The 130,497-nt window shown below is 44.8% G+C and overlaps 1 protein-coding gene across 1 annotated transcript; it reads right to left on the bottom strand.

Annotated features, from left to right (window-relative positions):
- Window positions 1-25,115: 25,115 nt before the first annotated feature.
- On the bottom strand, window positions 25,116-106,671 carry ATP7A (ATPase copper transporting alpha). Its single transcript, XM_069747244.1, has 23 exons — window positions 106,534-106,671; window positions 89,661-89,787; window positions 71,496-71,967; window positions 69,898-70,629; window positions 65,418-65,618; window positions 64,009-64,172; window positions 61,060-61,221; window positions 60,863-60,939; window positions 58,623-58,845; window positions 57,937-58,170; window positions 43,578-43,669; window positions 43,162-43,289; window positions 41,572-41,726; window positions 40,407-40,541; window positions 36,391-36,585; window positions 35,682-35,864; window positions 33,962-34,175; window positions 32,939-33,079; window positions 32,695-32,837; window positions 31,595-31,798; window positions 31,168-31,285; window positions 30,779-30,881; window positions 25,116-30,001 (listed from the first exon to the last, which is right to left on the bottom strand). The coding sequence occupies exons 2-23, from the start codon at window positions 89,778-89,780 to the stop codon at window positions 29,725-29,727; spliced, it is 4,473 nt and encodes a 1,490-aa protein (XP_069603345.1). The 5' UTR covers window positions 89,781-89,787; window positions 106,534-106,671; the 3' UTR covers window positions 25,116-29,724.
- Window positions 106,672-130,497: the final 23,826 nt, after the last annotated feature.

The raw sequence follows: 130,497 nt of genomic DNA, 5'->3' as shown, positions 1-130,497 counted from the left end.
TTTGTGAAGGGGTCTGAGTGCCTATTCGGAGTTCAGAAGGTCTCTTTTTTGGGTTTTATTTTTTCTCCCTCGTCTATGGAAATGGATCCTGTTAAGGTCCAAGCTATTCATGACTGGATTCAACCCACATCTGTGAAGAGCCTTCAAAAATTTTTGGGCTTTGCTAATTTCTATCGCCGTTTCATTACCAACTTTTCCAGTGTGGTTAAGCCCCTTACTGATTTGACGAAGAAAGGCGCTGATGTGACGAATTGGTCCTCTGCGGCTGTTGAGGCCTTTCGGGAGCTTAAACGCCGATTTACTTCTGCCCCTGTGTTGCGTCAGCCGGATGTTTCTCTTCCTTTTCAGGTTGAGGTTGACGCTTCTGAGATTGGGGCAGGGGCCGTTTTGTCTCAGAGGGTTTCTGATGGTTCTTTGATGAAACCGTGTGCTTTTTTTTCCAGAAAGTTTTCGCCTGCGGAACGCAATTATGATGTCGGCAATCGGGAGTTGTTGGCTATGAAGTGGGCGTTTGAGGAGTGGCGACATTGGCTTTAGGGAGCTAAGCACCGCGTTGTGGTCCTGACTGATCATAAGAATCTGATTTACCTCGAGTCGGCCAAGCGGCTGAATCCTAGACAGGCTCGATGGTCCCTGTTTTTCTCCCGTTTTGATTTTGTCTCGTATCTTCCGGGATCTAAGAATGTTAAGGCTGATGCCCCCTCTAGGAGTTTTTTGCATGATTCTCCTGGAGTCCTTGAGCCGGTTGGCAATAAGGAAGGGGTGATTCTTTCTGCCATCTCCCCTGATTTACGGCGGGTGCTTCGGGAATTTCAGACTGATAGGCCTGACCGCTGTCCAGTGGGGAAGCTGTTTGTTCCTGATAGATGGACAAGTAAGGTAATTTCTGAGGTTCACTGTTCAGTGTTGGCTTGTCATCCTGGGATTTTTGGTACCAGAGATTTGGTTGCTAGGTCCTTTTGGTGGCCTTCCTTGTCGCGCGATGTGCGTGCTTTTGTGCAGTCCTGTGGGACTTGCGCCCGGGCCAAGCCTAGCTGTTCCCGCGCTAGTGGGTTGCTTTTGCCTTTGCCGGTCCGAGAGGCCCTGGACGCATATTTCCATGGATTTTATTTTGGATCTTCCTGTTTCCCAGAAGATGTCTGTTATCTGGGTTGTTTGTGACCGGTTCTCTAAAATGGTCCATCTGGTACCTTTGCCTAAGTTGCCTTCCTCCTCAGATTTGGTTCCATTGTTTTTCAGCATGTGGTTCGTATGCATGGCATTCCGGAGAATATTGTGTCTGACAGAGGTTCTCAGTTTGTCTCTAGGTTTTGGCGGGCCTTTTGTGCTAGGATGGGCATTGATTTGTCTTTTTCTTCGGCGTTTCATCCTCAGACTAATGGCCAAACTGAGCGAACTAATCAGACCTTGGAAACCTATTTGAGTTGCTTTGCGTCTGCTGATCAGGATGATTGGGTGGCTTTCTTGCCGTTGGCCGAGTTTGCCCTTAATAATCGGGCCAGTTCGGCTACTTTGGTTTTACCTTTTGTAATTTTGGTTTTCATCCTCGTTTTTCTTCTGGGCAGGTTGAGCCTTCTGATTGTCCTGGTGTGGATTCTGTGGTGGACAGGCTGCAGCAGATTTGGACTCATGTGGTGGACAATTTGACGTTGTCTCAGGAAAGGGCTCAACGTTTTGCTAACCGCCGTCGGTGTGTTGGTCCCCGGCTTCGTGTGGGGGATTTGGTTTTGTTGTCTTCTCGTCATGTTCCTATGAAGGTTTCTTCCCCTAAGTTTAAGCCTCGGTTTATTGGTCCTTATAAGATTTCTGAAATTATCAATCCGGTGTCTTTTCGTTTGGCTCTTCCAGCCTCTTTTGCCATTCATAATGTTTTCCATAGATCTTTGTTGCGGAGATATGTGGTGCCCGTTGTTCCCTCGGTTGATCCTCCTGCCCCCGTGTTGGTTGAGGGAGAGTTGGAATATGAGGTTGAGAAAATTTTGGATTCTCGTTTTTCGAGGCGGAAGCTTCAGTATCTTGTCAAGTGGAAGGGTTATGGCCAGGAGGATAATTCTTGGGTTGTTGCCTCCGATGACCATGCCGCCGATTTGGTTTGTGCTTTTCACTTGGCTCATCCTGATCGGCCTGGGGGCTCTGGTGAGGGTTTGGTGACCCCTCCTCAAGGGGGGGGTACTGTTGTGAATTCCGCTCTTGGGCTCCCTCCGGTGGTTGTAAGTGGCACTTTTGTGAGTTCTGTTCTTGGGCTCCCTCCGGTGGTTTTAAGTGGTATGGCTGCTCCTTGAATTTAGCAGTCTGCAGCTGCTTCCACTGATTGTCTTTCTGCTCGGCTATTTATGCCTGGCTCTTCCCTTCAGCCAGTGCCACTTGTCAATGGTTCCTGGTTGGATTCACATCTCTCTTGGATTTCCCTGTCATCCTGACCAGTTCAGCAAAGTTAAGTCCTTGCTTGCTCTTTTCTGTCCACAGGTTGTGGACTTATTCGTTCTGTGCTTTCTATGTTTTGTCCAGCTTGTCAGTATGGATTATTTCAGTTAAGCTGGAAGCTCTGGGAAGCAGATTTACCCTCCACACCTTTAGTCAGGTGTGGAGATTTTTGTAAACTCTGTGTGGATTTTTTTGTAGTTTTTTATACTGACCGCACAGTATTCTATCCTGTCCTATCTATCTAGCTAGACTGGCCTCCTGTGCTAGATCCTGGTTTCATTCTGTGTATATCTTTTCCCTCTCCACTCACAGTCATTACTTGTGGGGGCTATCTATCCTTTGGGGATTTTCTCTGAGGCAAGATAGTTTTCCTGTTTCTATCTTTAGGGGTAGTTAGTTCTCAGGCTGCCTAGGGAGTGACAGGAGCATCCCACGGCTACTTCTACTGTTGTGTTGAGCTTAGTGACTGCGGTCAGTACAGGTACCACCTCCTTCAGAGCTCGTCCCATGTTGCTCCTAAACCACCAATTCATAACAGTCGATGCCGCCAGGCCTCGACCAATCAGCGACGGGCACAGTATCGATGTTGAAACCCGCGTCTCTGATTGGTCGAGGCTGCCAGGCCTCGACCAATCAGCGATGGGCACAGCGACGATGATGTCATAAAGGACGTAGACATCCCACGTCTGATTGGTCGAGGCCGCCAGGCAGTCTCTTCTGCTTGTTGCCTGTCCTTAGCAGTGGTTTCCTAGCAGCTATTTTACCATGAAGGCCTGCTGCACAAAGTTGTTGTAGAGATGAGTCTGCTGCTAGAACTCTGTGTGGCATTGACCTGGTCTCTAATCTGAGCTGCTGTTAACCTGCGATTTCTGAGGCTGGTGACTCGGATAAACTTATCCTCAGAAGCAGAGGTGACTCTTGGTCTTCCTTTCCTGGGGCGGTCCTCAAGTGAGACAGTTTCTTTGTAGCATTTGATGGTTTCTGCCACTGCACTTGGGGATACTTTCAAAGTTTGCCCAATTTTTCAGACTGACTGACCTTCATTTTTTAAAGTAATGATGGCCACTCGTTTTTTTTTTCTTTACTTAGAATTTGTATTATGGCAAGAAAAAAGCAGCTAACACTCTATTCAGTCGGACTACTCCACTGTGTATGCACCAGACTTCTGCACAACACAACACAACACAACTGATGGTCCCAACCCCATTTATAAGGCAAGAAATCCCACTTATTAAGCCAGACAGGGCCCACCTGTGAAGTGGAAACCATTCCCGATGACTACCTCTTGAAGCTCATCAAGAGAATGCCAAGAGTGTGCAAAGCAGTCATCAAAGCAAAAGGTGGCTATTTTGAAGAACCTAGCATATAAGACATAATTTCAGTTGTTTCACACTTTTTTGTAAAAGTATATAATTCCACATGCGTTAATTCATAGTTTTGATGCCCTCAGTGTGAATGTACAATTTTCATAGTCATGAAAATACAGAAAAATCTTTAAATGAGAAGGTGTGTCCGAACTTTTGGTCTGTATATAGAAAGTATTCGGGCCCCCTGGAACTTTTCAACCTTTTCCCACATGTCATGCTTCAAACAAAGATACCAAATGTAAATTTTTGGTGAAAAATCAATAACAAGTGGAACACAAATGTCAAGTTGAATGAAATGTATTGGTTATTTTACGTTTTTGTGGAAATTCAAAAACTGAAAAGTGGGGCGTGCAATTTTATTCGGCCCCTTTACTTTCAGTGCAGCAAACTCACTCCAGAAGTTCATTGTGGATCTCTGAATGATCCAATGTTGTCCTAAATGCATAATGATGATAAATATAATCCACCTGTGTGTAATCAAGTCTCCGTATAAATGCACCTGCTCTGTGATAGTCTCAGGGTTCTGTTTGAAGCACAGAGAGCATCATGAAGACCAAGGAACACAACAGGCAGGTCCGTGATAATGTTGTGGAGAAGTTTAATGCTGGATTTGGATACAAACGATTTCCAAAACTTTAAACATCACAAGGAGCACTGTGCAAGCGATTAAATTGAAATGGAAGGAGTATCATACCACTGCAAATCTACCAAGACCCGGCCGTCTCTCTTAACTTTCATCTCAAACAAGGAGAAGACTGATCAGAGATGCAGCCAAGAGGCCCAAGATCACTCTGGACGAACTGCAGAGATCTACAGCTGAGGTGGGACAGTCTGTCCATAGGACAACAATCGGTCGTACACTGCACAAATCTGGCCTTTATGGAAGAGTGGCAAGAAGAAAGCCATTTCTCAAAGATATCCATAAAAAGTGTCAATTAAAGTTTGCAACAAGCCACCTGGGAGACACACCAAACATGTTGCAGAAGGTGCTCTGGTCAGATGAAACCAAAATCATACTTTTTGGCAACAATGCCAAACGATATGTTTGGCGTAAAGGCAACAAAGCTCATCACCCTGAACACACCATCCCCACTGTCAAACATGGTGGTGGCAGTATCATGGTTTGGGCCTGCTTTTCTTCAGCAGGGACAGGGAAGATGGTTAAAATTGATGGGAAGATCAATGGAGCCAAATACAGGACCATTATTGAAGAAAACCTGTTTGAGTCTGCAAAAGACCTGAGACTGGGATGGAGATTTGTCTTTCAACAAGACAATGATCCCAAACAAAGCAAAATCTACAATGGAATGGTTCACAAATAAACGTATCCAGGTGTTAGAATGGCCAAGTCAAAGTTCAGACCTCAATCCAATCGAGAATCTGTGGAAAGAGCTGAAAACTGCTGTTCACAAACGATCTCCATTAAACCTCACTGAACTCGAGCTGTTTGAAATTTTAGCCCATTCTTCCTTGGCAGTCTCTCGATGTACAAAACTGATAGAGACATACCCCAAGCGACTCACAGCTGTAATCGCAGCAAAAGGTGGCGCAACAAAGTATTAAGTTAAAGGAGCCGAATAATATTTCACGCCCCACTTTTCAGTTTTTGAATTTCCACAAAAATTTGAAATAACCAATAAATTTCGTTCAACTTCACAATTGTGTTCCACTTGTTGTTGATTCTTCACCAAAAATTTACATTTGGCATATTTATGTTTGAAGCATGATATGTGGGACAAGGTTGAAAAGTTCCAGGGGGCTGAATACTTTTGCAAGGCACTGTATATAGTGCATGCTGCTGAGTAGAAGGTGCATAAAAATCATTAAAGGTATAGTATAAGTGTATTATGTAATGATGTAATGGAAGAAAGGAGGGGGCTGGAAACAAAAAAAAAAATAAAAAACTGAATCAGGTGAGTAGTGATGACCAAATAGTGAGGGGAATGAAGACTGATAACCATAGATAAAGAATAAATTAATAAAGAAGAGTGACAAGATTAATGAAAAAATAATTAGTTAATTAATACGCTACCGTGTCACAGAAACATGGACAGAAGAGTCTCTTATTGCACAAAGTCCCATAATTATAAAGTCCTAAGAGTGATAAGAAAACTCTTGAGCGTGTCAAGCTCGGCCTTCATTTCTTCGGCCATGTGGGTAGTATGTGATTAGCCACATCACACTAGGAGGGTCCCGCTTCCCAAGCAGCGGCACCTGATTAGCCACATCAAATTAAAGGGTCCTGCTTCCCAAGCACTGACGCATGGCACCATAAGGAGAAGGATGAGTATGAGTGAACTACTAGGGTTGGAGAAGAAACAAACAAAAAAAAATAACACGAAAATAGGGATTTTTGTGTACTCACCGTAAAATCCTTTTCTCCGAGCCATTCATTGGGGGACACAGACCGTGGGCGCACGCCGCTGCCAATAGGAGGCCAACACTAAGTGATACAAAAAAAGCTAGCTCCTCCCTTGCAGTATACATCCTCCTGCTGGCTCTCAGCTAACCAGTTCGGTGCAAAAGCAGTAGGAGATCAATAACAATATATGAGCGTATAGCATGTCATATTCTAAAAAAACAAGCATAAGCTAATAACAGGGTGGGAGCTGTGTCCCCCAATGAATGGCTCGGAGAAAAGGATTTTACGGTGAGTACACAAAAATCCCTATTTCTCCTTCGCCTCATTGGGGGACACAGACCGTGGGACGTCCCAAAGCAGTCCCTGGGAGGGGACAACAATAGATCAGGCCCTGTGAAACCGCTACTTACAAGTGCGCCACCGCGGCCTGCAGAGTCCGCCTGCCCAGACTCACATCTGTGGAAGTGTGGGAATTATAGTGCTTCAAGAATGCATGCGGACTGGACGAATCCGCAAGCTTGCAGGTGTGCCTTGCTGACGCCTGGTGCCTAGAACCCTTGATAGACAGGGAGATAGGCTGACATCTAGCACGGAAGGACTCCTGGATGGTGAAAAGAATTCACCATGTTATCATGGTCGATGAAATGGCTAAACCCTTCCTGAAAATGTCAGGAAGCCTTCCTCTACCATCAGGAAGCCCAAATAAAATGTCCAACCTTCAGAAGGACGCCGTCCTCAAGACGTACCTACTCAAAGCACTCACTTCGTCCAGAATATGGGGGATCTTATTCCATTTTGTGGACTGGAGCCAAAAGAGATGAGGCAAGAACTATGCCCTCATAACAGTGGTAATACAGTACCACCTTGGTAACAAGGGATGGAGATAATAATAATAATAATAATAATTTTTATTTATATAGCGCCAACATATTCCGCAGCGCTTTACAAATTATAGAGGGGACTTGTACAGACAATAGACATTAGGAATAACAGAAATACAGTTCAAAACAGATACCAGGAGGAATGAGGGCCCTGCTCGCAAGCTTACAAACTATGGGGAAGAGGGGAGACACGAGAGGTGGATGGTAACAAATGCTATAGTTATTCGGACCAGCTATAGTGTAAGGCTCAGGTGTTCATGTAAAGCTGCATGAACCAGTTATCAGCCTAAGTATGTAGCAGTACAGACACAGAGGGCTAATACTGCATAAAGTGTATGAGAACATGATGCGAGGAACCTTTTTTTTTTTTTTTTTTATTATAAATAGGCCACACAGGGATCGTTAGGTTAATGCATTGAGGCGGTAGGCCAGTCTGAACAAATGAGTTTTTAGGGTACGCTTAAAACTGTGGGGATTGGCGATTAATCGTATTAACCTAGGTAGTGCATTCCAAAGAATCGGCGCAGCACGTGTAAAGTCTTGGAGACGGGAGTGGGAGGTTCTGATTATTGAGGATGCTAACCTGAGGTCATTAGCGGAGCGGAGGGCACGGGTAGGGTGGTAGACTGATACCAGGGAGGAGATGTAGGGTGGTGCTGAGCCATGGAGTGCTTTGTGGATGAGGGTAGTAGTTTGTACTGGATTCTGGAATGGATGGGTAGCCAGTGTAATGACTGGCACAGGGTAGAGGCATCGGTGTAACGGTTGGTGATGGCCTGAGGACAACCTTGACTCGAAGGTAAAGAGGGAAAAAAGTATGAAGGAGCAGAGAAACTAGCTCCGAAGACTCGTCAGAGTGAGAATATCGCAGAGGAGAACGGGACGACTTCCCCTGATAGTAAAGTCTGCCCGAATGAAAAAGGAGCCTACTCTAAGGCGCCTAGGAATAATAAGGTCCCAATTATCTAACAGTATGCGATAGGGAAGAACTACGTGTGAAAAACTCCCTGTGAGAAAGTCCCTACTTGCAGTTGTGCTGTGATAAGGCGAGAATATACTAGCTCCGCAAACAAAAACACAGACGTGGTCAGTGCGGATCTCTGAGGATCACTGGGGCCCCTTTCTGCTTCCGAAAGTCTTTCAGAAGCAGTGGAAGGGGAGACATGGAAACCACGGCAGAACCAGAGCATGGAGAGCAATGGCTCCTGGATCTCGAGGCCGAACCACGAACTCGAGTACATTGGCCTTCAGTCTGGATGTCATCCCACCTACAACTGGAGAGCTCCAGTAAGGACAGATCTGATGGAAGACTTCGGGGTGAAGTTCCCACTGACTTGAGGTGGAACCCTGACGGCTGAATTTGTTTGCCGTTCAGAGTTCTACTTCTGGGATATATACTGCCGAGATCACTAAATAATAGACTTCGGCCCATCAGAGAAAGTGAGGTGCCTCGGTCATGGCGCCTGACCCAGGGTACCTGCTAGATGACTGACGTAAGGCACCGCCGTGGCATTATCCAATTAAATTCGGATAGGGAGACCCGCCAGAAGGCAGTGGACCTGCTGTAAGACTACCGTTCGGATCTCCAGAACAATGATGGGGAGAAGAAGACTGGCATTGGTAGTTACTAATAACCATTGAACCGGGAGAAAGGCCCTGGATGAAGAAGGAGCTCAGAGACTATTGTCTGAAAGTCTGTTTGACTTGCTGAAAACGAGCGGAGCGAAGGAAACCGCTTCCATAGTCGTCACCATTTTTCCTCAGAACTCTCTTAGCAAATCGAATGAAATGAGGGGTTGAGTAATCAAGTCTTCAGAACGCTCCTTGCGCGAGCTCCCTGTTGAAGGGCCATGACTTTGTCTCGAGGAAGAATTACCATCCTTCTAGAAGTGTGCAGGATCATCCTCAAAAAGGATATCTGCTGGGCTGGAAATGAGGAGAACTTGTCTAAGTGTAGCTGCCAGCCCAGGAGAGAAGGTATCGCAAGAGATCTAGATGACTCAGCGTAGTCCTGGAAGGGCGGCTAGACAGACCAAACAGGGCAGGACGAGCACGCCTCTAGAGTGCAAGAGAAACATGACATCCGCCATGACCCGAGCGAACACTCTGGGTGCGGAAGCAAGGCCGAAGGACAAGGTTGTGACTTGAAAATGCTGTTGACGAATGGAAAGGCGAAGGAATTTTTGCAGAGGGCAAGCAATCCGAATGTCGATGGATGCCGGAAACTGCACCTTTTTCTGTTGAAGTAATGGCTGAGCGGAGGAACTCCATCCAAAGAAGGAGGACCATGTCAAAGGCTATTAGAAGTTTGATGTCCAGGGTCGATCTTACTTTTCGTTCCCCTGTTTGGAACCAAGATCCCTTAGATCTAGACTGTGCTGGACAATCCTTATACAATCCTTTGTCAGTCTCCCGCTCAAAGGATTTGATTGGCCAGTTGTTGCTGGTGTGAATCAAGGTAGTTAAGGTCTCCCGGCCAGGAGACCATTGCTCTAGCAATCCATGCGGCCGCTAGGGAGGATAGAGCGCTGGACCCGAAGCCGCAAGACGGAACGAACCAGATTTGCTGACAGTCCGTGGTATTTTTAATTGATGACCCATCAGGTAGGGATACTGGTAGGTATACCACAGGAGATTCTACCCGGTTAATCTGCCCCATGGCAGAATGAGCGGCTGCATCCAGCAGGTCATAGTCTCTTGCCATCTCCTCTTTTCACGGTGCAGAGATAAAAATTAGGAACCCTCGATCCATCAACCTCTTAACAGGGAAGTGGAGAGGAATTGTCCGCCTTCTTGCATCATCCACTAAATAGTGGTGATGCAGAGGGGGGAGCTCGTACGCCAAAAAGGGTGCCTCTATATGTCCACAGAGTTCAGGTCTCCAGGTGGACAGGACAGGTTGTCTGGCGTTAGGCCTGGATGCAGAAGAGGAAACATGGAGATGACACTCCGTGTGCTCGTCTGTTGATGGTGTGGGGAGATCGGTGCCCTTTAAAGGACCCGTCGCCCTAAAAAAACAGGCCAGGCATGGCATCCCACGTAGAGGCTTCTGTCCAGTGAATCGCTTATTCGAATTGAATGGCAAATGCTCTCGAGGGAGTTTAGTCTCTGAAGCTCTGGCAAGCTCAGGCAATATCCAATCCATATTCAGAGCCTTGTTGTCATCAAATCATTGGTGAGGGAGCAGGAAACGAAAAACTTCCGTTTTCTAGATGCCTGTATGTTTCTAGACGCCTGCACGTTTCTAGAATACTTGCGGCCCCTGCTAGCCGACGGCTCCCATGTAGGATAGGGACCATGTATATTGGTCCTGCGAGCACTCCAAAACACAGAGGGTACACAGAGGGATTCAATCTCTTGGTCAGAGAACCATGGATTGGTCAGTGAAGAAGTCCACTGAGGGGAACTAGAGGATAAAGCTGGGGTCGGCGGCGGAGGGCTCCTCGGACTGACCAAGCTCCTTTAAGACCATGGAATACTGGTCATGCACCTTTAAGACCAGGGAATACTGGTCATGCACCTTAAAGACCAGGGAATACTGGTCATGAAAACGAAAAGATGATCCAGCTTCCAAATAAAATATAAAAGTTTAATCCAACATATTAAAATAAGGAGACAACTCCAGCTGTAATAAAGACCGCTTGGTCGAAACGCGTCGCTCGCCTTACTATGTGTATGATGCCGTCCCAGGAGTTGTCTCCTTATTTTAATATGTTGGATTAAACTTTTATATTTTATTTGGAAGCTGGATCATCTTTTCGTTTTCTTGGATATTCTTCACGTCACGTCAGGACGGAGATCCGTGCTTCCTGCATTTCCTCGGTGTGCTGGCTCCCTGCCTTTTGTCAATACTGGTCATGCACCTTAAAGACCAGGGAATACTGGTCATGCACCTTAAAGACCAGGGAATACTGGTCATGCACCTTAAAGACCAGGGAATACTGGTCATGCACCTTAAAGACCAGGGAATACTGGTCATGCACCTTAAAGACCAGGGAATACTGGTCATGCACCTTAAAGACCAGTGAATACTGGTCATGCACCTTAAAGACCAGGGAATACTGATCATGCACCTTAAAGACCAGGGAATACTGGTCATGCACCTTAAAGACCAGGGACTACTGGTCATGCACCTTAAAGACCAGGGACTACTGGTCATGCACCTTAAAGACCAGGGACTACTGGTCATGCACCTTAAAGACCAGGGACTACTGGTCATGCACCTTAAAGACCAGGGAATACTGGTCATGCACCTTAAAGACCAGGGAATACTGGTCATGCACCTTAAAGACCAGGGAATACTGGTCATGCACCTTAAAGACCAGGGAATACTGGTCATGCACCTTTAAGACCAGAGAATACTGGTCATGCACCTTTAAGACCAGAGAATACTGGTCATGCACCTTTAAGACCAAAGAATACTGGTCATGCACCTTTAAGACCAGGGAATACTGGTCATGCACCTTTAAGACCAGAGAATACTGGTCATGCACCTTTAAGACCAGAGAATACTGGTCATGCACCTTTAAGACCAGGGAATACTGGTCATGCGCCTTTAAGACTGGGAATACTGGTCATGCGCTTTTAAGACCAGAGAATACTGGTCATGCACCTTTAAGACCAGAGAATACTGGTCGTGCACCTTTAAGACCAGAGAATACTGGTCGTGCGCCTTTAAGACCAGGGAATACTGGTCATGCGCCTTTAAGACCAGGAAATGCTGGTCATGCGCCTTTAAGACCAGGGAATACTGGTCATGCACCTTTAAGACCAGGGAATACTGGTCATGCGCCTTTAAGACCAGGGAATACTGGTCATGTGCTTTTAAGACCAGGAAATACTGGTCATGTGCCCAGGTACTTCCTTACCCGGGTAATGATGTAGAGTCGATGTGCCCCTTTAATGCAAAAATACTGTCACCCCAGTGTGAGCTGGCCGGGTGGACCAAGATGGCCACCGGGAGCTGCAGAGTTGATAAAATCTCGCAGAGAGCGAGAAGCGCCAATTTGGGGGGCGGAGCCACATACACGATGTTGAATAGGCCTAAGCCGGGGCCTAAATTTCTGTAGCCGGCGGACGTCACCAGTGGGACGTTCCAGGCCAGACTTCCAGGATGCGGCCTACAAATCGGCCGAAGTCGGGGACTAAATTTTTGCAGCCATCCAGAGCGTTACCTCAGAGAGGTGGGCCACAGGGAAGTGGCTGAGGCTGCCTGTCAGCATGTGGATATCCCTCTGAAGATGGATCCACTCACCATTGGTGCGCGTCCCGGCATGGAGCCGCCGCAGATGTGGGTTTCAGCGCTGTTCTGAGCAGCATGGACGGTGCAGGTATAAGCCTCAATCCATCATCCGTTTGTTAGGGAGGTGGAGAGGAACCGTCCGCCTCCTTGTGCCATCCGCTTTCACAGTGGTGGGACAGTGGGGGCTGCTCGGACGCCATAGAGAGGGGCCTCTGTACAGCCACGGAGTTCAGTCCGGGTGGACAGGGCCAGTTGTCCGGCATTAGGCCCGGCTCCAGGAGAGGATACATGGAGGCGACACTCCATGTGGTCGCCTGCTGCTGGTGTGGGGAGATCGGGACCATGAAAGGAACCGTCGCCCCTGAAGTGAGCTCAGGCATGGCTTCCCACGTCGCAGGAAAGGGTACGGGGAGGTATACTCGCCGTGCTCGCCTGTTGATGGTTCGGGGGAGATCGGAACCTTGAAAGGAACCGTCGCCCCCTTCACTCCGTTAATTAAAAAATAAAAATTTACAGAAAAGCAAGCAATAAAATAAAAACGTTGGGGACTGAAACAGACCCATGTGCCTCCTACAGACACTAAGCAAGAACTGGTTAGCTGAGAGCCAGCAGGAAGATGAATACTGCAGGGGAGGAGCTAGCTTTTTTTGTATCACTTAGTGTCGGCCTCCTATTGGCAGCGGTGTGCGCCCACGGTCTGTGTCCCCCAATGAGGCGAAGGAGAAAGCAGAGATTACAAGAATGAAGCAAAACTTATGGAAATTTCTCATTAAGTCCCATGGGGACATAGTACCCAAATCCACAATCCCCCTGGCTTCGAGTTGCGCCAGGGTTTGTTTAACATTCCCTCCTCTGATGCCACCATATATTCTGTCGATGCCTCTGACATGGAAGCCCCAGGGATCGGAGTTATAGTACAATTTGAAATGCTCTGGTACTGTACTGTCTTAAGTAGCGACGGATCATCCACCTCTCCTGTCACAAAAATATCCTTCACATGTTCTCGTTCTGACACGTAGCTCTCTGGATTTTAGGCCTACATATATTTCAGAGCAGGGGCATTGGGCAGAATAGACTACAAAAGATGTGGTACACGAGATGTAGTGGGTGATGGGGCCATCAGCTGAAAAAGGAGATTTTTGTGTACTCACCATAAAATCTCTTTCTCTTAGCCTCTAATTGGGGGACACAGGACCATGGTGTTATGCTGCTGTCCACTAGGAGGCGACACTATGCATAATCTGAAAAAGATTAACCGTGGCTCCTCCTCTGCAGTATACACCCCTGGACGGCGTCAGCCTTCTCCAGTTTTGTGCAAAAGCATTAGGAGGAACGTAACATGAATAACATAACCATGCCTATAAGAAGGCCACTATGTACGAGCTCAAAGAACAATATGAGAACTCAACAGTAACAACAGCCTGTAAAGGGCAACAGGGTGGGAGCTGTGTCCCCCAATTTGAGGCTAAGAGAAAGATTTTTCTGTGAGTACACAAAAATCTCCTTTACTCTGTCGCCTCATTGGGGGACACAGAACCATGGGACGTCCCAAAGCAGTCCCTGGGTGGGAAGCAATGGACGAATATTGTGCAGACAGGTCCCTAAAGTAGGGGCACCACCGCCTGCAGAACCCATCTACCAAGGCTCGCGTCTGCTGAGGACTGGGTATGAACTCTGCAGTGTTTAGTAAACGTGTGTAGGCTAGTCCAAGTGGCCGCCTTACACACTTGTTGTGCCGAAGCCTGGTGTCGAATGGCCCAGGAGGACCCTACCGCCCGTGTAGAGTGTGCCGTATTACCGGCTGGAAGAGGAGAATTCTTAAGGCGGTAGGCCTCTTGTATGGTGGATTTGATCTACCTGGCAAGGGTAGCTTTGGAAGCTGGCATACCGTTGCGGCCGCCTTCTAGAAGAAGGAAAAGAGAATCAGACTTCTGGAAGGGTACAGTCCTAGACACATATATACGCAATGCCCTGATAAGGTCAAGCGTATGCAGAGCCTTCTCCACTCTATGAACCGGGACCAGACAAAGGGAAGGCAGAGAATTTTCCTCACTTAGATGGAAGATGGACACAACTTTCGGAAGGAAGGATGGGACCGTACGGAGGACTACCTTGTCCTGGGGAAAAGCTAGAAAAGGCCATCTACAGGAGAGTGCTGTCAGTTCAGACACGCTGCGTAGCGAGGTGATTGTCACCAGGAAAACCACCTTCTGGGATAGAAGGCGGAGCGGGACCTCCTCAAGGGGTTTAAAGGGTGGTTCCTGCAATGCTGTCAGGACCAGGTTGAGATCCCACGTTTCTAGTGGTCGTCTGTAGGGGGATCCAATCGGGAAACCCCCTGAAGAAATGTCCTTACTTGCGGCTTGGTAGCAATGCGCCTTTGAAAAAGCACTGAGAGGGCTGACACCTGGCTCTTAAGCGAGCCCAGGGACAGCCTGGCCCCCAGACCCGATTGGAGAAAACCAAAAAGTTTGGGGAGGGAATAAGGGAATGGGGTCTGGCCACGAGATTCGCACAAGGTAAAGAAAGCTTTCCAGGTAACATAGTAACATAGTTAGTAAGGCCGAAAAAAGACATTTGTCCATCCAGTTCAGCCTATATTCCATCATAATAAATCCCCAGATCTACGTCCTTCTACAGAACCTAATAATTGTATGATACAATATTGTTCTGCTCCAGGAAGACATCCAGGCCTCTCTTGAACCCCTCGACTGAGTTCGCCATCACCACTTCCTCAGGCAAGCAATTCCAGATTCTCACTGCCCTAACAGTAAAGAATCCTCTTCTATGTTGGTGGAAAAACCTTCTCTCCTCCAGACGCAAAGAATGCCCCCTTGTGCCCGTCACCTTCCTTGGTATAAACAGATCCTCAGCGAGATATTTGTATTGTCCCCTTATATACTTATACATGGTTATTAGATCGCCCCTCAGTCGTCTTTTTTCTAGACTAAATAATCCTAATTTCGCTAATCTATCTGGGTATTGTAGTTCTCCCATCCCCTTTATTAATTTTGTTGCCCTCCTTTGTACTCTCTCTAGTTCCATTATATCCTTCATGAGCACCGGTGCCCAAAACTGGACACAGTACTCCATGTGCGGTCTAACTAGGGATTTGTACAGAGGCAGTATAATGCTCTCATCATGTGTATCCAGACCTCTTTTAATGCACCCCATGATCCTGTTTGCCTTGGCAGCTGCTGCCTGGCACTGGCTGCTCCAGGTAAGTTTATCATTAACTAGGATCCCCAAGTCCTTCTCCCTGTCAGATTTACCCAGTGGTTTCCCATTCAGTGTGTAATGGTGATATTGATTCCTTCTTCCCATGTGTATAACCTTACATTTATCATTGTTAAACCTCATCTGCCACCTTTCAGCCCAAGTTTCCAACTTATCCAGATCCATCTCTAGCAGAATACTATCTTCTCTTGTATTAACTGCTTTACATAGTTTTGTATCATCTGCAAATATCGATATTTTACTGTGTAAACCTTCTACCAGATCATTAATGAATATGTTGAAGAGAACAGGTCCCAATACTGACCCCTGCGTTACCCCACTGGTCACAGCGACCCAGTTAGAGACTATACCATTTATAACCACCCTCTGCTTTCTATCACTAAGCCAGTTACTAACCCATTTACACACATTTTCCCCCAGACCAAGCATTCTCATTTTGTGTACCAACCTCTTCTGCGGCACGGTATCAAACGCTTTGGAAAAATCGAGATATACCACGTCCAATGACTCACCTAGAAATAGGAAAAACCCAATGTGGCTAAACAAAGAAGTAAGACAGGCAATTAACAGTAAAAAGAAAGCATTTGCACTACTAAAGCAGGATGGCACCATTGAAGCTCTAAAAAACTATAGGGAGAAAAATACTTTATCTAAAAAACTAATTAAAGCTGCCAAAAAGGAAACAGAGAAGCACATTGCTAAGGAGAGTAAAACTAATCCCAAACTGTTCTTCAACTATATCAATAGTAAAAGAATAAAAACTGAAAATGTAGGCCCCTTAAAAAATAGTGAGGAAAGAATGGTTGTAGATGACGAGGAAAAAGCTAACATATTAAACACCTTCTTCTCCACGGTATTCACGGTGGAAAATGAAATGCTAGGTGAAATCCCAAGAAACAATGAAAACCCTATATTAAGGGTCACCAATCTAACCCAAGAAGAGGTGCGAAACCGGCTAAATAAGATTAAAATAGATAAATCTCCGGGTCCGGATGGCATACACCCACGAGTACTAAGAGAACTAAGTAATGTAATAGATAAACCATTATTTCTTATTTTTAGTGACTCTATAGCGACAGGGTCTGTTCCGCAGGACTGGCGCATAGCAAATGTGGTGCCAATATTCAAAAAGGGCTCTAAAAGTGAACCTGGAAATTATAGGCCAGTAAGTCTAACCTCTATTGTTGGTAAAATATTTGAAGGGTTTCTGAGGGATGTTATTCTGGATTATCTCAATGAGAATAACTGTTTAACTCCATATCAGCATGGGTTTATGAGAAATCGCTCCTGTCAAACCAATCTAATCAGTTTTTATGAAGAGGTAAGCTATAGACTGGACCACGGTGAGTCATTGGACGTGGTATATCTCGATTTTTCCAAAGCGTTTGATACCGTGCCGCACAAGAGGTTGGTACACAAAATGAGAATGCTTGGTCTGGGGGAAAATGTGTGTAAATGGGTTAGTAACTGGCTTAGTGATAGAAAGCAGAGGGTGGTTATAAATGGTATAGTCTCTAACTGGGTCGCTGTGACCAGTGGGGTACCGCAGGGGTCAGTATTGGGACCTGTTCTCTTCAACATATTCATTAATGATCTGGTAGAAGGTTTACACAGTAAAATATCGATATTTGCAGATGATACAAAACTATGTAAAGCAGTTAATACAAGAGAAGATAGTATTCTGCTACAGATGGATCTGGATAAGTTGGAAACTTGGGCTGAAAGGTGGCAGATGAGGTTTAACAATGATAAATGTAAGGTTATACACATGGGAAGAGGGAATCAATATCACCATTACACACTGAACGGGAAACCACTGGGTAAATCTGACAGGGAGAAGGACTTGGGGATCCTAGTTAATGATAAACTTACCTGGAGCAGCCAGTGCCAGGCAGCAGCTGCCAAGGCAAACAGGATCATGGGGTGCATTAAAAGAGGTCTGGATACACATGATGAGAGCATTATACTGCCTCTGTACAAATCCCTAGTTAGACCGCACATGGAGTACTGTGTCCAGTTTTGGGCACCGGTGCTCAGGAAGGATATAATGGAACTAGAGAGAGTACAAAGGAGGGCAACAAAATTAATAAAGGGGATGGGAGAACTACAATACCCAGATAGATTAGCGAAATTAGGATTATTTAGTCTAGAAAAAAGACGACTGAGGGGCGATCTAATAACCATGTATAAGTATATAAGGGGACAATACAAATATCTCGCTGAGGATCTGTTTATACCAAGGAAGGTGACGGGCACAAGGGGGCATTCTTTGCGTCTGGAGGAGAGAAGGTTTTTCCACCAACATAGAAGAGGATTCTTTACTGTTAGGGCAGTGAGAATCTGGAATTGCTTGCCTGAGGAGGTGGTGATGGCGAACTCAGTCGAGGGGTTCAAGAGAGGCCTGGATGTCTTCCTGGAGCAGAACAATATTGTATCATACAATTATTAGGTTCTGTAGAAGGACGTAGATCTGGGTATTTATTATGATGGAATATAGGCTGAACTGGATGGACAAATGTCTTTTTTCGGCCTTACTAACTATGTTACTATGTTACTATGTTACCGTGGTCCAGCCTATAGCTTACCTCTTCATAAAAACTGATTAGATTGGTTTGACAGGAGCGATTTCTCATAAACCCATGCTGATATGGAGTTAAACAGTTATTCTCATTGAGATAATCCAGAATAACATCCCTCAGAAACCCTTCAAATATTTTACCAACAATAGAGGTTAGACTTACTGGCCTATAATTTCCAGGTTCACTTTTAGAGCCCTTTTTGAATATTGGCACCACATTTGCTATGCGCCAGTCCTGCGGAACAGATCCTGTCGCTATAGAGTCCCTAAAAATAAGAAATAATGGTTTATCTATTACATTACTTAGTTCCCTTAGTACTCGTGGGTGTATGCCATCCGGACCCGGAGATTTATCTATTTTAATCTTATTTAGCCGATTTCGCACCTCTTCTTGGGTTAGATTGGTGACCCTTAATATAGGGTTTTCATTGTTTCTTGGGATTTCACCTAGCATTTCATTTTCCACCGTGAATACCGTGGAGAAGAAGGTGTTTAATATGTTAGCTTTTTCCTCGTCATCTACAACCATTCTTTCCTCACTATTTTTTAAGGGGCCTACATTTTCAGTTTTTATTCTTTTACTATTGATATAGTTGAAGAACAGTTTGGGATTAGTTTTACTCTCCTTAGCAATGTGCTTCTCTGTTTCCTTTTTGGCAGCTTTAATTAGTTTTTTAGATAAAGTATTTTTCTCCCTATAGTTTTTTAGAGCTTCAATGGTGCCATCCTGCTTTAGTAGTGCAAATGCTTTCTTTTTACTGTTAATTGCCTGTCTTACTTCTTTGTTTAGCCACATTGGGTTTTTCCTATTTCTAGTCCTTTTATTCCAACAAGGTATAAACCGCTTACACTGCCTATTTAGGATGTTCTTAAACATTTCCCAGGTACGGTAATAAATCTTGGCAGAGGCTGGCTTCCGTGCCCTGATCATGGTTCTAATGACGTCCGGCAAGAGCCCTGCCTGGGTTAGAACTCAGGTTTCAAGGGCCACACTGTCAAATTGAGGGCCCCTGAGTTCTGGTGGTAGAACGGGCCTTGTGATAGAATGTCCGGGTGATCGGGGGGGGCGTCTACTGTAAGTTGTACGATGTCGGCGTACCATGTACGTCTGGGCCAGTCCGGTGCGATTTAAGATGGTTGGAACTCCCTCTTGCTTGATCTTCCTCACCACTCTGGATATCAGGGGGAGAGGTGGAAAAATGTGCAGAAGTTGGAACTGGGTCCAGTTCTGAACCAGAGCGTCTGCTCCGAGCTACTGCGGATCGTGTGTTCTAGCCATGAAGTGGGAGACCTTGGCATTGAAGTGGGATGCCATTAGGTCCACATCTGGGGTCCCCCAGCGAGGGCAGATCTGGCGAAAAATTTCGGGAAGGAGAGACCACTCTCCCAAGTCTATTCCTTGTCGGCTGAGGAAGTCTGCTTCCCAGTTGTCCACACCTGGAATGTGGACCGCGAAAAAACCGACCCTGTGTCCTCCGCCCAGTGGAGGATGTGTGACACTTCTCGCATCGCCTGGGTACTGCGGGTCCCCCCATGGTGATTCACATATGCCACAGCCATGGCATTGTCCGACTGTATTCTGATGTGAGAGGCTGCCAGTAAGTGATGGAAGGCCCTCAATGCCAGGAGAATGGCACGATGTCGATGGGCATGGTCGCTTCCTCTGGAGACCACTTGCCCTGTGGTGTAGGTGTAGGTGCACTGCACCCCAACCCGTCAGGCTCGCATCGGTGGTCAGAACCTGTGAGAAAGGATTTCCCCTTTGCTAGCGAGGTTGGCTTGAGCCACCAGTGCAGGGACCTCCTGGTTGACGTTAGCCGGAACTCCCTGTCGAGAGAGAAAGGGTTCTTGTCCCAGGACTTGAGGATGGCTAGTTGGAGAGGCCTGAGGTGAAACTGGGCAAATGGGACCACTTCTATTGCTGCCCCCATCCTGCCGAGGACTCTCATGGCAAACCGGAGAGATCGAGGGGGTTTGCAGAGGAGGGTGCGAACTCCTAGGTGGATAGCCAGTGCCTTGTCCTTGGGAAGGAGCACTAGACCCCTGGAGGTGTTGAATAGCAATAGAGAGAAATCTCTGATGGGCGGGTGCAATAGGTTAATGCAGGTATGCGTTTTGAATGTCTATGGAGGCGAGATATTCTCCCTTCTCCATGGACGCAATGATGGACCGAAGGGACTCCATGCAGAAGTGACGGGCCCGTACATATTTGTTGAGCCGTTTAAGGACCAGTATGGGCCGCACGCTGCCTCCTTTTTTGGGAACTACGAATAGATTGGAGTAGAACCCTCGGAAGCGCTCGGCCGTGGGGATCGGTACTTTGACTCCTGCTTGAAAAACCGAGGAGATTAATATTGTCTCTTGTAATCTTGGATGATATTTGTTTGAAATCTTCTGTTATCATTCGTGCAAAAATATCGACTTGCAGGTAGACTGAGAACGGAGTAAATTTCATTTCAGATTCTTGTTCACTCAGCAACTATTCAAGTACCTTTAGTGCCTCCTGCTCAGATTCGCTGCAGAAGTCCACGATGTCCCATCAACAATAGTGAAGTATTTTGAGGGTAAGCTTGCGAAAGAAGAGGTGGAGGTCCTTCACGGCTGTAAAGAATTAGAGCTAAAGGTAATTGGCGAAAAAGACAGACCCAGTTTCAGAATTTCACATTGCATCGGATAGAGTAGGCATGGAAAGGTTAATTACCTATAAGTTGTTACTGCAGGTTTTCTTTCTATGCTGGTATGATGCTCCATCTATCTATCTATATATATATAATTGTCTAAGGGTTTTTCCGTCTGTCTGTCTGTCTTGGAAATCCCGCGTCTCTGATTGGTCGAGGCTGCCAGGCCTCGACCAATCAGCGACGGGCACAGCGACGATGATGTCATAAAGGACGTAGACATCCCGCATCTGATTGGTCGAGGACGCCAGGCCTCGACCAATCAGCAACGGGCACAGTATCGACGTAGATGTCATAATGGTTGCCATGGCGATGATGATGTCATAAAGGTTGCCTCAACCAATCAGCGAAGGGCACAGTCTGCCGCGAATTCTGGAATCATCATTGTCCATATACTACGGGGACATGCATATTCTAGAATACCCGATGCGTTAGAATCGGGCCACAATCTAGTCTATATATATATAATTGTCTAAGGGTTTTTCCGTCTGTCTGTCTGTCCTGGAAATCCCGCATCTGATTGATTGATAGAATCGGGCCACAATCTAGTACAGTATAATGGGCCCCGCATGATGCTCTATACAGTGTAGTGGGCCCCACATAGTCCTCCATACAGAATAAGGGGCCCTGCATTGCCTTCCGCACAGTATAATGGGCCCACAGAGTCCTCCATACAGTATAATGGTTCCACATAGTGCTTCATACAGAATGGCCCCATATTAAAAGATAAATACATACATAACTACTCACCTCTGCCCGTTTTCCCGCTGCTCTAAGCCCTTCACATATTGCAGTCCTACCTGTGAGCACGTGTGTCATCTCAGCACTACCGCCCACCACACTCACACACCCTCCCCCCCACAGCACGCGTGCGTCCTGATGGGACAATGCACATGCAGAGGAGAGTGACGGGGGTGCTAGTGATTGATCAGGGGGATGACAGGCAGGCTGAAGAGAGGGTGCACATGCAGAGGAGAGTGGCGGAGGAAGTGCTGAGGAGATGGTGCATGTGCCCACCGGGAGGGCTCTGCATGCCCCCTCTGGAACTCATGCCATAGGTTCACCACCACTGCCTTAGAGTGTAATACTTTGTTAGGTAAATTGGAGTTTTATCATTACTCGCAATTTGTGATGATTAGATTTGCAGCAAATTACATTTTTTTAAGAAATTCAGCAAAGCTGACAAACTTAAAATGTTATGGATGTCGAGTCCATATGGGTCGAAATTCATGGAGGGAAAAATGGTAACAAAATTCTCATTGGGGTCTGTTACAAACCCCCAAATATAACAGAAACCATGGAAAGTCTACTTCTAAAGCAGATAGATGAAGCTGCAACCCATAATGAGGTCCTGGTTATGGGGGACTTTAACTACCCGGATATTAACTGGGAAACAGAAACCTGTGAAACCCATAAAGGCAACAGGTTTCTGCTAATAACCAAGAAAAATTATCTTTCACAATTGGTGCAGAATCCAACCAGAGGAGCAGCACTTTTAGACCTAATACTATCTAATAGACCTGACAGAATAACAAATCTGCAGGTGGTCGGGCATCTAGGAAATAGCGACCACAATATTGTACAGTTTCACCTGTCTTTCACTAGGGGGACTTGTCAGGGAGTCACAAAAACACTGAACTTTAGGAAGGCAAAGTTTGACCAGCTTAGAGATGCCCTTAATCTGGTAGACTGGGACAATATCCTCAGAAATAAGAATACAGATAATAAATGGGAAATGTTTAAGAACATCCTAAATAGGCAGTGTAAGCGGTTTATACCTTGTGGGAATAAAAGGACTAGAAATAGGAAAAACCCAATGTGGCTAAACAAAGAAGTAAGGCAAGCAATTAACAGTAAAAAGAAAGCATTTGCACTACTAAAGCAGGATGGCACCATTGAAGCTCTAAAAAACTATAGGGAGAAAAATACTTTATCTAAAAAACTAATTAAAGCTGCCAAAAAGGAAACAGAGAAGCACATTGCTAAGGAGAGTAAAACTAATCCCAAACTGTTCTTCAACTATATCAATAGTAAAAGAATAAAAACTGAAAATGTAGGCCCCTTAAAAAATAGTGAGGAAAGAATGGTTGTAGATGACGAGGAAAAAGCTAACATATTAAACACCTTCTTCTCCACGGTATTCACGGTGGAAAATGAAATGATAGGTGAAATCCAGAGAAACAATGAAAACCCTATATTAAGGGTCACCAATCTAACCCAAGAAGAGGTGCGAAACCGGCTAAATAAGATTAAAATAGATAAATCTCCGGGTCCAGATGGCATACACCCACGAGTACTAAGAGAACTAAGTAATGTAATAGATAAACCATTATTTCTTATTTTTAGGGACTCTATAGCGACAGGATCTGTTCCGCAGGACTGGCGCATAGCAAATGTGGTGCCAATATTCAAAAAGGGCTCTACCTGGAAACTACCTGGAAAGTGAACCTGGAAATTATAGGCCAGTAAGTCTAACCTCTATTGTTGGTAAAATATTTGAAGGGTTTCTGAGGGATGTTATTCTGGATTATCTCAATGAGAATAACTGTTTAACTCCATATCAGCATGGGTTTATGAGAAATCGCTCCTGTCAAACCAATCTAATCAGTTTCTATGAAGAGGTAAGCCATTGGACGTGGTATATCTCGATTTTTCCAAAGCGTTTGATACCGTGCCGCACAAGAGGTTGGTACACAAAATGAGAATGCTTGTTCTGGGGGAAAATGTGTGTAAATGGGTTAGTAACTGGCTTAGTGATAGAAAGCAGAGGGTGGTTATAAATGGTATAGTCTCTAACTGGGTCGCTGTGACCAGTGGGGTACCGCAGGGGTCGGTATTGGGACCTGTTCTCTTCAACATATTCATTAATGATCTGGTAGAAGGTTTACACAGTAAAATATCGATATTTGCAGATGATACAAAACTATGTAAAGCAGTTAATACAAGAGAAGATAGTATTCTGCTACAGATGGATCTGGATAAGTTGGAAACTTGGGCTGAAAGGTGGCAGATGAGGTTTAACAATGATAAATGTAAGGTTATACACATGGGAAGAAGGAATCAATATCACCATTACACACTGAACGGGAAACCACTGGGTAAATCAGAAAGGGAGAAGGACTTGGGGATCCTAGTTAATGATAAACTTACCTGGAGCAGCCAGTGCCAGGCAGCAGCTGCCAAGGTAAACAGGATCATGGGGTGCATTAAAAGAGGTCTGGATACACATGATGAGAGCATTATACTGCCTCTGTACAAATCGCTAGTTAGACCGCACATGGAGTACTGTGTCCAGTTTTGGGCACCGGTGCTCAGGAAGGATATCATGGAACTAGAGAGAGTACAAAGGAGGGCAACAAAATTAATAAAGGGGATGGGAGAACTACAATATCCAGATAGATTAGCGAAATTAGGATTATTTAGTCTAGAAAAAAGACGACTGAGGGGCGATCTAATAACCATGTATAAGTATATAAGGGGACAATACAAATATCTCGCTGAGGATCTGTTTATACCAAGGAAGGTGACGGGCACAAGGGGGCATTCTTTGCGTCTGGAGGAGAAAAGGTTTTTCCACCAACATAGAAGAGGATTCTTTACTGTTAGGGCAGTGAGAATCTGGAATTGCTTGCCTGAGGAGGTGGTGATGGCGAACTCAGTCGAGGGGTTCAAGAGAGGCCTGGATGTCTTCCTGAAGCAGAACAATATTGTATCATACAATTATTAGGTTCTGTAGAAGGACGTAAATCTGGGGATTTATTATGATGGAATATAGGCTGAACTGGATGGACAAATGTCTTTTTTCGGCCTTACTAACTATGTTACTATGTTACTATGTTATAACATTTATTATCTCTGGTGTTTTTAGAGCCTTATTACATGGTATCACATGCAAAGACTAAAACTGAATGTGACAATCACATTTAATCTGATGTGTTTTTCTCATTTCAGGGGAATATATCACCAGCTTAGGCTCTTTTTAGATGATTTGCCGTATCTTTAAAGTGGCACAGTTGCTTAAAAGGGTCTTATCACCAGGTTTTCCCAACATAAACTATATAGCTCCATCATAACGCGCAAAGAGGTCAGATGGAAATCACTGGTCTTGCCTGACATCGCCTCCATATCCTCCATCACCATCATTCTGCTTTCATTGATGTGGATGATGCATCTTACATCATCCACACTGTGTGTGAACAGTTACTTTTACAGGTTAGTTTAGCTGCAGGGAGACTACCTGTGTTATAAAATATAATGATTGGAAACAAAGCTTTAGCTACAGAAAACCAAATAAATAAGTATACTTCTGTCATTAAATAAATAGAGGCAAGGACAATCACAAGAAATGCAATTGTAATGTCAGTTTATATTTTTGCTGAGTAAAACAAGTGGAGATATTTTGGTTTTCTTATATCCGACAAGTAAAGCAAAGTAACTTATATAATGTACAAGAAATAAATACAGTACATTTGTCTAAAAAAAAAAAAAAAAAATCCAACATAAAATCATTAAATATGTTACATATTTACTGCCAGTATTCCACATAATTGCAAAATACCAGAAGTGGGAGAATGTAGTTACTGATAACTTAGTGAAGAATATAGGCAACATAATACAATACACGAGACTCTCTAAGTTCTGCATAAAATCCCTTCACTGGGTTTTCAGAAATGTGAGGCTTTAAATATTCATATAAATATTAGATATAAGTCGTCCAAACCCACAAATCCTATACAAATTGGATAAAAGGCATCCAAACTGGCAGATTTCACTGGGACCACCTGGCTTCCTGATGTGTATGGGGGTCTCCTGACCCATCCCTGACAGAGGATGTCAATAATAGTGGAAATTCAACAATTTCTTTAAGGGAACAAAAGCCGCTGACGGAGGTTTCTCTTAGCGAGAACCGCCATTAAAGCGCATGAATGTTTAGCTGGGCTTAGTATTCACGAGTATAGAGAGATAGCGGCAGGCCAACAAGAGTGGAGTTGACTGTTATAGCATGTATGTGACCAACCTACTAAGGTATGCTATAAATGTCTGACACATAAGGCTGCCACCTCTGATTCTACATCTACCTCTAGAATGGGGGTCCCACCTTTCCATTCACTTGCACGGAAGTTGTTAGCAGTTTCTGGAACTTCCAAGGAATGGAGACAGTCGCACATATCCTTCTAATGGAAGCTGAGGATAATCATCACTGATCCCCTGGACACTAGATTAGAGATGAGTGAACCCGAACATTCACGGGTCCGCTCATCCATACAGTCTGAAACTAGGACGAGCTTCAATGCTGATCTACACAAGGGATGAGAGTGTCTTATTTGCACAAATATAGGGGTGAGTCTTATAGATTTCCTTTCACACCACCTTTACCGTATCTATCCTGTGGATATCCCATAAAGGGTTTGATTATACTTTCAAGTACAGTCCAAGGCAGTGGTCCCCAACCTTTCTGACCTTGAGAGCCACATTCAGCTCTGACAGAGGGTCACGAGCCACATTCAGCTCTGACAGAGGGTAGTGTGCCACATTCAGCTCGGACAGAGGGTCGCGAGCCACATTCAGCTCTGACAGACGGTCGCGAGCCACATTCAGCTCTGACAGACGGTCGCGAGCCACATTCAGCTGACTGAGGGTCGGGCGCCACATTCAGCTCTGACAAAGGGTCGCGAGCCACATTCCGCTCTGACAGACGGTCGCGAGCCACATTCAGCTCTGACAGACGGTCGCGAGCCACATTCGGCTCTGACAGAGGGTAGTGTGCCACATTCAGCTCTGACAGAAGGTAGCGAGCCATATTTAGCTCTGACAGAAAGTCGTGAGCCACATTCAGCTCTGCCAAGAGGGTAGTGTGCCACATTCAGCTCTGACAGAAGGTAGCGAGCCATATTTAGCTCTGACAGAGGGTCGCGCACCACATTCAGCTCTGACAGAGGGTCGTGAGCCACATTCAGCTGACAGAGGGTCGCGCGCCACATTCAGCTCTGACAGAGGGTCGTGAGCCACATTCAGCTGACAGAGGGTCGCGCGCCACATTCAGCTCTGACAGAGGGTCGTGAGCCACATTCAGCTGACAGAGGGTCGCGTGCCACATTCAGCTCTGACAGAGGGTCGCGCACCACATTCAGCTCTGACAGAGGGTCGTGAGCCACATTCAGCTCTGACAGAGGGTGGCGAGCCACATGCAGCTCGGACAGAGGGTAGTGTGCCACATTCAGCTGACAGAGGGTCGTGAGACACATTCAGCTCTGACAGAGGGTCGCGCGCCACATTCAGCTCTGACAGAGGGTAGTGTGCCACATTCAGCTCTGACAGAGGGTAGTGTGCCACATTCAGCTCTGACAGAGGGTAGCGAGCCATATTTAGCTCTGACAGAGGGTCGCGAGCCACATTCAGCTCTGACAGAGGGTAGTGTGCCACATTCAGCTCTGACAGAGGGTAGCGAGCCATATTTAGCTCTGACAGAGGGTCGCGAGCCACATTCAGCTCTGACAGAGGGTAGTGTGCCACATTCAGCTCTGACAGAGGGTCGCGAGCCACATTCAGCTCTGACAGAGGGTCGTGAGCCACATTCAGCTCTGACAGAGGGTCGTGAGCCACATTCAGCTCTGACAGAGGGTAGTGGGCCATATTCAGTTGACAGATGGTCGCGAGCCACATGCAGCTCGGACAGAGGGTGGCGAGCCAAATTCACCTGACAGAGGGTAGTGTGCCAGATTCAGCTCTGACAGAGGGTAGTGTGCCACATTCAGCTCTGACAGAGGGTCGCGAGCCACATTCAGCTCTGACAGAGGGTAGTGTGCCACATTAAGCTCTGACAGAAAGTCGTGAGCCACATTCAGCTCTGCCAAGAGGGTAGTGTGCCACATTCAGCTCTGACAGAAGGTAGCGAGCCATATTTAGCTCTGACAAGAGGGTCGCGAGCCACATTCAGCTCTGACAGAGGGTAGTGTGCCACATTAAGCTCTGACAAAGTCGCGAGCCACATTCAGCTCTGACAAGAGGTAGTGTGCCACATTCAGCTCTGACAGAGGGTAGCGAGCCATAATTAGCTCTGACAGAGGGTTGCGAGCCACATTCAGCTCTGACAGAGGGTAGTGTGCCACATTCAGCTCTGACAGAGGGTAGCGAGCCATAATTAGCTCTGACAGAGGGTTGCGAGCCACATTCAGCTCTGACAGAGGGTTGCGAGCCACATTCAGCTCTGACAGAGGGTAGTGTGCCACATTCAGCTCTGACAGAGAGTAGCGAGCCATATTTAGCTCTGACAGAGGGTCGCGAGCCATATTCAGCTCTGACAGAGGGTCGCGAGCCATATTTAGCCCTGACAGAGGGTCGCGAGCCATATTCAGCTCCTAAAGAGCGTTGCGAGCCACATCCAGCTCCCGCCACCTCACAGTAGTTGCAACCAAAGTCCCCATTACGGGTATAATGATAACCAACGCTCGGAACTCTCACCACACTGTTACATCCAGCTTCAAGCACTTCCTCTCACAGGTAGTATCATCCTGCCTCCAGCCTACCATACTTAAATTATCGCTAAACCCAAGAACAGTATATGTGCATCCTGATCTGCTCTTCTGTTCAGGCCTACTCACAAAATTTTTGAGATGTGCTCTTCATACCTGTTTGCTAGAAGCTAATGTACCAAGCTGGCAGAAACCCGCGAGTTACAATTCATGGGACCACGAGCCAAAGGCTGGGGACTACTGGTCCAAGGTATAAACCAGAAATTTCAGCTTTGAGATGACGTCTGCTGAAACCTCCTTCATTTCTCCGATATCAGCATTGGGTCAACTTTTATAGATACATAAGATTGTCAGGTAATCCAACGGTGTTAGGGAGCTAGATTATTTTTCTGACGTACACTTGGCTCAACTCTGATAAAAGTTGACTATCAGTCACTATGAAAACATTGGGCCTTTGGCTTTGGAGTACAGCAAGAAATGGGGCAAATACCGACAATCTTGCAGAACAAGACCCAGAAACTGGACATTTAGGAAATAAACTTCACTTTTTTAAAAACACAACAGGGAATTTTATATAGAACTTTCAGAAGTTTTCCTTTTAAAGAGGCATACATAGCAGCAGGCTGCAGGAATGGAGCAAAAATAATAAATGAAACCTATATCGGAGTACACAATATATTAGATGATGGCCTCTTCATAAACACGCTGGTAATAAATTAAGCCAAAATAATCTTCCATGACGTGAACATTTAATCTGGCCCTTGCTTCTTTAGAAGACCTTTGCAGCTTTTAGGATCAGATGAGGGAATCGGCTAACAAACATTTTTAGTGGACCTTCCACTCCAAGTGAGAGTAAAATACCCAAAAATATATCAGGTCACAAAGTGCAGAAGTTCGATCAGGTTGTTATCACTTTGATGGTGTACTTAGCAAAATTAAAGTAAAAGTCTCCACTGCTTTCACAAAATGTCAACACTGATTCTGTATGTAAATTTTCTATTAATGTTTGGTAGATAGCGAGAAGTCATCCCGGTGACCTAACATATCTGCCATTGCATATGTGAAAAGCAATAATTCGTTAAAAAAATAAAAAAATCGGGACATACAATTTCCCCATTCAATATGGGAACATAAAAAGTAAGCAGATTGATCACCACTTGAACAAAACAAAAAAACAAAAAAAAGAGGGTGTTAATGTCCTGACATCATTCCGAAGTGTCCTGATTAATAAATGATAATAGTCTCAAGGTAAAAATAAGGCACATATGTTTGCAAGTCAATGGCTCTCCGAACCGCGCTACCACAAGGCTGGCTGCATTGTATTGATAGGATGCTACAAAAGGCTCATTGGTATGTCACTTTTGGGACAAGTGTCCTTTGTCCGGCCGCACTGGCTCTTAGGTATGTTCTTCCATCCTTCTGCGTTCCGCAGACACAATGGACAGTCAGTACAAGTGTCGCTAGAATATTTTGGTGCTTTTGATCACAGGAAGGTGTCTTCCTCCCCTCTTGGGTCTTCTAGAAGTAGTGTGTGTTTGTCGGGGTCATGCAGTGGGACGCTGTGCTGAGAATGTTTATCAGAGAGGAAGGAATTGAGGGAAGCACGGCTGTAGGTAATAAAGCGGTCCAACATGCTGAGCTTCGGGGAACTTCTCCGATTTTCAGAGATACCGATATGAACGCTAATTTCTGATGGGGTCTTTTGTTTTAGCTGACCTTGAGACTTCAGTTCCAGTTTTTCCGGACTCGGCTTGCGGTAACTGCAGAGAGAAGTATTTAATTGGTATTGTAAGTAGCACAGTGAATGCCCTGTGTCCCTTGCTTGCGGCGTGGCTACCTAAACGGGGCACTAGAAAGACAAGTTTATGTTCAAACTGAATGACAGAAATTCTACAAATTTTTCCCAGTAAACATTGATCATAAGTCTCCCTATACAACCAGATCTCTACAAGGAGAATATTCCCTTCTAGACCTGCTATATAGGCATGTCGGCTATACAGTAAAACACAATTCTGTGCTGATGAGGAGCAAAAAGTCAGAAACAGTGCTGTCTGCAAATAAGGTTTCTGGTTTGGCTAATAACCCTTGTCATGTAAACAGCTGTAGAATGAGAATAGATGGTGCAAATTTATCGTCAGGATCTAGTTCACCGATCATGCCATTAATCTGTAGTCACTTAATGGGAGCCCTGTAAAAAAACTTTTACATGACGGCATCCACGGCTCCTCATCTGAATAGCCGGCCTGCCACGACGTTAAATGTGCATCACTCTCCAACGATGAAGTTGTGGCAGGCCGGTTAATCAAAAGGAGAACTGCCGGTGAAGTCAGGTAAGAGGAGTTCACAAGGATCCCATCCAGTGATCACAAATTACCAATGAGGCCGATGGACTGGGATCTGTGAATTGATTTGCACCCTCTCTAATAATTAGTAGTACATTGGCCTACAGGGTAGCTACCTAAAGTTACTTATGGTGGTAAAACTATGTATTATAAAAAAAATCACAGGTAGAAGCAGAGAAATTAAGCACCACTTACAGTTTAAGCAGCAAAGAGGAGAAAACAACAGAGACTGAGGAGGCAGCCATAGCGGCAGATCCCATCCAGGGCTGCAAAATCAAACCAACCGGCATGAACACACCTGAAACAGTGGACAGGTTTAGGTATGTGACAAATAAGTGATTGTTCATGAATATGTAAACATTTACGATTACTCCCAACCCCAATTGTGTTTGGTAAAAGTACAGTCTTCATTTTATAGTACCCATGGTGTTTTAAGATTAGCCATCAATACTTCCATTTCTTTAATATCTATGTGAAATTTTGTGAAAATTATGGAAAGCTAGAATGATCAGCAATAAAACGTTTGGTTCGTGAGCTTTAGTGGTATGTATCCAGGATAGCATCTCTGGGTCCGAGTTACATACCTGCAGCTATAGGGATGCCAATCAGATTGTAAATTAAAGCAAAGACAAAATTTATTCTTATTCTTTTCACAGTCTTGCGTGATAAGTCAATGCTTGCGACTACATCAAGGAGATTATTCTGTAGAAGAAAAAAAAAACATTTAATCACTTGTCAATGTCTGTTAGCAGGCAACATTCTCATGTCCATCAGACTTCCAATACACTGTGTATCCACCAAGTGTGATCAGGATGAGAACAAGCTCTCGTGTATGGCTACCTAACGGCTAGATATGGATATGCATGTACGGGAATATATTTAGGCTAAAAAAAATTAATTCAATAAAAGCAATGGAAACTTCCAACAAAGCAGGTCACATTGGCTACTGCACTGTGAGAACATTGCCTAGGAAATTAGTAGTACTAGATTATGTAAGGCTTTAAGACTTACCCGTATCAGCACCACATCAGCAGCTTCAATGGCAACATCTGTGCCCGTCCCTATGGCAATTCCCACATTGGCCATTGCCAGAGCAGGAGAGTCATTAATTCCATCTCCCACCATTGCCACTCGGGTACCTTCGTCCTGCAGCTGCTTCACCTTGGCTACTTTATGAGATGGGAGAACCTCCGCGAACACAGTTGTTATACCAACCTTGGGGGGAAAAATAGGTTATAGGGCATAAATTATATGGATTTTAATCAAAACACAAGTGGCAAATTACAAAAAGCAAATTGTTATTTTTCAAGGATACGTGAAAACATTAAAAACAACGGTAAAACCCCTTTAAAGGGAATCTGTCAGTAAGATCAACCCTTCCAAACAGTCTAAATGGCCATGTAGGTCATAGGATGCTGAATAATATGATACCTTGATATCAGAGATCCAATGTCTTATTCCAGAGAAATCCATAGTTTTCTTAAAATGTAAATGAGCTGTTAAGATCTATGGGCCGGACATAGATCTCCCTGAGAATCTGCCTCCAGAGATTATTATAAATTAAACGAGGCATTACCAGTGTGAGAAATGTAGACCAGGAGAGCAGACTGTCAGTCATTACATGTCTCACGCCAGTAATATCACCTTTCATTTATATTAATCCCTGGAGGCAGATTCTCATTGAGATCTATGTCCAGCACATAGATCCTAACAGCTCATTTGCATATTAAGAAAACCATGGATTTCTCTGGAATAAGACATCGGATCATAGATATCAAGGCATCATTGTATTCAGCTTCATATGACCTACATGTCCAGATAGATGGCTTAGAAGGGTGATCCTACTGACAGATTCCCTTTAATTCATCCCCTATTAATAGGATAAGGCACAATTTAATGATCTCTGGGACCCCCAGTGACCCAGAGAATGGGCTCAGCAGGTACTGCATTCCCTGCATTACTCCCAATGATAAGGGTGCAGACAAGGCCTCATGGGCAGGGCAGTAGTAGTCATCATACTCTAGATTTGATAGATTTAAGATGAGGTTTTCCAATAATATTAATATGGTGACTGGACAGAGTGCACCTCTTCTCAGAATTATGTAAGTTACCTGTGAGGCAATGGTCCTTGCAGTTTTGCTGTTGTCCCCAGTCATTAGAACCACATCTAGCCCCATTGAGCGCAATGTCTTAACTGCTAACGCGGCTTCCGGCTTCACAGTGTCGGCTATGGCTATTAATCCACAAAGGACACCTGAAAGGAAGCGCACAGTGCATGACTGTCCGATGCCTCTCCATTCACAGGTTTATTGGTCAGTGTGAACACGCTCAATCACTGCAGATCATACTGCTTACCATCCACTGCAACCAGGACTGCGGTGTGCCCTTTATTCTCATGTTCAGTCATAAGAGCATCCGTGTCGTTCTGCAAACTAAGGAAATTGCGATTCATCCACTCCCGGTTCCCAATAAGCACAGAATAGGTCTGATGTGACGCTGGAAGATGTAAAGCACAGAAAACACAATCCTTCATTATTTGTTATGCAAATTGTCTCTTCAGAGGAGGAAGAGGACTAAAAGTCTAGCGCCACCTACTGGAAGCCGCGATCCTAAAAGTCTTCACAAGGAGAAACATTACCCCGCAGACATTGTTCCAGGAGTCTTGGGGTTTCAATGCAACTTTGCAAATATTACAAGTGTGCCCGGTTCTGTTTAAAAAGAATAGGCTTTCTCCTCACAACCCATTCAAATAATCCATACTAGTCCAGTCTTTTTCCAGATGTATTGTCATGAACTTGAACATTGCTAAGGCCTTCAGAGTCTGAGCTGTAGCTCTTGGTTTTTTTTTTTTAATCTTCACAGATCATGGGCATACATAGAAGTCATGGATCTACATAGCATGCCCCCTCTCTCCTTCATTCCAGCCCCCCCAAAAATTCTGCAAGGTAGATGGGGTCAGGACTCACAGGCACGGTCACAGAAGAGTATACCTCAACTTTTAAACAGAAAGTAGGACATGTATTGCAGCATGCAGTGTTCTCCCAGACTATGATATCCCTTTAATAGCTCCCATACAGAATAATGTGCAATTTCCCCGTACAGTACTTCCTCACATGCTCAGTTCCCCCACAATATAATGCCTGCAGTGACCCATTCCACAGTATGATCTCCTCACGGCAGATCCACCCACAGCACAGAAACCAAACCCAGAGTAACACACATATGATGTGAAAATGATGGACACTTTATAAGCTGCTAATGTGCGTGTGCACGGCTTCTACACCACAAGCCAGTGCTGATGAAGGCGCTCTCTGTGCCCATTTAATACATTTTATAAGCGGATAGATCACTCTGTTAAATAGTTTAACTGCTGCTTACCTGCTTTCTGGGAATCAGCCAGATAATGAATATCAGAGCCCCCGTGTCCTCCGTCAATGTGCACAAGCAGGGCGTTCCTGCTGTTGTTCGCGCTCGTTGTTTGGTTGCTGCTGCTGCTTAATAGATGCTCGACGTTACTGACTTTACAGCTGATGCCACAACCAGGGACGGCTTGAAAATCAGAGCAAGTGCCCAGAACCTCTTTATTCAGTACCTATTAAAAAGGATTAATCAACTCATTGTGATCATGCGAAAATAAGACAGGTCGTACACTAGATCAGAGACGGCAAGACCCAAAACTGATGAAATGTTGCTGTACAAAAAAAATGTATTCTTTATATATTCCTCATCAAGAAATGTATGGACCCCATGACTGCAATGTGTATCTGGAGGGTAATTTCCGCTGATTTTATGATGTAGGTGAATGGAATAATAGGCACTAGCAGCACATGTCACAGCTGAAGTCTAGGGGATCAATGACTGCTGGCAGACGTATTGCCAAATACAAGGTTTTCATGCATTTTGTACAAAAGGATAGTTTGATGCAAAATTGCAGGATGTTCCTGATCGTCCATCTGAGGCTGCGCTTTATATCTAAGATAGATGATTGTACTAAATAATTTTTATTAGCAAGAATGCCCAGAACACTCCCTCATGCCAGGCTACAGGACCCGACATTCTAGGAAAAGTCCGGTCCAAACTCCTGGATTTTATGCAATCCTGGTATTTAGAGTAAGACGCCACAAGCCTCCTCACTGTCAAAGTGTGAGACTTGTGTCAGGCGTTCTCACGAGATCTCGCGCTTAGTAAATGATACAGCAGCACTGGTTTAGGTTAAAGGAGCACTCCTAATCCTCCTCCTATCAAAGTTTGTATCCTATTGCTATATTGCAGTCATCATTATATAGCACTGTGTACTTACAATTGCTCGTTTTGCCTTTCTACCCAGATAATTCTTCTCTTTTGCATTAGGTCTATGATATCACTCAATTAAAAACTGACAAGCTGAATCCTTCTAAGCTCTATGTAGAAACAGGAGGTCAAAGTCCCTGGCGGGGGAGAAGGGAGCAGCTGGGACAGGAGGTGAAGAGGGGGCTGATAAATGCAGGGACAAGAGACTTCCTGTTTCTACTTAAAGTAGAAAAAAAAAGAAGAATTATCTGGGTAGAAAGGCAAAATGAGCAATTGTAAATACAAAGAGCTATATAATATGACTGCAATATATTAAGAGGATAAAAACTTTGATGGGAGGAGGAGGAGGAGTGCTTCTTCAATGTGGGAAGTCGCCCACTGTGCCAGTGAGGGTGGCAGTAGCGGGTTGTGCGATTTAGTAAAGTCATTTATCTGAGGCTACCCACTGTTTTCTTAACTAAAAAGGGCAGCCTCAGACAGGTGAAACCTACTCCTAAAGTCTGGATGTCACTTTCTCAATGCGCCAGGGGTCTAGCTTTAAAATTTCTATCCATACAATGGTTATCTGCTCCGTCTCTGCTGGATATAACAGCTGCTCCGTGGGACGATGGGTGTCTGAGCACAGCGATCTGATAGGGATGATCTCTCACAGATAGGTCATTAATATCTAAGTCCTGGACAACCCCTTTAATTGTAATACTTGATACGATTTTGTAGTTGTCCCATGCATCAATGCTGCAGCAGATACTAGAAGTATGGAGCATCTTTTGGTTATGAGCCATTATTCTGCGGCAGAGGCCGTACTTACCTCTTTACAATGCTTCGTCACTGCTGCTCCAAGGGGATGTTCACTGCTGCTTTCGGCAGTCCCCACGATGGCCAGCAGCTTGTTTGAAGGCATCCTGTTACTTTCAACCAAAATCTTCACTTGCATAACAATAGGAGAGCCGTGTGTGATGGTCCCCGTCTTATCAAACACAACAGTTCGGATCTGAGAAAAAGGGAAAACTTTCACTTTAGAAGCAATTCCTTTAAAAGAACAATATTCTCTATATCCTGCAAACTAGGCCTCCACGTGTGCAGCCTCACTGTATGGGGTGACCAGGGCGATGCATGCAGAATTCACACTGCTCCAATGTCATACAGTACAGGGATGTGCTTGGACACCTGTTTATGTAATGTTTGCCTTTGTTTTTATTGGAATGTGCACATTATAGATTCAGACAAAAGGCAGCAAAACCACCAAACATTGCAATAAGGAGCCAAGAAACATGCGTGAAACACTTCAATATGTGTTAACCCTTAGAGACCTCAAAGTATTCCCTTTAATTCTGATGACAGCGCTCTCTGAATGCGGCCCTCAGTCTGAATCTGCAGTGTGCACACTCCAATCACCGCTACAGGGAGCCAGGTACAGAATATTGGCCGCCGGACACAGTGAATGAAAGCCCATTTATTTAAGCTTGCGATGCTTGTTTTGACGTCAGTTTACATGTTGAAGACAAATCGTGCATTACCTTGTGTGCCATTTCCAGAGGCTCTCCTCCTTTAATCAGTATGCCATTCTGAGCACCAACTCCGGTACCAACCATAACTGCAGTTGGTGTCGCCAAACCAAGCGAACAAGGGCAAGCTATGCACAGCACAGTGATGGCGGCTTGAAAAGCAAAGCGGACAATGACTTCTCCTTTTGAAATACTCTTGTTGTAACCCTGTGGAAAGAACAATTGCTGCTTTAGAACATAACTGCAAGTAAGAGAAACACTAAAATCAAATGTTGTGGAGAACACCCTCATTTACTACGTCACCAAGCCCCAATATGCTTTCCCCAACACACGATATCCCCGGAAATATTCATTCTACAAATGAACACAAGAGGGCGCTGAAGTGCTTCAGAATGCAATAGACCTTCTGCAGATGAGCATGGTCTTGGTCTCTGCACACAGGCCAATGAGCAGATGGCCGCAGGCGCTAGTCTCCCCTGCTTCATGGACATGACCGTGCTGGTTTGAATGTCAAGAGCGCTTACCCCATCTGCGCACAAGCACATGGGGCTGCTCCGGCACTCCGTCCTGGCTGCAATTAGTGGATATGAATGGCAAGTGAATGGAAACACGTGTCTGAACATAGCCATAGAAACAGAATAACACATTATGGTATGATCAATACATAGCTATATTACAACTAAAGTTACAGGGGTTTTTGTAGGATTCTATTCTTAAAAAACATTTATCACTTACCCATAGGATGGTATATGTCTGATTGCTGTGACTCTTCCCAATCACTATATTGATTGAACAGAGCAGTATGACAGGGCACGACTATTGCTGCTCTCTTACATCTCTCCAAGAGACACACAGCTGAGCGCGGTACTCTAATACGGTGGCTGGCTCCACAGACCATGAATTAAAGGGAACCTGTCACCCCCAAAATCGAAGATGAGCTAAGTCCACCGGCATCAGGGGCTTATCTACAGCATTCTGTAATGCTGTACATAAGCCCCTGATGTATCCTGAAAGATGAGGAAAAGAGGTTATATTATACTCACCCAGGGGCGGTCCCGCTGCGGTCCGATGGGCATCGCGGTCCGGTTCGCCGCCTCCCATCTTCTTACGATGACGTCTTCTTCTTGTCTTCACGCTGCGGCTCCAGTGCAGGCGTACTTTGTCTGCCCTGTTGAGGGCAGAGCAAAGTACTGCAGTGTGCAGGTGCCGGGCCTCTCTGACCATTCCCGGCGCCTGCGCACTGCAGCACTTTGCTCTGCCCTCAACAGGACAAACAAAGTACGCCTGCGCCAGAGCCGCAGCGTGAAGACAAGAAGAGGACGTCATCGTATGAAGATGGGAGGCCCCGGACTGCGACGCCCATCGGACCCGGACCGCAGCGGGACGGCCCCTGGGTGAGTATAATCTAACCTCATTTTCTCATCTTTCAGGATACATCGGGGGCTTATCTCATCTTCGATTTTGGGGGTGACAGGTTCCCTTTAAAGGGAATCTGTCACCAGGTTTTTGCTAATCATCTGAGAGCAGCATGAAGTAGAGGAAGAGTCCCCGATTCCAGCGAAGTGTCACTTACTGGGCTGTTGTTGCTTACGCAGTAATATCTATCGGCAAGCGATAGATGCTACAGAGCATGCTCCACCAGCACCAAGTTGCTGAAGTTATTCATTTTTTTCTTTCAAAGCCTACACTATTATATGTAGTACGTAAAATAAGGGGAAGGCCAGTGAGGGATCAGTGACCCGTCATAAGGATGCATATGTAAGCAGAGCACCACATGAAGACCCCCAAGAGCACGAACATATCTAACTCAAAACTGCAAATCAAGATTACACAACAACCACAAGACGGATTTCATCAACCAAGGTATCATTGTAATCAGTATAACGGCTCCGACCTGACACTGTGTGCAAGTTACTGAGCACAATCCTGCTGACAGGTTCCCTTTAAGCAATCATGCTCAATTATGCCACATCATTTAATCAAGCAGTGAGATTCATGCTAATTGGACATTTACCACATATTCTTTATAGGAAACCCCCTTGAACACATGCAGACACCTTCTTTCAAACGTTTTTCAAAATCCTTAATATACAGTTTACAACCTATACCACTGTGTATTCATATTCAATAATTACTTGCTGGATGGGAGGTCTGTGTCCTGGGGGGCTGCAGACTATACTAGACCTTAGGTATCAGCACTGCTCCATTCATGCACGGATTTCCCCTTCTAACACTGTTCCTGAAGAATCTTCTCTGCCCTGTGATTAACCTGATGTGATCTGTGTTGTGGAGCTTCCTCCTGGTGCTTTCTGTGCCATTTATGCCCTGTCCTGCAGGTTCTGATAAGGTCTCTGGCCATGATGATGCAGACTGCGTGATCCCTCCTCCTCTCCTGAGGGCTCTGCTGAGGTCTCTGTCCATGGTGATGCAGCCTGTGTGATCCCTCCTCCTCTCCTGAGGGCTCTCTCCATGGTGATGCAGCCTGTGTGATCCCTCCTTCTCTCCTGAGGGCTCTGCTGAGGTCTCTGTCCATGGTGATACGGCCTGTGTGATCCCTCCTCTTCTCCTGCAGGCTCTGCTCAGGTCTCTGTCCAAGGTGATGCAGCCTGTGTGATTCCTCCTCCTCTCCTGCAGGCTCTGCTCAGGTCTCTGTCCATGGTGATGCAGCCTGTGTGATCCCTCCTCCTCTCCTGCATGCTCTGCTTAGGTCTCGGTCCATGGTGATGCAGCCAGTGTGATCCCTCCTTCTCTCCTGCAGGCTCTGCTGAAGACTCTGTCCATGATGATGCAGCCTGTGTGATCCCTCCTCCTCTCCTGCGGGCTCTGCTGAGGTCTCTGTCCATGGTGATAAAGCCTGTGTGATCCCTCCTCCTCTCCTGAGGGCTCTCTCCATGGTGATGCAGCCTGTGTGATCCCTCCTTCTCTCCTGAGGGCTCTGCTGAGGTCTCTGTCCATGGTGATACAGCCTGTGTGATCCCTCCTCTTCTCCTGCAGGCTCTGCTCAGGTCTCTGCCCATGGTGATGCAGCCTGTATGATCCCTCCTCCTCTCCTGCAGGCTCTGCTCAGGTCTCTGTCCATGGTGATGCAGCCTGTGTGATCCCTCCTCCTCTCCTGCGGGCTCTGCTGAGGGCTCAGTCCATGGTGATGCAGCCTGTGTGATCCCTCCTCTCCTGCAGGCTCTGCTCAGGTCTCTGTCCAAGGTGATGCAGCCTGTGTGATTCCTCCTCTCCTGCAGGCTCTGCTCAGGTCTCTGTCCATGGTGATGCAGCCTGTGTGATCCCTCCTTCTCTCCTGCAGGCTCTGCTGAAGGCTCTGTCCATGATGATGCAGCCTGTGTGATCCCTCCTCCTCTCCTGCGGGCTCTGCTGAGGTCTCTGTCCATGATGATGCAGCCTGTGTGATCGCTTCTCCTCCTCTCCTGCAGGTTCTGCTGAGGTCTCTGTCCATGGTGATGCAGCCTGTGTGATCCCTCCTCCTCCTCTCCTGCAGGTTCTGCTGAGGTCTCTGTCCATGGTGACGCAGCCTGTGTGATCCCTCCTCCTCCTCTCCTGCAGGTTCTGCTGAGGTCTCTGTCCATGGTGACGCAGCCTGTGTGATCGCTTCTCCTCTCCTGCAGGCTCTGCTGAGGGCTAAGTCCATGGTGACGCAGCCTGTGTGATCCCTCCTCCTCTCCTGCAGGCTCTGCTGAGGGCTAAGTCCATGATGATGCAGCCTGTGTGATCCCTCCTCCTCTCCTGCAGGCTCTGCTCAGGTCTCTGTCCATGGTGATGCAGCCAGTGTGATCCCTCCTCCTCTCTGCAGATTCTGCTGTGGGTTGTTTGCTGTTCCGCACAATGATGCTACCTATGTCACCCCTCTCCCTGCAGACTCTCTCCTTCTCATACAGTTTACGTTGCTGGATACAACCCTCTCCCACTTGCTCACTGCTAGCATTTGGAACACAGAGGAGAGATGGGAGATCAGAGATAGAAGTAGACAGTCTGACAGCAACCAGGAGCTAGTGAAATTTTAGATCATTAGTACTTACCGGGAAATACTTTTCTACTATTTCAAAGTCTCGGTAGCCAATAAAAATCCAGACAAACAGGGTGAGAACAGAAACTATAACAATGAAAGGAACAAAGTAACCACTGAGCTTATCAGCAAACTGCTGGATTGGAGCCTGGAAGAGAAAACAGATGATCTTCATAGATAATAGGAGCGGATATCAGTATACAAATCAAGTAAAAATTGCACTAACAGCATAACAAATCCACATGGCACAAGTGATAATGTATTTGTTTGGTATAGTTGTATCTCCAAAAAACCAGAGAAGACCCTGTGCATAAAGCAACATTACTGATCCCCCTGCTGTATAACAGGATCTGTAATATTGATTAAGGCGAATATAGTTGGGTGGAATGTAATTCTATTTTAAATTTTCAAAAAATCTGTATCCTTCAAAATGCAGATTATTTGTAATTCGCTCAGCTAGCGGCTGATGGCCATTTTGCCAAAATATAAAGGGCTGGCAAAAAAAAAAAAAAAAAAGTAAGTCACCTCACCGCTCATTAATACTCGCTTATGTCTCCGGCTACCTCCAATGATCGCTCTTCCCCTACAATCCTTGGGACCTCTTCATATCACCGCCGCTCGCTAAGACCTCAGATCTTTTCACCCTTGGCTAGGATTTCTGGCCACGATGTCTCTTTGCACACATGTCATGAAATTAGGACATGTGCCACAACTTTACGATGCGCCCTCGAGGCCAGGACTTCTTGCCTGCCGTGACTAAGGTTGGAATGTCCCTGCCAAGCATGAAGATGCCCAGGATTTCAGGGCAGGAGCAGTAAGAAGAAGCACCGAGGACTGTACGGGGATCAGTGAACAGTAAGATGTTTTTTCCTTTATCTTACATTTATTATGTTCTTTACAGATCTCAGAGGATAATAATGGACATTCAATTAGTGGAAAATAAATTTGCTACAAGTCAAATTTCCTGGAAAAGTGCGTGCGAATTCAAATCTTGTTAGATCTGCTGATCACTAATTATGTACCGTCCGATATAAAACCATCCAGTGGTGCCAAAAAGTGCTCCAAAACTGTACAGAGCCCTGGAAACCAGTGAGGATACAAAATGGGCCACCAATTCTAATCTGAATCCAAAAAAGAAAATTCATGATCACGTGTGACTTCACGGAGGTAGCGGTTACCTTGGAGGTCTGCGCTTCTTCCACAAGTTTTACTATTTGAGATAAGGTAGTGTCTGAACCAACATGAGTGGCGGAGATGAGCAAGGAGCCATTCTGGTTGATTGAGCCAGCGATGACGCTGCTTCCCGGCTTCTTAGTCACAGGCATGGCCTCACCTGAGAAAGCACATGGGGTAGATTCAGGTCACAGAGTAAAATGGAGAGATTCAGGGTATGTACATGGCATCCTGCAGGTGCACTTTATATAAAACCACCCGCACGTGGTTACATCATCTGCTATCAATAGGATGGTATGAAACGACTACTTATACATAATAGAATGATTAATAAATGTACCAATCATTTTACAAATGTAATTAACCAAGACGAGAGCCATCATAACAAACACAAGGCTGCTATATCAACAGGTACTGATAATAAGCCAGGTTATAAACAAAGGGTGGCTCAGTGGTTAGCACTGCAGAGTGCAGCGCTGGAGTCCTGGGTTCAAATCCTACCAAGGACAACATCTGCAAGGAGTTTGTATGTTCTCCCCGTGTTTGCGTGGGTTTCCTCCGGGTACTCCGGTTTCCTCCCACGCTCCAAAGACATACTGATAGGGAACAGATTGTGAGCCCCAATGAGGACAGTGAAGAAAATGGCTAAAGTGCTGCAGAATATAATGGTGCTATAAAATGGAGATAAATAAATTAAAAATGTAACTGTAAATATCATTAAAGGGAATCTGTCACCAGGTGTTTGCCACCTAATCTCAGAATAGCATAATATAGGGGCAAAGACCCCGATTCCAGTGATGTGTCACTTACTGGGCTGCTTGCTGTACTTTTGATAAAATCTAATAATCAGCAGGATAATCACTAGAGGACTAGTAAAGCTAATGCCATGTAGTCCTCCGTATTCAGGAGCTCTGTATAACCCCACCTCCACCACTGATTAGCCGCTTTCTGTCTATGCACAGTGTACGCAGAAAGGAGCCATTCAGTGGTGTGGGTGGAGTTATATAGAGCTCAGTATTCAGAGAGCTGCTAGATCTGCAGTAAAGAAAAGAGCAACATGACAGCAGTCAGCTCTGTAAGTGATACATCTGTGGATTCAGGGTCTTTGCCCCTACATTATACTACTCTTGGATTCGGTAGCAAGAACTTGGTGACAGATTCCCTTTTAAAGGATCCTGTGCCTAGGATTGGGGTCAATAAGCCATCAGCATGTCATTGTGCAGGTAAGGTTCAGCTTTCCAAATATGCCCATGTCAAAACCAGGTCGTTAGCATTAGATGGTAAGAAGACCAAAGGCAGGTTGACCAGGAATGGGGCTACAGGCACAATGTGCCCAGAATTCAGAGGATCGTACACCTTGCTACAATGCAGAGACCGATGGGGGACACCGGCAGCAGCAGTATGGGAACGTCGGTGGACCGGTAAGTTGAATATTAGTTTGGAATTATAAATTTACATTAAAAAAAATAAAATGGGCTACGCAACCTCATTAACATCAGTGTAGATCAGCAGCTTTATGGGTAACGCTGGAAAGTTATTAGAACATAACACAAAAACCTACACAACAAAGCCATAGCAGTCCGCTCTACAAGTACCTGTAATGAGAGACTCATCCACCATCGAGTGGCCTTCAATTACTCGTCCGTCCACAGGAAACTTTCCCCCGGGCACCACTTTTACAATATCCCCTCTCTGCACCAATTCCACATCCACCTGCTCCTCACTGTGACACAGAAAAACGATTTCCAGGAGTTTGAATACTTTACGTTACTTTTAGAAAACATGGTAGTTTTGCCGCGTTCACACATCCGTATGTCAAGGGCCGAGGTTCCCAGCCTGGTGACGGTCTGGGGGTCTCCAGACCCGAATTCAGCAGCCTCAGACATATACAAGGCTGTGAATTTCAGGACAAGTCTATGTATGGTGGTCCGTCCTCTGCCCGGACATGTGGATGTGGGAATCCGGTGTCATCATTGTAAAACAATAAATACATCTGTAAGAATAACGTTACCCTAAGACAGAGCGGTCAGGCCTCAGCGTCACAATGGTGGCCTCAGTTGCTTGCAGTGAGATGAGGTGTGCCAGGGCTTCTGATGTTTTACTCTGGAAAAAAAAGATTATCATAATAGTTTTCCCTCAACACCAGAATTGATGAATAATCATCAGTGATGAGTGAACGTGCTGGGACAAGGTGTTATCTGAGCATGCTTGGGTGCTAACCGAGTGACTTCGGTGTGCTCGAAAAATGTGTTTGAGTCCCTACAGCTGCATGTCTCGCGGATGATCGACTGTAGCCACACATGCAGGGATTGTCCAATAAACAGGCACTAAATCAATAAATCATCTGACCATAGCCTCAAACCTATTTTAGCTAATTGCATCTTTGATGTATAAATTCCAAAGCGACACAATAATGTGGGAACATTTACAAGACTGTGAATTCAGACATCAGAAACCATAGACCAAAGTGGATGCATCTCAGACTGTTTGTGCGCCAAAGCTTGAAATCTACACCCGTAATAAGCAGGCTTAGATGCGAACCACCATTGACGCCATTTTATGGTGTAAATTATAGTGAATAGGACACCATGTCAAATGTTTAATAAATTCTCCCATGTATCTAACTTTAGCACTATTGGTTCTAACCCAGCACCATGAAAAACAAAAAAAAATTGTGGAAAACCACCAAATTCTGTCTCTATCGCTTCATTGGGGAACACAGGAACCATGGGGGTGTATGTATGCAAATAAACGTTAGCTCCTCCTCTGCAGTGTACACCCCACAGACAGGAAGTAGGATTTCCAGTTTAGCTTAGTGTCTGTAGGAGGTGGACACGGGTCTTTCATTAGACCCTTATCTACCTCAGTGTGCGTCGTTCCTTTTCAGGTACCACGGAGGGACACAGTGTGAACAGTTAATACTGTACTTCCACAAAGAGCCTATGAGTATGGCGTGTACTGCCACCCCATATTCCGGCGGTCACCATCTCTACTCTAGGTCCCAGCTTCTCTCAGGCCTAGCAGCAGCGTGGGGCATTAAGGGGTCTTTCCCGTATATTTGGGGATATTTAGGGCACTAAACTTCTTTCCCGGCGCTTTTTACAGACCTCCGCGCTGCTCCGGCGGTTACCAGCCATAATCTAGGTCCCGGCTTCACTCGGGCATAGTTGCTGCGTTGGCTTCCCTACACTTTGGGCGGGTTTTTCTCCCGCCCGTCGCTTGTTCCTTCCTTCCGGACCCGGCCCACCCCCTCAGCTTCATTTCTCTACTTGGAGCCAGTGCATGATTCTCCTACCTGGACCCGGCGCTTGGCTCCGCCCCTTCCCTGCACTTCAAGCAGGTTTTTCTCCCGCCCGTCACTTGTCCCTTCTTTTCTGACCCGCAACAAGCGTCTGCGATGTGCCGTTAGTTTCGGAAGGACCTTGAACGCTGCTTGCAGCGTTCAGGGTCCGTTCCTCGCTAGCGCAGATCTGGCATCTGCGCTAGCAGGATTGCCGAACGCAATCCTTTTTGGACATTGCGTTAGCCCAATCAGTTAGCGTATCCGCTAAACGGATTGCATTAACGCAATGTGAACCTAGCCTTATTGAGTCAGAGCCCATATAATATCTTGACTCATGTCTGGTCACTGCACTATCCTAGGGGCGTTTGAGCTACCTCAATACCAGAGCTCCCTATTCAATTGTTAGTACTTACCTCTTCTTTCTTACAGACACTGGATAAAGCCTCGAGCAGCTCTAGGTTTTTATTCCCAACCGTGGCAGGAACGAGTTCTCCCACCTTGGACAGGAATTGGATCTTACTCTGCCCAAGCATCATCCAGTGAAGGCTGCTCCAGGCCTGGATCCAATGAAGAGTTTTTGTGAACACGTTCCTTCCTTTAGGAGGATTTGTATCCTTTTCACTGTTATCCTCGTTTGTGTGGTGTCTTAAACTTTGGTAAGTATATCCACACTGTACAATCCTCTCCCCGTTCCAGAGGGTCCAGGATGGATAGGGTCACCCACGTCGTCATAGGGAAGGATCTTCCTTTTGTCAGTCCAGTTTTTCTTCGGGGGTCTATGTACTCCTTCCTAGGGCCAACTTTCCTTGCAAGTTTTCCACGGACTCTCCTCCTCCCAATGCCCATCTAGACAACTTTTTCCATAGTCCCTTATAACATCTTCATCCCTGTACGCTTAAGTTTATTTTCCTGTTTGATGTGAGTCTGCGGAGTCATCCGGTAGTCTACGTTCTATCGGCTTAGACGGGCAAGAGGTTATCTCTTTAAACGGTTCTCCTTTTCTGAGCCGTTTTTTTTATGTAACAGAGCCTAGATCGCTGATTGAGATCCAAGGTTCCACCCGAGGTCCCCTTCTTTAAGTCTTCAGCGTTTTGCTCTCTAGCAGGTTCACAGTACCCTACTCTCTGGTCTTTCCTTGTCATTTCTCAGAATCCTTAGTTGAGCCGTTTCCAAGGTTTAAACAAGAAACTTTGCAGAGGCCAAATGCGGAAGGGGGCTTGGTGCTCCCTAACCCTTGGGTATATTTTTTATCAGCACAATGCCAGCATATTGGAGGATGGGGGGAGGAGATGGGAAAGGGGCAATCGCCCAGTAGTTTGAGTTATTTGATGGGAAAATGGCCTCTGGGTGAGAGTTTGGAAGGGGGGCAATTTTTGAAACTGGGTTCTCGGTTTCCTACTGTTCTCCTAATTCATAAGGTATGGGAAAAAGTTAAACAGATTAGGGGTGTCACAGGCCTTACCAAATACTCACCTATATGGGATAATATAAACTTACAAGAATTTAAGCAAATGGAAGGATATGGGCCATGGAGAGAGGCAGGAATTAGAAAGATGGGCCAGCTACTGGGTCAAGGGGGACTTAAGTCATTTGTGGAGTTACAAGCAGAATTCCAGTTATCACATTTAAATTTATATCATTATAAAAGAATTCAGCATGCGTATCGGTCGCAATGTCGGAGAAAACTTATTGAGATCCAGATTGATATCACGCTGGCTTCCATTTTGGAGAACAGCGGGACAAGGGGGGCAATTTCAGAAGTGTATAGAGATTTATTATTCACCTTTCTAGCCAAACATCCCATCAAGTCTAGAGTGAAATGGGAAGCTGAATTGGGAGAGATAAATGATGATAGATGGGAATCTATTTTAGAATATGTGACTAAGATCTCTATGAGCGAACCTGGGAGGATGTCTCAATTATATGTGATTCATAGAGCTTACAGAACTCCCGATAGACTGTTCAAGATGGGTTTGAGGTCTGATTCCGAGTGTCCACGATGTTCGCAGGAACAGGCAGACATGTTACACATGCTGTGGCATTGCCCTAGATTGTCTGCCTTCTGGACAGTTGTATTGAATCGGATTGAATTGATATATAGGTGTGTCATTCCCAGAGACCCTTTGGTCTGTATATTAGGCTATGTGGAAGAAATAGCAGTGGTATCTATGGTTAAACTGGCGATTGCTAGACTGTTATTCATAGCAAGGAAATTGATAGCTCAGTTCTGGATCAGGGAGGAGCCTCCGACTAGATCCACCCCCCCCCCCCAATTTAGTTCGCCAAACAGCGATTTAATTTTATGGAACCTACTCTGCGGAATCCAAATTCGAGAATTATGCAGTACATATAACAACTGCGGCATCACAATCATCTTCAAAAGGTTCACTCTTCCAATTACAGAGAGATGTAGTTTGTTCCACGCTGAAATTTTGGTACGTATTTTTTGTAGTAGAGGGCTTAGATTAAGTTCTTCAAACCTCGTCAGAGGAAGGGTGATTTGTATCCCCAAATATTTAAATTTCGAAACTACCTTCAATTTTGCTGACATTTCCACCTCCTCAGTACCCTTTTCTACCTCATCAATGGGCATAATGCACGATTTGTCCCAATTTATTTTGAGTCCAGAGAATTCCCCAAATTCCTCAATTAATGCCACCGCGTTATCCAGATTCTCCCGAGTCCCCCAAAAATAACAAAATATCGTCAGCATACAGAGACACCTTCTCCTCCTTCATTCCATAGACAAATCCTTTTATCTCTCGTGCCTCCCTTATTTTAGCGGCCAAGGGCTCCACAGCTAGAGCAAATAGCAACGGAGACAATGGGCACCCCTGCCTTGTACCCCTATGCAATGAGAAACTATCAGATAATTTATTATTTACTCTAATTTTTGCCATTGGAGAGGAGTATAGCAACCCCACCCAAGATATAAACTTAGGCCCGAACCCAAGGCACAACAGAACCGACCACAAGTAATTCCATTCTACACAATCAAAGGCCTTGTGGGCATCCAAAGACACCACCACTCTCTTTCCAGCATTTTCGGCTGGAATTTGCATATTTAAATATAGTCTCCTTAAATTGATTGCTGTAGATTTGTTGGGCATAAATCCAGATTGATCTGGGTGGATTACTTTATCAATCACATGGGTTAGTCTGTTGGCCAAGGCCTTCGCCAAAATCTTTATATCCGCTGTAAGGAGCGAGATTGGTCTGTAGGACTCCGGATTCAGCGGATCCTTATCAGCTTTAGGAATTACCACAACAATGGCCTCTCTCATAGATGTAGGTAGTATTCCCCTCTCCAACGACTCATTAAATACCTTCTCCAATTTAGTTATTATTTCTTCATTAAAAATTTTCTACACCTCTACCGGAATGCCATCCGCCCCCGGGGCCTTATTACCCGCCATATCCGCCAGTGCCACCCTCGGTTCCTCTGCTGCCATCGGCCTATCCATCCATTCTCTATCCTCCTCTCCTAGTCTAGGAAGCTTAATCGCACTCATATACCTGCTCATCTCCTCTTGACCTTTATGTATCTTAGAGGAGTATAACTCACTGTAAAATTGTTTAAATACATCCAAAATTTGATCCCCTTGTGTAACCACATTACCTTCCTTTGTTTTAATTGCGTATACATGTGAGGATTCCCGTTGTGCCGAAGCTACGACTGAGAGCAGGTGCCCCACTTTCTCACCCTCCGCATAGAATGCCTCGTTCTGAAATGCCCGCAATCTCTCTGCCTTACGGATGTGAAGTTTATTAACCTCCGACTGGGCCACTCTCATGCGGGTCTGCGTAGCTTTGGAACACTGTGCCCTCAATGCCTCCTCCGCTGCCCTTAATTCCTCCATCACTGCTTTATCTAGTTTTTGAGACCTAGTCTTAAATCGAGATACTTCTCTGAATAAGATCCCTCTCAAAAACGCCTTCATAGTATCCCAAACTATATGAACCTCTGCACTACCTTCGTTTATCCTAAAGAATTCACCCAGTTCCTCTCCTATCTTTTCCATATCCAGCAACCGTAACCAAAAGGGGTGAATTTTCCATCCCATACCTGCCAACCTCCCCTGTTCTCCCAATTGTAGAGATACCATCAGAGGACAATGATCCGATAGAACTCTGGGCAAATATTTCACTTCCTGCACCAAGTTATCCATCCCTTCATTTCCCAAAGCCACATCAATGCGAGACAAGGAACCATACGTCGCCGAGTAGCACGAGTAAGTGTAGTTCTCCATATTTCGAACTCTCCACAAGTCTATCCATCCAATTTCCCTCATGTAGTTTCCAAAAGGTGTTACATTCCCTTCCTCTCTGTTCCCTGTATGTTTGCCCCTATCCCAATGATCATTTGCAATATTATTCACGTCTCCTATTACAAGCAATGGGACTCCAGTCCATTTCCCTGATATGTCCAGAATTTCCTATATCTTTTTTCCCGAAAACGGTGGAGGGATATATAAAGACACTATACATAATAATTGTCTAAAGAAAAAAGAACACACACATCTCTCCGCACCTGCTAATGTGTCAAACCCACCGACCGTATGCAGCTGACGGTCTGGCACCTATGACTGCAGTATCGGCTGTATATATCCTCCACACAAAGCTTCAGGGGTGCAACTTCCAGAAATACATATGAAGTCCAATGAAAAAATAGAAAAAGAAATAGGAGCGCACTTACCCTGGTGTGGTACACATCACTTTATTAGGACATAAAAAACGAACAGCAGCAGGGAGGGGCGGGATAAGCTACGGACAACGGCCGTTTCGTGCTGAATGGCACTTCAACGGGTCCTAACGCCAAGTGAGTCGGAGGAGTGTTTTATAGACCAAACCCAGTCCCAAACTCCTCCCCTCCGATACTCAAAGCATGAATAATGTGACATTTAAAAACAACAAATAATTAAAAACAGCAGACGCTATGAACACTACAAAAGATCAAATTCAACATTGAAGATTAATTAGACAATATTTACAGAAAAACTGACATATCAACTTTTTCATTTAAGCCAGATGGTCCTGCTGCGTCTGCACGTAGGATCCACCTGGCTTCTCTGCGCAATAGGAGACGACACAAATCCCCTCCTCCCTCCGGCAGCGAGACCCGCTCTAAACCAGCAAATCTCAACACTTGGACATCCCCCACATGGTGAGTACAGACATGGTCTATTAACCTCGGAGCCCCTTTCCCTGTTTTCACGGAGTTGAAATGTTCTCTAATGCGAATAAATAGAGAACGAATAGTTTTGCCAATATAGAAGCACCGGCACGGGCAGAAAATAATATAGACAACGTAAGTGGTCCTGCAGGATATAAAATCCCGCACCGTGTGTTGTATATGACCCACCCTGACTACGTTTCCTGTATGATGGTACTTACAAAAATTGCAGCCCCCGCATTTGAAATTACCTTTGGGTATGCTATCTGTAAGCCAATTATTACTATTGGTCACGAAACGGTTCCAGACTATAGTATCCCTGATGTTTCTACTGCGGCGACTAGCGAAAAGGGGTCCTCTCTCTACTACTGCTTTTATATCGTTGTCCTGTCGCAAAATCTGCCAATTTTTGCGTATGACTGATCTGATGTGATTGTCCAGCGGGCCGAATTTAAAGCTGAAAACAAACTTTTTTTCTTGTCTTTTCTTGGGGACCGTGGAGATATTCGTAGCTACTGCTCTATCATAGGCGGCGTTCAAAACAGAAGGGGGATAACCTCGTTTTTTGAACCTGTCAATTAAATCCACTGACTGCTGCGCAAACCCCTCAAGCTCACTGTTGATCCTCTTTACCCTAAGAATTTGACTATAGGGCAGAGACCGTTTCATGTAGGGTGGATGGGCACTATTATAGTGTAGTAATGAGTTGGACGCAGATGGTTTACGGTATACTTCTGTAGAGAGACCTTTATCACTCATATACAATTTAACATCTAAGAAAACTAAACTGGTTCCTCCAAATTGCGAGGTAAACCGCATATTCATGGTGTTGGATGTCCCCAGGTGCTCCACAAATTCCGTGAACGCATCCTGGTGTCCATCCCACACCATGAATATATCGTCGACATATCTAGCATAAAGCTTGATATGCCGAAGAAAGGGGTTATTGGAGGAATAAATATATTCCTCCTCAAACCTAGCAAGGAAGAGGTTTGCCAGGGTACATGCGACGGGGGTACCCATCGCGGTACCCACCGTCTGCAGGTACCACTGGCCATCAAATTGAAAAGCACCCCTGAAGCTTTGTGTGGAGGATATATACAGCCGATACTGCAGACATAGGTGCCAGACCGTCAGCTGCATACGGTCGGTGGGTTTGACACATTAGCAGGTGCGGAGAGATGTGTGTGTTCTTTTTTCTTTAGACTTTGCATTTGGACTTTTCTTTTGCACACTACAAGCACGCTAAGTCACCCACACCCTGCTAGCGCACCAGTTTTTGATTAGCAGTAAGGTGTTCATTCACTGGTCTGGCCTCCGGAATATGGAGCCACAGGCTGTTTCCTTATCACATGGACTACAAGCAGGGAGGGAGAATGTGGATTCCTATTTTTCAGAATGTGAACTACAGGACAACGTTTTTTCTCTCAGCACTAAGACGCTTGAACACAAATTATTCATGGCCGCAGAAAGAGAAGTTAATTTGTTTTGGACAAACAACTCTTTGAAGTCTTATATGGAGTGCGGTCGAGTGCCGCGAGGATTGCGAGTCACGAAAGAAATGGCTCAATATAAAGACAATGAATCCTTTATCAAAGAGTGGGAGAAAATTTTGTTACACTGCTCCCAAGAATTATTATGTCTTGTTCTGAAGCAAAACATTATTAATTATGAGGCCACGAAAGCCGAATTCGTTAAAACTAAGGAAGAATTAAAGACCAGACTGTCCGATACATAATGGACAGCTATAGACAAAAAACTGGATATAAAACTTATAGCTTTGCAGAACGATATAAAGCAAAGGAAAAGAGACAAGTTTATAAGAGACAAAGTCGACTTCGAGTCCGGCAAGATCTTCACCTGGAATAAAGGCGTTTTACCAGATAGCCACCGCAAATTCCGTAATAAGTGGAATCAGAACAAGGGACAAGGTTGGAATAAGCCCCATTTTAAAAGGAATAAAAATAAAAGAGACTATCTCACAACGGACTCGGATTCAAGTGCAGCGGAGGACCTCATTACACCCATAAGTTCGGCTACTCAACAACACACAACCACTCCGAGTGTATCCCTTTTAGACGTAGGACGCGTCGAGGGAGTAGGAGAAATGGCAGAAGGAAACGCGAAAAAAAGACGACAAGTCTCGTGGAGACCAACGAAATAGCGGTGGTCAATCTAACTCCACGGACACTGAATGAAACACATTTGTCGGTCCTTTCTAAGGGACTGAACTTCTGCTTATCAGAACCATTCGATATAGTGGACTTCAAAATTGACTTATTTAAGGCGATTCGAAAAATTCATTTATTTAAATCCTTTTCTACAGTTAAAAACAATATAGCCCCTCGGGAAATTTTTCCAGGGGAGTCACCCTGTCACGTGGGCCCCCTGGGCTTTTTTGTCACGGAGGACCCATTTGACGAGGTATGGGAGGAGACACGGGATCTTCTTGACTCTTTAAATATAACCCCGGTTTCTACAAGAGGCAACGATATGGTTGTCCAACCATTTACCGGGGGTAATAAATCCACCTATATGCCCCCGACGCCCCCTGGTAACCCTGTTGATGTTTTTCAGCTGCAGGTTTTAAAAGACATAGAGGCTCTAAGATATGAACAGCCCATAGAGAATCTTCAGATGAAAGAAAAACGGGCTTTAACTGAAATACAAGGCTGGTCTGATGTGATTGTCCTTCTGATAAGGGAGGTAATGTGGTTCTGCTGACGAGAGATTTTTACAGAACAGAGGCATTAAGACAATTGTCTGACGAGGTAACTTATACAAAACTCAAGGGGGATCCTACTATTAAATTTAAAAATCTTTTGCGTTCTTTGTTAAGATATTTAGTAGAAAAAAGGCTGTTCTCTTCTAGACAGGCTGAGAAGCTATTACCAGAGTTTCCGAGACGCCCACATTGGTATCATATACCTAAATTACATAAGTCAGTAGTAGCCCCCCCTGGCCGTCCTATTGTGTCAAGGGTGGGCTCTCTGACTGAGCCACTCTCTTCTTACATTGACTGGCTGCTGCGCCCCCTTTTGTTGGATGTTCCCTCGTATATTAAAGATACGGGGGCTTTTTTGAAAGATTTTGAGTGGCACGAATCTTATGCTTTAACCTCGATTGATATCGAAAGTCAGTATACTCGGATCCCACAAAAATTGGGGGTTGATACAATCAGACGCAATTTACAAAATACGCTTACTGGACAAGACACTGTCGAGTTCAGCTGTGAGGGACTCTCTTTCATTCTCAAGCACAATGCTTTTCAATTTGATGGCCAGTGGTACCTGCAGACGGTGGGTACCGCGATGGGTACCCCCGTCGCATGTACCCTGGCCAACCTCTTCCTTGCTAGGTTTGAGGAGGAATATATTTATTCCTCCAATAACCCCTTTCTTCGGCATATCAAGCTTTATGCTAGATATGTCGACGATATATTCATGGTGTGGGATGGACACCAGGATGCGTTCACGGAATTTGTGGAGCCCCTGGGGACATCCAACACCATGAATATGCGGTTTACCTCGCAATTTGGAGGAACCAGTTTAGTTGTCTTAGATGTTAAATTGTATATCAGTGATAAAGGTCTCTCTACAGAAGTATACCGTAAACCATCTGCGTCCAACTCATTACTACACTATAATAGTGCCCATCCACCCTACATGAAACGGTCTCTGCCCTATAGTCAAATTCTTAGGGTAAAGAGGATCAACAGTGAGTTTGAGGGGTTTGCGCAGCAGTCAGTGGATTTAATTGACAGGTTCAAAAAACGAGGTTATCCCCCTTCTGTTTTGAACGCCGCCTATGATAGAGCAGTAGCTACGAATATCTCCACGGTCCCCAAGAAAAGACAAGAAAAAAAGTTTGTTTTCAGCTTTAAATTCGGCCCGCTGGACAATCACATCAGATCAGTCATACGCAAAAATTGGCAGATTTTGCGACAGGACAACGATATAAAAGCAGTAGTAGAGAGAGGACCCCTTTTCGCTAGTCGCCGCAGTAGAAACATCAGGGATACTATAGTCCGGAACCGTTTCGTGACCAATAGTAATAATTGGCTTACAGATATCATACCCAAAGGTAATTTCAAATGCCGGGGCTGCAATTTTTGTAAGTACCATCATACAGGAAACATAGTCAGGGTGGGTCATATACAACACACGGTGCGGGATTTTATATCCTGCAGGACCACTTACGTTGTCTATATTATTTTCTGCCCGTGCCGGTGCTTCTATATTGGCAAAACTATTCGTTCTCTATTTATTCGCATTAGAGAACATTTCAACTCCGTGAAAACAGGGAAAGGGGCTCCGAGGTTAATAGACCATGTCCGTACTCACCATGTGGGGGGATGTCCAAGTGTTGAGATTTGCTGGTTTAGAGCGGGTCTCGCTGCCGGAGGGAGGAGGGGATTTGTGTCGTCTCCTATTGCGCAGAGAAGCCAGGTGGATCCTACGTGCAGACGCAGCAGGACCATCTGGCTTAAATGAAAAAGTTGATATGTCAGTTTTTCTGTAAATATTGTCTAATTAATCTTCAATGTTGAATTTGATCTTTTGTAGTGTTCATAGCGTCTGCTGTTTTTAATTATTTGTTGTTTTTAAATGTCACATTATTCATGCTTTGAGTATCAGAGGGGAGGAGTTTGGGACTGGGTTTGGTCTATAAAACACTCCTCCGACTCACTTGGCGTTAGGACCCGTTGAAGTGCCATTCAGCACGAAACGGCCGTTGTCCGTAGCTTATCCCGCCCCTCCCTGCTGCTGTTCGTTTTTTATGTCCTAATAAAGTGATGTGTACCACACCAGGGTAAGTGCGCTCCTATTTCTTTTTCTATTTTTACTATACATAATAATCTATGCAATATCTTACATACAATAAACACGTATTGCCCGTCTTTGTCTATTACAACCTCCACTTCTTCATATGGAGTAGAAGTGTGGATTAATACTGACACTCCCCTAGCATAGGCTGAGTACGTCGAGTGATAAGCCTTCCTCACCCATCTTTTTTGTAACATAGCTACTTTGTCTTCTACCAGGTGTGTTTCTTGAAGGCATATCACTGAGGGCCTCAGTTTCAGCAGATATTGTAGAATTGCGGCCCGCTTTGAGACATTTGCGAGACCCCCAACGTTCCAGCTTAGAATTTTAATTCTACCCCCCATGATATATCACAGTACCAAACGTTTGACTCATTAAGAAAGGAGGTCTCGGTCCCCTCCCCCCCTTGCCCTTCCCTCCTGCCCCCCCACCTTCCCAACCTTCCAACTGAAATAACTCCCAACCTTCCCTTCCATCCCCCTCCCAAAAGATTGATTGGCTCCCACAACTTTTAAGCTGATAAGAATTCACTCTCCCTCTCTATTTGAGATCTAAGAGGGCGTTTTTACAGCCTAACAATACAAGCTCAATGCTCCAACCACTCTCCCGTCCACATTTATCAAACTGCAATGTCCGTTGCGCCGCCGAACACAACCCACATATACCAGCATAACATTATGTCATCTCAGAGATGACCATTAACTTATCAAATTCAAACTGAATAACAGGTAATCACTCTTTCCACTTCACTCAGAGTTTGCTTCAGCGGGACCGTTCCGCTCTGATATTTTTGGTGGTAGAATCCAGCCAGTGTGTCGCCTCCTCTGGATTCTGAAAAAAGTGCACCCGATCCAAGGCAGCGACTCTCAGCTTAGCTGGGTAAATCATTGAATAGTGCAAATCCAAGTCTCGTAGTCGCCTTTTGACTTCTCCAAACGTCATTCGGAGCTTTTGGACGGCTGCAGAATAATCTGGGTAGATGGAGATGCGATTGCCATCTATGGTTAGATCCGCACAGTTCCTGGCTTTCCTCAGCAGGGTATCCCGGTACCGATAATTCAGAACTTTAGCCAAGATGACTCTTGGGGCTGATCCTGGGGGCAGGGGTCTGGTGGGCACACAATGGGCCCTTTCAACGGAAAACATTTTAGTGAGACCATCCCCTCCTACAGTGTTTTTCAGCCATGACTCAGTGTACTCAGTGGGGTTATTTCCTTCCGCTTTTTCTGGCACCCCCACAATCCTCAGGTTACTCCTACGGGAGCGGTTCTCAAGATCATCAGTTTTATATTGCAGTTCAGCTATACGCTGCACATACTTTTTTTCCCTCTTCAACAGTTCATTAACCTGGTCTTCAGCGCTCCCCACACGTTCTTCCACCACCTCCACTCTCTGTTCAACTTTGCGCACTGCAGCATTAATCGCACCCATCTCTCCCTTTAATTCATCCACACGACTGTTCAGAGCTGCAAGGGCAGACTTGTTTGTACATCACCACAGAGAATATATCTTTGAGTGTCGGCTCTGCTATGTCTAGTGTGTCTGGCTGTTCAAGGTGGTCAGCACGTGCATCCACATCAGGGGATCTCTGTTCCTCCCCACTGCTCTGCGACTGGCCCCCTCCTTCTTGTTGTTCCCCAGGGACATATGTTGTTTCAGGTTTCTCACCTTCAGCCGCTGACAGCTCATTAGCAGCCACCTCTGACCTTGCAAAGCGTTCCAGCCGATCGATCACCTCCATCTTCCTTAGATATGCCGCGCTCGCCCTTGCCGCCTCCTCTGCAGTCTCGGCGTCATCTTGGGCCTGAGAGCTTCCAGACGCTGCCGGCTCCTTCTGTCTCCTGTGCATCATTCTCATGCAGGACTCCTCTCCACCTGACCGCACACTGCTCACTGCTGCTCCCCGGGTCCCTGCACACTCTTAAGAGTGAATTCAGCGTTCGGCGGCGCCTCAGGTACCAATGTTTAGGGAGATTGCGGCAGGAGAGCTCAGCCGCACGTCTTCTCACATTGCTCGCTAGGCCATGCCCCTCAGCAATTTTTAGGTTTAGCAGGTGAGAGCAGAGCACCTTCTGCTGAGTTTAAAGCGCACTCTACCCGGGCCGTGCACACCTCCTGGCGGTACACATAGGACCTTCGCCCTGCACCTCTACAGAGCGATGATCGGTCCTCCACATGTTCACAACAAATTCCTTTCCAAGAGTCCATGCCTGGCTTCAGCGTATGCTGGCTTAGGTAGAAGAACCTTGCCAGCGACTGTGGTGAGTTTCTCCGACGTAATTGGAGTTGACTGCTGTTCCCTCCTCATGGACTGCTTTGGGACATCCCATGGTTCTTGTGCCCCCCAATGAAGCGATAGAGAAAACAGGAGTTTTGGTTGCTTACCGTAAAATCTGTTTCTCAGAGCCTTCATTGGGGGACACAGCTCCCTCCCAAGTTGAACAGCTCTGTTTATTGTGTTATATTGTTAAAGTTTTCCTTCTCTTTTACATGTTGCTTCTCCTACTGACTAACTGAATATCCTACTTCCTGTCGGTGGGGTGTACACTGCAGAGGAGGAGCTAACTTTTTTTATTTGCATAGTGTCAGCCTCCTAGTGGCAGCAGCATATACCCCCATGGCTCCCGTGTCCCCCAATAAAGGCTCTGAGAAACAGATTTTACGGTAAGCAACCAAAAATCCTGTTATGCCATCCAGTCGACCCTAAAATAATCCTGGAGATCAGCGGTAGACGTCACTACTGAGAAAATGTCACTGCCGCCTCCAACTACTGTCACAGTCACACGATGTGTAGACACATGGACAATGCATCAATACAAACAGTGGGAATCGGACATGGAAAAAATATATTTTCCGTCATCAATTCCATGAAAAAAGGAATATTCAATAATGACACGATATGTGATGTACGATCATTTGTTGGACCCCCTGTATTTTGCATAAAGGAATGTAGACAACTCAGAAAAAAAGCTCCCAAGTCAGATCCTGGATGTAGGAGTTCCTTCTAAATGCCCCGTAGATCCTTTGATGACCTCTATATCCTTTCTTTAACCCTCCCGCTACTGTCATAAAGTAAATTACCGCTTACCTTTGCAACATGTTCCAGCCACCGGCCCAATGCAATGAAGACGAACAGCATCGGTGGGGTGTCAAAAAAGGTAATGGGGTTTACTTTGGCTTTTTCAAACATTGCAACCAGAAGGATAACCAGTGAATAAATAAAGGCAATGGAGGTGGCTAACACTATAAGTACATCCATGTTAGCAGTCTTATGCTTCAAGGCTTTGTATGCTTGAATGTAGAAGTACCATCCACCTAAAAACTGAAACATGGACAACAGGTTACTAAAAGTAGCTCATAAAGAATACGTAGAATGAATGATGCAACGTACAATCATAAGAGGCGTCAACGAAAAAAATGTCCCTCATCATTCTATATCAATAGCAAAATGGTTCTCCATGTTGGACATGGGTTTTCCACCCAACCTAAAAGGGGCTGATGGAAGATTCTCCCTACACAACCTTATTGTTATCTTTGGGCCAATTTTTGACTAATATTATAGTTCCTACATAGTAGTATAAGAGACCGATCAGAACGTGGCTGGCCCCTTCTTTCCAACAGCAGAATGGTCAGTGTCTATGCCATGCGTGCACTTACGTAGGACTGACAACTAAGGATTTTCCAGTGATATAAAGAGAAATGATTGGGACTTCTTACATAAACTTGGAAATGACATTTGTGTTCATCACAAGTGGTTCCTCTAAGGTGATTTACCTGGACGGGGACACACAGCAGGAAGGACAGCAGGTTCATGATGGACAACCCCGGCATGATCTGATACTCCAGGACCATGGTGGGGTGATACGTTGTTATATCGTCCATTGTGACGTTGTGGTGGTGAAGCATCGTGTGATGGTCGTCCATGAACATCATATAGATCATTAACCCCATTACAGGAATGCAAAAGATCAAACTGATCAGAAACGATTGTTTCCACCTGTGAAGGGAAACGTCAGATCACATCATGGGTTACAGCAATAGAATCGTCGATACAAAGGGAAGGAAACTTTTTAGGTTATATATAAGGTACTAGCCAAGACAATAATTCAGAATGTGCAATCTTTATATATATAAAAAAAATACTGAAGACATAACCTTTATACAAGGAGCAAACATCATGGTATCAGATGTGAAGGCCGGTCACCCTGCAGACCAACACCCGGTTCTGCACAATTCAGATTTTACTTTATCAGAGCTGTTCAGAAATTAAATTAAAACCTGACTGGGAATGGTGGATATGGGTGAGTAAGTCTTCCTTGTAGCACTTGGCTTGACCCCATGGAAACTATTTTTTGAGGCGGCTGTATTCCACCATCCCCGCTGTGAAAGAGACGGCTCTTCGCACTGTTGTCTTCCGAGAAATCCCTGTCCATGGTCTTAGGAACATTAAGAGGCTTGAAATTTTCTAATTCACTCCTCAGCCTTGAAATTGTAACACCAAGAAGGAAAGTTGTGGAGTTACGGGAATCACAGGATGGAGAGACATTATTGATAGCCAAATTATGAAATAAATGGAAACAATATTTTCAAAAGATTTCGATTTATTCAGTATCGATTATGAGAAACACGTGCAGAAATCCCCGCACTTACAACACTTTGCTGTTATCAGTGAGGTTATTAAATGGTTGTCTGAGGAATGTTCTACCACACCGAATTCACTTGGGCAAATCATCAAGATCCTCTGCTGCTGCTGCCTTTGTAACTGCTGACCAATGATGCCCCAGATGTACTCGATCAGGGACAAGTCTGGAGACACTGTAGTATAGAATTCTGATGGACCATTGAGGAGTATGTGCTTTTCAGCATGGCCCCCACCAGGTCCAAAAACAGCAGCAAATCCAAAGATATCCAAAGCACTATAGAGATCCTTATAAAATCCAATCTTCATTCCAAAGTATACAAAACATCACAGGCCAAATGGCCTTTCTCAACCTAAAATACAGTTACCTCACTGCTCTGTTTTATATATTTTGGAATAAAGATTGGATATTTATTAGCATCTCTATAGTGCTTCGGAGATCCTTGGATTAGCATCCTGTACTGCATTAGTATTGGGACCAGGTATTGGTAGATAGGACTTTTTTTCTGCGATGCTTTCAGATCTCCTATCTGAAAGTAACACCGATTACTGTATAAATGGAGGACAGGACTACACGGAATCTAAGGGAGGGCATCAAGAGCTTTTATTATTCTTTTCCAATTATTTTTACTTTACTCAACTTTCAAAGTGATGGAATATTTGCTGGGAAAGATCTCAAGCCATTTAGGAGGCTGCTCTGCACAACTTAAAAGGCATGCAATCACTATTAATATATAATATATAGAGATGAGCGAGCATGCTGGGATAAGGTGTTAATCTGAGCATGCTCGGGGGCTAACCGAGTGTCTTTGGCGTGCACGAAAAATATGTTCCACTCCCAGTGGCTGTTATGTAATCCCTACGTGTGTTGTGGCTGTCGAACAGTCACGAGACATGCAGCCGCGGAGACTCAAACATATTATTCGAGCACACAGAAGTCACTCGGTTAGCACACGAGCATGCTCAGATAACACCTTATCCCAGCACGATCGCTCATCACTAATAATAAACAAACTGACCTAATAAAAGTTCATTGTGTCCCACCTTTGAATTGCTGTAATGCAGATGTCTCTTTATACTGAAATGAATCCACTGTGTCAGAAAACGGCACGTTATCTTTTCATTATTAATTTTCCATGTGTATTACATAGCCATACATTCTACATTTTGAATATTTCATAGTCAAATATCACATCAACTAAATATCAACCATATTATGAAATGTTCAAAATGCTGAAAAAAGATATGAAATCTACATGGATAAAGAAAATAATGAAAAAATAAATTGACATGCCGTTTTCTTATAAAGTGGATGCAGTCGCTATTAGACGGGAATACGCCGATTAATAAAAATAATACTTGAAATTATTCATACCTCCGGATTTCAGTCCTGTGATCCAGATGACTTGCAGATCTGTCTTTTTTAACTAAGGAGGTACTGAATCCTAAATCCTGGAAAACAAGAAAAAAATGATTAATTACAAGCTAAATAATGTATAAACTAATAAAAGATAGTGATGCACATCGCTACACCCGACATAGAGGCTGTATAGAGTAAGGATCATCACTTACATGAATAATCTTCATGAGGTCTCTCGGTCCTATAATTTCAGGATCATATTTAATATGAGCTTTATTTGTTGAAAGGGCAACGGAGCTGTATTGTACCCCTTTAGTTTTCATCAAGCAGGACTCGATCTTATGAACACAGGAGGCACACGTCATCCCTCTAACCTGTAAGACAATAAAAAACTGAAAAATGCAGAAAACACAACAACAAACTACACTGAACCAGTAGTATCCCAAACCCCCCTCTATCTGGACCTCAGATATGAGCTATATTAGAACATCTATAATTAATGAAGGGGACTTCTCCATTCCAGAACACCCCGAAATGTACCCCATCTATGCAGTGAAGGGTCTCAGAGCCACAGAAAACCATGTACAGTTTCAGTGGATGCTCTCCCATGGTTATGACTGTGCAGGCAATGGGTGATCATGGAAGAAGAAAACCCCTGATAAACAGGTTATCTGTGATTTAACAAAGGCAACAAAAAATAAAGGGGTTGTCTCAAGAATAAAAGTATGTTTTAATAAATAGATCTTTGAATAATAATAATAAAATTCCACAATTGGATGTGCTAGACTAAATGTTCCTGTGCCGCGCTAGTCTCATAAATGTGCTCCTGCTACGTACAGTTTTATTTGCTGGGTCCTACCATGCAGGCCTGGTCTAGTTCAAGGGTGGAACTTGCCAAAGCTTCTGGCCAGAGGAGGAAGCATAAAATCACTTATGATAAGTGAGTAAACAGAAGAAAGAGCAGGTGCTCACAGCGGATGCTTTCTGAGGAAACACAATTCCCTGCCTATTTTATCACAGGAGCGAGTGTTGCTACTGCGTTGCCAAGTCTCTGAGGACATCTTAAATCATATTAGTGACATAGGAATTCAGTGGCTGCTGGAACTCCTATGTCACCGACTTGACTTATCTTATAATATACTCAGAGCATACATCAGTTAGGACTGCTCTGATATGGGTATACCTTGACAATTGGTGGAGCAGCTTAGCATACATGTTTTGCAAAAAACGTATCAACCAAATACCGTTTTTAACATCTTTTACTAGCACTTGCGGATTACTGTGATTTTTTGAAACTGAGTGTTTTTGGTTCTACTATGCTCTATTGGGTCTTCAAGTTTGTTGGTGGTGTGTGAACATGTCCCTACAGACTTGTTCACTGTGCAAGTAGCCCATGTGTTCCTGTTTCCATAATTGTTCTCTTGTGTTTACAAGACTAGGGAGTTACCCACCACTCCTCTTGGGCTATCTGCACAAAAGCTGTTCCACTCAGCATGTCCACATGGACTTTTCCTCTCTGAACCCTGTTCACACAGGTACTATACAGATGATCAGGTTTTTAAATACATCAGATAGAGATTGCATACATCAGTTAGGACTGCTCTGATATGGGTATACCTTGGCGATTGGTGGAGCAGCTAAGCACACATTTTTAGCAAAAAAACGTATCAACCAAATACCCTGTTTTTTACATCTTTTACTAGCACTTGCGGATTACTGTGACTTTTTGAAACTGAGTATTTTTGGTTCTACTATGCTCTTTTGTGTCTTCAAATGTCTTCAGAGTGCTGGAGATGCGGCAGAAACACGCACTACTGTGATAAAACAGGTAGAAAAATGTGTTACCTCTAGTGATAAGCGAATATATTCGTTACTCGAGATTTCTCGAGCACGCTCGGGTGTCCTCCGAGTATTTTTTAGTGATCGGAGATTTAGTTTTTCTTGCCGCAGCTGAATGATTTACATCTGTTAGCCAGATTAAGTACATGTGGGGATTGCCTGGTTGCTAGGCTGTGGCAAGAAAAACTAAATCTCCGAGCAGTAAAAAAAAATAAAATACTCGGAGGACACCCGAGCGTGCTCAAGAAATCTCGAGTAACGAGTATATTCGCTCATCACTAGTTACCTCATAAAGAAGCAATTGCGAGCTCCTGCTAGGTCATCTGTATACATGCTTATCCGAATGGTTGGTCATACAAATATAACAGTACATAGCAGGGGCACATTTATAAAGGTCTCTTAGCACTCCTATCTCTTTTGAGATAAAAACATATAGGATTTTAATTCTTAGTGGATTTCTAAACCGTGTTAAATCAACTAATATTTAAAGGGGACCTGTCATGTTAAAAAACGGTAATAACTTGCAAATGGGTGGTTAATCTGCATGTTAATAGCACTCTGAAGCTATACGGCTGCTGCACTGAAAGCCCTGATTCCGGGAAGAAATTAACTTTCTTTCTCTCAGCAGCATCGGACTTTCAGTCATAGAGGAACAGCTGGCATAGCTTCAGTCACCGCCCAGTACATGTTGAGCAATGGCAGTAACCACTCCCTAGCACTGACAGACAGCCAGCTCAGCAGTTGATAGCGACTGTCAATCAGTGAAGGGGCGTCATTACAGACATCACTCACTACGTACAAGGTGATAACTGAGGCCGCGCCTCTATGAATGAAAGCCAGAGACTGCCAAGAGGAATAAAGTGCATTTCCTCCTAGTAACGGGGCTCTCAGCGAGAAGCCGCAGAGCTTCAGAACACTATTAATCTGCAGATTAATAGCGGGGTTTTTTTTTACATGACAGATTCCCTTTAAAGGGAACCGGTCAGCAGGATTGTGCACAGTAACCTACAGTGTCAGGTCGGCGCCGTTATACTGATTACAATGGTTCCTTGGTAAATGAAATCCATCTTGTGGCTTTTGTGTAACCTTTATTTTCAGTTTTAGCTAATGACATGCTCGTGTCCTGGGGTGGCCTGTGGGAGGGGGTCTTCATGTGGTGCTCTGCTTATATATTCATAATGCAGACAGCTGACAGGTCACTGATCCCTCACTGACCTGCCCCCAAGTTTGCATAATGAATATATGCACATACTGCAAAAAAAAAAAAAAAAAAAACCCTTCTGCAGGCGCCATGGCACAACAAATCTACACAGTGAGCTTACCACCAACTCCAGGACACCATCTCCTTCATCAGAGTCATCTAGTACAGTTGCCTCAAAGCCCAATTCTTGGATGAGCTCGGCAATGCCCGATGGCTGTATGATCATTGGGTTATACCTCACTTCAGCTTTGCCGGCCATTAAAGCTACTAAAACAGAATTTATACCTAAAATAGGACAAAACATAATGAAGTTTGTGGTTGACTAATTACATTATCAAACAGCACAAAACCTCCACATATTTTTAATAATGGTCCAAGATAGTGTTCTTCTAGCTAAATGTGAAGAAAAACATGAGTAGTGCCACACACAGATGTGATCTACTGTAGCCCACTCCAAAATGAGAGGGATCTCCATTATCTCTCTGTTTGCCTCTAACCAGAAGGCCACAGTGAGGGTCAGGGATCTGAAGATGTTAGGGGAGATCATCTTGCCCCAAGCATCCACCTTGGCTGCCACACCAGTGGAAATGAGAATTCGGTCTATTCTGGCTCCCTTCATCAGCTCCTGATGGCCATACACTCCCCAAAGATTGTTCAGGAGGGAACCGCACCCCAAAAAGTCCTTCTGACCATGACTCACAGGGTAACACAAAATAGGGACTTTTTTCAGTGTAACCCATATTGGACTTCCTGCCGGGAAATTTAGAGCATACCCATCAGAGCCAAAAGAGCCATGAGTAGAGGCACACGCTTAAAAGAGTGAGAGAACTGCATACAAATGTGTCGTCACTACCCAGTGAGTTCAGTCACCCCAGGGTCACCACTACTAGGGCACGTCTGCACCTTGGGCTCTCAAACTACTGGGACCATGGCTGTGAACCTTGGAGTTGGGGTCATCTGACCAGATGGTTCTCTAAGCCACGTGGTGTACAATCTGAAGAAAACTGCAGCCAGGAAGGAAGGATCTAGAGACTCCTGGAAGACACTGGCTGTTCTTGTGGACATCCAACTGGTGTAGGGGGTCTTACTGGTCTGCTCCTTGGGAAAGGTATACAACTTAGCTCACCTCCTGAAGGAAAGCTAATTTGCACATTAAAGGAAACTCTCTCTGGTATTACGCACGCTCATTTGTTCGCGTCGGTAATACACAGAAAAGTGATTTAGTGTCTTGTGTGGACATAAAAGCGTGGGAAAGGTGAGAATATGAGCCCTGGAATTTATAGCAAGGAACACAGAGGAGGAATCAAACTCACATAACAGATATAGTTTATTAAAGAATAACCATTATTCTGCATCCACCAATCGCACCGAGCTGTACTTTACCACATATACATTATAAAGCCCATTAATACTGTGCCAACTGAGTCTACAGAAAATACTATACCAGTCATTGCTAGTTAGTTGGCCCAAGCAGCCCAACCAGCCAGCACTCAGGGTACAAGACATGTAAGGTATATCAGGGGAACTGACCATCCTCCCTGCGGAGATTCCTTTCTATGTTGGCCACGCAGGAAGCGCACGTCATACCGGAGACCTGAATGAAACACTTGTTGGTTGTTCTGGTTTCCTGATTGCGGGGCTCCGGAGATTCTTTGCTGAAGCCTTCTTTTGGGTGGAAGGAATTTCGCTGAGGTTTCGGAGCAGGTTCCAGAGAAACATCAGATAACACAGCTAATGTGCAGGTAGAAAACAAAAGATGGAAAGAAAAAATATATAAAAGAGACTTAAACAAAATATATATATTGATAATAAAATTGTGTAACAAACTAATGAGCATCATATTCTGCTAACCTGAGGGGAACGAGTAGGGACCCTCACCAAACCCCAAAACACATATTAACAGTCTAGCTCTGTAACCCAATTTTGTGCCTTCTGCATACTCCATTAATGGCCATGTGACATGTGTACGGACGCTGAAGAACATCTCTGGATTGGCATCAGACACAACATGAATCACTTTCTTTCCTTTAAAACATTATTAAAGTTAATGGTAAATGACTGCAGTTACATGAGGATTGTAATACAAGCAACACTGAAAGGAGAACATGTCTGCGGCAGGGAATAATCCCCCACACCCAGACGCCTCGGCTTCTCCTTCCATGTCGGCCGTCTTTGAACTATACGTCTGAATCAGACGTATAGTTCAAAGACGGCCGACATGGAAGGAGAAGTCTGATGTCTGATGTCTCCTTCTCCAGTAAAATAAAACACAACTCGGATGTCCTTCTCATACTTTACCTACCCGGCTGTAATTACAACCAAATGCAATTACTTTTCCTGTGCTAATATGACATTTTTATTTTTTCTCTTCCTGTGTTGAATAGTATAAGGCCTCATTCAGATGTCAGAGATTTTCTAGTATGGGAAAAAGCTGAGTTTTATGAGTGTTTTTGATCAGAATTTTTCTCAGATGGGAAAAAAACAAATGAAAAAAAAAACCAAAATAAAATAATGGAGTTTTCTCATGCTTTTTCTTTCAAACAGTCTATGAAAAACGGAAAGAACATGGACGTCATCCGATCAATGGGTGGATTCAGTCTCATGTTGGGTGATGTACCTTGTGGCTTTATATTGGCCGCCTCCTTAGAAGCGTGACATATAACCTCAGATAGCGAGGCGCCATTCACACAACGTTATTTACCCCACTGATTCTGTGCCGCCACAGACCTCTGATAATAATTCTTAGCAGCAGGTGAAACATAAAATCACACCATGAACTCATGTCTAGTCTCTGTTTTGGACAACAGATACAACAAAGGGGTTAATGACCGAATAAACGGTAGAACTTTTGGCCAAACAAACCATTTCTTCTGATCTGGTTGGGAAAATGCCGCTAGCACTAATCTTACCCATAAGAATACATATTCTAGAATACCCAATGCGTTAGAAACAGGCCACCGATATATATACACATACTAGATGGTGGCCCGATTCTAACGCATCGGGTATTCTAGAATATGTATTTATGTATGTATATAGCAGCCACATGGTATATAGCACAGGCCATGTAGTATATAGGAGCCATGTAGTATATAGAAGGCAAATACTACGTGGCCTGTGCTATATACTATGTGGCTGCTATGTACATACATATTGTAGAATACCCGATGCGTTAATACAGGCCACGCAATATATAACAGTGGCCACGCAGTATATAACACAGCCACGTACTATATAACACAGCCCACGCAGTATATAGCAGCCACACAGTATATAACACAGGCGACGTAGTATATAACACAGGCCACGCAGTATATATAACACTGGCCACGTAATATATAGCACAGCCCACGCAGTATATAGCAGCCACGTAGTATATAACACTGCCCACGCAGTATATAACAGTGGCCACGTAATATATAGCACAGACCACGCAGTACATAACACAGCTCACATAGTATATCACACTGCCTATGTAGTATATAGCAGCCATGCAGTATCTAACACAGCCCACGTAGTATACAGCAGTGTGGGCACCATATTCCTGTTCAAAAAATTATTAAAATAAAAAATAGTTATATACTCACCCCCTGGGATCCACCGAAGCTCCGGCGATATGCGTGCGGCTGCCGCCATCTTCCGTTCCCAGGATGTATTGCGAAATTACCCAGATGACTTAGCGGTCTCGCAAGACCGCTTAGTCTTCAGGGTAATTTCGCAATGCTTCGCCGGGAACGGAAGATGGCGGCAAACGCGAGCGCATCGTCGGACGACGGAGGGTGAGAATAGCAGATTTATTGTTTTTTTTATTATTTTTAACATTAGATCTTTTTACTATTGATGCCGCATAGGCAGCATCAATAGTAAAAAGTTGGGGACACGCAGGGTTAATAGCAGCGGTTACGGAGTGCATTACCCGCGGCATAACGTTGTGTGAGCGGTGACTGGAGGGGAGTATGCGGGCGCAATCAGATATGCGGGCGCAATCAGTTCGGATGCACGCAGGCGCTATGGAAGTCCTGGACTTTATTAAATCTTCATCGCGCAAGCGCTGCTGTTACCGCTATTGAGCGATGTTTGGAACTTTACTTCTTAGCAATTTTTGCTAGTGCGCATGACTTATTTCCTGGGGTGGGTGTCCACCCCTTTGCCGACGCGGTGGTGTTTTCCGCGCATGCGCCTTTGTTGTGTACTATTTCTTGTATTTCTCCACTGTGTGTGGCCTACGTCGGTGTGCATGCGTGCTTTTCTGAATAGGCGCTCATCAGCTTTTTATGTGGCAGTTTGGTCTGCGCAGGGTCCGTTAGGACACCCGATGTGAGGTATGCAGATTTCCGGTTAGCTGGTACGCACGCTGGCGCCATGTAAATCCTGGACCTTGTCAAATCTTTATTGTTCACCTCTCTCTACTGATACTATGACCCTTATAGGCTGGAGCTGCTCCACTGCTTAATGGTTGCCGGGTACATGTGCTGACAATCATTAGCCTATTCGTAAGTGCACTTACGACCATATATACTTGACGTTACTAACACCTCCTCACTTCCCCTGACTAAGCTACCTGGAGTAGCGATACGCGTTGGGAACAAGCAGGCTCCCTCCAGTGAGTAGTGAGTATGATTATTTGTTTATTTATGTACTTTGCATGATCTACCATTTGCTCAATGTGATGTACCCTTTTTTATGTTATGGATTAGTATTATTATCCATTTAGGTATTTATCAGTGGTTCATTACCACAGTTCTCCATACATAATATTGTCTTTTTATAAGCATATCAATCCTTTATAGCCACTTTGTGGCGACATTGCCTATTATTATATTGTTATCCAACTGGCTTGTGGGGGTTTCTTCAATTGAGCATATGGTGGGTGTGTACTTTACCATTATATTTATTCTTATTGATGCACTCTCACTACTCATTTGACATCTTCTTTGGGATTATTATTTCCTTGAGCCTGCTTGATATACATCCTCATATACAGGGGATGTTATTGTTGTGTGGGTATGTTTTTCACATGCGTTTTTAAGTTTTGTTAGCACTTTTTTGGTCTCAATAAAAGCAGTGTTCACTTTATATGGGTTGTGTGTGCACTTTATTTGCGATTCTTTTTCTCCTTTCTTAAATATGAGTGTCTGAGCAAAGGGTCTGAATACCCACTGTACTTTTCGAGCACGCTGAAGTCACTCGGTTAGCACCCGAGCATGCTCCGATAACACAATATCCAAGCACATTCGCTCATCAATATTGGATAACCTAGAGCAGCGCTGGAAAGGGCCAACTAGGGTTAGAGCAGCACTAGTCTCACCTGTGGACATGGTCCACAGCTGAATCATTAAAGCAAATTCTCTGAAAACTTGAAGTGTTGCAAAGAGAAAACATACCTTGCCCAGATGGCTCAGCCAGGCTGCGATTCCTGCTGCCCAAGCACGGTTTGGGTAACATGAATTAGATTCTCTTTAAGCCTCCTACACAGCTGCTTCAGTTTCAATATACAGTGAAGGAAATAAGTATTTGATCCCTTGCTGATTTTAGGGGATCAAATACGTATTTCTCACTGCAAAATGCTAATAAATGTATATAATTTATACAATGTGATTTTTTGGATTTAATTTTTGATATTCTATCTCTCAATGTTAAAATTAACCTACCCTTAAAATTATAGACTGTTCATGTGTTTGTCAGTGGTCAAACTTACACAAATCAGCAAGGGATCAAATACTTATTTCCTTCACTGTACATATGAAAATGATGACTTCTCGTTGGTTACTCATAAACCTGAGTAATCCTACAAAATCCCTGACTTTGTACAAGTGTACCCAGAAGAACCGATACTTTGATGCTGTTTTGAAGGCAAAGGGTGGTCACACCAAATATTCATGTACTTTAGATTTCGCTTTCCATTTTGCTAATGGATAAAAACTTTGGCACAGTACATATGACATTTCTGTTGGTAATCGTCCTGTGACAGTATTCGGTTGGCCCACAGCAGTATATGAGTTACACTTACCAGCTAGTGAGGCATCAAATCCCATATCGTCGATGGCTGCACGGATAGTCTCAGGGTTGGTAACAGCCGGGTCATATTCCACTGTCCCATTTTTGTTTGCCAGAGACACACTGATGGCTTTTACCCCTGGCTTCTGAGAGATGAGACCCTCAATAGATTGCACACAAGAATTGCAAGTCATCCCTTCAATGCTCACCACGGTGACCTTAGATGATGTCCCCTGATGTGCTCGGTTAGGGGATATTTGCTCTCCATTGCTGGTCTCTGCCGAACACTGGACGATGGAAGGAGTACCACAATCCAGACCATTAGAAAGTCGGACTTTAAAAATGCCTGGTGATAAAGACTCTATAGCCCGACACAGTACATCTGAATTTAGGACATTGGGATTATAATGGATCACTGCAGATTTCTTTTCTAATGACACTTCAATGCTGTGCACCCCCGGATGGGAAGAAATTTTGCTTTCGATGTTCACAACACATGATTTACAGTGCATGCCCTCCACCTGGAATACCGCTCTGCATAGGTCACTCAGAGACTTTGGTCTGGCCAGTGCTACATCTTTGATGCCATTAGTCAAGGGTCCAATATCAATGGTTCCCAGTTTCGGAAGGGGTTTGTTCTTAATGGAAGCTGTAAAGCCAGCTTCTTCTATTTGGCTCCTGATGTCGTCAGCGGTGATAAGGTGAGGTTGGTAGATTATGTGAGCTTCTTGACTGTCCAGGGACACTGCCAAAATGGAAAACTTACACATTAATGAGAAGAAATCCTACAGACCTGAACAAATCATGATAGTGGTGATCAATGTCCAGTGTTCCCAAACAATGAAGTTACCTTACCTTTTAAAGTGCATTCCCATCAAGACCACCACTCTATTAGAGAGTCCTACTAAACCCAATGCATGATGATGTGAAGTATTAGAGGACTTCTGTAATTGTCCCTTTCCTATAATGTTTGTGTCTGTATTTTAAGTAAAAAATAATCCCAATTGGTTCATTTTTCTGACATTACATTAAGTGATCTTACAATACCACATTTATGAAACAGTCAGGAACACCCCAATACCTGAAAGATTGGGTCTCGGTTACTTGATAATGGAGTCTCAGTACCCTGAAACGTGTTGTGTTCACATTACGGCTATTGGGACATCAGTTTTGCTCCGCAGTTCCTACACTCGTGTTGAATATCTAACCACAGTCCTCCTTTTTTCGAAACTCACCTCTCCTCACAGGGTGGCATGCCGGCACCAGAGATTTTGGACATTGGCATTGGTGACACCTATTTACATGCCTATATTGGAGTTGTGCCCCTACTAACACAACCCTTAAGGGTGAGATCCTTACTTTTGTCTTCATTGAAATTTCTATGAATGTACTCTACCATGAGCACCATTTTTGTTTTTGGTACTGCTTGCCAAACCAACACCTGAAAGTTATACCCATTTGCTGAGCCAGATCAAGTTCTGTCTAAATGTTAATATACAGGACGAGGGAACAAAAATAAGTCATCTACTATACTATGGTAGGCAAATGGCATTTATTCAATCAACCACGGTCCAACTCCCTATGGTAGACTTAACAGACAGAACATGTTACCTTTGATGCGTTTGACTCCGTTCAGTTTCCCGATTTTGCCTTCTATAGTACTGGTACAAGAATGGCACGTCATGCCTTCCACCTTCATTTTCACCAAGACATCTGAAGTTTGATTGTCTCGAGAAGGTGAAGATTTCTTATTTGTGCCCATCGCTTCTAGACGGAGTCCTGGAAATTTCTGAATGATAATGTCAGTATTCATGATTGAGGGTATGAACGTCACACCGACTGCTCCGTCTGGAGAGCTCTTAGCATCCAGGACTCCTTTGAGCTTCAGGAGTCCACTGCAGATGTTCTCCACAGATTGCTCCAAAGATGTGTAGAGAAAGGTGTTCTCTGTAGGTACGTGCTGAGGGTTTGTGATGGCAGGTGCACTCTCAAATCCCATGTCCTCAATCGCTTCCTGCAGAGCATCTGACGTCTGAAGCATAGGGTCGTAAAGAACTTCAGCATTTTTCCCCTCCAGCGACACCTGAAATGTAAACAGAGATGACAAATGGCAGCCAAAGAAAATAGAGGAACATCTACACCAGCCAAAAGTCTGGAAGTGATACGGATAATAAAGAGTGAGTGGAACTGGTTTTGTCGCATTTGCATTCAAAGTTTATCTAAGGTTTTTTTTTTCTCTTGGGTTTGGAATCTTCAGCTTAATCTCACTGTGAAATAATAGGTCTCCATAGCAAGGACAAAAAGTGCCAAATCCAATGTACCATTCACACAGAGTGAGCTTAATGCATTTGGATTTTTAGAGACCTTGTCAGTAACTTATACACCCCCATGAACCATTTATGTGACTGTGTAGCCCATTAAAAGTAAGCAAGCTGTTCTTTTTATGACCTTGAAGTGCTGCTTGATTAGCAAGAAATGTTTCTGTATAGGTGTCTGGAAGTGCATTGGGGCGTGACAATGCACTTACAGCTCCTTAGCTGTATTCCCTGCCTAGCGCCACTCTACTCTGGTTGATTAACCGGTCATTGGCTCAGATACATGGCAGGGAATACAGCATGAGGTTGAAGAGCACTGTCACGCCCCGATATACTTCAAGACACATATACAGAACTTCAAAATGTGACCATTCACTGCTGGAGCAGTGTTTTGGAGTTATAAAGGAATCAACTTGCTTATCATTTAATAGTCTACACAGTCATATAACCGGCTTGTGGGTGTAGAAGTTAATAATAAATTTATATAGTGCCAACATATTCCACAGCACTTTTTCTGACAGGTTCCTTTTAACTAGCTCCCATTGATGTCAATAATAACATCTGACATGAAAAATCTGCAGGGAAGCACCATGTACCATTGCAAAAACTATAGCCACACTTTAAAAAGGAGTAGAGAGTCCCTTAAAAGTTACCATACTGTAGAAATGCTTGTAACAGCAAGAAAGAAGCCACGAAAATATCCACCAGACCAAAACTGATAAAGTCTTGACCACCAGTCACTGGTGGCTGGGAGATCATCACTTCAAAAGGACTGGTGGATTCCAGTGGCAAGTACAACTGTAAAGGTCCAAGTGATGGCTCAACTTTGTCAGGTGTAAAAGGAATATTGTCACGGCACTGTTGCAGGATATACCAGGGTTAGGGGCTCATTCCGTATCCCTAAAAGTATGAGCGCAGAAGCTATCCCTGCTCTTCGGAATACTTTTGATGATTAAGAAATCAGGGCCACGTGCCTTGCTGAGCTCCTAAATCAGCCCTTATCTGTCCCCTCCCCCACCAAGGGAAGTGGGGAGTTGAAGTGTATAGGAATACACAAACCAGACTAACAAGGGAAGACATACAGGGATAAATAAAAATACCAATCACACAAATATGCACTCACAAAGAACAGAGTGGAACACTGGGAAGTAAGAGTAGGAGAAACCAAATAGGAGAGGATGAGGATATGCACAAAGACAAAACACCAAGCAACAGTCTTCTGAACAATTCTCCAAATGCCTTCTCAAACAACCAATACCTCCAACTCCAGAACCAGGCAGTATGACACTAACACTGGCAATTCCTGCTTGCCAGAGGTAAGTGGCCAACACTGAACAGTTGAGACCATCAAAGCAGGAAAGCTCCAAGAGCTCTCAACTGAAATTAACCCCTCCTCCCACTCCTAGCAGAAACCTGCACTGTTTAATATGATGGTGAAGTGCTTCTAATTAGTGCAGGAGTATGTGAAATCAGACGCTGCAGTTTTATGGCCCCCTCTTTGTCACGGTAAACCCGTGACAAATATTCACCTGCATGAGAGTTTTAATTTCTATCATTTAAATGGAATCTCTCACCAGGTGTTAGCTATGTAATCCGAGAGCAGCATGAGGTAGGGGGAAGGGAGCCCAATTATGTGGATGTGTCACTTACTGGGCTGTGTTTTGCTCTTTCAATATAATGAATGCTTTATCAGTAGGAGATTATGACTACAGGACAACTGACCTCGAGCCTCCTAGTCCAACCACACACCTAGCAATGATTAGCAGTTCTCTGTCGCTATGCAACAATTGAGCTCTGCAGCAGAGTAAACTATCACAGTTGCTGCACTCAGTAAACTAAGTCATACATCACTGTAATCAGTGTGTCTGCCCCTACCTCATGCTGCTCTCCGATGACAGAGCAAAAATCTGCTGACAGATTACCTTTAAAGCCTACGTACATCACTACAACTACATTAATTGCATCTAGGATGAAGAAATTTACAAACAGTCTTAATTATAACTACCATATAATATTTTATGGATAGCATGTAGGCACAGATCTGTTAATCCAGCGCAACAGGAGGGGAGAAGGCACCAGGGACCCATCTGTCTGACTCACCTACAGCACGGTCTCAGTCTCTAATGACTTTCATAGTATGTTTTTCTCTGAAATGCCTCAGCGTTTCAGAGGTCATACAGCCAGTGCCTGATACATGCTGTCCATGGATTTGGTGGCATGTACAGTTCACTGACAATGTATTCATATCCCATGAACTTTTCCATATTTTTCCCCATTACATCCACCAACTTAAATGTACTTTTTGGGGATTTTATTCGATATAACAATACAAAGTATAAAGTATTTGTGAAGTGTAAAGGAAATTATACCTGGTTTTGTAAATATTTTAAAAATATAAATCTGAAAATTGTGATGCGCATTTGTATTCAGCCAACTGTAGTCGGATAGCCCTAAATAAAATTTTGAGTGACCAATTGCCTCCAGAAGTCCCATAATTAGTAAACTGAGTCCTCCTGTAATTATTTCTCAGTATAACCACAGCTGCTCTGTGAAGACCTCAGAGGTTTGTTTGAGAACATTAGGGATCAAACAGCATCATGAAAACCAAGGAACACACCAGACAGGTCAAGCATAAAGTTGTGGAGAAGAGTATAGCAGAATTAGGTTATGAAAAATAGCCAAGCTCTGAATATCTCACGGAGCACTGTTCAATCCATCATCCAAAAATGGAAGGAGTATTGGACAACTGCATACCTACCAAGACATGGATGTCCACCTAAACTAAAGTAAGAAGAGCACTAACTAGAGAAGTAACCAAAAGGCCCAGTGTCACTCTGGTGGAGTTGCAGAGATCCACGGCTCAGGTGGGAGAATCTGTCCACAAGACAACTATTAGTTGTATAGTCCACAAATCTGGCCTTAATGGAAGAGTGTCAAAAAGGAAGCATCTTGGAAAGCAAGCCATAAGAAGTTTCAGTTGCAGATTGCAAAAAGCCATGCAGGAGACACAGCTAGCATGTGGAAGAACATGCTCTGGTCAGATTACACCAAAGTAGAACTTTTTGGGCTAAATGCAAAACTATCAGTGCATAGCACCCTGAAAACACTATCCCCAGCGCCAAACATGGTGGTGGCAGCATCATGCTAGGAGGATACTTTTCTTCATCAGGGCAATCCTGGAGGAAAACCTGTTAGAAGTTGCAAAATACTTGAGACTGGTGCATAGGTTACCCTGCCAGCAGAGCAACGACCCTAAATATACTGCCAGAGCTAAAGTAGAATGCTTTAGAGCAAAGCACATTCATGTATGTGAATGGCCCAGTCACAGTCCAGACAGAAATGTCATTGAGAATCTGTGGCAAGACCTGGAAATTGCTGTTCACAGACACTCTCCATACAATGTCACTGAGCTAGGGCAAGTTTATGAGGATGAATGGGCAAACATTTCAGCCTTTAGATGTGCAAAGCTGGTAGAGAGAGACTCCAAAAGATTTGCAGCCATAATTCCAGCGAAAGGTGGTCCTACAAAGTATTGAATCAGGGGGAAGCTGAACACAAATGCACAACACAATTTTCAGATTTATATTTTTAAAATATTTAGAAAGCCAGGTATCATCCCCTTTACAGTTCACAACTACTTGCTACTTGGTGCTGGTAAGTCACATAATATCCCAATAAAATACATTTAAAATTTGTGGGTGTAACGTGAAAAAAAATATGGAAAAGTTCACAGGGTATGAACACTTTTTCAAGTCAGTGTTTCAGCTGTGATTTTCCTTTTACATACTTACGAGTGTAGACTGCATTGTTTGCAATCTACCATCCCCAGCTACCCTCCCGCCGGCCACACCTGCCCTCCCGCCAGCCCCATCTGCTTTCCCACGAGCCCTGTCTGCCCTCCAGCCGGCCCTGTCCACCTTCCCACCTGCTGGCCCCACCTACCCTCCCACTGGTCCCGCCTGCCCTCCTGCCAGCCCCGACCACCTTCCCGCCAACCCTCCCACTGATCCTCCCGCTGGCCCCACCTGACCTCCCACCAGCCCCACCTGCCTTCCCTCCGGCCCGCCTGTCCTCCCTACACATCAGAGCCGCTGAATATTATTACACACAGTAGATCGGTCATTTAAATTAGAAAAAACAAACATTTCCTTTAGTAGAAGAACAATCCCTTACCTATACAGAAACACACTGCAATAAAAGCGGTATACTGTTTTATTAACAGCGGGTCCTTATGGTAGACAGATGCCTGGGCATCCATCCTGCCTGTGGCCACTGTCGGTCATAATAATAATAATCTTTATTTTTATATAGCGCTAACATATTCCGCAGCGCTTTACAGGTTGCACACATTATCATCGCTGTCCCCGTTGGGGCTCACAATCTAAATTCCCTATCAGTATGTCTTTGGAATGTGGGAGGAAACCGGAGTACCCGGAGGAAACCCACGCAAACACGGGTTGCAGATGTTGTCCTTGGTGGGGCTTGAACCCAGGACTCCAGAGCTGCAAGGCTGCTGTGCTATCCACTGCGCCACCGTGCTGCCCCATATACACCCAGCAGTGGGCACAGACGCAGCAGGTCCTTAGCCTAAAAGAAGGAGGAAAAAAAACAAAGACAAAACTACATAAGCAAGCTCCATGTGCAATACCAAGAAACATAATTGGAGTAATGAGAACATTCAATTCCTTGTAGAAATGTGGGTAAAATCTAATCTTCTTGGTAGCTGCACACTATTGGCCGTGACACTCGTCTCCAACATGCCCTGCGGGGAACGTCCTGCTGCAATTACCAGGGAGCTGCTGCTGTTTGAGCAATGGGGATTCAATTATAAAGCAAATAAGTGAGATAATAAATGACGGCAGCAGCTGCTGTGAGGTTGTGTCTGCTACCTATGACGGTACATTATATGGCCATGGCGGGTTGTGCTCCCTCTCACACAACACAGACATGGATCAGAAGTGGTTGGAAGAACATGTCCCTGTGTCCCCTATGTGTAGAAGCGCTGCCTCCACATGACGGCACAAAGCAAGGACTAGCTGTACAGCTAGTGTCTGTCCCCAGGCAAAATACACACCGTGTCCGGGTCCCGGTGATGGCTGACTGGTCTTGACAGGTGCTACAACTACTGAGGTGTTGGCAGGAAAAACAGAACATAAAAGCTGCTTTTTGTTGCCTTTTCCCCACTCATTACTACGGGTGAAATCTGCAGCAAACAATGCAGAAAGAATTGACAAGTGGCAGAATTAAATCTACAAGGAAAAAAAATAAGCAACGTGTGCACGAGACATCGGGGATTGGATTCACTTTGCTGGAATCCGGAAACCCTTCAGGTTGTGACAAAACCAGACAAAAAGAAATATGATAAAACGCAATGTGTGCACAGGCCCTTACAGGATTATTAACACACCAGATGGTGGCCCGATTCTAACGCATCGGGTATTCAAGAATATGCATGTCCACGTAGTATATTGCCCAGCCCACGTAGTATATTGCCCAGCCCACGTAGTATATTGCCCAGCCCACGTAGTATATTGCCCAGCCCACGTAGTATACAGCACAGAGCCACATAGTATATTGGCCAGTCACATAGTATATTGCCCAGCTACGTTGTATATTGCCCAGCCAGGTTTGTCACAGGTTAAAAAATAAAAAATAAAACATATACTCACCTTTCCGAGGGCCCCTTGTAGTCCACGGCAGCTTCCGGTCCCAGGGTTGGTGTGAGCGCAGGACCTGTGATGACGTCGTGGTCACATGACCGTGACGTCATGGCAGGTCCTTCTGCCATACCATCTTTGCCACCGGAACCTGCAACGGAAGATGGCGGCCGGCGCGAGCGACTACGAAGGGTTAGTATAGCAGGTTTTTACTATTGATGCCACATAGGCAGCGTCAATAGTAAAGAGTTGGGGACACACAGGGTTAATAGCGGCGGTAACGGAGTGCGTTACCCGCGGCATAACGCGGTCCGTTACCGTCGACATTAACCCTGTGTTAGCGGTGACCGGAGGGGAGTATGTGGGCGACAGGTACTGACTGCGGGGAGTAAGGAGCGGCCATTTTCTTCCGGACTGTGCCCGTCGCTGATTGGTCGCGGCAGTCATGACAGGCAGCTGGCGAAACCAATCAGCGAATGCATAACCGTGACAGAAGGACAGACAGAGAGACGGAAGTGACCCTTAGACAATTATATAGTAGATTCTACAGGGGCTGACAGACAAACTTTTCGGAGCACCCCCCTCAGCTTCCTGATGGCTTGGGACTAGGAGTCACTAGTCAACGAGCCATCAACAATGCAATAAAAAATGGCTCTGAAACAAACTTTCCCATCATCAAGAAGCAGATGGGAAAGTTCCTTGTTTTTACAAGCACTTTGTGATTTTACTCACTTAAAAAGATGGGTGTAACCCTGTAATGATGACATTTATTCATTTGACATCTATGTACTCATGATAAAAAGAAACCCGGTAAAGCTCTTAGATTGTGTCAGTCATGTAACCCAGAGCCGGACCATGGGGGATGTATTTTGGAAAGGATTTTCATTGAATACACAACCCATCTGACCTTATTAACAACATGACAACACAGGCAGCAACGCTGTACGGCCCCCGCAGACAGGCAGCCACACTTTACATCCCCCACAGACAGGCAGCCAAGCTGTACGGCACAAGCAGACAGGCAGCCACACTGTACATCCCCCACAGACAGGCAGCCAAGCTGTACGGCCCCTGCAGACAGGCAGCCACGCTGTACGGCCCCCGCAGACAGGCAGCCAAGCTGTACGGCACAAGCAGACAGGCAGCCAAGCTGTACGGCACAAGCAGACAGGCAGCCACACTGTACGGCCCCCGCAGACAGGCAGCCACACTGTAGGTCCCCTGCAGACAGGCAGCCACACTGTAGGGCCCCTGCAGACAGGCAGCCACACTGTAGGGCCCCTGCAGACAGGCAGCCACACTGTAGGCCTCCGCAGACAGGCAGCCACACTGTACGACCCCCGCAGACTGGCAGCCAAGCTATACGGCACCAGCAGACAGGCAGCCACGCTGTACGTCCCCCGCAGGCAGGCAGCCACGCTGTACGGCCCCCCAAAGACAGGCAGCCACGCTGTACGGCCCCCAAAGACAGGCAGCCACACTGTACGGCACCAGCAGACAGGCAGCCACACTGTACGGCCCCCGCAGACAGGCAGCCACGCTGTACGGCCCCCGCAGGCAGGCAGCCACGCTGTACGGCCCCCAAAGACAGGCAGCCACGCTGTACGGCCCCCAAAGACAGGCAGCCACGCTGTACGGCCCCCAAAGACAGGCAGCCACGCTGTACGGCCCCCAAAGACAGGCAGCCACGCTGTACGGCCCCCAAAGACAGGCAGCCACGCTGTACGGCTCCCAAAGACAGGTAGTCACACTGTACGGCCCCCAAAGACAGGCAGCCACACTGTACGGCACCAGCAGACAGGCAGCCACGCTGCACGGCCCCCGCAGACAGGCAGCCACACTGTACGGCCCCAGCAGACAGGCAGCCACGCTGTACGGCCCCGGCAGACAGGCAGCCACTCTGTACGGCCCCCGCAGACAGGTAGCCACTCTGTACGGCCCCCGCAGACAGGCAGCCACACTGTACGGCCCCCGCAGACAGGCAGCCACACTGTACGGCCCCCGCAGACAGGCAGCCACACTGTACGGCCCCCGCAGACAGGCAGCCACACTGTACGGCCCCCGCAGACAGGCAACCATGCTACATGTCCCCTAGAGACAAGCAGCCATGTCCCACGTCCCCTAGAGACAAGCAGCCATGTCCCACGTCCCCTAGAGACAGGCAGCCATGCTACACGTCCCCTAGAGACAGGCAGCCATGCTATATGACCCCTAGAGACAAGCAGCCATGTCCCACGTCCCCTAGAGACAGGCAGCCATGTCCCACGTCCCCTAGAGACAGGCAGCCATGTCCCACGTCCCCTAGAGACAAGCAGCCATGCTACACGTCCCCTAGAGACAGGCAGCCATGTCACACGTCCCCTAGAGCAGGGGTGTCAAACTGCATTTCTCGAGGGCCGCAAACCATGCGTGTTTTCAAGATTTCCTTAGCATTGCACAAGGTGCTGCAATCATTATGTGTGTAGGTGATTAAATTGTCACCTGTGCAGTACAAGGAAATCCTGAAAACATGACCTGGTTGCAGCCCTCGAGGAATGCAGTTTGACACCTCTGCCCTAGAGACAGGCAGCCATGCTACACGTCCCCTAGAGACAGACAGTCATGTCCCACTTCCCCTAGAGATAAGCAGCCATGTCCCACGTCCCCTAGAGACAAGCAGCTATGTCCCACGTCCCCTAGAGACAAGCAGCCATGTCCCACGTCCCCTAGAGACAAGCAGCCATGTCCCACGTCCCCTAGAGACAAGCAGCCATGTCCCACGTCCCCTAGAGACCGGCAGCCATGTCCCACGTCCCGTAGAGACAAGCAGCCATGTCCCACGTCCCCTAGAGACCGGCAGCCATGTCCCACGTCCCCTAGAACGAAGAAAATAAAGCTGCATTCTGAAATGTCGAAAATAGCTTATTTGGAAAATAGGAACTGCATTACTGTCATAGAAAATAGTCAAGTGCTACATTATGTAAATGGAAAATTGGAAAAATTTAACTTCAATATGGCTACAGAAACACAAAAATAAGAGAAGGCACTTTGCATATAAATTGGCCAATTTATGGGAGTCCCACAGCCATCGACAAGGTGTACCTCATTGTTGGGGACCTAACCTGATTATGATACCTCTATTAGGCTGAAAAGCCTACAATGTAAGAGCAGGAAGGATCCAGCTAATTAAAACCACCTTAGGTTGATGGCCGCAATGCCCCGCGCCCACCTGGAAGCGAGCGACCACGCCCCGCGCTCACCTGGAGGCAGACCGCCACGTCCAACAGCATCGGGAGACAGGCAGCCAAGGATACGCACACAGTAAAGTATGTTTTTTGCAATAATCACAATAACTGCTATTGTATCATTACCTCCATTGATATAGTAATGAATATGGCATTTATATACTGACAACCTGAATGTTTAGGCTTGAATGCAGGGAAACATACATGCATACTCTTCTTGCAACAACCAAGGTCCAGGCAAACTGCATTTTTATCTCCCTTATCTTTTTTTTTCCCTTCCACTGATAAGTTGACAGGGTCAGATCCTCTGGAAACCCAGAATAGATCATTGGCAGAACACCAGGAATCTACCATGAATATATCCATAGTGGATTGGCTGATATATATCTAATATATAAAGGTGTGTGTGTGTCCCTATCTACATAATGGGAAAAAGTGAAAGGAAAAGTGTTGGAGGCGTCACAGCTACAGCCACAAAATTTTGTACAGTCACACGTCTGGACCCCGAGAGCGTCATAGGCTATGTTGTGAGGTGAAATTTTAACCCTGCGCTTTCTAATTCACCAAACAATTTTGCCCCTATCTACATAATGGGGAAAAAGTGAAAGGAAAAGTGTTGGAGGCAAATTGACAGCTGCCAGATGTGAACAAGGGGGACTTAACCCCTTAGTGACAGAGCCAATTTGGTACTTAATGACCAGGCCAATTTTTGCAATTCTGACCACTGTCACTTTATGAGGTTATAACTCTGGAACGCTTCAACGGATCCCGCTGATTCCGAGAGTGTTTTTTCGTGACATATTGTACTTCATGTTAGTGGTAACATTTCTTCGATATTACTTGCGATTATTTATGAAAAAAACGGAAATATGGCGAAAATTTTTAAAATTTTGCAATTTTCAAACTTTGTATTTTTATGCCCTTAAATCAGAGAGATATGTCATGAAAAATAGTTAATAAATAACATTTCCCACATGTCTACTTTACATCAGCACAATTTTGGAAACAAAATTTTTTTTTGTTAGGGAGTTATAAGGGTTAAAAGTTGACCAGCAATTTCTCATTTTTACACCACCATTTTTTTTTTAGGGACCACATCACATTTGAAGTCATTTTGAGGGGTCTATATGATAGAAAATAATGAAGTGTGACACCATTCTAAAAACTACACCCCTCAAGGTTCTCAAAACCACATTCAAGAAGTTTATTAACCCTTTACGTGCTTCACAGGAACTGAAACAATGTGGAAGGAAAAGAACGAACATTTAACTTTTTTTTGCAAACATCTTAATTCAGAACCATTTTTTTTATTTTCACAAGTGTAAAAACAGAAATGTAACCATAAATTTTGTTATGCAATTTCTCCTGAATACGCCAATACCCCATATGTGGGGGTAAACCACTGTTAGGGCGCACCGCAGAACTTAGAAGTGAAGGAGCGCCGTTTGACTTTTTCAATGCAGAATTGGCTGGAATTGAGATCGGACGCCATGTCACATTTAGAGAGCCCCTGATGTGCCTAAACAGTGGAAACCCCCCACAAGTGACACCATTTTGGAAACTAGACCCCTTAAGGAACTTATCTAGATGTGTGGTGAGCACTTTGAACCCCCAAGTGCTTCACAGAAGTTTATAACGTAGAGCCGTGGAAATAAAAAATCGCTTTTGTTTACACAAAAATGATCTTTTCGCCCACAAATTCTTATTTTCACAAGGGTAACAGGAGAAATTAGACCACAAAAGTTGTTGTGCGATTTCTCCTGAATACGTCGATACCCCATATGTGAGGGTAAACCACTGTTTGGGCGCACCGCAGAGCTTGGAAGTGAAGGAGCGCCGTTTTACTTTTTCAATGTTGAATTGGCTGGAATTGAGATTGGACGCCATGTCGCGTTTGGAGAGCCCCTGATGTGCCTAAACAGTGGAAACCCCCCACAAGTGACACCATTTTGGAAACTAGACCCCCCAAGGAACTTATCTAGATGTGTGGTGAGAACTTTGAATGACCAAGTGCTTCACAGAAGTTTAGAATGCAGAGTCGTGAAAATAAAAAATATTTTTTTTTTCCACAAAAAAGATATTATAGCCCCCAAGTTTTTATTTTCACAAGGGTAACAGGAGAAATTGGACTGCAATAGTTGTTGTCCAATTTATCCCGAGTACGCTGATGCGCCATATGTGGGGGTAAACCACTGTTTGGCCGCACGGCAGAGCTCGGAAGGGAAGGAGCGCCTTTTTGGAATGCAGACTTTGATAGAATGGTCTGTGGGCATTATGTTGCGATTGCAGAGCCCCTGATGTACCTAAACTGTAGTAACCCCCCACAAGTGACCCCATTTTGGAAACTAGACCCCCCAAGGAACTTATCTAGATGTGTGGTGAGAACTTTGAATGCCCAAGTGCTTCACAGAAGTTTAGAATGCAGAGTCGTGAAAATAAAAAATATTTTTTTTTTTTCACAAAAAAGATTTTGTAGCCCCCAAGTTTTTATTTTCACAAGGGTAACAAGAGAAATTGGACCCCAGAAGTTGTTGTCCAATTTATCCAGAGTACGCTGATGCCCCATATGTGGGGGTAACCCACTGTTTGGGCGCACGGCAGAGCTCAGAAGGGAGGGAGCACCATTTGACTGTTTGAGCGCAAAATTGGCTGTCGTGTTTGGAGACCCCCTGATGTACCTAAACAGTGGAAACCCCCCAATTCTAGCTCCAACCCTAACCCCAACACACCCCTAACCCTAATCCCAACCTCATCCATAATCCTAATCACTAACCCTAACCATAATCACAACCCTTACCCCAAAACAACCCTAATGTCAACCCTAACCATAACCCTAATCAAAACCCTAAATCCAACACACCCCTAATCCTAATCTCAACCCTAACCTCAAACCTAACCCTAATCCCAATACACCCCTAATCACAACCCTAACCTTAACCCTAATCCCAAACCTAACCCTAATCCCAAGCGTAACCCTAATGCCAACCCTAACCCTAATACCAACCTTAATCCAAACCCTAACCCTAATCCCAGCTCTAACCCTAACTTTAGCCCCAACCCTAGCCCTAACTTTAGCCCCAACCCTAACCCTAGCCCTAGGGCTACTTTCACACTTGCGTCGTTTGGCATTCCGTCGCAATCCGTCGTTTTGGACAAGAAACGGATCCTGCAAATGTGCCCGCAGGATGCGTTTTTTGCACATAGACTTGTATTGCCGACGGATCGTGACGGATGGCCACACGTCGCGTCCGTCGTGCACTGGATCAGTTGTGTTTTGGCGGAGCGTTGGCACAAAAAAACGTTCAATGAAACGTTTTTTTGTACGTCGCATCCGCCATTTCTGACCGCGCATGCGTGGCCGTAACTCCGCCCCCTCCTCCCCAGGACATAGATTGGGCAGCGGATGTGTTGAAAAACTACAGCTGCTGCCCACGTTGTGCACAATTTTCACAACGTGCGTCGGTATGTCGGGCCGACGCATTGCGACGGCCCCGTACCGACGTAAGTGTGAAAGAAGCCTAACCCTAACCCTAAATTTAGCCCCAACCCTAGCCCTAACCCTACCCCTAACCCTAACCCTAATTTTAGCCCCAACTGCTGTTCTCCTGCCGGCCGGCAGATGGAGACAGATGGCGGGCGCACTGGGCATGTGTCCGCCATGTTCTGCTGCCGGCGGCCAGGAGGAGCAGCAAGAGGATCCAGGGACCTAGGTGAGTATGCTAGGGTCCCCGAATCCCCCTATTTCTCTGTCCTCTGATGTGCGATCACATCAGAGGACAGAGAATTACACTTTACTTTTTTTTTTTTTTTGCGGTCGCCGGTAAACAGTTAATTACCGGCGATCGCAAAACAGGGGTCGGTAATACCGACCCCGATCATGCTCTTTGGGGTCTCGGCTACCCCCGGCAGCCGAGACCCCAAAGATTCTCCCGGTGCCGGCCGGCGGGCACACTGCGCATGTGCCCGCCATTTTGAAGATGGCGGCGCCCACCGGGAGACACGAGGAGCATCGGGGGAGCTAGGTGAGTATTGGGGGGCCACCTGGGACCCCTTTTCTCTGTCCTCCGATGTGCGATCACATCGGAGGACAGAGAAATTAAAAAGAGATCGCTTTTTTTTTTTTTTGCGATCGCCGGTAAACGGTTAATTACCGGCGATCGCAAATGCAGGGTGGGTTAAAAACCCCCCGAATCATGTTCTCTGGGGTCTCGGCTACCCTCGGCAGCCGAGACCCCGGAGAAAATCGGCCTCTGGGGGGCGCTATGGACTTTTTCCACAGCGCCGTTAATTAACGGCGCTGTGGTTTAAGTACCCTTAGCGGCCGCCGTTAAAAGGCGTATCGGCGGTCGCTAAGGGGTTAAAGAATGAGAGCGATGGCGCCAAAGAGTATATACCGTACAGTTGCTAAGGTGGGGCCCCGACATGGGATACTCACCACACACGGGGATATGAACACACACAAAATGCACCACACACTAACACATGCTTGAACACACATACCACCCTCAGCACACATTTCACCACACATACACCAACCTCGCCACATAAAAGTCGAAACACAAAAGTCGCCGCTCAAAACTCGCCACATGCAAAACTAGGCTCACGCAAAACTCGCCACTCGTGCAAAACTCACCTCATGGAAAACTCGCCACAGGTGGAAAAATTGCACACGCTGAAAAATTGCCACATGCACAAAAGTTGCAACACGTGCAAAAGTTGCCTCACACAGAACTTGCACATACTCAAAACACACCACACATAAAACTCGCCACACGCAAAACTCGCCATGCGCAAATCTTGTTGCACACAACTTGCTACACTAACATGTCACATGCAACTCGACACACAAAAAGTTGCTACACGCATGTCGCCACACAAAACTCCTCTCACAAAAGGCGCTACATGCATCTCGCCACATGCAACTCAACACACACAACTTGACACATGAAACTCGCCCTAAAACACACACAAGTCTGGTATTATCCTTCAAAAATAAAAATCTGATTAATAAGCAGACAAACTACAAGAGCAACAAATGTACCATATAGGAAATACGGCAGCTGTCAGTCACATGACCTGTCTATTATGTGTATGTGTGAGCTAATATATACTGCCAGGGGGGAGGGCTTCCTGTTGGCTGGGGATTTATCAGGCTGCCAATTTAGCTTACAAATACTGAGGTAAAAATACTGACCAAATAACGTGTGAACGCGGTCTAATACAGGAGGAGATGACACACAGGTATATACTATATACAGGAGGAGATGACACACAGGTATATACTATATACAGGAGGAGATGACACACAGGTATATACTATATACAGGAGAAGATGACACACAGGTATATACTATATACAGGAGAAGATGACACACAGGTATATACTATATACAGGAGGAGATGACATACAGGTATATACTATATACAGGAGGAGATGACACACACGCATATACTATATACAGGAGGAGATGACACACACATATACTATATACAGGAGGAGATGACACACACATATATACTATATACAGGAGGAGATGACACACACATATATACTATATACAGGGGAGATGACACAGGTATATACTATATACAGGAGGAGATGACATACAGGTATATACTATATACAGGAGGACATGACACAGGTATATACTATATACAGGAGGAGATGACATACAGGTATATACTATATACAGGAGGAGATGACAACCTGGTATATACTATATACAGGGGAGATGACACAGGTATATACTATATACAGGAGAAGATGATACACAGGTATATACTATATATAAGGTATATAAGTAATATAAAGTATATAAGGGGACAATACAAATATCTCGCTGAGGATCTGTTTATACCAAGGAAGGTGACGGGCACAAGGGGGCATTCTTTGCGTTTGGAGGAGAGAAGGTTTTTCCACCAACATAGAAGAGGATTCTTTACTGTTAGGGCAGTGAGAATCTGGAATTGCTTGCCTGAGGAGGTGGTGATGGCGAACTCAGTCGAGGGGTTCAAGAGAGGCCTGGATGTCTTCCTGGAGCAGAACAATATTGTATCATACAATTAGGTTCTGTAGAAGGACGTAGATCTGGGGATTTATTATGATGGAATATAGGCTGAACTGGATGGACAAATGTCTTTTTTCGGCCTTACTAACTATGTTACTATATACAGGAGGAGATGACACAGGTATATACTATATACAGGAGCAGATGACCTACAGGTATATACTATATACAGGAGGAGATGACATACATGTATATGCTATATATAGAAGATGACATACAGGTATATACTATATACAGGAGGAGATGACACACGTATATACTATATACAGGAGGAGATGACATACAAGTATATACTATATAAAAGAGGAGATGACACATAGGTATATAGAGGAGGAGATGACAGCAGATAAATACTATATACAGGGGAGATGACATACAGGTATATACTATATACAGGAGATGACATACAGGTATATACTATATATAGGAGGAGATGAATACAGGTATATAGTATATACAGAATAGATGACATACAGGTATATACTATATACAGGAGGAGATGACACATGGGTATATACAATATACAGGAGGAGATGACATACAGATATATACTATATACAAGAGAAGACATACAGGTGTATACTATATATATATATAAGGGAGATGACAAACATGTATATACTGAGGTGAAAATGAGGGGTGGGAGGTGAAAATGAAAAGGTGTGAGTGCAAAATGAGAGGAGTGAGGGAAAATAGTGGAGTGATCGGAAAATGACAGATGTGAGGTCGAAATGACAAGTGTTAGGGGGGAATGACAGGAGTGAGGGGGAAAATGAGAGATGTAAGGGAGAAAATGAGAGGCATGATGGGAAAATAGGAGACGTGAGGTGCTATAACTAACCACAGATATTTACTATGCCCAGGCAACTCCGGGCTCTTCAGCTAGTATATATATATATATATATATATATATATATATATATATATATATATATATATATATATATATACATATATACATACACACACACGAGGGGCGATCCAAAAGTAATGATAATCGGTTATTTCTATTGCACACAGAAATTAAGATAAAATGTTTTCTTCTCTCTTAGGTACCCACTAGTCCAGGAAAAAAAAAATCACTTAAATAGACCACGATTCCCGGGAGCTACATTCATTTGAATATGAACTGCCGAGGAGTGAACATCAAAATGGAAAAAAACAAGCTCAGCTGTCATCAAATGCCTCTGCTTGAAAAAAATGACTACCAAAGACATACACAGCGACTTGGTGGAAACATTGGGGGACTCTTCTCCTGCATATTCCACAGTTGCAGGCTGGGCCAAGGAATTTAAGCTGGGAAGAACATCGACGGAAGATGAACATCGTGAAGGACGCCCATCCACGTCCCTCAATGAAAAAAACGTGAAAAAAGTTGAAGAAGTTGTATTGGCAGATCGAAGAGTGACTATCAGGCATGTAGCTGAGGTCACAGGGATCTCATATGGCAGTATTCAAAGAATCCTTGCAAAAGAATTGCATATGAGAAAGGTCTCCGCGCGTTGGGTGCCAAAAATGTTAACCGACGAACAAAAGAAGAAACGAGTTGACATTTCAATAGCAAATCTCGAAAAGTTCCAAGCAGACAAGGAAAATTTTTTGTCACGTTTTTTGACCATGGACGAGACCTGGATCCACCACTTTGATCCCGAAACTAAACAACAATCGATGACATGGAAACGAGCCAACGAACCGATGCTGAAGAAATTCAAAGTGTCAAGCTCAGCAGGGAAGGTTATGGCGTCCGTTTTTTTGGGACGCTGAAGGAATTATTATGGTGGACTATTTGGAGAAGGGAGCCACTATTACGGGCTCCTACTACGCAGAACAAATAAGAAGATTGCGGGAGGCTATCAAGGAGAAAAGGCGCGTCAAACTGCGGGCTGGAGTGTTGTTTCACCAAGATAACGCGCCGGCTCGCAAAGCTGCTGTTGCCATGGCTACCATTCAAGAAGCGGGCTTTGAACTGGTGGAACACCCCCCTTATTCACCAGATCTAGCCCACAGTGACTTCTTTCTCTTTCCTCGGCTCAAGGAACACCTCCGGGGCAAGAAATTTGACGACAATAGCGGCGTGATAACCGCTGTTGGGGATTTTTTTGAGGGTCAAAATCAAGAATTTTTTTCGAAGGGAATTCTAAGTTTAGAAAAGAGATGGACTAAATGTATAGACTTGTTAGGAGACTATGTAGAAAAATAAATTTATTTTTTGACTATATTCATTGTGTTTAGTATTGATATCATTACTTTTGGATCGCCCCTCGTGTATATGTATATATATATATATATATATATATATATATATATATATATATATATATATATATATATATATATATATATATATACACATACATACATACATACATACATACACACACACGCACTGTGTATGTACAGTTCTAAGCATAGGCTAAAATAACTGCACTGAAAAGGTCTCAAACATTCACAAAACTAAGTTTTACAAAAAAAAAAGAAAAAGTAGGTCAGCGGTATAAACTTATCTACTGACCTGAATACTGTGAACTCCACTGAGAGCGCCAATCTTCTGCTCGATGGTCTGGACACAAGAGTTACAGGTCATCCCCTCCACAGGGATGACAGCCAGCAGTGCCATTGACTCCAACGCCATTTTATTCCTAAAATAAAAGGAGAGGAGGAACGTTTAGCGATGGAAACACAGAACACAAAGGAAGGTATGGAGCTAAACAGGACTTCAGACGTGGGCGCAGCACTATTCTGGGCACAAGTTGCTGAAAGTCTAAAACTACTAATAGATCCTGGAAACCAGGGTCAGAGTCTGCTAGCGGAGACACAACCGCACCAAGTACTGATCCCTGCCGCAGAGATGCTATATGAGCTGCCCGGGCTACTGATGTCACCAATACCCTGCAGCATCTGTGCAGTAGATGGCTAATTCGATTTCATGGAAGCTTCTGCGTGCATCAGTTCTCTCCAATCTGCAACTTCTCATCCATAAGCAGAGTCATTCTTTACTCATCTGTTACAAAAAAAATAACTTGTAGCCCACAGTAGTGCACTGTATGGCGAGACAATGTCCTCAAGGTCAATGTCCAAAGGTTTGTCCTCAAATTAAATGGCAAAAGTCCGGTGACAGATTCCTTTTAAACAAGGACTCCAATTAAGATTTTTTTTTTATTATTATTATTATTAATATTTATTATGCTTTGCATACATAGCGCCATCATCTTCCACAGTGCTGTACAGACATCATCAACACTGTCCCCATTGGGACAAACAGTCTAAAATTCCGCATCAGTATGTCTTTGGAGTGTGGGAGGAACCCGGAAATAAATTTAAAAATAAAAACCTGAAACTCACATTGTATGATTTTTACATAATAAATTAGCATTTTATTGCATGAAATAAGTATCTGATCACCTACCAACCAGCAACAATTCTGGCTTCACAGACCTGTTAGTATTTCTTTAAGAAGCCCATCTACAGCATGCTGTTCTACCAACTGTAGAGGGGCTACACACAGACCACCTCTCCACCCAGGAGCTGGGACAGCAGCGGACATACCTCCATCTTTGGATCACATCTCTGGTGACTAAGCCATGGTTATAAAGCATTACCGTATCATATACCCATCCTCATTACCCGGATTTACGAGGCACCTTATAAAGCGGCACAGCAGGGCGACCTTCCATCCCTTGGCCCATGTAGTGTGGCAGCAGAGAGCAGGATTTCCCCAGCAGAAACAAAAGCAGCAAAGTGCAAAAAGAGCCTTAGGTTATGTCCACACAGTGCTTTTTTGATGCATTTTTTAGCCTTGCATGAAAAACACATGGTTAGCAGGAAAAGCGAGGTTGATGTGTTTTTCATCCATTCAATTGAATGGGTAAAAATAAACAAAGCAAAAATGCTGAAAAAAAAATGTTTAAAAAAAATAAATCCAAAGAAACTCAAAAAAATGCACCGTGTGAATCGGGTCTTGCAAAAGTATTTTATTTTGCTGTGGTAGTGAAACTGATTGTTTTCTCGCACTTAAAAAAATAAAAACAATCTCACCAAAATGCTACGTATGAACAAGCCCTAATCATAGCCTGGTTTCTAGAACTCCTATGCAGACCAATGCATCTCCATGGCAACAGAATGCGAACCACAGAGTATGACTGTTTAATCCTGAAGTTCTCTGCCATACTGGAAAGAAATAGGGGGTAGATGGAAGGGAATTTACAGATCAGACCACGCAGGATTGTTGCTGTCTGCTACCATGGAGACGCATAGGTCTGCACAACGGCTGCGCACAAGAAATGTAGTCACTTGGCTACAAGACAGGTTGGGAGGACTGCTGATGGCGGCACATGAAACTGATCTGTGATTGTAAAGTATTATAGCCTTTTCAGGAATTGCACTGGTTGTGCCAGTAGTCGATGATCTGCCAGGCGATCCCAGCACAAACAACACACTGCTGAAAAGTAAATGAACCGGAGACTGAAGTGACCTGACTGTGGAAATGTCACCTGTGCCCGCGGCCTCATCAGTTATCAGGACTATGGCCGCCGGCCAGGGAGGCGGTGGGAATGACTGGTTGTGGTGGCTCATTAGGAGCATTTGATGTAAAGCGGCTTATCCCTTATCTAGAATAAACACATTTACAGTAGTATAAATTACCGGTAATCTGCAAAACCACCCCATCAGCAGGGAAGTGGCCGCACAACTTCCCTATTCATCCCTGTACCACGGGGTCCGACACATGACATAAGAGGAACAGTCCCATCAAATGATCAGGAAGCCATGAATGTGTCCCACTGTTATAAAAAGTGCAATCATAGGACACAGGACTCATATTCCTAATATCCAACACAGTCTTCACTTAATAAATAGGAATATTCATATCCATTCCTAATATAACAAAACGTCTAAAAAACCTCAGCGTTATGGTTAATGTAGATATAACAAAACTACAAAATATACAAAGATTCAGTGTTTACATATTCTTCTGCGTGCCACTGGGTATTTTATGCTATTTTTCTTCTGAATTAAGAGTCCACGAATTGGAAAACTGACATTTTATTACCTTTGCTACCTTTACCCAATTCTCCCCATTTTTTATAAAATGGACACAAGTGATGAACTGTTTGTTATATCACAGGAACGTGTACAACTACAGATCGTATTTCTGGTTATTGAGCAAACAACCGTTTTGTATCCGACAACGAGAAGTAAATCGCTTGTTGACACAGGGGCGACGTGCCGATAACAAGGATTTTTCAGCTTGCTGATTGCAGAGGGATTGTCGGCCTGATTTGATTGGCCAATAGTCAGAAAAGAGAGTGTTCCTACGAACGTTTCTAGATTAAAGGCTCTTCTAAATGGGCCATAACATCAAAGCAGATGGTAGGTGATAACATCTGGTCTATACAGCCCCAATTCTAAAGCAATAGAAGGGGTTCTATACGTATTTGAAACAGGTGTTATATGAGTGAGTCACTTACTTTAGCAGTCATTTTTTTAATTTTTGCATTTTCATGCATGTCTATGTGAAATAAAATCCCTATTAGGCCGGGTGCACACGGTCAGTAATTGGCAGCGCTTTAGAGGCAGCACACGTCCACAGCATCCAAAGTGCTGTCGGCTTTAGAATGCAGGCGATTTGGTTCCAAAGTTAGTTTTTTGTGAAAAAAGTTAAATGTTCATTTTTTTCCTTTCACATTGCTTTAGTTCTTGTGAAGGGTTAATAAACTTCTTGAATGTGGTTTTGCGCACCTTGAGGGGAGCAGTTTTTTAGAATGGTGTCACTTTTAGGTATTTTCTGCTATATATACCCCCTAAATTCACTTCAAATGTGAGGTGGTCCCTGAAAAAAAAAAACGGTTTTGTACATTTTGTTGGAAAAATGGGATATCACTGGTCAACTTTTAACCCTTATAAACGTCCTACCCCCCCCCAAAAAAAAATTGTGTTTCCAAATCTGTGCTGATGCAAAGTTGACATGTGGGAAACGTTATTAACTATTTTGTGTGACATATCTCTCCGATTTAAGGGCATAAAAATAAAAATTTCCGTTTTTTTAGAATAAATAAACGCAAGTCATATCGAAGAAATTTTACCATTATCAGGAAGTTACAATGTGTCACGAAAAAACAGTCTCAGAATCGGTGAAGCGTTCCAGAGCTATAACCTCCTAAAGTGACAGTGGTCAGAATGGTAAAAAATTGGCTCGGTCACAAAGTACCAAATTGGCTCTGCCACTAAGGGGTTAAAAAACAAACAAACATGTAAAATTATACAAAGAATATAATTTATTTGCTTTAACAGGAATATATCTTTAATACAGTAATTACTTAACCATTTAGAAGTATCAAGAAGCTGATACTTTATGTCACAGGAGATTTGTCTGAAATGAAGAGAACAGAAAACATTTGTTTTTAGGAAGTATGTTACATTCTGTAAGTGTATTTATTTCACAGAACCAGATACGTACGTGTGCGAATGCAACACATTTAACCTATTCTGAATAAATCCTGAAATAATGAAATGGACCACAAATCCAATGTTAATCATCCGACACGATGCCCGGGGCCCTATTCACACGTCTGCTTTTGGTTAACGTTTCATCAGTACTTGTAAGCCAGAACCAAGTGGCTCCAAAACACCAACGTGTGACCCTCTCAATAAGGTTCTCTGTAGTTTCTGCTCTAGGTTTTAGTGCACAAATACTGATGAGAATACTGGCGTGTAAGAACGGCCTGAAAAACTGTGCTAAATAAAAATACTTGTGCAGATTTTATAACAGGAAGCGAGAGAAAGAAGGAAGACAATATACAGAGAGCCCATGTAAAGCAGATCTGTGCGGGAGCTTCCGGGAACACACAGCAGTTTTAGATTTTCCTAACTAAACAAAATAAAGTGAAAAAAAATAAAATAAATAATAATCCGCCCTTCCTTCTTAACAATGTATAAAATGAATAGTGCTGGAAAAGTACATAGTTCTGCCCTGGAAATCAGAACACATAGTCGGCCAGGAGCAGGAATGGCACTGACCACAGAAGGGGCCGTTCAGTCTTTAAACAAGAGGGGGGAAAAAAAGCTGAATGTCAAATTGCAGATGAAGAAAACAGTCTCTACTGAAAAGGGTAAAGTAGCACTGCAGTAATATTTATTTGCACTTATCACAGACTGTCAGCAGTACTTGCTTCACCCCAGCTCAGATTGTGATCACCAGTCTGACCGATACATGCTGCTTCCTGTGGCCAAGACTGACCATCACCTATGAAAGCCATGTGAAAGATAGTGGGAGAGACATAAAACCATCTAAAGGAAAACAAGTCTTGGCTGCTGATGGCAACCAAACCCAAGTAATATAGTAGGTGAATTCATACAGGCAGGAGAGACCAGGGTGCGCGCATCACATAGGAGGCGCAGACTGCGCCGTGCACGCATCACATAGGAGGCGCAGAGACTACTGTATATACATCACATAGGATACACTAACTGCTGTATACACTCAAAATTCAAAAACTGTGCTGTATACACAACACATCATGCAATACACCAAGACTGCTGTCTGCAGATCGCAGAGGATACAAAAAGACTGTGCATCCAATAGGAGATACTGAGACTGCTGTATATATCACATAAGATACACTGATGCTGATATTAAACATTAGTCAACAGCAGTTCAATGTTACTCACTCAGGTATACTGGAAACCATTAGACAAGAGATTTAGACTCCTATACAAAGCCATAGGCATCATGGCAAATCTAGTGTGCATTACGGAACTTAACAGGAATTAAGTTGTCAAATAATCAAGAAATGGTACCTATCACAGGTATTTGCAAGGAATATCCAAGAGCTTTTACAGTAATCCTTAGTAATTAGTTTATGGAACACTCAGACAAAAACCAACAACAACAACAACAACATATGCTGGAGTGCTGCTTTAAAGAGTAACCATAGAGTTGTTGTTTTATTTCATACATCAATAGTAAATGTGAAAATAAGAAACTTTGTAATATATTAGAGAAATCCACTACTTTCTCCTCCTGGACTGACATTTCATTCTCAAAATTTTGAAGCGTACAATATATCGTCAGTGAATACAGACTTTCCCATTACTGAGATGGGAGATAACAGTTGGTGCCCATGAAGTTCTATGGAGAACTGTATCTCCCGTTCCAGGAGAACTTACAGCAGAATGTCTGCGTGCCCCTAGTGCATTCCTCCATAGAACTTTAAAAGCACCAATTGTTATCTCAGTAATGTGAAAATCTGTCTTCTTCATTGAATTCATATATTTGGGAGTTAAAGATCAGTCAAGGAGGAGGAACATGCAGATTTCTCTGATAGAAAAACAACTGAACGTTGCTTATTGTCATGTGTAATATTGATTAAATAAGAATTAAAAGGGCTGGGTCCTGTCTAAAATCCCTTCAACAATCCATCCTAGCTAAACACAAGTCTGCTCTACTGAGATGTCAGATACTGTTATTTCCTACAAAATAACAATTCTTGTGCGTCTTTTCCTAAATCTCTGCACTGACCCGTGAAGCATAGATGTGACCCTGGTCTCATACAGTAACGTACAGGTACAGTGCCTTGCGAAAGTATTCGGCCCCCTGGAACTTTTCAACCTTTTAGATTGTGAGCCCTCGCGGGCAGGGTCCTCTCTCCTCCTGTACCAGTTGTGACTTGTATTATTCAAGATTATTGTACTTGTTTATTATGTATACCCCTCCTCACATGTAAAGCGCCAAGGAATAAATGGCGCTATAATAATAAATAATAATAATAATAACCTTTTCCCACATATCATGCTTCAAACATAAAGATACCAAATGTAAATTTTCGGTGAAGAATCAACAACAAGTGGAACACAATTGTGAAGTTGAACGAAATTTATTGGTTATTTTACGTTTTTGTGGAAATTCAAAAACTGAAAAGTGGGGCGTGCAATATTATTCGGCCCCATTACTTTCAGTGCAGCAAACTCACTCCAGAAGTTCATTGTGGATCTCTGAATGATCCAATGTTGTCCTAAATGCCTAATGATGATAAATATAATCCACCTGTGTGTAATCAAGTCTCCGTATAAATGCACCTGCTCTGTGATAGTCTCAGGCTATGTTCACACTTTGTGGATTTTGCTGCAGATCCGCAGCGGATTTGACCGCTGCGGATCTGCAGCAGTTTCCCATGAGTTTACAGAACAATGTAAACCTATGGGAAACAAAAAACGCAGTGCACATGCTGCGGAAAAAAACGCGCGGAAACGCTGCGGATTACATTCCGCAGCATGTCACTTCTTTTCTGCGGATTTTCACCTGCTCCAATAGAAAACTGCAGATGAAAATCCGCAGAAGAAACCGCAGTAAAAACCACGATAAATCCGCAGTAAAAATCGCAACGGGTTTTCACTGCGGATTTTGGAATTCTGCTGCGGAAAAATCCACAGTGGAATCTGCAAAGTGTGAACATAGCCTCAGGGTTCTGTTTGAAGCACAGAGAGCATCATGAAGACCAAGGTACACAACAGGCAGGTCTGTGATACTGTTGTGGAGAAGTTTAAAGCCGGATTTGGATACAAAATGATTTCCAAAACTTTAAACATCCCAAGGAGCACTGTGCAAGCGATCACATTGAAATGGAAGGAGTATCATACCACTGCAAATCTACCAAGTCCCGGCCGTCCCTCTAAACTTTCATCTCAAACAAGGAGAAGACTGATCAGAGATGCAGCCAAGAGGCCCATGATCACTCTGGATGAACTGCAGAGATCTACAGCTGAGGTGGAACAGTCTGTCCATAGGACAACAATCAGTCGTACATTGCACAAATCTGGCTTTTATGGAAGAGTGGCAAGAAGAAAGCCATTTCTCAAAGATATCCATAAAAATTGTTGTTTAAAGTTTGCAACAAGCCACCTGGGAGAAACACCAAACATGTGGAAGAAGGTGCTCTGAGCAGATGAAACCAAAATCAAACTTTTTGGCAACAATGCCAAACAATACGTTTGGCGTAAAGGCAACACAGCTCATCACCCTGAACACACCATCCCCACTGTCAAACATGGTGGTGGCAGCATCAAGGTTTGGGCCTGCTTTTCTTCAGCAGGGGCAGGGAAAATGGATAAAATTGATGGGAAGACGGATGGAGCCAAATACAGAACCATTATTGAAGAAAACCTGTTGGAGTCTGCAAAAGACCTGAGAATGGGACAGAGATTTGTCTTCCAACAAGACAATGATCACAAACATAAAGAAAAATCTACAATGGAATGGTTCACAAATAAACGTATCCAGGTGTTAGAATGGCCAAGTCAAAGTCCAGACCTCAATCCAATTGAGAATCTGTGGAAAGAGATGAAAACTGCTGTTCACAAACGATCTCCATCAAACCTCACTGAGCTCGAGCTGTTTGCCAAGGGAGAATGGGCAAGAATTTCAGTCTCTCAATGTACAAAACTGATAGAGACATACCCCAAGCGACTTGCAGCTGTAATCGCAGCAAAAGGTGGTGCAACAAAGTATTAAGTTAAAGGCGCCGAATAATATTTCACACCCCACTTTTCAGTTTTTGAGTTTCCACAAAAATTTAAAATAACCAATAAATTTCGTTCAACTTCACAATTGTGTTGCACTTGATGATTTTTCACCAAAAATTTACATTTGGTATCTTTATGTTTGAAGCATGATATGTGGGAAAAGGTTGAAAAGTTCCAGGGGGCCGAATACTTTTGCAAGGCACTGTACAATATATTTTGGCTTGTGGTGCTCAGTGTATGCCAGTAACACTATGATGCCTCTAGCTGTGCGTCCTTCCTCCTCCATAGCACGGCCAAGTAATGGACTCAGGACACATTACGCAGGGTGTTTATAATACATCCACAACTCAATAACATTATAAAATATTTATATGTTATTAAAATTATAAGCAAATTGAGTTATAAATTAATCCCCCAGGCCGGATGGCTAACCACCTCAAATCCCTCTCACGGCATACCGTTTTGGAGAAAAATAAAGCTACATCTGCATCCAACACGTCTGCCCAAGTTCACACATGACTGGTTTCTTGCAGATTTTGTTGCAGATGCTACATCAATAAAAAAAAAAAATCTAAAAAGAAAAAGTGGCTTGAAAAAAAATCTCAATCATGATGAGATAACATGTAAATTTGAGGAGATGGTGCAGTGATCTGCAGAAAAAAACAGTTTCATAGATTTCTTAAAGGACTTTCCTGGGTATTTTACCTAAATATTGATTTGAGTAAATTAAAAATGTTATTTCATCAAATCTTCTGTGCTAAACCCAAACACACCATGTGATAGTGGCTGCAAACTGGAATAAAACGATTTTGTTTTTTTTACTTATTTCGCCTCTTCGCTGTGAAGATTTTAGCAATCAAATATTTGGCCCCTAAGGAGTTAACATTAGTCATGTCTAAGTGGGTGTTACCAGATAGTTTTTACTGGGGGCGTGTACTTCTGTCTCCCAGTATGATGCTGACCAATCATAAGCAGGCAGCAGCATAGAGGTGCAGAAGGAACTGTGATGATGTCATCAGGGTCACAAGTCCTGGGTCCACAGGTCCTGCCAGCTGGGGTGTGCAGCCTAAATAAGCACTGAAGATATATTACACAGCATTCCAGGGTGCTGGAAGCTGAGGAACCAAGAAAAGGGCTTATAGGTCCTACCTAATCCTGTGTAATACTCGCTAATGCAAGGAAGAATGACAGGTTCTCTTTAAAGGGGTTTTCCCACAAAAACAACACATTTTAATTAATAGATCTTGGAATAGTTTGCACAATTGGATGTGTTTAAAATTTTTTTTAACAGGAACACGGTCTGGCCAGGGGAGAACACAAAAGAGAGTATACAGACAGGACAGCACGGGATCACAGCTGATTCTTTCTGTGATGTAAAACATGTTTAAAAACAGGCAGTGAAATGTTCTGTCTCACAGAAAGAATCATTTCTGCTTCCGTGTCCTGTCTGTATACTCACTTTTCATCATCCCCTGCCCAGAAGCTGTGGTATATACAGACCATGTCCCTGTAGGTCAGACACAGCCATTACACAGTACACAGCAGGGGCACATTTATAAGATTATCACAACACAGGAACATTGTATGTACCGGTAAATACATCCAACAGTGGAAATTCTTATTATTATTCCGAGATCTATTGAGTAAAATGTACAGTACTTTGCTCATGGGAAAACCCCTTCAAGAAAAAGGCAGAATCTTTGATAAATAGTACATGCCTGTCACTAAGATCACCAAGTAAAGTGCCTCCTCTACTATTCACCATCCCAATTCCCATGGTTCTGGACTGCCCGCAGGTCTTCCACCTGATCTCAAGAGGACTCTAAGCATATATCAGGAGACCACCGGCCGGTCCAGAAGCCAAGGTCCGCGCACGGACTGTGAACCCACCTTATGGACCGTTGTCGGGCCTGTGAAGATTCAAGCATCATATTACTAGTGATAAGAGAGCAATGACTAAACCACGCCGTGCCCATGCACCATTGATTTAAAGGTTGTCGACAACAAAAGTACACAGGTTCACGGTGTCCAAAAAAGACAAGTTTTCCCTTGTGCCATTGGGAATTTAACATGACCGCTAGTAAATAATTACATGTAAAAACAGATGAGGCAGAAAGAAGTGTACGACACAAAGCAGGTGTAGTTACATAAATTAAGTCTCGAAATATACAAGGAAAACGCAGATGAAAAGTTACATAAAATACTAAAAGAAAGTTCAACAAAGGTGACATCCAAAACCTATCCGACAGGAAATATCAACTAAAATCAGAAGACATAAATGATGGGTGTGAAGCTGAAGAGCGGAGAACAAGGAAGAAGCTCAGAACCTGAAAGGGTGTGGAGGGGAAGATGGATGGATGACGCTCAAGCATGAGGAAAATCAGATGTGGACGTATTCCGCAAACACTGATAACGACCAGCAGGAAATAGATCACATACGGACTGATCCGGTGGACAGACGTCACGTCATTCACCAAGACTGTGGCCAAATCCATGATGAACACATAGGCTGTAGAGAAGCACAGACAGAGCAGGAACTATATTGGCCCGAGATACAAAGTGCTTTGAAAACCGGATAAGGAAAAGAAGCAAGACAATAAAGTGCCACCGAAAGGTGCGTCAGCCATGGTGTCCGCAGTGGCAATCAGACGGCAGCTACAGCCGGCCACACAAATACATGGGAAGAAAGGACTGGAATCTCGCACTGGAACTATTTTCACTGATCACAATTTTTTTTTTCCCAAAGGCTCAATGATTGGCTGCAGCGGTAATGGGTGCTGTTTTTCTGATGCCACAGCTACAGGTCAATTAAAGACCAGAGCAGTGGTGGAGAGGCCGTCCAACGGGTGGGGGGGGAGTACAGTGGAACTTATTTTAATAATATAAGTCCTGGACGGCCCCTTATAGGGTCAGTGATGATCTTTACAGATGAAGGACAATGGATAGCTAACACACATGTACAAATTTCTCTAGCGCCCGGGAAGTCTTGGCCTGTGATCATACGTCAGATATTTTCAGGCCACTCAATAAGTATCTACCTGGATTGTGTGGGTGGGAAGGGCTCTCAAAATGATAAACGGGTAAAATTTGAAAGTGCATGTAAAAACTATTTTTTTGTTTTAATTTACCTGTTAAAAATCATCTTTTGATTCTTAATTCCAAAGCTTACTGCTTGTTGCTGCAATACAGTGCAGAGGCGGCCGGTATCCTAGGCGATGACAACTGCGCTTACAATCTCTTGCTATAGAGCTTGTAAGCACTGTTCTGAAGCCGGCCTGATCGCTGGATTTGCCAGCTATAGTGCGCCTGCGCTTCTCCTTTGCTGCAGAAAGCCTCTGATAGCCACATAGAGCACGCTGTTCACACCAACAGCTGAACTATGCAGCAGCCTGAGGAGCGCATGGACCCGAGGCTATGAGGAGGCAGAGAAGCAGCGAGACCCTGAAGATACAAGATCAGGCAACCCACATGTCCGTACACAGACATATACTGATAACGTCTCCCTAGGATGGGCCCCCAATATTAGACAGCTGAGGGCCCAACTATCAGCACCCCCTCTATCTCATCAGGTGCACAGAGGCTGCGGGGTTTCTGGGAGCACTGCGGCCTCACCAATATCACAGTACAATTTTTTTTTTTTTTTTTAATCAAGACATTATAGCAATGTCCATTAATATGAATGGGCATGAGCAGGGGCGAGCATATTATTGGTGCAGCTACAGGGGCCCTGGATGCAAGTTGCCACTACCACGTCAGAGGAAGGTGGAATTGTGCATTATGAGGAGTTACTGCCCATCTATTGTCCGGGCACAGGGGTCTCGTCTGTCTGTGTCGCCCCTGAATGCTGCATCACCGCAGGAAATAAAACAGCAACATCAACTAGGAACCGGCCGATAAGCTGATTGGAGAGGCCGCAGATTGGTCACACGGCTGATCGGAGGGAGGCGAAAAAACACCAAGGAGTTAATACTGACAGCCCAGACTAACAAGAAGCCACTAATATTAACATGCTGGAAAAACCACAATATTATCCATGTCTGACACCAAGGACTGGGAACAGAGGCCAGTGTGTGTGATAGACAGCCAGGCAGGCAGATACAGACAGCCGGGCAGGCAGTCAGATACAGGCAGCCAGGCAGTCAGATACAGGCAGTCAGGTACAGACAGCCAGGCAGTCAGATACAGACAGCCAGGCAGTCAGATACAGACAGCCAGGCAGTCAGATACAGGCAGCCAGGCGGGCAGATACAGGCAGCCAGGCGGACAGATACAGGCAGCCAGGCGGACAGATACAGGCAGCCAGGCGGAGAAAGCCAGGCAGGCAGATACAGACAGCCAGATACATACAGGCAGGCAAGCAGATACAGACAGCCAGGCAGATACATACAGCGAGGCAGGCAGGTACAGGCAGGCAGGCAGATACAGACAGCCAGGCAGATACATACAGGCAGGCAGATACAGACAGGCAGGCAGATACAGACAGGCAGGCAGATACAGACAGCCAGGCAGGCAGATACAGACAGCCAGATACACACAGGCAGGCAGATACAGGCAGCCAGATACAGAGAGTCAGATACAGACAGCCAGGCAGATACAGACAGCCAGGCAGATACAGACAGCCAGGCAGATACAGACAGCCAGGCAGGCAGATACAGGCAGGCAGATACAGACAGGCAGATACATACAGGCAGGCAGGCAGATACAGACAGCCAGATACATACAGGCAGGCAGATACAGGCAGCCAGATACATACAGGCAGGCAGATACAGGCAGCCAGATACAGAGAGTCAGATACAGACAGGCAGGCAGATACATACAGGCAGGCAGATACATACAGGCAGATACAGAGAGTCAGATACAGACAGGCAGGCAGATACATACAGGCAGGCAGATACATACAGGCAGGCAGATACAGACAGCCAGATACATACAGGCAGGCAGATACAGGCAGCCAGATACAGAGAGTCAGATACAGACAGCCAGGCAGATACATACAGGCAGGCAGATACAGACAGCCAGATACATACAGGCAGGCAGATACAGACAGCCAGAAACATACAGGCAGGTAGATACATACAGGCAGGCAGATACAGACAGCCAGATACAGGCAGGCAGATACAGACAGCCAGATACATACAGGCAGGCAGATACAGACAGGCAGGCAGATACAGACAGGCAGGCAGATACATACAGGCAGGCAGATACAGGCAGCCAGATACATACAGGCAGGCAGATACAGACAGCCAGATACATACAGGCAGGCAGATACAGGCAGCCAGATACAGAGAGTCAGATACAGACAGCCAGGCAGATACAGACAGGCAGGCAGATACAGACAGCCAGATACATACAGGCAGGCAGATACAGACAGCCAGAAACATACAGGCAGACAGATACAGGCAGGCAGATACAGACAGGCAGGCAGATACAGACAGGCAGGCAGATACAGGCAGGCAGATACAGACAGCCAGATACATACAGGCAGGCAGATACATACAGGCAGGCAGATACATACAGGCAGGCAGATACATACAGGCAGGCAGATACATACAGGCAGGCAGATACATACAGGCAGGCAGATACAGACAGGCAGGCAGATACAGACAGGCAGGCAGATACAGACAGGCAGGCAGATACAGACAGGCAGGCAGATACAGGCAGCCAGATACATACAGGCAGGCAGATACAGACAGGCAGGCAGATACAGAGAGTCAGATACAGACAGCCAGATACATACAGGCAGGCAGATACAGGCAGCCAGATACAGACAGCCAGAAACATACAGGCAGGCAGATACATACAGGCAGGCAGATACATACAGGCAGGCAGATACATACAGGCAGGCAGATACATACAGCCAGATACATACAGGCAGGCAGATACAGGCAGCCAGATACAGACAGCCAGAAACATACAGGCAGGCAGATACAGACAGCCAGATACAGACAGCCAGGCAGATACAGGCAGCCAGATACATACAGGCAGGCAGATACAGACAGCCAGATACATACAGGCAGGCAGATACAGGCAGCCAGATACAGACAGCCAGAAACATACAGGCAGGCAGATACAGGCAGCCAGATACATACAGGCAGGCAGATACAGACAGCCAGATACAGACAGCCAGATACATACAGGCAGGCAGATACAGGCAGCCAGATACATACAGGCAGGCAGATACAGACAGCCAGATACATACAGGCAGGCAGATACATACAGGCAGGCAGATACATGCAGGCAGGCAGGCAGATACATGCAGGCAGGCAGATACAGGCAGGCAGGCAGATACAGACAGCCAGATACATACAGGCAGGTACAGGCAGCCAGATACATACAGGCAGCCAGATACATACAGGCAGCCAGATACATACAGGCAGCCAGATACATACAGGCAGCCAGATACATACAGGCAGCCAGATACATACAGGCAGCCAGATACATACAGGCAGGCAGGCAGGCAGATACAGACAGCCAGATACAGGCAGGCAGATACAGGCAGGCAGCCAGATACATACAGGCAGCCAGATACATACAGGCAGCCAGATACATACAGGCAGCCAGATACATACAGGCAGCCAGATACATACAGGCAGCCAGATACATACAGGCAGCCAGATACATACAGGCAGCCAGATACATACAGGCAGCCAGATACATACAGGCAGCCAGATACATACAGGCAGCCAGATACATACAGGCAGCCAGATACATACAGGCAGCCAGATACATACAGGCAGGCAGATACATACAGGCAGGCAGATACATACAGGCAGGCAGATACAGGCAGCCAGATACATACAGGCAGGCAGATACATACAGGCAGGCAGATACAGACAGCCAGATACATACAGGCAGGCAGATACAGGCAGCCAGATACAGAGAGTCAGATACAGACAGCCAGGCAGATACATACAGGCAGGCAGATACAGACAGCCAGATACATACAGGCAGGCAGATACAGACAGCCAGAAACATACAGGCAGGTAGATACATACAGGCAGGCAGATACAGACAGCCAGATACAGGCAGGCAGATACAGACAGCCAGATACATACAGGCAGGCAGATACAGACAGGCAGGCAGATACAGACAGGCAGGCAGATACAGACAGGCAGATACATACAGGCAGGCAGATACAGGCAGCCAGATACATACAGGCAGGCAGATACAGACAGCCAGATACATACAGGCAGGCAGATACAGGCAGCCAGATACAGAGAGTCAGATACAGACAGTCAGGCAGATACAGACAGGCAGGCAGATACAGACAGCCAGATACATACAGGCAGGCAGATACAGACAGCCAGAAACATACAGGCAGGCAGATACATACAGGCAGGCAGATACAGACAGGCAGGCAGATACAGACAGCCAGATACATACAGGCAGGCAGATACATACAGGCAGGCAGATACATACAGGCAGGCAGATACATACAGGCAGGCAGATACAGACAGGCAGGCAGATACAGACAGGCAGGCAGATACAGACAGGCAGGCAGATACAGACAGGCAGGCAGATACAGACAGGCAGGCAGATACATACAGGCAGGCAGATACAGGCAGCCAGATACAGACAGCCAGAAACATACAGGCAGGCAGATACAGACAGGCAGGCAGATACAGAGAGTCAGATACAGACAGCCAGATACATACAGGCAGGCAGATACAGGCAGCCAGATACAGACAGCCAGAAACATACAGGCAGGCAGATACATACAGCCAGATACATACAGGCAGGCAGATACAGGCAGCCAGATACAGACAGCCAGAAACATACAGGCAGGCAGATACAGACAGGCAGGCAGATACAGAGAGTCAGATACAGACAGCCAGATACATACAGGCAGGCAGATACAGGCAGCCAGATACAGACAGCCAGAAACATACAGGCAGGCAGATACAGACAGCCAGATACATACAGGCAGGCAGATACAGGCAGCCAGATACAGACAGCCAGAAACATACAGGCAGGCAGATACAGGCAGCCAGATACATACAGGCAGGCAGATACAGACAGCCAGATACAGACAGCCAGATACATACAGGCAGGCAGATACAGGCAGCCAGATACATACAGACAGCCAGATACATACAGGCAGGCAGATACATGCAGGCAGGCAGATACATGCAGGCAGGCAGATACATGCAGGCAGGCAGATACATGCAGGCAGGCAGATACAGACAGCCAGATACATACAGGCAGGTACAGGCAGCCAGATACATACAGGCAGGCAGATACATACAGGCAGCCAGATACATACAGGCAGCCAGATACATACAGGCAGCCAGATACATACAGGCAGGTACAGGCAGCCAGATACATACAGGCAGGCAGATACATACAGGCAGCCAGATACATACAGGCAGCCAGATACATACAGGCAGCCAGATACATACAGGCAGCCAGATACATACAGGCAGGTACAGGCAGCCAGATACATACAGGCAGCCAGATACATACAGGCAGCCAGATACATACAGGCAGCCAGATACATACAGGCAGCCAGATACATACAGGCAGGCAGGCAGATACAGGCAGGCAGCCAGATACATACAGGCAGGCAGATACAGGCAGCCAGATACAGACAGCCAGATACAGAGAGTCAGATACAGACAGCCAGGCAGATAGATCGAGCCTTACAGAAATCCCGGTGTGTAGAAGTCACCATTGTGCCCCACGTCTCGCATTGTGTATGGGAAGCGGCGCAGTAATGATGATAGATAGAGATGAATGACACACAGGTACAGATGACAGGAAGGCAGCAGTGTCGGTGGGATGAGATCACTATAGACCGGTCCCAGGACCCTCACTACCGGCGCCACCGTGATAGCACCTGGAGGAGCAGCGGTCACAGGCCGGACACCCACCTGTCTCACAGCCCGGAGCCGGGGCGCCATCCCTGTGTCCGCGGTGGCTCCTCACATTCTCCCCCCAAGCCGCGCTGTCACTTTGTGCCCGGCAGTCACCACACTGAGATCCGGGACCTGTGTAATCTCGCGAGAATCAGAGATCACATGACTGAGCTTCCTGTCTCCCTGGTAACCAGAGGCCAAAAAAGGAGGAGCGAAAGTCATCACCACATGACAGCGGAAAGTTCGTGACTTGTGGTCCTGTGCTGGTCATGTGCGGTATATACGGGGAATGTGCGGTATATAGCGCTGTTATATACGGGGAATGTGCGGTATATAGGGCTGTTATATACGGGTAATGTGCGGTATATAGCGCTGTTATATACGGGGAATGTGCGGTATATAGGGCTGTTATATACGGGGAATGTGCGGTATATAGCGCTGTTATATGCGGGGAATGTGCGGTATATACGGGGAATGTGCGGTATATACGGGGAATGTGCGGTATATACGGGGAATGTGCGGTATATAGGGCTGTTATATCCGGGGAATGTGCGGTATATAGGGCTGTTATATACGGGTAATGTGCGGTATATAGGGCTGTTATATACGGGTAATGTGCGGTATATAGGGCTGTTATATACGGGTAATGTGCGGTATATAGGGCTGTTATATCCGGGGAATGTGCGGTATATAGGGCTGTTATATACGGGTAATGTGCGGTATATAGCGCTGTTATATACGGGTAATGTGCGGTATATAGGGCTGTTATATACGGGGAATGTGCGGTATATAGGGCTGTTATATACGGGAATGTGCGGTATATAGCGCTGTTATATCCGGGGAATGTGCGGTATATAGGGCTGTTATATACGGGTAATGTGCGGTATATAGGGCTGTTATATACGGGGAATGTGCGGTATATAGGGCTGTTATATACGGGGAATGTGCGGTATATAGCGCTGTTATATACGGGGAATGTGCGGTATATAGCGCTGTTATATACGGGGAATGTGCGGTATATAGCGCTGTTATATACGGGGAATGTGCGGTATATAGGGCTGTTATATGCGGGGAATGTGCGGTATATAGCGCTGTTATATACGGGGAATGTGCGGTATATAGGGCTGTTATATACAGGGAATGTGCGGTATATAGGGCTGTTATATACGGGTAATGTGCGGTATATAGGGCTGTTATATACGGGGAATGTGCGGTATATAGGGCTGTTATATCCGGGGAATGTGCGGTATATAGGGCTGTTATATACAGGGAATGTGCGGTATATAGGGCTGTTATATACGGGTAATGTGCGGTATATAGGGCTGTTATATACGGGGAATGTGCGGTATATAGGGCTGTTATATCCGGGGAATGTGCGGTATATAGGGCTGTTATATACGGGTAATGTGCGGTATATAGGGCTGTTATATACGGGGAATGTGCGGTATATAGGGCTGTTATATACGGGAATGTGCGGTATATAGCGCTGTTATATCCGGGGAATGTGCGGTATATAGGGCTGTTATATACGGGTAATGTGCGGTATATAGGGCTGTTATATACGGGGAATGTGCGGTATATAGGGCTGTTATATACGGGGAATGTGCGGTATATAGCGCTGTTATATACGGGGAATGTGCGGTATATAGCGCTGTTATATACGGGGAATGTGCGGTATATAGCGCTGTTATATACGGGGAATGTGCGGTATATAGGGCTGTTATATGCGGGGAATGTGCGGTATATAGCGCTGTTATATACGGGGAATGTGCGGTATATAGGGCTGTTATATACAGGGAATGTGCGGTATATAGGGCTGTTATATACGGGTAATGTGCGGTATATAGCGCTGTTATATACGGGAATGTGCGGTATATAGCGCTGTTATATACGGGGAATGTGCGGTATATAGGGCTGTTATATACGGGAATGTGCGGTATATAGCGCTGTTATATACGGGGAATGTGCGGTATATAGGGCTGTTATATGCGGGGAATGTGCGGTATATAGCGCTGTTATATACGGGGAATGTGCGGTATATAGGGCTGTTATATACGGGGAATGTGCGGTATATAGCGCTGTTATATACGGGTAATGTGTTGTATATAGGGCTGTTATATACGGGGAATGTGCGGTATATAGCGCTGTTATATACGGGTAATGTGTTGTATATAGGGCTGTTATATACGGGGAATGTGCGGTATATAGCGCTGTTATATACGGGTAATGTGTTGTATATAGGGCTGTTATATACAGGGAATGTGCGGTATATAGGGCTGTTATATGCGGGGAATGTGCGGTATATAGCGCTGTTATATACGGGGAATGTGCGGTATATAGCGCTGTTATATACGGGGAATGTGCGGTATATAGGGCTGTTATATACGGGTAATGTGCGGTATATAGGGCTGTTATATGCGGGGAATGTGCGGTATATAGCGCTGTTATATACGGGGAATGTGCGGTATATAGCACTGTTATATACGGGGAATGTGCGGTATATAGGGCTGTTATATACGGGGAATGTGCGGTATATAGCGCTGTTATATACGGGGAATGTGCGGTATATAGCGCTGTTATATACGGGGAATGTGCGGTATATAGGGCTGTTATATACGGGGAATGTGCGGTATATAGCGCTGTTATATACGGGTAATGTGTTGTATATAGGGCTGTTATATACGGGGAATGTGCGGTATATAGCGCTGTTATATACGGGTAATGTGTTGTATATAGGGCTGTTATATACGGGGAATGTGCGGTATATAGCGCTGTTATATACGGGGAATGTGCGGTATATAGCGCTGTTATATACGGGTAATGTGTTGTATATAGGGCTGTTATATACGGGGAATGTGCGGTATATAGGGCTGTTATATACGGGTAATGTGCGGTATATAGGGCTGTTATATACGGGTAATGTGCGGTATATAGGGCTGTTATATACGGGGAATGTGCGGTATATAGCGCTGTTATATGCGGGGAATGTGCGGTATATAGGGCTGTTATATACGGGGAATGTGCGGTATATAGGGCTGTTATATACGGGTAATGTGCGGTATATAGGGCTGTTATATACGGGGAATGTGCGGTATATAGCGCTGTTATATGCGGGGAATGTGCGGTATATAGGGCTGTTATATACGGGGAATGTGCGGTATATAGGGCTGTTATATACGGGTAATGTGCGGTATATAGGGCTGTTATATACGGGGAATGTGCGGTATATAGCGCTGTTATATGCGGGGAATGTGCGGTATATAGGGCTGTTATATACAGGGAATGTGCGGTATATAGCGCTGTTATATACGGGTAATGTGTTGTATATAGGGCTGTTATATACGGGGAATGTGCGGTATATAGGGCTGTTATATACGGGTAATGTGCGGTATATAGGGCTGTTATATACGGGTAATGTGCGGTATATAGGGCTGTTATATACGGGGAATGTGCGGTATATAGCGCTGTTATATGCGGGGAATGTGCGGTATATAGGGCTGTTATATACAGGGAATGTGCGGTATATAGGGCTGTTATATACGGGTAATGTGCGGTATATAGGGCTGTTATATACGGGGAATGTGCGGTATATAGCGCTGTTATATGCGGGGAATGTGCGGTATATAGGGCTGTTATATACGGGGAATGTGCGGTATATAGGGCTGTTATATACGGGTAATGTGCGGTATATAGGGCTGTTATATACGGGGAATGTGCGGTATATAGCGCTGTTATATGCGGGGAATGTGCGGTATATAGGGCTGTTATATACAGGGAATGTGCGGTATATAGGGCTGTTATATACGGGTAATGTGCGGTATATAGGGCTGTTATATACGGGGAATGTGCGGTATATAGCGCTGTTATATGCGGGGAATGTGCGGTATATAGGGCTGTTATATACGGGGAATGTGCGGTATATAGCGCTGTTATATGCGGGGAATGTGCGGTATATAGGGCTGTTATATCCAGGGAATGTGCGGTATATAGGGCTGTTATATGCGGGGAATGTGCGGTATATAGGGCTGTTATATACGGGGAATGTGCGGTATATAGGGCTGTTATATGCGGGGAATGTGCGGTATATGTTATGTTTGCTAATGACAGGTGTTATGAAGGCAATCCAGAAACACAGTGTGCTTAGCGATCAGAGCGCACACAGTGATCTGACAAATACCCAAAAATACAAGAACGAGCTCTGAGACGTGGAAACTCTGTAGACTGCACACCTGATCCTATCCTAAACACAACTAAAAGCGGCTGTAGATTGCGCCTAACAACTACCTAGGCAACTCGGCACAGCCTAAGAAACTAGCTAGCCTGAAGATAGAAAAATAGGCCTGACTTGCCCCAGAGAAATTCCCCAAAGGAAAAGGCAGCCCCCCACATATAATGACTGTGAGTAAGATGAAAAGACAAAACGTAGGGATGAAATAGATTCAGCAAAGTGGGGCCCGATATTCTAGGACAGAGCGAGGACAGTAAAGCGAACTTTGCAGTCTACAAAAAACCCTAAAGCAAAACCACGCAAAGGGGGCAAAAAAAACCCACCGTGCCGAACTAACGGCACGGCGGTACACCCTTTGCGTCTCAGAGCTTCCAGCAAAACAAAAGACAAGCTGGACAGAAAAAAAGCAACAAAAAAGCACTTAGCTATACAGAGCAGCAGGTCACAGGAACAATCAGGAGAAGCTCAGATCCAACACTGAAACATTGACAAGGAGCAAGGATAGCAGCATCAGGTGGAGTTAAGTAATGAAGCAGTTAACGAGCTCACCAGAACACCTGAGGGAGGAAGCTCAGAAGCTGCAGTACCACTTGTGACCACAGGAGTGAATTCAGCCACAGAATTCACAACAGGTATATAGCGCTGTTATATACGGGGAATGTGCGGTATATAGGGCTGTTATATACGGGGAATGTGCTGTATATAGGGCTGTTATATGCGGGGAATGTGCTGTATATAGGGCTGTTATATACGGGGAATGTGCGGTATATAGGGCTGTTATATACGGGGAATGTGCGGTATATAGGGCTGTTATATGTGGGGAATGTGCGGTATATAGGGCTGTTATATGCGGGGAATGTGCGGTATATAGCGCTGTTATATACGGGGAATGTGCGGTATATAGGGCTGTTATATGCGGGGAATGTGCGGTATATAGGGCTGTTATATACGGGGAATGTGCTGTATATAGGGCTGTTATATGCGGGGAATGTGTTGTATATAGGGCTGTTATATACGGGGAATGTGCGGTATATAGTAACATAGTAACATAGTTAGTAAGGCCGAAAAAAGACATTTGTCCATCCAGTTCAGCCTATATTCCATCATAATAAATCCCCAGATCTACGTCCTTCTACAGAACCTAATTGTATGATACAATATTGTTCTGCTCCAGGAAGACATCCAGGCCTCTCTTGAACCCCCCGACTGAGTTCGCCATCACCACCTCCTCAGGCAATCAATTCCAGATTCTCACTGCCCTAACAGTAAAGAATCCTCTTCTATGTTGGTGGAAAAACCTTCTCTCCTCCAGACGCAAAGAATGCCCCCTTGTGCCCGTCACCTTCCTTGGTATAAACAGATCCTCAGCGAGATATTTGTATTGTCCCCTTATATACTTATACATGGTTATTAGATCGCCCCTCAGTCGTCTTTTTTCTAGACTAAATAATCCTAATTTCGCTAATCTATCTGGGTATTGTAGTTCTCCCATCCCCTTTATTAATTTTGTTGCCCTCCTTTGTACTCTCTCTAGTTCCATTATATCCTTCCTGAGCACCGGTGCCCAAAACTGGACACAGTACTCCATGTGCGGTCTAACTAGGGATTTGTACAGAGGCAGTATAATGCTCTCATCATGTGTATCCAGACCTCTTTTAATGCACGCCATGATCCTGTTTGCCTTGGCAGCTGCTGCCTGGCACTGGCTGCTCCAGGTAAGTTTATCATTAACTAGGATCCCCAAGTCCTTCTCACTGTCAGATTTACCCAGTGGTTTCCCATTCAGTGTGTAATGGTGACATTGATTCCTTCTTCCCATGTGTATAACCTTACATTTATCATTGTTAAACCTCATCTGCCACCTTTCAGCCCAAGTTTCCAACTTATCCAGATCCATCTGTAGCAGAATACTATCTTCTCTTGTATTAACTGCTTTACATAGTTTTGTATCATCTGCAAATATCGATATTTTACTGTGTAAACCTTCTACCAGATCATTAATGAATATGTTGAAGAGAACAGGTCCCAATACCGACCCCTGCGGTACCCCACTGGTCGCAGCGACCCAGTTAGAGACTATACCATTTATAACCACCCTCTGCTTTCTATCACTAAGCCAGTTACTAACCCATTTACACACATTTTCCCCCAGACCAAGCATTCTCATTTTGTGTACCAACCTCTTGTGCGGCACGGTATCAAACGCTTTGGAAAAATCGAGATATACCACGTCCAATGACTCACCATGGTCCAGCCTATAGCTTACCTCTTCATAAAAACATATAGGGCTGTTATATACGGGGAATGTGCGGTATATAGGGCTGTTATATACGGGGAATGTGCGGTATATAGGGCTGTTATATGCGGGGAATGTGCGGTATATAGGGCTGTTATATACAGAGAATGTGCGGTATATAGGGCTGTTATATACGGGGAATGTGCGGTATATAGCGCTGTTATATACGGGGAATGTGCGGTATATAGGGCTGTTATATACGGGGAATGTGCGGTATATAGGGCTGTTATATACGGGGAATGTGCGGTATATAGGGCTGTTATATACGGGGAATGTGCGGTATATAGCGCTGTTATATACGGGGAATGTGCGGTATATAGGGCTGTTATATACGGGGAATGTGCGGTATATAGCGCTGTTATATACGGGGAATGTGCGGTATATATCGCTGTTATATACGGGGAATGTGCAGTATATAGGGCTGTTATATACGGGAATGTGCGGTATATAGGGCTGTTATATGCGGGGAATGTGCGGTATATAGGGCTGTTATATGCGGGGAATGTGCGGTATATAGCGCTGTTATATACGGGGAATGTGCGGTATATAGGGCTGTTATATACGGGAATGTGCGGTATATAGGGCTGTTATATACGAGGAATGTGCGGTATATAGCACTGTTATATACGGGGAATGTGCGGTTTATAGGGCTGTTATATACGGGGAATGTGCGGTATATAGGGCTGTTATATACGGGGAATGTGCGGTATATAGCGCTGTTATATACGGGGAATGTGCGGTATACAGCGCTGTTATATACGGGGAATGTGCGGTATATAGGGCTGTTATATACGGGGAATGTGCGGTATATAGCGCTGTTATATACGGGGAATGTGCGGTATACAGCGCTGTTATATGCGGGGAATGTGCGGTATATAGCGCTGTTATATACGGGTAATGTGCGGTATATAGCGCTGTTATATACGGGGAATGTGCGGTATATAGGGCTGTTATATACGGGGAATGTGCGGTATATAGCGCTGTTATATGTGGGGAATGTGCGGTATATAGCGCTGTTATATGCGGGGAATGTGCGGTATATAGGGCTGTTATATGCGGGGAATGTGCGGTATATAGCGCTGTTATATATGGGGAATGTGCGGTATATAGCGCTGTTATATACGGGGAATGTGCGGTATATAGGGCTGTTATATGCGGGGAATGTGCGGTATATAGGGCTGTTATATGCGGGGAATGTGCGGTATATAGCGCTGTTATATATGGGGAATGTGCGGTATATAGGGCTGTTATATGTGGGGAATGTGGGGTATTGTTGTGAATTCTGTTGTTAAGCTCCCTCCTGTGGTCATGAATGGTACTTCGCCTGGTTCTGTCCATGGGCTTCCTCTGGTGGTTGTGAGTGGGGCGGCGGCTTCTGAGGTTCCTTCCACAGGTGACTAGGTTAATTCGTTAGCTGGCTGCTCTATTTAACTCCACCTAGATCATTGCTCCATGCCACCTGTCAATGTTCCAGTATTGGTCTAGTTCGCCCCTGGATCGTTCTTGTGACCTGTCTTCCCAGCAGAAGCTAAGTTCCTGCTTGTTTTTCTCTGTTTGCTATTTTTCTGTCCAGCTTGCTATTTTGATTTTTGTCCTGCTTGCTGGAAGCTCTGGGACGCAGAGGGAGCGCCTCCGCACCGTGAGTCGGTGCGGAGGGTCTTTTTGCGCCCTCTGCGTGGTCTTTTTGTAGTTTTTTGTGCTGACCGCAAACTTACCTTTCCTATCCTCTGTCTGTTCAGTATGTCGGGCCTCACTTTGCTAAATCTATTTCATCTCTGTGTTTGTAATTTTCATCTTTACTCACAGTCATTATATGTGGGGGGCTGCCTGTTCCTTTGGGGAATTTCTCTGAGGCAAGGTAGGCTTTATTTTTCTATCTTTAGGGCTAGCTAGTTCCTTAGGCTGTGACGAGGCGCCTAGGGAGCGTCAGGAGCGCTCCACGGCTATTTCTAGTGTGTGTGATAGGATTAGGGATTGCGGTCAGCAGAGTTCCCACGTCTCAGAGCTTGTCCTGTATTAGTAGTAACTATCAGGTCATTCCGTGTGCTCTTAACCATCAGGTCCATTATTGTCCTCACCACCAGGTCATAACAGGGTATACAGCGCTGTTATATACAGGGAATGTGCGGTATATAGCGCTGTTATATACGGGGAATGTGCGGTATATAGGGCTGTTATATACGGGGAATGTGCTGTATATAACATGGTTATTAAGGTTGAAGGAAGACTTTAAGTCCATCTAATTCAACCTATAGCCTAACCTAACATGCCCTAACATGTTGATCCAGAGGAAGGCAAAAAAAAACCATGTGGCAAAGAGTAAGCTCCACATTGGGGAAAAAAATTCCTTCCCGACTCCACATACGGCAATCAGACTAGTTCCCTGGATCAACGCCCTATCAAGGAATCTAGTGTATATACCCTGTAACATTATACTTTTCCAGAAAGGTATCCAGTCCCCTCTTAAATTTAAGTAATGAATCACTCATTACAACATCATACGGCAGAGAGTTCCATAGTCTCACTGCTCTTACAGTAAAGAATCCGCGTCTGTTATTATGCTTAAACCTTCTTTCCTCCAGACGTAGAGGATGCCCCCTTGTCCCTGTTTCAGGTCTATGATTAAAAAAATCATCAGAAAGGTCTTTGTACTGTCCCCTCATATATTTATACATTAACATAAGATCACCCCTTAGCCTTCGTTTTTCCAAACTAAATAGCCCCAAGTGTAATAACCTATCTTGGTATTGCAGACCCCACAGTCCTCTAATAACCTTGGTCGCTCTTCTCTGCACCCGCTCTAGTTCAGCTATGTCTTTCTTATACACCGGAGACCAGAACTGTGCACAGTATTCTAAGTGTGGTCGAACAAGTGACTTGTATAGAGGTAAAATTATGTTCTCCTCATGAGCATCTATGTCTCTTTTAATGCATCCCATTATTTTATTTGCCTTTGTAGCAGCTGCCTGACACTGGCCACTAAATGTGAGTTTGTCATCCACCCATACACCCAGGTCTTTTTCATTGACAGTTTTGCCTAGTGTTATTACTTCTACCAAAGTGCATGACCTTACATTTATCCCCATTAAAGCTCATTTGCCATTTATCAGCCCAAGCTTCTAGTTTACATAAATCATCCTGTAATATAAAATTGTCCTCCTCTGTATTGATTACCCTGCAGAGTTTAGTGTCATCTGCAAATATTGAAATTCTACTCTGAATGCCCCCTACAAGGTCATTAATAAATATGTTAAAAAGAGGGCCCAATACTGACCCCTGTGGTACCCCACTGCTAACAGCGACCAGTCCGAGTGTGCTCCATTAATAACCACCCTTTGTTTCCTATCCCTGAGCCAGCTCTTAACCCACTTACACATATTTTCCCATATCCCCATTATTCTCATTTTATGTATCAACCTTTTGTGTGGCACCGTATCAAAAGCTTTTGAAAAGTCCATATACACTACATCCACTGGGTTCCCTTGGTCCAGTCTGGAACTTACCTCTTCATAGAAGCTGATCAGATTAGTCTGACATGAACGGTCCCTAGTAAACCCGTGCTGATACTGGGTCATGAAATTATTCCTCTTCAGATACTCCAGTATAGCGTCCCTTAGAATGCCCTCCAGTTTTTTACCCACAGTAGAGGTTAAGCTTACTGGCCGATAATTTCCGAGTTCAGTTTCTGTCCCCTTATAGCGCTGTTATATACGGGGATGTGCGGTATATAGTGCTGTTATATATGGGAATGTGCCGTATATAGCACTGTTATATACGGGGATGTGCGGTATGTAGCGCTGTTATATACGGGGAATGTGCGGTATATAGTGCTGTTATATATGGGAATGTGCCGTATATAGCACTGTTATATACGGGGATGTGCGGTATGTAGCGCTGTTATATACGGGGAATGTGCGGTATATAGGGCTGTTATATACGGGGAATGTGCGGTATATAGGGCTGTTATATACGGGGAATGTGCCGTATATAGCACTGTTATATACGGGGAATGTGCGGTATGTAGCGCTGTTATATACGGGGAATGTGCGGTATATAGGGCTGTTATATACGGGGAATGTGCCGTATATAGCACTGTTATATACGGGGATGTGCGGTATGTAGCGCTGTTATATACGGGGAATGTGCGGTATGTAGCGCTGTTATATACGGGGAATGTGCGGTATGTAGCGCTGTTATATACGGGGAATGTGCGGTATATAGCACTGTTATATACGGGGATGTGCGGTATATAGGGCTGTTATATACGGGGAATGTGCGGTATGTAGCGCTGTTATATACGGGGAATGTGCGGTATGTAGCGCTGTTATATACGGGGAATGTGCGGTATGTAGCGCTGTTATATACGGGGAATGTGCACTGTATAGTGCTGTTATGTACTGCAAATTTGGTTACTCTGACGAAGGGGAACCAACATTTCTTCTAAACGCGTAGGTTGTGGACACCGCAGGACTTCTTTCTTTCTTATTGTGACGTCACACGCTACTCCAGCATTCTCCTGCTCAATTACCAAGGACTCTAGCAGCCAGATATTCCTGGTTGCACAGATTTGTTAGGTTATGTTCACACTTTGCATACTTGCTGCTTTTTTTAATGCAAATTTTAAGCTGAGTTTTACAGTACCTGCAAAGGCTATGAGATTTCAGGAATCTCATGCACACAGATGTGTTGGTTTTTTTCCCTGACTGATTTGGATTTGGAAAACTGCTGTGGTTTTTCTTTGTGTCTTCACCCATTGAAAGCAATGAGTAAGTGCAAATAGCAGTTATTAAGGTTTTTGCACCAAAAAAGCAGCAAAACCTAACGAAGTTGCATCATGATATTTTTTGGGGCCCTAAACTTTATCAGCATGCACAAGAGACATCAAAAACGCAGCGAATACGCAACATGTGAGCATAGCCGTATATAGAGGAGCACTCAGAGGTACAAGAATAACCTCCATCCTTCAGTGAACTATAACAAGCAGGGGTGGACATATTGCTGATACAGCTGGTGCAGTTGTATTGGGGCCCGGAGGTGCAGGCGGGCCTCTGCAGGGCGGCTTATGATGAGGGCAATCTGGCTTATTTCTCTGGCCCCGAGGCTCTGGGGGGCTCCATGGCCAGATTGCCCTTGTGCGGCAGGCAGGGAGTGATCCCTGAAGCTCTGCTGCCTACAGGTGAAAATGACAGCGTAGCTGCAGAGTGCTTCCTGCCTGGCACTGATGCATGGCTGGGTCACGTCACCATTCAGCGTGCACCTGTGTCAGACAGAGAGAGAGCTCCCGTCGCCAATGATGTTGCGGCTGTGGGGGAATGTGCAGAGGGTTGAGTAGATTGTTTGTTTTTAACAATACATTGGGAGGGGATGGAGAGGGCAATGATGGAGGTGGTTGAGGAGAGGGCAGTGATGGGGGAGAGGCCAATGATGGATGTGATAGGGGAAAAGGCAATGATGGAGATGGAGAGGCCAATGATGGAGGTGGTGGAGGAGAGGGCAATGATGGAGATGGTGAAGGAGAACAATGATTGGGGCCTTGGAGAGGGCAATAATGTAGGTGGTGGAAAGGACAATGATGACGGTGGTGGGGGAAAACAATAAGTTGGTGGCGGAGAGGACAATGATGGATGTAGTGGAGAGGGCAATGATGGGATGCTGAGGGGGAGGACAATGAGGGGTGTGGAGGATGGGAGTTAAGGTACCTTCACACTGAGCAACTTTACAGCGAGAACGACAATGATCCGTGACGTTGCAGCGTCCTGGATAGCGATCTCGTGGTGTTTGACACGCAGCAGCGATCAGGATCCCGCTGTGACATAGCTGGTCGGAGCTAGAAGTCCGGAACTGTATTTGGTCGTCAGGTCGGCGTGTATCGTCATGTTTGACATCAAAAGCAACGATGCCAGCAATGGTTTTCCATGGAGCGAACAACCAGCGAGAACGATAAGTACGTCACTGGATCGCTCCTGCATCGTTCTGCTGTTGCCGTGTTTGAGATCTCTATAGAGACCTAAACAGCGACGCTGCAGCGATCGGCTCGTTGTCTATATCGCTGCAGCGCCGCTTAATGTGACGGTACCTTAAGGGGGATTTTACCCTTCGCCACGACAGCACCCCACATGAGAGAGAGGGATCCGCCCATAGGAACAGGAAACCTACAGAGTAAAAGGAGGCGGTCCTCTCTCCTCCTCAGTTTAGGTTTCCTGTTCCTACAGGGACCCGGCTTACCTACAGATGAAGAGGATCCCTGGGCCATGCACCCGCCTGCGCCGGTTTCTGTGGGAACGGCAGGGGCTGCGGTACCAGAAGCAGCGGCGGGGGAGCCCCTGCTTGCAGCCTCCCCCCTCGTCTGGCCAAACATCCACGGTCCGGGTCCGGTCACCGTAGGTCCGGCCGGCACTGTGAGGACGAGCGCGCTGCAGCGGCCGGCTTAATAGCCTCCGGCTGCCGCATGGTGAGTGAGAGCGGCGCGTCTAACCCGGAAGTCGCGGGAGCACTTCCGGGTTGGTCCGGGGAGGCAGGAGAATGGGCGGCAGTTTTAAAAATGCAGCGCTAGCGTCGTGCCGGTGTGTGTGAAATGGCTTCACCGGCCGACGAAGTGCACCTGCCCGCAGTGCAACAGCGCTCTCCCAGCAGGGAGAGAAGCACGAGGAGCAGCACAAAGAGTGGTGGCCGACCTCCAGAGAAGAGTTCTACCACCAAACGAATTCCGCCTCCAGAACCGGTACCTGTCAGCTTCACTGGGTGAGTTTTTGAAAGAGTCTCTTCCTATATGCTGATATATGTTCCTCCTGTATCCTTCCTCTAGACTAAGAAAAGGACACACAAATCTAAGCATAAAGAGTGTGCTTTATGTACGCAGCCCCTCCCGGATGATTATGCCAAAAAACTGTGTGCGGAGTGTATCATGCAAACTCTACGGCAGGAAAATATCATGACTCCCTCAGATGTCAGAGCTATTATCCGAGAAGAGATGCAGGGTTTGGCGCAGACAAGTAGCGGCAGTACCTGTCAGCCTAGCAGGTCCCGGTCTCCGGTTAGTTCGGAGTCAGAGGGTGTATGTATTTCTTCAGACGAAGAGGGATCTCAGCCGAGCTCATCCGAGACTGAAGGGGGACTTTGTCTTCCCAACAGTAATGTGGACAATTTAATAAAATCTGTCAGGAGCACGATGGGGTGCCCAGATGGGAAAGAAAAGAAATCAGCACAGGACATAATGTTTGCGGGGTTAGGACAGAGGAAACGTAGGTCCTTCCCCGTCATACAAACCATCAAAGATATTGTTAAAAAGGAGTGGGACAAGCAGAATAGAGGGTTTTTACCATCATCCTCTAAAAGGCGCTATCCCTTCAGCGATGAAGACCTAAACACCTGGTCAAAAGTGCCGAAAGTTGATGCTGCGGTAGCCTCCACAACCAAACAGTCGGTCCTACCAGTGGAGGATTCAGGGGTCCTGACAGACCCGCTGGACCGTAAAGCAGAAGCTTTACTAAAGAGGTCATGGGAAGTCAATACGGGGGCGTTCAGGCCCGCCATATCTAGTACCTGTACTGCAAGATCTCTACTAGTATGGACGGAGCAATTGGAGGAACAGATTAGAGGCAAAACTTCGAGGGAATCTATCCTGCTGAAATTGCCTCAAATTAAAGAAGCAGTAGCATTCCTAGCTGATGCCTCAGTGGACTCGCTACGTCTTGCAGCCAGGTCAGCCGGCCTAGTCAACACAGCCCGGCGTGCACTCTGGCTAAAGAATTGGAAGGGGGACGCACAAGCTAAAGCGAAACTTTGTGCGATTCCCTGTCAGGGTGAGTTCCTTTTTGGGAAGACGCTGGATGAACTCCTGAATAAAGCAGGTGAAAGGAAGAAAGGCTTCCCTAACCAATATCTCCCATCCTACAGGAGAGCCTTCAGGAGACGCCCCTTTACTAGGAACAAGCCGCTTGAACAAAGAGAGCGATGGGAGTCGAAGGACCCAAAGCAAAAAGGTGCCTTTTTTAGCGGGTCCCATAATCCGAGACGTAAATACCGCTAACCAGGAAGTAGGCGGCAGATTAAAATTTTTTCTTCCCCAATGGGAACAGATAACATCCAGCCAGTGGATTCTGGACATTGTGCAATACGGCCTTAAATTAGAATTTGATCGAATCCCTTGGGATTCCTTCATAATAACATCTCCAAAAGGTCAGGACCAACAGAGGGCTCTAGAAATAGAGATCCTATCTCTTCTATCTAAAAAAGTCCTGATAGAAGTTCCCCAGGATCAAAAAGGGAAAGGGTTCTACTCCCCTTTATTCCTGATTAATAAACCAGATGGTTCATTTAGAACCATCATAAATCTTAAAAAATTAAATTCTTTCCTGCGTAATCATACCTTCAAAATGGAATCCATTAGTTCTACCATAAAACTCTTATTCCCTAGGTGTGTCATGGCCGGAATAGACTTAAATGACGCCTATTACCATCTTCCCATACATGCCGAACATCAGCAGTACCTAAGGGTAGCAGTCACCCTGGAGGGAAAGGTTCGTCTCTTTCAGTATGTTGCAATGCCATTTGGGCTTTCTATGGCTCCCCGCGTCTTCACTAAGGTGATACTAGAAGTGATGGCTCATCTACGCCAACGAGATACCTTGATAATACCCTACCTAGATGACTTTCTAGTGGTAGGAAGCTCTGCACTTCAATGTAAAACTCGTTTATCTAATACGATCTCGTCCCTACAGGAGTTAGGTTGGATCGTCAACTTCGAAAAATCTCGGCTGAATCCAGAAACCGTTCAGACATTTCTAGGAATCCAGCTAGACTCCGTAAGTCAGAAATGCTTTCTTCCTCAGTCAAAGAGGTTGACTATACAATCAAAGGTATCAGACGCAATACGCAAACCCTACATGACACTAAGAAAGGCCATGTCCTTACTGGGGTCATTGTCATCATGTATCCCTGCTGTACCTTGGGCACAATTCTATACCCGTCAATTGCAGTACGAAGTATTGTCGGCTCAGGGGAAAGACGGTTACCTAGAAAGTAGAATAACTCTTTCCAGTAATGTCTTAGAATCGCTATCCTGGTGGCTAGACATGGACCACCTATCACGGGGTGTGCCATGGATAATAGACCCGTCTAAAATAATTACCACCGACGCCAGCCCTATTGGGTGGGGAGCACATATGGAAGACAATCTGGCCCAAAATACTTGGGATCAGACAGAATTAATATGTTCCTCCAACTGGAAGGAGTTAAAAGCAATAGAATGTGCCTTATATCATTTTCTTCCGCAGATTCATGGAACAAATGTAAGAATTTACTCAGACAATTCCACCGCAGTGGCATACTTGAACCGTCAGGGTGGTACAAAGTCAGGAAGTCTGATGACCATAGCTGCAAACATCTTTCAGCTGGCAGAGGCTCATCTAACATCCTTAACAGCCCTGCACATCAAAGGTGTAGAGAACATCAGGGCAGACTACCTCAGCAGAAACGAGTTGCGTCAAGGAGAATGGACCTTAAACAAATCCATATTCAGAAGGATAACAGAAGCATGGGGGATACCACAAATCGACCTATTTGCCACAAGAGACAACCGGCAAGTACAAAGGTTCGCTTCCCTGAACACCAGGGATCACCCAGATATGTTGGACTCTCTCCACCATCCTTGGCGGTTCAGACTGGCATATGCCTTTCCTCCAATGTCTCTGATTCCTCTAGTGATCAGAAAGATCAGGAGGGAACAGGCAAGAGTAATCCTCATTGCACCATTCTGGCCGAAAAGACCATGGTTCTCTTGTCTCCAGACCATGTGCCTATGCGATCCTTGGATTCTCCCATCAGACAAGGAGCTGCTGTACCAAGGCCCCTTTTTCCACCCGCAAGTGAAAGGTCTTCACTTGACGGCGTGGAATTTGAGAGGCAACTATTAAGTTCCAGAGGGTTCTCAACAGAACTAGTAAACACCCTCTTATTGAGCAGGAAAAGATCTACCACCCTAATATATAGTAGGGTATGGAATAAATTTTTAGACTTCTACACGGTACCGTTCACTAAGCAAGTTCCACTCACACCTATCCTAGAGTTCTTGCAAAAAGGCCGAGAGTTAGGACTATCTGTAAATACCTTAAGAGTTCAGGTCTCGGAATTAGGAGCCCTATATGGATGCAATATAGCAGCTAATAGGTGGATCTCCAGATTCATAAAATCTTGTGAACGTAGTAAACCGGTCCATATTCCCCGTCTACCTCCGTGGGATTTAAATCTAGTATTAGAGGCCTTAACAAGCTCTCCATTTGAACCATTAGATTCAATACCTTTAAAAATCCTAACATATAAAGTAGCCTTACTAGTAGCCCTAACCTCAGCTAGACGGGTTAGTGACATCCAGGCCCTATCAGTAGACCCACCTTTCTTACTGATATTTCATGATCGGATAGTCCTGAAACCAGACCCCTCATACCTCCCTAAGGTAGCGTCCACCTACCACAGGTCACAAGAAATATTTCTCCCTTCCTTTTTTGATTCACCTGTAACTCCAGAACATCATAAGTTCCACACCTTAGATGTCAGAAGAGCCATCCTGACTTATATAGAAAGGTGTCAGACATGGAGGGAGAGTAGGGCTCTGTTTATCTCCTTTCAGGGCCACAAGAAAGGACATGGGGTCACGAGAGCTACCATATCTCGGTGGATCAGAGATGCTATCTGCTTGGCCTATACGTCAAAAGGCGAGATTCCTCCAGTGGGTGTAAAAGCGCACTCAACACGAGCCATGGCTTCCTCCTGGGCGGAACAAGCAGATGTACCGATCCATTTAATATGTAAGGCTGCAACTTGGTCTACACCTTCTACAACCATTATAGACTTGATCTGTCCACGTCTTCTGATCTGACCTTTGGTAGAGCTGTTCTTAACCCTTGTCAGGCTGCATAATTTTACAACCTTAACAGGCTGCATAGGTACAATTGTACCTTCACATATACCTCCACTGTGGGAAGACTTTACTTGGTTTCAGAAACTAAAGTTCATTCAGCTACAAATGTTATGCTGATATCTATTGTTCAGTGTTGTTACTGGTCACTTATGTTGCTGTCAATTAAGTTAATTCAAACTGGGAGTGGCTTCTACTTGTCTTCCTGCCTCCCTCCTCTCATTAGCCATTTTGCTGTTCATCTCATTGCTGTGAGCACACATTTCTAGGCTTGTGAAGTCTTCAATTTCTTGGAAACGAAGGTAGGAAAGTCTCACAGCATCTAACAGCCAGTTATACCTTTATTCTCATTATGTGGGGACAGAACAGTCAAATTGTCTTTCAGCCTGGACTTGGCTTACATATATTTTGTATGAAACTTATCACTATAGGTATAATTTTTATACGAAAAATGGATAATAATTAGTATCTACATATTGTTTTACGATGTTTTATTTATATTCAGCACAAAATACGAAGCCAAAATTCATCTAGCAAGTCATCATGAGTGATAGTAATGCTGGATCTAGTTTCCGCCATAATCCAAGAAAACGTGTTTGCAGGTTAGTATAATTTTGTGAAAAGCCAATAATGTAGTATTTCGGAAAATTATTTATTTTACATTTTTTCATATTTACAGATTTACGTCTGACGAAATAATGCGAATGCTAGAAGAATCTGATTCTGAGCATGAGGATGAACCATATGTTCCATCTGATGATGAAAACTATGTACCACAAGTGGATGTTACTGAAGAAGATTCAGACATTGAACAAGAAATGGTCATAGAGCATGAAAATGAATACGAATCAGACGAAAGTGTTGAGGATGATTCTGTGCCTCAAAGTGCAGGCGACATTTGGACTGCTAAGGATGAAACTCAATGGTGCAGTAATCCACTGCCAAATGCACAAACAAAATCTCGTAATGTCCTACGACAAAGAGGTGGCCCTGCAGCAATCAGCAACCTATATACAGCAAAAGAGCTATTCAAGTCCATCATGACTCCCGAGATGTGTGACATCATATTACGGGAAACGAATCGAAAGGCCAAGAGAGTTTGTGATGCTTACAACAACGAACTGGTACAACGTTTTCCTGATTCTTCCAAACGGCCACCACAAAAAACATTCAAGCAATTTACTGAAACTGAACTTCATGCATTTTTGGGCATACTGATTGCTGCTGGTGTGCACAGAGCCAACAAAGAGAATCTGGAGGAAATGTGGAATGTTGCTGCTCTGCCTCTTATACGTGCAGCCATGTCTCGTGACCGCTTCAAGATGATACTCAGATTTATCAGGTTTGACAACGAAAATACACGTGCAGAACGTGTGCAAACAGATAAAGCTGCACCAATACGGGACATCTGGACAATGCTGAACAGTAATCTGGAGAGAGCCTACAAGCCATATCATTGTATCACCGTCGACGAGCAATTATTTCCATTTAGAGGTCATACTAAATTTACCCAGTATATACCTTCAAAACCAGCTAAATATGGCATAAAGATTTTCTGGGCTTGTGACTCATCAAATGCCTACCCTTTACAAGGTCAGCTCTACACTGGGAAACCAACTGATGGTCCTCGACAAGTAAACATTGGAGAACGAACAGTATTGGACCTAGTGAGCTCGTATAAAGGCTCTGGAAGAAATGTCACCACCGATAACTTCTTTACAACCATGGAACTAGCTAAGGTATTGAACTCCTGGAACATGACACTAGTTGGTACAGTGAGAAAAAACAAAAGGTTCCTACCTAACAACATGCAGCCTGCCAAAGAAAGGCCTGTATACTCGACAAATTTTGCCTACAATCATGATGCAACAGTCTGTTCATATGTACCAAAGAAGAACAAATCAGTCGTGCTTCTATCATCTATGCACATGACGGGAGAAGTTGAAGAGACACTAGCAGCCAAGCCAGAGATAATAAAATACTACAACATAACAAAAGGTGGCGTTGATGTTATGGATAAAATGTTGGGAGAGTACACTGTGAAACGACGAACATCACGTTGGACTTTGGCATTTTTCTACAATATGATTGATGTCAGTGGGTTAGCATCCTACATCATCTACAGAGAACACAATACAAGCTTCAGGGCAAAGGATCAACGAAGAAAGTTCCTGAAAGATCTCGCAAATCAGCTGTGTATGATTGCAATTGAAGATCGTAGTACAAACAAAATGATAATGAGAAACCATTTTCTTCGAGGTGCAGTAGAAATGGTGCTTGGACGATGCATTGTGGTAGCATCGCAGCCAGCAGCTGGCCCCAAAATACCTCATGGTAGTCGTGGACCCTCCCCTGTTGTTGGTAGTTGCTATGTCTGCAGAGACCTGAGGCGAAAACAACGCAAGACTAGAAAGTCTTGTGTGGTTTGTGTGAAACCCATTTGCGATGAACACTCTGTAGCAAAGCCAACATGCATTACTTGCAAAGAAAATCAATAAAAAAAAGTTTCTTACATTTTCTTTTATAATGTAAATGAACAGTTTTTTACTTGTTTATAATAGTTAAATAGCATTATCATTAAAAAAAAAATTATGCTTTTTCCCTTGCATTATCTTCATTCAAAATATATGAGGTACATTTGTACCTATGCAGCTTGTTATGGATGCAAAAAGATCTCGACCCCTTATCTCGGAAGCGGGTGGAGATATTTTATTGAAATTTGGCCAATATATTCTGGACCAAAAATGTAGAGATGTCACGAAATTTCAGCCCTCTACGTCTTTTCAAAAAAAAGTTATTGCAATTTTAAAACGGAATAGTTACAATTGTACCTATTCAGCCGGATAAGGGTTAATACAGTAATCCCACCCAAATAATGACTCTCTGAAAATCTCTCATGTGGGGTGCTGTCGTGGCGAAGGGTAAAAAGCCGGATTACGTACCGGTAATGCTCTTTTAATGAGTCCACGACAGCACCCATGTATTACCCTCCCTAAATTATGCACAGCTCTTTCCTTTAAGGTCACAAATAATGGTTGTATAGAGTTAAGAAATTTATGTGACTGAATAAGAATGAATACTAACACTTTTGCGGTTCCCTTTTTATACTCTGTAACTAAACTGAGGAGGAGAGGGGACCGCCTCCTTTTATTCTGTAGGTTTCCTGTTCCTATGGGCGGATCCCTCTCTCTCATGTGGGGTGCTGTCGTGGACTCATTAAAAGAGCATTACCGGTACGTAATCCGGCTTTTATAATGGACTTTTTTTTAACGGGGAGGGGGCGGTAGATGTTAGCTATGGATGTAAAATGAATGAATTGGGTGGTGGAGAGGGTGCTAAACCCCTGATAGAGTCCTCCTCCATCTCACAATTCATTGTGATCCTATCGGGGACTTTAAATTTATTGGGAATTGGGAGAGAAGGCGATAAGGTGCATAGGACCCTTTATAATCAACTGAAAGATGGGGGAATATGCTGTCAGGTACTTGTATTCTCCCACCCCCAAATTCATTATGATGCTATCAAGTACTTATAGTGAATTATGGGGACACAGGACAGGAAAATTCTGCATATCCTATTGTGTTGACAAGAAGAAAGTTGCGTAAAATACATTTATTTATTTTTCCATATTTTTGCCATGCTTTTGTAACATATTTCCCCATTAGTACGGGTGAATTACGCTGCAAGAATTGACATTATGCAGATTTTAATCTGCTGCAAATCTGCATGAAAAAATAACGTTCCTTTTGTCACAAGATTTTCAGGGGTACCATTGTTCTGTCCAGGCCTATTTCATTAGTTTTTTTAATTTTTTTGTTTAATTCTGTGGAAGCATGGTTGAAAAACAATGTCTGACTTTCATTGGTTCATTTTCATAGATCTTTTATTTATTATTGCTATTAAAGCTATGGAGCAATGGAGTAACATCCTAAAGATTATTTCTGTATAAAAAAAAAAAAAACATATTTATTTATATATTTTTTTTTGTACAGAAATAATCTTTGGGATGTTGCTCCGTAGCTTTTGATTTACATGTGATATGTGGTTTCTTATGTGTGGAATGTACCTTATTGGTTGGTATGTGTTCTAACATTGACTACTCATCAGCTGTTTCACAAATGTCATTTCCTCTCTTGAGCAGGATATCAAGTCAGGAACTTTGTTGTATACTCATTATGATTAAGGGTACCATCACACTAAAACGACGCTGCAGCGATATGACAACGATGTCGATCGCTGCAGCGTCGCTGTGTGGTCGCTGGAGAGCTGTCACACAGACAGCTCTCCAGCGACCAATGATCCCGAAGTCCCCTGGTTACCAGCGTAAACGTAAAAATAAACAAACACTACATACTTACATTCCTATCGCGTCCCTCGGCGCTGTGCTTCTCTGCACTGACAGTGAGCGCCGGAGAGCCGGAAAGCACAGCGGTGACGTCACCGCTGTACTTTACGGCTGGCCGGCGCTCACCAGTCAGTGCAGGAAGCTGACGGCGAAGGACATGACGGGAAGGTAAGTATGTAGTGTGTTTTTTTTTTTACATTTACACTGGTAACCAGGGTAAATATCGGGTTACTAAGCGTGGCCCTGCGCTTAGTAACCCTATGTTTACCCTGGTTACCAGTGAAGACATCGCTGAATCGGCGTCACGCCGATTCAGCGATGTCAGCGGGAGATCTAGCGACGAAATAAAGTTTCAAACGATCTGCTACGACGTACGATTCTCAGCGGGGTCCCTGATCGCAGTAGCGTGTCAGACACAGCGAGATCGTAAGGATATCGCTGGAACGTCACGGATCGTGTCGTCCTAGCGATCAAAGTGTCACTGTGTGACGGTACCCTAAGACCCACACATGGGTCGAAACGCGTAAAGTTTTATTCTCATGTGGGACTAACTATCCCGTTCTGTCTTCATCTCTAACAATGTTTTTAAGAGGATTTGAATAAAGATAAAGTTTTTTTTATAAACAAGAAGATGTGTTGGATTATCATGGATTAATTATGCATGCGGGCTTGAACGCTATTCCATGCACCTGCTGTGGACAATTCATGGGTGAGCTGATGAACTTTTCCTTATATTTCCGTACCCACTGTATGTTGGTTGCACCATCAGCAAATTGCATTCAACGGGTTTACTGAATACAATTTGCTTTTTGCCAGTTGCTGAAACTCTTGAAGCAGTTGTTCTAATCTATTGCTCGGAAAGCACAAACTCTTCTCTGATATGCCTACTTATCTAGTGGCATGACTCAGGAAAGATACCGTGATCTGCTGGCTTTTGTCTACACCTTCACACCCTACTGAGTGCTATAATTATGTTCTTATGTTTGCTCATAATAAAGCTTGTTGGAAAGTGTGAAGTGGGCAGCGACATCTGGATAATTACTAACTTCACGGTGGCGCTGCTCAGTTATTATATGTCGGCCCATGACAGAGAAAGTTGTCATCTAGCGGTGGACAAGAATGTTCATTCACCAGATGCTGTTCAAGAAATCCAAGTGTGTATGTTTTGTAAAAAAAATAAATAATTTAATATACAGTGGGGCAAAAAAGTATTTAGTCAGTCAGCAATAGTGCAAGTTCCACCACTTAAAAAGATGAGAGGCGTCTGTAATTTACATCATAGGTAGACCTCAACTATGGGAGACAAACTGAGAAAAAAAAATCCAGAAAATCACATTGTCTGTTTTTTTAACATTTTATTTGCATATTATGGTGGAAAATAAGTATTTGGTCAGAAACAAAATTTCATCTCAATACTTTGTAATATATCCTTTGTTGCCAATGACAGAGGTCAAACGTTTTCTGTAAGTCTTCACAAGGTTGCCACACACTGTTGTTGGTATGTCGGCCCATTCCTCCATGCAGATCTCCTCTAGAGCAGTGATGTTTTTGGCTTTTCGCTTGGCAACACGGACTTTCAACTCCCTCCAAAGGTTTTTTATAGGGTTGAGATCTGGAGACTGGCTAGGCCACTCCAGGACCTTGAAATGCTTCTTACGAAGCCACTCCTTCGTTGCCCTGGCGATGTGCTTTGGATCATTGTCATGTTGAAAGACCCAGCCACGTTTCATCTTCAATGCCCTTGCTGATGGAAGGAGGTTTGCACTCAAAATCTCACGATACATGGCCCCATTCATTCTTTCATGTACCCGGATCAGTCGTCCTGGCCCCTTTGCAGAGAAACAGCCCCAAAGCATGATGTTTCCACCACCATGCTTTACAGTAGGTATGGTGTTTGATGGATGCAACTCAGTATTCTTTTTCCTCCAAACACGACAAGTTGTGTTTCTACCAAACAGTTCCAGTTTGGTTTCATCAGACCATAGGACATTCTCCCAAAACTCCTCTGGATCATCCAAATACTCTCTAGCAAACTTCAGACGGGCCCAGACATGTACTGGCTTAAGCAGTGGGACACGTCTGGCACTGCAGGATCTGAGTCCATGGTGGCGTAGTGTGTTACTTATGGTAGGCCTTGTTATATTGGTCCCTGCTCTCTGCAGTTCATTCACTAGGTCCCCCCGCATGGTTCTGGG

Source organism: Ranitomeya imitator, chromosome 2 (assembly GCF_032444005.1).
Source record: "Ranitomeya imitator isolate aRanImi1 chromosome 2, aRanImi1.pri, whole genome shotgun sequence".
Classification (NCBI taxonomy): domain Eukaryota; kingdom Metazoa; phylum Chordata; class Amphibia; order Anura; family Dendrobatidae; genus Ranitomeya; species Ranitomeya imitator.
Note: the sequence above shows the minus strand (reverse complement) of the source record. Positions and strands in the feature narration are given on the sequence as shown.

Bases quoted from the DNA above. Each gene is read 5' to 3' on its own strand.
- ATP7A (XM_069747244.1), bottom strand. From the start codon at position 89,780: ATGGCGTTGGAGTCAATGGCACTGCTGGCTGTCATCCCTGTGGAGGGG. The intron at 35,865-36,390 runs GTAATGCACGAT...CCTTTTTCTCAG, and splicing joins CTCTGGAAATGGCACACAAG to ATCCGAACTGTTGTGTTTGA. The intron at 30,002-30,778 runs GTAAGTGGTGCT...TTCTCTCTGCAG, and splicing joins TCCTCTTTGCTGCTTAAACT to TTACCGCAAGCCGAGTCCGG.